Here is a 144,179-nt window from a genome sequence, read left to right as displayed (position 1 = left end):
TTCCATAGAATTCTGCTACTGTACTCTATATGTATGTTGAGGTATATAGCATATAAGGGAGAAAAACTGGATTTCCTCAGTTTAGTAGTAAAGAGTGAGATTAAAACTGTAAGTGAAGTCATGTATCAGTAATCCTCCAAACAATAAACATACACCAGAAGAACAACATTCTACTAAACCCAGATACATCATGGGCTTCTAGGAAATGACTTAAAGAGCTATAATCACAATGTCAGCACAATATGCAGCGATTTATAGGAGGACAAAGCTCTCAGACCTGTATTTTGCTAGCAGTCTAAAATTATACCCCCTAATATGAGAACATGGCTTCAGTCATCAGAGAGATCCTGCTGGCACAGAATGATTTATTCAGGGAGCGTAGAAATATTTGAAATATTAGAACCTTAAATTTGAAAGGTTATTTTCTCTGCCTGGACAATAATTATACATATGAGGATGAAACTATGACATGATAAAATAAGAAGACATCTGCAAATTAAGGATAGATTATAAGGTAAACAGAAACTTTTAAAATAAGGTGAACAACAGGATTTTTCATTGAAAATATCTAATATACTAAATATATATCTGAGTGAGGTCAAATGTAAGAGTAAGTCACTGTAACCACGTCCATGATCAATTTTAAAAAGAAAACTGGTATGGAGGAGTTATTTTAATGATGGCCAAGTTTTTTAGAGGCCCAGGCAAGTTTTTGGCCTGTATGTCAACCTTTTCTAAAATCTTCCCGAAATGATTTACCATGACCAAATATTTCTACTGAAACAGCTTCAGAAGATCACAGTCAATCTTGGATAGCTCATACATTTTAAAATTAAACTTTTGTCAAACTGATTTATGATTTTGAATTGGACTCATGTCAATTTGATTTATGTTTCTGCTTTTGGCTGATCCTATGGGTACTTAGCATAACTGAGTTGTCACAGAGAAAGAAGATCCACAGAAACAGAGATGATACACCTCTCAAAGGACCATTAATGTGAAATAACAAAACAAGACTTGTCCTTTGCTTTCAGGGGCCCACGAGCTCTGGGGAGCAGGCATATTGTAGTATCAGACACGAATTAGGAGTATGGACTTCACTGAGATAAGCAAACAGATATATCCTGTGCTTTCTGGGAATGTGACAGCTCCTATAAAGTTTCTTTTGAACTTTCAAAGAATGGCTGAGTTAGGAAACTCTTAACACTTATCACTCACATCCATTAAGTGATCCTACAATTCTGCTCAGTGTGCCTTAGTACGGAACAAAAGCCATTAGAGTTGTCTTGATTTTTCCCATTTTAACATAGACATTTTTCTTGTCCCAGGGAGAAATAGTTACCAAGGTTTGATGGAGAAAAATTGTGTAACACAATATTGTACCATCAATATTCACAGAAAGTTCCTAGCCAACAAACTTGAGAACTAGACAGAAAATAACTAAGACTTTTTTTTTTTTATTCTTTGCCCCTTTCATAGCAAGATAGTAAATTTATTAAGTTGGCCAAGATACAGAGTCCTATTTGCTTTACTTGGTATCTGCCAATATCATACATATTCCTCAAAACCTTATTGTCACTGCTAAGCATACTCTAAGTATTGAGGTTGGCCAAAAAGTTTGTTCAGGTTTTTCCATAAGATAGCATGTAAAAATCCAAATGAACTTTTTGGCCAACCCAATATTATCTTTCCCTTTTTATTGTTCATTCGTTACTCGATTTGAATTCTAGATATCTAAAATAAAAATGTTGACTGTAAGTTTCTCTCAAGGATGTCAATATTTTCTTGGATTACCACCCAACAGTGCAATGGTGATATTCTCAAAATAGTCTTTTGCTTATCTTTGATTTACAAAGCATCTGCTGAAACCATTATCTCTTTAAAAGTTATGGTGTAGTTTTTGCAAATTGCTGCTGTTATTACCTCCCAGGAAACCAGCAAAAGTTAGTTTGAAGAATATGTTTTGAAAATGTTTGAGAGAAAAATTGTTTCCACTGAATATCTGCAGAAAACTGAACAGCAATATACCATGATTTTCAAGGGCCCTGTTAGTGCCAGAAAATGTGCTTGTCTAAGTAGACCCTGAAGCATACAAGGCAAGACCATAAAATTTTACATTTTCTATAAACTTAAAACTATGACCACCAAAACTCCCTGGCTGCTTTCTTCCTTCTGGATAGCAACACACAAATAATAAGGTATCCAGAGAGTTATGAAAGCTTACTCCTTATGGATCTTCAATCAAGAAAGCAGCCTTGTCTTTGGCCAGTTTATGTGCTGTTCTCTAATTGGGAAGAATGAACTAAACCACTCACAACGGCCTAATCTCTTCCTAGAATTTTATATAAATTAGACATCACTTTGCCGACAAATATCCTTATAGTCAAAGTTTTTCCAGTAATCATGCACAGATGTGAGTTGGACCATAAAGAAAGCTGAGCGCTGAAGAATTGATTCTTTCAAACTGTGGTGCTGGAGAAGACTCTTGGGAGTCACTTGGATGGCAAGATCAAACCAGTCAATCCTAAAGGAAATCAACCCTGAATATTCAATGGAAGTACTGGTGCTGAAGCTGAAGCTCCAATACTTTGACCACCTGATGTGAAGAGCTGACTTATTGGAAAAGACCCTGATGATGGGAAAGATTGAAGGCAAAAGGAGAAGGGCGCAACAGAGGATGAAATGGTTAGGTAGCATCACTGACTCAGTGGACATGAATTTGAATAAACTCCAGGAGATAGTGGGGGATAGGGAAGCCTGGTGTGCTGCAGCCCATGGGGTTGCAAAAAGTCAGACACGACTTAGTGACTGAACAACAAACAACATGTCCAATCCCAGGAAATGGTTCCATTGATCTCAGAAGATCTCTAGCAGCCTTAACTCTACTTGCTAATTGTTGTTGTTCAGCTGCTAAGCTGCGTCCAACTCTTTGCAACTGCAGCATGCCAGGCTCCTGTGTTGTCCACTGTCTTCTGGAGTCTGCTCAAATTGAGGCCCATTGAGTCGGTGATGCTTGCTAGCAGGCCTCTATTCTTATAAAATTAACCTGAATAACTTTGCACTTTCCCTAAATTATCAAATACTTGAGCACTTCAAAGCAATACTGAATTCTAGTAAGGACCAGTGAAATTTTCTTGAATTGCAGGTATCAAAACTAGACAAAGCTCCTGAGAAAGCTAGGTGACACATTCCTCACCTCATCCTAACAAACCATGCACACAATTCAAGTTTGCATCTTAGTAAAATGACCAATTATGACAGATTTTAGACAATGCTGTTGAAGCAGCAAGTGCCAAAGCTCTGCCACAGCACCTCTCATACCTATGGCTTCACGTATCTCACTGTTCTTTGTCACATCACTGAGATGATAGAGCAGAAGGCTGCTAATAGCTCTTAGAGAAAGCAATGATTTAATACAGTGTATTATCACGGTTACATTTTGTTTCATGTTATATCAAGAGATTTATGACTTATTTAGCTGTTTGTTCAAGACAGATTCCTCCAACAGATCATTTAATGCACTGAGACAAAAGAAGAAGAATTCATTTCAGATTCTTCCCATGCTCCTGTAGTATAGCAGGTGTCACAGCAAAACCTGATTATCCTAGTTAGGAAGATGTTTTTCCAAAGGAGTGGAAATGCTCACACTCTGCATGATGTTTTCTTTCTCATTAAGTGTGACATTTCAGTGCTTTGTTGCAAGCTAAAAAGCTTAGGATTACACTAGACTGTGGGTATGAGATTTTGCCTAATATCAACACACTACAAAGTAAGGGGGCGGGGGGGAAAGCAAGTGAGACTTCTTAATGTATACTTTGTAGCAAAGGTCACTTTATGACAGTCACCAAGCAGAGGCAGCACGGACTTCCCTGGTGGCTCAGATGGTAAAGAATCTGCCTACAATGTGGGAGACCTGGGTTTGATCCCCAGGTTGTGAAGATCCCATGGAGAAGGGAATGGCAACCCACTCCAGTATTCTTGCCTGGAGAATCCCATGGATGAGGAGTCTGGTGGTCCATAGGAATGCAAAGAGTAGGACACAACTGAAGTGACTTAGCATGCATGCGAGCAAGCAGAGGCAGCAGCTGAGTCAGTTTCCAGACAACCATGGACAGCTGCTAGAATACTGGCTGCCAGACCAGCCTACATAATTGATAATTCAGGGTGGACTTTAACCAGGAAAGCCAAGCACATTTGCTTAGTCTACTCTTTATTCCTAAGAGACCTGCATTCCACGGTCAAAGGTTTTGTCTAAATTCCTTGATTTATATTTTGACTCTTATTTCAATGAAATTATGCATTTGCTTCACTTTTAGAAATGAAGACCTAACCAGAGGGAACTGGCAGCCACTGGAAAAACACAGTAATTATCTGTTAGGAGTAGGATGACTGTTGGATCCAGCTAAACTATCATTATGATTTAAGGCTTGGATTCTCTCTGCAGGTTGGGAGGGGTCAAGCATGTGTGCATGTCACTGGATCCTTCTCACTCTATTCCTCTTTGTTTTATTGACAGAAGCTTAAAATTCAGGTGTATTTTTCATAAAGATAATAGCCGCTGCCCTATTTAGGAACATCAGAAATAGGAATTTGACTCTGAAAAAGTACTTTGAGATCATCTATGAAAACTATCATAATCAGTTGATATCTTTTGTTATACCGATACACATTCAGAAATGCTATGAATATTTTATGTACACTATAATTGTTAGAAGACAGTGTGTTCCCATGTAAAATAATCATTATTCTGTAACCTAGGCCCTTAATAGAATGTACTTGGAAATAGATTTCTATTATTTTGTATTTATTTATCCTTAGAAGCAGTAGGCATAGATCCACTGAAGCAAGTTATGAGGGAGGGCCAGAAAAATCATATTCTGGATATAAACATTTTCAAAACTATGTTAAAAATAGCAATACAAAATTAATTTTAGATAAAGGCTTCAAAAGGTGATCTGATAGATCAAAAGACAAATAGTCTTTTAAAGCAAATGGATTTAATCTTATCATTTTACAATTTCCATTTCTAAATTTTTCACCTTGCCTTCCCTGGATGTAAGCATTTCTGAAATTTAGGAATCAAATACACTCTCGTAAATATAAGGTTTTCCCTTATAAACATAAATTCTCCTAAAAATACCAGCAACATGTAATATAAATCAATTCAAATGCTATGCCAAATATCTGCATTATTCAACTCAAGCTGTCTTTAGTAAGACAGCATTTGAAATTATATCAATTAAAATAAGAAGGTGACAGATGGCTTAATAACCTAATATTAGTTAATGAATTAATAAACATGGTGTACTGGTTTTCTATTTCTATTTAACAAAATTAGTGGCTGAAAACAACGAACATTTATTACCTTCCAGTTCCTGTGGATTGACTCCAGGTGCAACACAGCTTGGTGCCTGTGGCTCAGAGCCTTTATGAAATTACAGTCAAGCTGCTGCCTGGGGTCAAGCTCTTATCACAAGACTAGATTGAGAGAGGATGGCCTTCCAAGGTGCGTCAGGTGGGGGTTGGCAGGCCCTGGAACACCTACATCCAAGCTCGCTCACTTGTCCCTTCCCACAGGTCTGCCTCACAACATAGCAATTTGTTTCCACATAGAGTAAATGATCCAAGAAAGAGTAGGCAGGAGAGAACAACCAAACTAAAATTCAGTCTTTTTTCCATCCAGCTTTGAAAGTCACATCCCATATCGATTACCATATTCGGTTCATTAGCAAGGCAGTAAGTAGTCCAGCTCACACTCAAGGGAAGGGTATTATACAAAAGTGTGGATAACAGGAGCTAGGGATCATCTGGGGTGAAAGCTGTGTTTCACATATTGTATTGAAAGTTTCTTGGAAATACATCCTCTAAACTTCAATTTTGCTTAATCAGCAGCCATTATCTGTGAGCATTGATTCAAATATTCTATATCAATATGACCAATTCAGTTATCTGCACCTCCTGCACTAAAGGTCCCAATAAGCACACTTAAATATAATGTATTCTTTCATATGGAGTAAGTTATATCTTTCAAGTTGGGCCATTTTTAACATTGTAAGAAAACAACTTGAACTTTTTGCACTATTTATAATCGTCTTCACAAGTAATTTCTACTTATTGAATAATGGTTAAATATTGAATTATACTGTTTGGAAATGAAATTTATGAAATCCTCTGGTAAAGTATTAGTAAACCAAATCTGATGAAGAATAATTCATTTCAGTTAGGCAAGAATATTCTTTTGATTCAGTAGATAAGGGATTAAATTGTAGATAGAAACAGACAAAAATGTAAAAGACTTGGAAAACTTGATTCATCCCAGATATATCATTACCTCTAATTTTTTTAATAAAAAATGGAAAAATTACAGTGTCAATCAAAAATATATATAACATCCATATCTGCCACTCATACAGCATTCAACTCATCTTCTCCTCAAAGTAAAAAATTTTATTTCAAGTCTTGCTCTAAATCACTTATACCATTTTTTATATAAGCATCATCAAAGATTAAAATTTCAACGAGTTACCACTTTTGACCCTCACAGCTTTCTAAGGGATCTTTTCCTATGTATTCTATATCAGGCTATTACACTTTTAGCTCTCTTTCCTGAAACAAGTAATGGTACCAGACCATTAGAATCACAGTAGATTCCTACTACTTTTTTTAAGTAGTAAGGAGTCAGGCCAATCCTGTGACCTATTGGTTTTACAGGGGATGTCATGCTTGGAGGACAAAATCATTTCACATCTGTCTCCCTGACCTGGCTCTTGCCTGTGGTTGGCCCTAAACTGAAGCTGTTGGATGTGACAAGAGACAGAATCTAATGATTATGGATATGTGCAAAAATCACACCTCTTAGAACAATCGTCTTCTCAAGGCTTTCAGAATACCCTCTGTTACAATGATTCATCATTTTTAAGAATGCCATTTAAAAATTTTTTCTAGCAATCATGTAAGACACATGCTGAGAATACTGAGAATTAGATACTTTTAAAAATGTAGAGGTAACTTTATTTTCCTAACTGCTTTCATTAAAAGAAGTAGAAGGTAATGTTTAGAGGTTATTCATAAATGATAATACAAGTTCATGGAAGAATTGTTCACAAATGTATTTACACACACACACACATGGTATATTGAGGAGTGCACATAATGTGAAGAATAATGAAACAGCTCTTCATTTAGAATGATAATGAAAAACACTTTTACCAAAGCATAAAGCGTCCATGTATGAATTTATTTGCATCAAATTGCTAAGATTTGCAAGTCAAACAATGTAAAAAGGAAATAATGAGTGATAAAAAGTAAGCTTTACCTTAAAAATTTGTTTATTCCATATGCCAAAAAATAAAAATCTGATTACCAAAAAAAACCCATAAATGTCTAATTCCAACCAGAAAAATAGCTCTTTTAACTGCTATTTGAATCATCAGCTTTAAATTAGTCTGTATTAGGCTGCTAGGGCTGCCACAACAAAATACCAAAGACTGGGTGGCTTAAACAACAAAAATTTATTTTCTTATAGTGGTGGTGGTGGTGGTATAGTTGCTAAGTCATGTCTGACTCTGTAATTCCATGGACTGTAGCCCACCAGGCTCCTCTGTCCATGGGATTTTCCAGTCAAGAATACTGGAGTGGTTTGCCATTTCCTTCTCCAGGGGATCTTCCCCACCCAGGGATTGAACCTGGGTCTCCTCCATTGCAGTAAGATACTTTACCAACTGAGTCACCAGGGAAGCCTATTTTTTAGAGGCTAAAACTCTAAGATCAAAGTGACAGCAGGGTTGGTTTCTAGTGAGAACTCCCTCCTTGGCTTACAGACAATCATCTTCTCCCTAGGCCCTCACGTGGCTTTTTCTCTGTGCAGCTCAATCCCAGTGTCTCTTCCTCTTCTTCTTACAAGAACACCAACCCTATCAGATTAGGGCTTCATTCTTATGATCTTGTTTAACCTAATTATCTCATGAAAGAACCTATCTCCAGCTATAGTCACATTGGGAATTAGGACTTAAACATATGAATTTGCAGGGAAAGCAATTCAGTCCATAACACTAGTCAATGTGCTAGGATCTTAATGAGCTGGCTCTTCGGGATGTCAAATCTTTAGTGTCCCACAGGAAATGCTGTGCTCCCTCTAGGATTCCTTCACCTCTAATAGACTCCATCACAGATTTTCAGCTACCTCTGGACTAAAGTCTTGGTATATGGATCAAGTATCAGATCAGATCAGTCGCTCAGTCATGTCCGACTCTTTGTGACCCCATGAATCGCAGCACGCCAGGCCTCCCTGTCCATCACCAACTCCCGGAGTTCACTGAGACTCACGTCCATCGAGTCAGTGATACCATCCAGCCATCTTATCCTCTGTCTTCCCCTTCTCCTCCTGCCCTCAATCCCTCCCAGCGTCAGAATCTTTTCCAATGAGTCAACTCTTCGCATGAGGTGGCCAAAGTACTGGAGTTTCAGCTTGAGCATCATTCCTTCCAAAGAAATCCCCGGGCTGATCTCCTTCAGAATGGACTGGTTGGATCTCCTTGCAGCCCAAGGGACTCTCAAGAGTCTTCTCCAACACCACAGTTCAAAAGCATCAATTCTTCGGCGCTCAGCCTTCTTCACAGTCTAACTCTCACATCCATACATGACCACAGGAAAAACCATAGCCTTGACTAGACGAACCTTTGTTGGCAAAGTAATGTCTCTGCTTTTTACACAGAGTCATATGTTTGCATAACTGAAACAACTAACGGCACTTCTAGAGTAAACTCTTTTAGCCTTTCCTTTACACATCAGAAAATAAAGCAAAACATTTATCAATCACTCACAACAATCCAGTCTACTATCCTATAGGGGTGCCATTCTCTATCACCTAATTATCCACCCGTACATGTAATATTTGGAGCTGAGTGAATCAATCATTTATTCATTTACCCTTTCACTTATAAACTACTTATTGTTGAATATGCTAGTCAATATCCAGGACACTGGGAATTCAGAAACAAGGAAGAGAAGGTCCCTGTCCTTGAAAAATTCATAGATGAGAACTAAATTCAAACTTTTAAAATTTGGACCCTTGGACCTATGATTGAAGTACATAGTCACTATGTCAATGTAAATATCATTAAAATGTGGATCAAAATTAAAATTCTTCCAAGTCAAGATCAGTGCTGAGCCATACAATGCCTTCATACAAATTAAAAACTAGCAACCCACTGGTCTCAGATTGACACTTGAACAATGCTGTTGTACAATGAGCACCCCCTTTTTCAAGGGACACAGCCTACACAGGAATCACAGGCAGGATTTTGGCCACCTATAGATCCCTCAGTTATACCCACTTGTTCAAACTGCACAATCATATGTGGCAGTCCTCTTCCAGATGGTGGGACTTAGAATGTATTAGGGAACAACACAGGCCCCCAGCAAACATTCCAACTCAATGCCACCCCTGCAATCCAAAACATTAAGCTGGAAAGATTAAAATGTAGGAGATTTGGGGGCCAATACAGAGATCAGAGAGAACAGTCAGGAGAATCCCAAAGCCAAAAGATGTGAATAACTGTCAATTCCACAGCAATGAAATTCCTGCAAGCTTTGTGACTGATTTTGTCCCAAGGAACTCTTTTATCTGCTAGAGAGGGAAAGAAAGGTAGAATGCCTTTATAGTATGCTTGTCCCAGTCATCTATCTTCTGGTTGGATTATAAATGGACCATGAACAGGGACCTAAACTATGAATGCCATGTACCCTATGAGTTTGAAAGTGAAAAGAAAGTGTTAGTCATCCAGTAGTGTCTGACTCTTTGTGACCCCATGCAGCCCCACCAGGCTCCTCTGTCCCTGGAATCCTCCAGGCAAGAATACTGGAGTGGGTTGCCATTTCCTTCTCCCGGGGATTTTCCCAACCTGGGGGTTGAACCCGGTCTTCCACATTGCAGGCAGACTCTTTATCGACTGAGCCACCAGGGAAGACCTATGAGTACTTACTACGCAAAGCAATACAATCTTACTTTATGCAGAATGAAAAATAAAGTGAGATCTTTTTTAAATTAGTTGGGTAAAAATGACTAATATCTATAGTTACAGAAACAATTATTGGATGAAGTGAGACAGTCTCAAAAGTGTCCTGCATACACTACCCTAAAATAACTCCATATTTCATTTATTTTGGTTAGTGTTTTTCCAGTAGGCATGCATGAGTGCATGTCATCAATTCAGTGAGTGAGAAGTTTGATAACACCATTTTTCTATATCATGAAGATAAATACACAACTTAGCTTTAGGCTTACAATTAAATGAACCACAAAACTTATTTATTAAAACACATTGCAGATTTTTTGAACAGAAATTTATTCATGTTCAAAGGCAACAAGAAATTATTGTAAAGGTTATTGAACTGAAATTTGTATTATTTTTAGTTTTTAAAACAAGAATAAGCTTATATTTCAATTTTGAAATATATTCTCTTAACTATATTTTCTTCACTATAAGTTATATTTAGGTGGACAAATTATAAGAAGAGTAATAGAAAATATGCTGATAAACTATGAATAACATTTTAAAAGGTAATTAAAATCAAAGCCTCTGCAACACCCACCTATAACAATACAAAAGCCCTAGATTCCTGGGAAATTATCTAGAATCTATATATTTTTTCTGTGTGTGTGTGTGTGTGTGCTCAATTGCTCAGTTGTGTTCTAGGCTATCACAAATTGTCATTTCTCCTTCCAGTAAGTACACTTGCTCTTAATCTTTCTCACAACTATTCTATATTAATATTTTACACTTATATATACACTCTTTTTTTCCTTTCAAATATGAAATTGTGTATAAAAACACAGACATGTTGATTTTTCCACTGAGAATATCTTTAGAATACCTCTCCATATTAACACTGGAGAAGGCAATGGCACCCCACTCCAGTACTCTTGCCTGGAAAATCCCATGGATGGAGAAGCCTGGTGGGCTGCAGTTCATGGGGTCACTGGGAGTCAGGCACCACTGAGCAACTTCACTTTCACTTTTCACTTTCATGCATTGGAGAAGGAAATGGCAACCCACTTCAGTGTTCTTGCCTGGAGAATCCTAGGGACGGGGGAGCCTGGTGGGCTACCGTCTATGGGGTCACACAGAGTCGGACACGACTGAAGCGACTTAGCAGCAGCCATATTAACACAAAGAGAACTATTTTATTCTACTAAAGGGCTGTATGATGTTTCATTGTATAACTCATAACTTATAACTTATCAATGCTCCAATGAATGATAGTTTTATTTTTAAGTGTAACACTGCGATTAACATGTGTTTATGTACTTACTATGTACCATATTTTTCCCTATAATAAATTTCTCAAAATAGGATTGCTAAATCAAAACATTTTATGACATTTTTGTAAATAGAATTTATATGTAGATTCCTACAGGACTCATATAACATTCTAACTATGGTAGTTTTTTGTTCTTTAGTCAACAAGCTGTCTCCAACTCTTGTGACCCCATGGACTGTAGCCCATCAGGCTCTCCTGTCCATGGGATTTTCCAGGCAAGAATAATGGAGTGGGTCATCATTTTCTGCTCCAGGGGCTCTTCCTAACCCAGGGATAGAACCCAAGCTTCCTGCTTGGCAGGTGGATTCTTTACCACTGAGCCCCCTGGGAAGCCCATGGTAGTTATCAAATGGTGTTAGTGGTTGTCTACACTGGCTCTAGTAAACAATCTGAACAAATACAATTGAATGGCCATTTCACATTTCCCTGCTGCTGCTACTGCTGCTGCTAAGTCGTTCCAGTCGTGTCCGACTCTGTGGGACCCCATAGACGGCAGCCCACCAGACTCCACCATCCCTAGGATTCTCCAGACGAGAACACTGGAGTGGGTTGCCATTTCCTTCTCCAATGAATGAAAGTGGAAAGTGAAGTCACTCAGTCATGTCTTACTCTTAGCGACCCCATGGACTACAGCCTACCAGGCTCCTCCATCCATGGGATTTTCCAGGCAAGAGTACTCGAGTGGGGTGCCATTGCTTTCTCCATCACTTTTCCCTACAACCAAAAAATAAAACTATCTACACAGCCATCTAAAGCTTCAGTTTACAAGGTTCTGGTGATAGGCAATTCTTTACTGAGAAGTAATGTTTTATTCTGTTTGATAGAAAGGAAAGCCATACTGCATTGTCACTGAGTAAGCACTAGCATCTCATGATTTTACTGAATTCTAAAACACTAATCATTTTTGGGAAAATAGAGCATGTATTAAGTGAGTATAGTATACTTGAAAAAAAATACACTCTTAAGGCAAGTGTGTTGCTATCCAAATTTGTCGCTCTGTGCCAGTACTCTCTAGTACACAGCTTCTTCATTCTTAAAACAGATAAGTGAAATAGACAAACCCTATGGTCCTTTCTGGCTCTAAAATTCTCTACTATAATTCATGTCACTAAAGATAGCATTGCCATACTATTCAACTTTTAAAATATTCTTCCTATTTTGATTGAAAATGAAATTATTAGAAACATTTTTTCCTAAATCCCTTCAGATTATGTAAAACTTGAGTTACATGTGTGTATATTCTCTTTAATTTGTAAACAGTCAAAATGGATGTACTTATTCCTTCTACAGTGCTTTTGTGACGATACAGTGAGAGAAAGTACTTAGAATAACTTGTATAGGACTTCTCACATACAGCTAATTAGTGACTATTACTTTTCTCATGATCATTGGAGAAGGTTTTGAGTTTATGTTTAAATTCTGTATCACTGGATAAAGAAGATGTAGTATATATATATATATGTGTGTGTGTGTGTGTGTGTGTGTGTGTGTGTGTGTGTACAATGGAATAATACTCAGCCATTAAAAAGAATTAAATAAGGTCATTTGCAGCAACATGAATGGACCTAAAGAGCATCATACTTAGTGAGGTAAGTCAGACAAAGGAGAAATATGACATCCCTTATATGTGGGGTCTATAAAGAAATGATACAAATGAACTCAGTTATACAACAGAAAGAGACTCACAGACTTAGAAAATGAACTCATGGTTGCCAGGGAGGAAGGGATAGTTAGGGACTTTGGGAATGTCATGTACACACTGCTATATTTAAAATGGATAACAACAAAAACCTATGGTATAGCACATGGAACTCAGCTCAATGTTATGTGCCAGCCTGGATGGGAGGGGGCTTTGAGGGGAGAATGGATACATTAATACACATGGCTGAGTCCCTTCACTGTTCCCCTGAAACTATCACAACATTGCTAATTGACTATACCCCAATACAAAATGATTTGGTGTTAAAAATAAATTAAAATAAAATTTAAAATGTTGTATCACTATATCCTGTTTTAAATTATAAAATTATTCACAATAGCAGAATTAAGTAATAAATCATTATAGCAAAATTTTATGACATAAGTATGTGATCCTGCTCCTTTTATAAAGAAAATAATTCTTTCAAACATATTTAGTCCTGAGCTAATGTTGACAGAGAACGGAGCTTAAAAAGAATACATTTATTGTCATAAACCATTGTTGGTATCCAACCCATGAACTGAAAGAACCCTTTGTTATGTAACTTAAGTAACATTGGCAAAGTACATCTTTGGTGGAAGTGGCATCCCAGGGTTCTTGCACTTAAAATAGTTACTCCAAGCATATATAAAGGTCAGCACAAGTATGTTTTATGCACTTTATTGTTTTAAAAGATTTCAAACTGCAACATATTACAGTACAAAAGGATGGCATCAATAATTAAATTCTTTAGACCTAGAAGATTCAAAACTTTGATCCAATTAAATCAATTCTCTCCTAAGATACAGTGTATACACTGTCCCTATTGCAAACAAATGCCATTGAAGTTTTGCCTACCCTCTTTCTGTTCCAAATGAAACTATATCCTCTCTCCTTTGGGAACTTCCCATGATGTTTTTTCTGCATAGAGTTCCCATCTCCCAACTTCTTTTAAGACCATAGTCAAATCTGACCTTCTCTACAATGCAGTCGCTAATAATCCTGAACTTGGTTTGAGATGCTAATGCAGTCAAACTTCAATGATTGAATGTGGCTCTTCTATTTTATCTTTAAAAAAAAATTTATTGGAATATAGCTGCTTTACAAAATTATACTTTATATAATGTTCTACTGTAGAACAAAGTGAATCAGCTATTCATATACACATATCCTCTTTTTTTTTTTTTTGATTTCCTTCTCATTTCGATCCCCACAGAGCACTAAATAGAGTTCCCTGTGCTATACAGTAGGTTCTCATTAGTTATCTGTTTTATACACAGTATTAACAGTATACAGGGTTTCCCTAGTGGCTCAGCGGTAAAGAACCCTCCTGCCAATGCAGTAGACACAAGTTCGATCCCTGGGTTGGGAAGATCCTCTGGAGAAGGAAATGGGAACCGACTCCAGTATTCTGGCCTGGGAAATCCCATGGACAGGAGAGCCTGGCGGGCTAGAGTCCATTAAGTTGCAAGAGAGTTGGACACAACTTAGAGACTAAGCAACAACAGCAATCAATATCGTATTTATGTCAATCCCAATCTCCCAATTCACCCCACCCCCCCATTTTCCTCCTTGACATCCATACATTTGTTCTGTACTTGTGGGGAGAAAAAAAAAAAGTGAAAGTCATTCAGTCATGACCAACTCTTTGCAACTCCATGGACTATACAGTTCGTGTAATTCTCCAGGCCAGAATACTGGAGTGGATAGCCTTTCCCTTCTCAAGGGGATCTTCCCAACCCAGGAATCAAACCCAGGTCTCCCTCATTGTAGGCAGATTCTTTACCAGCTGAGCCAAAAGGGATGTCCAAGAATACTGGAGTGGGTGGCCTATCCCTTCTCCAGCAGATCTTCCCAACCCAGGAATTGAACCGGGTCTCCTGCAGTGCAGGCTGATTCTTTACTAACTGAGATATCAGGGAAGCCCCTTGTTTGGTACTTTGTCTCTATTTCTGCTTTGTAAATAAAATCATCTATATCAATTTTTTGAATCCACAAAGGCCTCAATATCCAACCATATCATATACTTACTCTTTTAGCATCAAGTGTTCAATATATTTACTTGGAATTGAATCCAATTAAGTCAAATCAAATTGAAGATGATGCATGTTCAACCTCTAAGAATATAAGGCTCAAAATTAATAATTATTCACTGGCTTCTAGTAGTAGTGGAGCATGACAAAAAATAAGCTATTAAATGAACTGCAACTAAATCGTTAAATTATAACTCCCTTAACTTTGCTACTTAAGTATTATTTGGAAATGAAAGTTTGGAGACTTGAGGAAATTGTAGTCCCTAATTCACTTTATTAACAGTATTATTGAGTGCATCTTAAACACTAGAAATATAAGAATGAAAAAGATGGAAATTCTCCTAATAATCAGAATTTTTCAATATATTGGGGTAAAAAAAAACCTAAATAGATAATTATAATTTATTCTTTTTTTTTTAATATTATCTAATTTTATTTATTTATTTATTTATTTTCTTTTTTTTTCTAATTTTATTTTATTTTTAAACTTTAAATAATTGTATTAGTTCTGCCAAATATCAAAATGAATCCGCCACAGGTATACATGTGTTCCCCATCCTGAACCCTCCTCCCTCCTCCCTCCCCATACCATCCCTCTGGGTCGTCCCAGTGCACTAGCCCCAAGCATCCAGTATCGTGCATCGAACCTGGACTGGTAATAGGGTTAGTAAAAGAGATTATGGGACTCACTGAAGGCTTCTAAAAACCATTTAAAATGTAATCAAGAAAACAGTGGGAATTAGCCAGAAGACAAAGATGCAGAGGGAAGAGTGGCAGACACAGTTGCATGACTATGGGATGCAGCAGCAGTCAGGGGTTGGTCAGAAGGTAAATTAATGTTAATCTATTTAGTCCCTGTAGCAACCACAAAGGGCCTTCCTGGATTCAACTGAACATTCATATTTCAAGACTAGCACCATACCACTCAGAAGAACAGAGGATAAGAACCACAGCTTCTCGGCATCAGAATATCCCAAGCTTCCTCTCAAGATTCCCATAAAATGAGTATGGAAGATGCCCTTGCTAAAAAGCCTCATGTCCCAGAGGAGCCAGTATCTCTCATAGCAAATGCACTAAAGGCATTCCCAGAAACAAGAGTCACCATACTCCAGGAAGTAAGAATGTTAATTTGCCAATCGGAGGTAATTTTTCTACAAGCGAGATTGCCTAGACATACACTCCACATCTTAACAGAACTAGACTAATCAGCAGTCACAATCTCATGCAGATATGGGAAAGATTTTGTTAACCCTCTACCCACAAACCCTCTGTGATTACTTCTGGGCAAAACAGTGCTCGAGGTAGAGGAGACAGCCTGTAGACTCCTTAGGGAAAGGAAAAAGGGTACATTCCAGTGTCTAAAAAGAAATGTATAATGACTGAAGCATATCAAGTGTTCAGAAGTGTAAAAGGTGTGGGAATGAGAAAGAAATGTCACAGAGAAGCAAGGGAGAATGTATCTTGCAGGACTATAGTTTAATGTAGAATCAGTAAAAGATTTGATGTAGGGAATGATGTAATCATACTTACATTTTAGAATGCAAAATGGAGCTACACTTGTGTGGAGCTCTAGCCAGAGATGCAAGGGAAAGAAGTGAGCGAGGTCATGTATTTATTTCCCTGGATTCTTCCCATAAGGTTTCCTGAATGGGCTTTGTCCCTTGACTAAGTGTCATTGCTCCTTCCCAGGTGGGTCCCTCTCAACAGCACAATCTCACCTGGGTTCTGGTAACCAGTACGCCTCTTGAGGGCTTCCCTAGTGGCTCAGCTAGTAAAGAATCCGCCTGTAACACAAGAGACCCCAGTTCAATCCCTGGGTTGGGAAGATCCCCTGGAAGAGGGCATGGCAACCCACTCCAGCATTCTTGCCTGGAGAATCCCCATGGACAGGGGATGGGGTTGCAAAGAATTGGACAGAACTGAGCAACTAAGCACAGCACTGCTCTTAAGATTGGCTCCAGAGTTGATGAACTATCTCATCTATCTTCCTTTCACATATATCCATATATAATCCCTTTATTGAACTTTTCTAGAACTATTTTAATTTTTACATGTGCCATCTATTGTCTAACTGGTCCTGCCCTGATCACAATGAGACAAACTATTGTTTTTGAAAATCAAGTTTTATTAGAACGTGACATGCTTATCGCTTATGTATAGTCTATGGCTGCATCCACACTACAACAGTGGAGCTGACAGATGTGACAGAGGCTGTATGGTCCACAAAGTCTAAAATATTTATCTGGTCCTTTATAGAAAAAGCTTGCAAATCCCTGTCCTAGAGTCTGAGGGTAGCCTGAGCTGTAGACAAGACATACAACTTGATTGTGAAGGGAGAATTTCAGTGAAGACCGAATTTGCAGCCCTCACCAAAATCAGGATTTTGATAGAGAAGGACAGAGAGTTGGAATGGAGACATCTGGGTAAGATGCACTCAAGTTTATTTGACTGACAGATTTTACAGGGATTTTCTTGGCTTGCAAAAGCAGCACATTTCCTCCTGTTAAAAGGGAGAGCATGCCCCTCTCTAGCTAGTCTAGAGTCTATACAGAGGCATCAACAGAGGCAGGTGTCCTACAAGCCCGGGTTTGTAGAACAGCATAAATCTAGTTTCCCTGGGTTGCCATAACAAAGTATTACAAACCAATTGGCTTAAATCAACAGAAATTTATTCTCTTGCAGTTCTGGGTGCTAGAAATTTGAAACATATTGGCAGGAACATACTCTGTCTCTGAGGATGCTAAGGAAGCATCCTTCCATGCCTCTTATAGTTTATGGCGATCTCTAACAATCCTTGGCATTCCTTGACCAAGGAGTCTCTCACGCTAATCTCTTCCTCACTTTACATGGTTTTCTCCCTTGTGTATCTATGTGTCTGTTTTAAATTGCCCTCTTCTTTTAGTGACACCAGTCACTTAAATACGTGCTGTGTCCATGCTAAGTCACTTCAGTCATGTCTGACTCTGTGACACTATGGACTGTAGCCCACCAGGCTCCTCTGTAAATGGGATTCTCCAGGCAAGAATACTGGAGTGGACTGCCATGCCCTCCTCGAGGGGATCTTCCCGACCCAGGATGGAACCCATGTCTTTTACATCTTCTACACTGGCAGGAGAGCTCTTTACCACTTGTGCCACGTGGGAATTCAAGTCACTGCCACCCAAATCTAGTATGGTCTCCTTTTAACTTGATTATATCTGCAAAGAACTTGTCAGGTGGTGATAAAGAGCCCTCCTGCCAATGCAGCAGATGTACAAAACATGGTTTCCATCGATAGATTGGGAAGATTCCCTGGAGGAGTGTATGGCAACCCCCTCCAATATTCTTGCCTGGAGAATCCCATGGACAGAGGAGACTGGAGGTCTATAGTCCATAGGGTTGCACAGAGTCATACACGACTGAAGTGACTTGCTGCTGCTGCTGCTAAGTCACTCCAGTCGTGTCCGACTCTGTGTGACCCCATAGACGGCAGCCCACCAGGCTCCCCCATCCCTGGGATTCTCCAGGCAAGAACATTGGAGTGGGTTGCCATTTCCTCCTCCAATGCATGAAAGTAAAAAGTGAAAGGGAAGTCGTTCAGTTGTGTCTGACTCTTAGCGACCCCATGGACTGCAGCCTACCAGGCTCCTCCATCCATGGGATTTTCCAGGCAAGAGTACTGGAGTGGGGTGCCATTAGCACACAGATATTCATTCCATCCACCCTTATATGAATAATTAAGCTCAAATCTCAGCATGGTCTAAGTAAGAAAATGCTGGCAGAATGCAGAATTCTAAGTGAGGAAAGGCTTAGAAAGTGAGCATGATAGATGGGGTCTGGTATATAAGATCCAACATTCCACTGACTGGTGGTACTCACTGTTTACACAAGACAAAATATAATGTGCTGGTGAGGCAATCACCAGCATTCATCAGAAGCTCAGAAATGTGGGCCAGGACTGACTGGAAAGGGTGCTGTTATAGATAAAGGCCTCGGTTCCCAGGATTATCTCACTTTGGGTCCAATATATCTGTGGACCTATCTAGTTATCATCTCAGTTCTGAATGCATAATTGGAATGGACACTTAGCAGGTCCCAGGATCCTTACACCGATTCCTTGACATATGGAATAAGAGCTGACAGAAAGGGTGAGAACAAGCCCCCATCCATCAGAGTTCTTAAAGCCAATGAGTGCCACACGCTGGCTACAATGGCAACGATCAGGGCCATCCCTAAAGGCTTAAAAGAGGCAAGCGTAATGGTCCCTACTACTACTACGTACGTCACCATTTAAGTCACCAATCTAGTCTTTGCAAAGTCCCATGAATCATACTGGAGGATAGTGTACTTATCCAAACAGGAGCCCTAATTGAAGTTGTTGTTCTAGGTACGGCATCTTTACTGAAACAGGTCAACTAAGCCTCTAGTTCATGTATGTGACTTTTGAACTTAGAGTATGTATGATTTTCAATATCTACCAGGAAGGAGCACCTGAAGTAGTTCACATTCACCTAGGATAGGCAGCAGTGTGTCTTCTCATTCTCACTTCAGAGATATGCTAAATTGCTTGCCCTCTGTTACAATACATCCAAAGACAGTCTGGCTCATCTGAACGTTCCACAGGGCATCGTGTTAGAAAGATGGCAGTAAGCTGATCAGATCTGGTAAGCAAAGAAATACTCTGGATACTCAGGTTTAGAAGATGGAAGATAATCAGTGGCTAGGATACTGGTGTAGTTTTTGGAGTCTAACAGTTTGAGGCCTGCCAGGTACCTCTTCCAAGGTAAAGTAAGAGTGACTGCACCTTGCCCCTCTGACCCTGGGTGAATAAAATGAACAAAACAGTTTGCTAGACCTCTTCCAGTTTTAGAGGCAGCATGTACTGCCCTTGAGAGTTCAGTTCTGGCTCATTGATCAGGTGAGCCAGAAGGTTTCCCAGTTTTGAAAGGATCCCAGAGTGAGGTCAGAAAGGGCTCCACAGCTGAGTCCAAACACTCCCTGTGGAATTTTGAGAGATTTCCTAGTGATAAGACACAGACTAGCAATACATATATGATACTTTTTATATTTTCAAGACAACTTCCTCTATTGTTCTCTATTCAAAATTCTCAAATACTCTATTAACAGCAAGTAGATGATCCTTAGTAATCAATGGACTTTTCTCCACCCTGGCTTTGTCATGTCTCACAGAAAAGCAATTTTAGAAAGGACCAGAATCAGTGAAAATGAAGAGTTGTTTATGCTACTAACCTTTTTTGAATGTAAACATGAGAATAAAAGTGAGGAAATGGCAGCCTACTCCAGTGTTCTTGCCTGGAGAATCCCAGGGACGCGGGAGCCTGGTGGGCTGCCGTCTATGGGGTCACGAAGAGTCGGACACGACTGAGTGACTTCACTTTCACTTTTCACTTTCCTGCATTGGAGAAAGAAATGGCAACCCACTCCAGTGTTCTTGCCTGGAGAATCCCAGGGACGAGGGAGCCTGGTGGGCTGCCGTCTATGGGGTCACACAGAGTCGGACACGACTGAAGTGACTTAGCAACAGCAACAGCAATGAGAATAAAAAGAAATGAAAACAGGAGAAAAAAATACCTTTACTACAAAAACAAATATGAGAGTGAAGTTACTTTTCATCTTTTCTTTCCCTTATTATAAAACTGCTTCCATCTATTTTATGCAGAAGTGTAGAGTGTTGCTTAAATATTTTCCAAAGTAGGTAAGTTTTTTTAAAAATTTAGTATTTACAACCCAATGCTTTAAAGAAAATAATGTCATAAAATTTGATCCATGTATATTACATAAATCAAAACATGACTGAATGAATAACAATCCACATTCATATAATTTTTAATTTCCAATTTGCAAAGCATTTTAGCATATAAAATAAATAACCAATATATCTAAAAAGAAGAGATGAGTGAATCTTGTTATTCATTTGGAGAATGAAATTTAAGTACAGAGGTTTTTCTGGACAGGCTCAGAGAACTTAAAGTGAAGCCATCTACTAATATACTTTATAAAAGTGCATCCAACCAAGCTGGTATGTAATATGAAGTAAAAATTTCTGTCCCTATCTATTTTGGCACCTGAAAGGATTTATTTGTGCTTTTTAAAAATAGTCAAGCTTTATGCTAGGCCTGAGGATTCTAAAATGACTAAGATGTTCGTTCTGCCCTTAAGGACACATACATACACTTTACACAAGGAATTATAACTATGATAATGATTATAATTATGATACAATATATGATAAGCTCTCAAGATAAACAAATTTTTGCCAACAACAACAAAAAGTAGTCATGAATTCTACATGAGGTTATGTAAGACTTACAAGAGTAGGGAATATATTTGATGGGAAATTAAAAGATGAGATAGATTTCATGAGACAGTGAAAAAAAGGAAGAGAGGAAGGTAAAGAAGCAGAGGGAATCCTAGAGAAGCATGAAAGCTTAAGGAGGTGTTCAAAGAATAAAAGAAGCCATTGAAACTGAGGAAGAAATGATTTGTGAAGAGGGGTGGGTGATGATCTAGTTTCATATTTTTAGTATAACAACATTAATTTTACTGTGAATACTAGAAATCAAAATGTCCATAAGATTTTTTTAAATGTCCATAAGATAAAAATAACACCTACCAGATCTTTGCGTTTTAGAAGTCTAGCAAAATATATGACAAATTTTGTAATGAGAAAAAGAAACATTTTTGACAAGTTAACATGTGATATTTAAATGTGCATTTTACTTTATGGCGTTATTTTTCATTACATCTCATGTATTTCATTTGTTTTATATCTGTGCTTTTTATTACCTTGGGGATAAGCATTTATATGAAGAGCATCATTTCTCCTAAAACACTAGTAGGAGCAGTTGGCATTTAATACCACTCTAAAGAATCATTTTCATAACCTCTCTTTAGGGAACTACATTTTAGGAGTAGAAAAAGTTTGAGGAAAATAAAAGCAGAAATGGGTTTGGAGAAGCAAAAATTAGTGAGAAATTGCTCAGTGAATATCAATCACATTCTACTACAGAGTTTGAGTATCACTAGATTTGAGGTCTCCTGCATTGCAGGTAGATTCTTTACCAACTGAGCTATCAGGGAAGCTTAGATTTGAGGCATCCATCTTTATTTATGGTACACTTTAAGAAGCTCATTTGAGACTAGGGAGCTTACTCCAAAGCTACAAGCTTGATATGTTCATATAATAAAAGAATTTCTACCTCACTACCCATACATGATAGCAACTATATAATACATGTCAGCATTCTTTATAAGTTGTGTAAGTCTTACCAAATGCAATAATAACCATCATCACTTGCTCAATAATATATTGATTATGAATAACCACTTAGAAATTATCCAATAAAAACTATGAAACAATATTTCTAGTGCTTATTCCATGTCAAGCACTCTGATAAGTCCTCTGTATACATTCTCTTATTTAATATTTTCAACCACTCACTGGAGGCAAGGGGGATCCTAAATTTACAACTGAGGAAACTGACCTAGACAGGAAATTTGACTTGCACACAGAAATATAGGAAAGTAATATATAGATAATATAAACAAGACCTGAACAGAAGCAGTACTACTATCAAAGATTCAGATATTAACCATAAGAAATTAAACAACCATGACACCACCCTTATGGCAGAAAGTGAAGAGGAACTAAAAAGCCTGTTGAAAGTGAAAGTGGAGAGTGAAAAAGTTGGCTTAAAGCTCAACATTCAGAAAACTAAGATCATGGCATCTGGCCCCATCACTTCATGGCAAATAGATGGGGAAACAGTGGAAACAGCATCAGACTTCATTTTGGGAGGCTCCAAAATCACTGCAGATGGTGATTGCAGCCATGAAATTAAAAGACGCTTACTCCTTAGAAGGAAAGTTATGACCAACCTAGATGGCATATCGAAAAGCAGAGACATTACTTTGCCAACAAAGGTCCTTCTGGTCAAGGCTATGGGTTTTCCAGTGGTCATGTATGGATGTGAGAGTTGGACTCTGAGGAAAGCTGAGCACCAAAGAATTGATGCTTTTGAACTGTGGTGTTGGAGAAGACTCTTGAGAGTCCCTTGGACTGCAAGGAGATCCAACCAGTCCATCCTAAAGGAGATCAGTCCTGGGTGTTCATTGGAGGGACTGATGTTGAAGCCAAAACTCCAATACTTTGGCCACCTCATGCAAAGAATTGACTCACTGGAAAAGACCCTGATACTGGGAGGGATTGGGAGCAGGAGGAGAAGGGGACGACAGAGGATGAGATGGCTGGATGGCATCACCGACTCAATGGGCATGAGTTTGAGTGAACTCCGGGAATTGGTGATGGACAGGGAGGCCTGGCCTGCTGTGATTCATGGGGTCACAAATAGTCCAGACACGACTGAGCGACTGAACTGAACTGGACTGAAGAATAAAAAATGACCCAATATATAAATGAGAAAAAGATTTGAACATACACTTCATCAAAGACATATGGCTGGCAAGAAATATGTGAAAATATACTAAACATCACTAATTATTATGGAAGTGCAAACTAAAAATACAATGAAATACCAGTATACACTTTCCCTGGTGGCTCAGCAGTAAAGAATCTGCCCGCACTGCAAAAGCCACAGGAGACCCGTGTTCCATCCCTGAGTCGGAGGCATCCCCTGGAAAAAGGCACAGCAACCCACTCCAGTATTCTTGCCTGGAAAATTCCATGGACAGAAGAGCCTGGTGGGCTACAGTCCACGGGGTGGCAAAGAGTCGGACACAACTGAAGCTACTTAGCATGCACGCACCAGTATACACCTACTGCAATACTGGCAACTATTTCCATACTTAAATTTGTAAAAATAACCAGAAAGTCAATTTATAAACATCCTCTTTGGATGTGGACTTTTATTTACTCTCAGATGAATCAGTGTTGATTTTTGTTTTATCCTATTTCACTGCCTTGTCTCCCCCAGCTCTTGGTCCTTGGACAGAAAAAGGTCAGAGAGGGAGGCCAAGTAAGGTTTGACTCAAGTCACAGCATCTACTTGTTCGACAGCATTTTAAACTTAGATGAAATAGTAAATTAGAAACGCCCAAGACCAGAAACCTCGCGTCGACGATGGGGGCAGTGTTTATAACTGTTATCAGCCTTTTCCCCACCGCGAATGACGCGCGCCCGCGCCCGCAGCAGCCCTCCGCCTGGAATTCGGTGAGTATGGAAGCGAAGGGGCGTGTGACGCAGTCGCTGTCGCCTAAGGCTGCGTTCTGATTCAGATCTGGTGCCCGGGCGGCGCTTGACTGCGCGCTGAGCCGGCCTGGCCTCAGTTTCCCTACTTCTAAATAGGGGAGGCCATGCTACCCTGTTTCTTGTTCCTGCCCAAGCACATCAGCACATCGTTGGTGTTCCTGCGCAGTGCGCGCCACGGCTTCGCTTTGCTGCCGCGCTGGGTCCCCAGGCTGTCCTCGGATTACCCGCCCGCTGCCCCTATCCGCCTGCTGGCAGCAGCCGCCTCTTCCCGGGGGCCGGTGGATGGCGCCGGCGCCCCCTCCCGGGTGCGCCAGAACTTCCACCCGGACTCCGAGGCCGCCATTAATCGCCAGATCAACCTGGAGCTGTGTGCCTCCTACGTGTACTTGTCCATGGCCTATTACTTCTCCCGAGATGACGTGGCCTTGCACAACTTTGCCAGATATTTCCTTCGACTGTCCCGGGAGGAGACCGAGCACGCGGAGAAGCTGATGAGGCTGCAGAACCAGCGGGGAGGACTGATCTGCTTGCAGGACATCAAGAAACCGGACCAGAACGACTGGAAGAGTGGGCTGAATGCAATGGAGTGTGCTCTGCTCTTGGAAAAGAATGTGAACCAGTCGTTGCTGGAATTGCACACTCTGGCTTCAGACAAAGGTGACCCCCATTTGTGCGATTTCCTAGAAACCCACTATCTGAATGAGCAGGTGAAGTCTATCAAAGAACTAGGTGACCACGTGAATAACTTGGTTAAGATGGGGGCCCCCGAGTCTGGTCTGGCAGAGTACCTTTTTGACAAGCATACCCTTGGAAATGAAAACAATCACAACTAACCCAAAGGCTGCCTTCACAAACAAGGTGTGCCAGAACCCAGAGGCAGCTGTTTCCTCCTTTCTTTTTATATTCTTCTCTTATAATGTCTCAATAAAGTGATTTGTAGAGAAAATGTATTTAGCTCCATGTTAACAATGGCTGTTTGCCCAGCATCAAGATGATTTTCCCAGCCCAGAATGAGATGGTATAAAAAAGACTGCAAAAAAGCTACTGAAATAGATGCAAACTAAATTTTTACAGTTACCAAATATTATTCCAGACCATGACCCTGCAATAAATATCGATGAATTTCAACTCAACAAATGCCTGTTCTTTTCAAGACGTTATGTTAAAGGCTAAAGTGGAAACATGTGTAAGATAAATATGCAAATAACTATAGCAAGATGAAGGATATGTAGTACTGCAAAAATAATCCGAGCAAAGTTCTGTAACAAGTTTTACCCTTTTCTAAAAGTGCAATCTGTTTTTGAAGGATTTTGTGATCAACCAAATTCAAGAAAAGCTAAAAAAGTATAAATGCTGGATTTGGAAAGACACAATGTGTGCTAACACTTTCAGGGCTCTGGTAAATCTTGAAATTAAAAACAAAATCCAAACCAAAAAAAATTATTGGTTTATTTTTCATTTAGCTCAGTGTTTCCCAAACAAACCCAATCTCAGCTAGCTTTTCATGGTAGCAGTGATAATATAACCATACCTATGTATCTGATAATAGACTATACAGCCTCCCTTTTAACATACCAAAAAGAGTGAATACATTGCAGAAAACACATTCCTGTGGCCTTTAAAGTGAAGCTGAAAGAACATTAGGATGGAAAAGTCAAGAAGGGATCCAGAGTAAAAGAAGCATCAGCTGGGCAGATGTTTTCTTGGGGAGGTGGGAGAAGGGGCGATAAAGTGAGTAGGAGAATACAGTATGTCCCCTACATACGAACCTTTAAGTTTCGAGCGTTCAAAGATGCAAGCATGCATTCACATGTCCAATCATGTTAAGTTAGTTCATGTGTTTGGCGTACTTTGTCACATGTGTGCATCCTCTGCAAGTGGTTGTGCTTTTGTGTACTTTACTGTATAGCACTGTATAGAGTGTCTTCCCTGGTGACTCAGATGGTAAAGAATCTGCCTGCAATGCGGGAGACCAGGGTTTGATCCCTGGGTCAGGGAGATTCCCTGGAGAAGGAAATGACAACCCACTCCAGTATTCTTGCCTGGAGAATTTAATGAACAGAGGAGCCTGGCGGGCTACAGTGCATAGGGTCACAAATAGTCGGACTGAGTTACTAGCTCACACGCACGCACACACACACACACACTACATAGAGTATAGTAGTACAGTATCTTTTTAAGTAGAATTGAATCCAGCAAGAAACCAGAACCTGTGCCAGCAACACCAGGCATGAGTGAAATTGCAGTTTGTCCTCCATCTTCTATTGCAAATGGATCCTTCAACTCTGTTTTCTCCCACCTTGTCTCCATCCTCCAGCCAGTATCTCTTCTTGGCCTTTTTGCTCAATACCAGCCAGCCCCTGTATGCCAGATGTTATACTGCCCTACTGTACTTTTCAAGGTACTAAACTGTAAGATTAGAAACATCGTAGTTTTTGTCATTTGTGTATTATTTATGTGAAAAGCAGTATAAACCATTACAGTACAGTACTATATGCAATTGTGTTAGTTGGATTACTAGGCTAACCTTGTTGGACTTACTAACAAATTGGGCTTACAAACTTGCCCTTGGAATGGAACTCATTCGTATGTAGGGGACTTAATGTATTTTGGTCAGTAGACCTTTGGCTAGACTAAGAGTGCTGGGTGGTGTTTGGAAAGATGGGCTAGAGCCCAACTACGGAGGTGAGAAGGAAAGGTTAGGTTCAGTTTAGGGAGCAATGGCAGTGCTTCAAAGGGATCCCAACAGAAGAATGCTGTGCTAAATGTTGAACAATCAGAAGTTTAGTTGTAGAGAATAAAAATCTGAAAACAACCTCAATGTTGGTGTTAGTTTGGGTCCTCTGAGAAACAGATGCCAAGATGGGATTAAGTGCAGGGAAGAACTGTATTAGGGAAAAAATAAAGGATGTTGAAAGGAAATGGGAAAAGAGCTGGGAGAAGCAGAGAGAGACTTCAGACTCTGTGTGAGTCTGATCCTGAGAGAAGGAAGAAAGAGAAGTTGTGCATAGTTCTCCAGGAAATTCTACAATTGAATAGAGTAGAGAGAGACCTGTCTGGGAGACCTCCAGCTAAAATTGCTCATCAGAAGAATATCAAGCATCCGAGAAATGGGCCTGCTTATGTACACTTCTGGCATTCAGTTACTGACTAGGAGTGATCCGTAAGAGGGGCTTCCCAGGTGGCTCAGTGGTAAAGAATCTGCCTGCTTATGCAGGAGACGCAGGAGACACAGGTCCAATCTCTGGGTTGGGAAGATCCCATGGTGGAGGAAATGGCAACCCACTCCAGTATTCTTGCCTGAAGACTCCCATAGACAGAAAAGTCTTGGCGGGTTAGTCCATAGGCTTGCAAAGAGTCATGGCCATAGGAAGTGCAGCCTTGCAACAAACTAAGGGATGGATCGATTTTAGAGCACAGCAGCTTGGGTCTTTGGCAAATTGTGCACCCTTCAGTACCAGATTTGAGAGCTACACACACATGACTGCACAAACTCAACAAAACAATTTAAAACTGCATACTTGGAAATGTTCTGCAGCTATTAAATACAATTTTGTCAAACACATAATGAGGTGGACAGAAATTCACAATGTGTTATCTTAAAAATAAGCATATTGCAAGGTAGGGTTATATTATATAATTGCATATGTATAGACTTCCAGGGGAAATTATATAAAATATATGCATATAAAAATGGAAATATATATACCAACAAATGTAACTGGAAAATCTCTTAGTGATGTTGTGTTTGATATTTATTTTCTTTAGCTACTTGTCTTTTTAAAATAAATTTCTTATCATGGGCACCAATTATCATAATGATAGAAAAGTAAAACTATAAAATAAAGCAAAAAGGGCTGAACTATGTTGAAACCAAAGAATATAGAAACAAAGACATGCTGGAGAGAGTTTAGAGATAGAATCTTTTTAATTTTGCAGATGCTTTAATGAAGAGAATTCAGAAGTGGGGTATAGGAAGAAAATGTGTAGAGTTCAAACCACAGAATAGACAAGTTGAAAAAAAGCAGGAATCACAACAAGAGGAATAATTGAGGTTGGAGAGTCCATGATGATTTGCTTTTGATTATGTGGATCAATCTCACTATACAGTCTATACTTAAGTTGGTTTATCTTGCCTCACAGGAGTGCTATTACATTTCTGCAGAAAATGTCCTCTTCAGTTCCTCTAGATGAGTGTATTTCAAACTGCATATTGCAGCCTATAGATGTGTCATAAGATTAGTGAGTTGCTATCCACCTTTTGTTAATAAAATAGAATTGAAGTGAAAGTAAGTGAAGTAAGGATATTGTATCCTGAAATTCTTAGTGTGTGCGTGTTTTCATGTATTTACATCTTGGATAGTGATATTTCTTATTCTATGTTTCTGTCAAAAACATTCAATAGCCATTATCCTAGAAAATTATTATACATTCTCATCTCAAATCTCTCGGTCTCCTCTCCTTCCACAATGTCATTTGATAAGCCTCTTATTTCACTGAAAATTCAGAAGTAATCACAGAAGAACTTCACATATTCTCCTCATTGAATTGATTACGTATTTGCCCCGGTGTTCACATATAAAGCACTTTATTCTGCTACAAAGGTTGAAGCATATATTTTGCTTTCTAAAACCAATCTCCTGCTTTGCCCTGAGTCCCAACCCTCCCACACACTCAAGGACAAAAGGACGTCACACCTACAATTATTCTTTCACTTTCTATTGGTTGGTTCCCATGAGAAACAAAAATAGTGTTATTTTTTCTAATAAAAAATTTCACCTTTGGATCTACATTCCTTTTTGCAAACACTAAGTTACCACTTTCTCTTTTACAATGAAAGTTGAAAAAGTTGTTCCTGCTTCCTGGGTCCAATTTTTCTGTTCTCTTTGGTACCTCCCAAGTAAGGCTGTGTTCACTGTTCACCACACCAACCTTGTTTTGTTTTGTTTTGTTTTTTTGTCAAGATCATCAGTAATGAACATTGGAGTACATGTGTGCTTTTCAATTATGGTTTTCTCAGAGTAGATGCCCATTAGTGGGATTTCTGGGTCATACTGTAGTTTTATTCCTAGTTTTTAAAGAAATTTCCATATTGTTCTCCACAGTGGCTGTACCAATCCACATTTCCACCAACAGTGCAAGAGGGCTCCCTTTTCTCCATATCCTCCCCGGGATTTATTGCTTGTAGATTTTTTTATATTGGCCATTCTGACTAGTGTGAGGTGATACCTCACTGTAGCCTTGACTCACATTTCTCTAATAACTAGTGATGTTGAGTAGCTTTTCATGTGCTCTATGGCCATCTGTATATCCTTCTTGGAGAAGTGTCTGTCTAAGTTTTACACCCATTTTTTTTAACAGTAGCTAGGACATGGAACGGAGAAGGCAATGGTACCCCACTCCAGTACTCTTGCCTGGAAAACCCCATGGACGGAGGAGCCTGGAAGGCTGCAGTCCATGGGGTAGCTGAGGGTCGGACACGACTCAGCGACTTCACTTTCACTTTTCACTTTCATGCATTGGAGAAGGAAATGGCAACCCACTCCAGTGTTCTTGCCTGGAGAATCCCAGGGACGGGGGAGCCTGGTGGGCTGCCATCTATGGGGTCGCACAGAGTCGGACACGACTGAAGCGACTTAGCAGCAGCAGCAGCTGTGAAATTGATGAACATAGAGTTTGTTATGCAGGGTAAAGTAAGTCAGAAAGAGAAAAATAAATACAGTATATTAACGCATATATATGGGATCTAGAAAAAACGGTGTTGATGCACCTGTTTGAAGGAAAGGAATGGAGATAGAGAATGGACTTTTGGACATAGTGAGGGAAGGAAAGAGTGGGATGAATGGAGAAAGTAGCATCAGCATATACACACTACCATGAACAAAACAGCTGGTGAGAAGTTGCTATATAATATAGAGTTCAACCTGGTGCTTTGTGATAACCTAGAGGGGTGAATGGCACCCCACTCCAGTACTCTTGCCTGGAAAATCCCATGGATGGAGGAGCCTGGTAGGCTGCAGTCCATGGGGTCACGAAGAGTCGGACATGACTGAGCAACTTCACTTTCACTTTTCATGCATTGGAGAAGGAAATGGCAACCCACTCCAATGTTCTTGCCTGGAGAATCCCAGGGACAGGGAAGCCTGGTGGGCTGCCATCTATGGGGTCGCACAGAGTCGGACACGACTGAAGTGACTTAGCAGCAGCAGAGGGGTGAGAGGGAGGTTCAGGAGGGAGCGGATATATGTATAATTATGGCTGATTTGCACTGTTGTATGGTAGAAGCCAACATAACATTGTAAAGCAATTATGCTCCAATTAAAAAAATAAATTATGTATGTAAATATTTATTGCTATTTCCCCTTAGATGTTTCATTGTTGTTGCTTAGTCGCTCAGTCATGTCTGACTCTTTGCAGGCCTATGAACTGCAGCACGCCAGGCTTCCCTGTCCTTCACCATCTCCTGGAGCTTGCTCAAACTCATGTCCATTGAGTCTGTAATGCCATCCAACCATCTCATCCTCTGTTGTCCCCTTCTCCTCATGCCCTCAATCGTTTCCAGCAACAAGGTCTTTTCTAATGAATCAGCTCTTTGCATTAGGTGGTCAAAGTATTGGAGCTTAAGCTTCAGCATCAGTCCTTCCAATGAATATTCAGGACTGATTTCCCTTAGGATTGGCTCATTTGATCTCCTGGCAATCCAGGGGACTCTCAAGAGTTTTCTCCAACACTACAGCTCAAAAGCATCAATTCTTCTGCACTCAGCTTTCTTTATGGTCCAACTCTCATTTCCAAACATGACTATTGGAAAAACCATAACATTGACTAGATGGACCTTTGTTGGCAAAGTGATGTCTCTGCTATCTAGGTTTGTCATAGCTTTTCTTCCAAGGAGCAAGCATCTTTTAATTTCATGGCTGCAGTCACCATCTGCAGTATTTTGGAGCCCAAGAAAATAAAGTCTGTCACAGTTTCCATTGTTTTTCCATCTATTTGCCATGAAGTGATAGGATTGGATGTCATGATTTTAATTTTTTGAATGTTGAGTTTTAAGGCAGCTTTTTCACTCTTCTCTTTCACTTTCATCAAGAGGCTCTTTAGTTCCTCTTCACTTTCTGCCATAAGGGTGGTGTCATCTGCATATCTGAGGTTATTGCTATTTCTCCTGGCAATCTTGATTCCAGCTTTTGCTTTATCCAGCCCTGGTTCCACAGGCTGTACTCTGCATAGAAGTTAAATAAGCAAGATGACAATATACAGCCTTGATGTACTACTTTCTCAATTTGGAACCAATCCACTGTTCCATGTCTGGTTCTAACTGTTGCTTCTTAACCTGCATACAGACTTCTCAAGAGGCAGTTAAGGTGGTCTGATATTAAATATGAAATGTCTACGAAACATAGACATCAAAAACATACACTTGATTTCTCCATCCTCCACAACCTAGTTAAAATCTTTTGCTTAATAGTAAAAGAAAATTCCATTCTACCAGTTTCTAGGGTCTTGTCATTCTTGACCACTCGCTTTCTCTCATACCTTCTACCAGACATTCAGCAAAATCCTGAATCTTACCAATGCTAACAATTTTCATCTTGCCCCTTTAGTACAAACTCCTGTCTTTTTATCCCCCTGCATTATTTTCTGTAACACTGGTTACCTGAAAGTTATCCACATAGAGATCATAAGTAAAACTGAAAAGGCTGAAATGACAAAGAAGAGAGGATATATTAATAAAAAGAAAGCAGAGACACTTGGAAAATTAAAGTAGCTCTATATTTAGGGTATATTAGATGAAGAAACCTTGACAGGATACAGAAAAAGAACATAAAAATATCAAAACCAAAAAAAAACTCTTGTCTTGGAAGCCATGGTAGTAGAGAGAGTTTCCATCAAATGCTATAGAGCTTAATTAGATTGTGGGTTGAAAGGCATCAGATTATATTCTATTTAAAATTATTACAAAAAAGTGGCTACATTTCCCTGTGCTGTAAAATACATCCCTGGCCTGTTGTTTGTTTGTTTGTTTGTTTTTCACAAAGCAGATTGTGTCTCTAAAGCCCATATCCCTATCATGCCCTTCCTTCTTCCCCTCCCCTCACTGGTAACTATTAGGATTTTTTTTATTGTAAATCATTAATTCTTCAATTTAAAAAAGGGGCATCAGAGTTGGCAAATCAGTAACTCATTTGTTATTTCAGAATAGTGGCTTTAGGAGTGGTGGAGATAGAAAGCCATATTCATGGGGGTAAACAGGTAGAGAATATAGAATTCTTATTTGAAAAGTTTTTCTTTGTTAAGTAATTGAAGCTACTAGAGGGTACAGAATGCCTATGAGTGCTTTCAGGACAAGAGAAGCTAGTAAAAAGAAAAGATTTGAGAAGCAAGTGATAGAGTCAGGTTCTAGTGGAGAATGGAGCACAAGATTAAAAGAAAACCTAGGTATGACCTGGAAAGACATGTCCTCCAAAAACAGAATGAATAAAAGAGGAAGAAATTAAACTTTAAGAAAATAAGCTTTAAGATGAAACTGAAAGTCACTTCACCCTGGCTGAACTCAATCTTCCAAATAAAGTGAGGCAGGAGATAGATGGGTCTCAGGCTGAGAAGCTGGAGTTTGTGCCCTGTGGACAGATACTTCAAGATGAAGAAGAGAGGGGGCTAAGCCCTGACCAGACGAAAGACCACACTTCTCATTCTTGAAGTCAAGGAGACCTTCCCACCTACACACGCACAGGAAGGCTTCTTGGAATTCAAAAAGGGAGGGGGTGCCACCCCAGAGTAGTGATGTCAACCAGCTCATAGGCCTCTTTGCTAGAATCCATCCTAAGAGATCCATCAACACATGTGGGAGGACCCTGAGATATACCAAATACAAACTCAAAACCAGGCAAAGCAAGATGATTGGCAGAAAGAAACACAGAAAAACGCCCCACAAAAGTAATTCAAACTACCACAAGGGCAGAACTCTCTCTGAGCCCACCTGTGTTATCTATCCACATGTACTCTTTTTCCTTTTAATAAGTACTTTACTTGCTTCTTTACATCCCATCTCTATGTGAAAATTCATTTCTACACAGCTGACGGGCAAGGGCCTTGTCACTGGTCACTGGTCTCTGGTGGTCTAGAGGCTAGGATTCCACATTCTCACTGCCTGACTTCAACCTCTGGCCCAGAACTAAAATCCCGACTGCAAGCAACTGCAAGCCAAGGCCACGCAGGATCAAAAGTAGCAAATTAGGTCATCTACTGAGATATAGCAACCTCTACCTAGAAATATTTTAATTAGCTTTGTTGCAGGAAGGGGCACCCCTTCCAGAGGCTGAAACTGGGCTCTTGTCTAACACTCAGAAATGAATTGTCCAAGGAGACACATGCTGACAAATCAAGCGATTTTACTGGGAAAGGGCACCCAGATGGAGAGCAGTAGGGAAAGGGAAACCAGGAGAACTGCTCTGCTAGCAGTCTCAGGTTTTATGGTGATTAATTTATGGGATTAATTTCTGGGTTGTCTTTAGCCAATCATTCTGACTCAAAGTCCTTCCAGTGGTGCAGGCCTTGTTCAGCCAAGATGGATGCCAAGAAGGATTCTGGGAGGTGGTCGCACATGTGGTGTCTTTTTGACCTTTTCTGAACTCTTGTGGTTGGTGGTGGGTTATTAGTTCTGTGTTCCTTACCAGGACCTCCTGTCATAAAACAACTAATGCAAATGGTTACTATGGTGCCTGGCCAGGGTGGGCAGTTTCAGTCAGTGTGCTTCCCGTAACAGTTTCATTTACCAGATATTATTACAAAATAGTAAATATAAATCATTTTACAGATGGGATATAATCTTTGCTCTTTGTCTAGTATTTATAAAAAACTACAAGTCAAAGAGTATGTGCCTGGAACTGAACCAAGTGGAAACTAGATTTCTAAACAAAAACCTAGTATAAGAAAGAAATGACTCCAAACACTTAAATATCCTGAGACATTGTTTTACTCTTGAACACAAACACCCAATGGTGCCAAGGTCCAAGGCCTTCAGATTGGCGGGAAAATATAGCGTATTCCCCTGAACATTAGCATCTATTGTAAGTCATCATCCTTCACCTGCAATTGTTAATCAGGTTTTGCACAGTTCCTTTGAAAACTTCCTTGGGGAAGCACTTAGTCTGCATGACAAAATATCTCAGGACAGAGTGTATACATTTCTTTCTGAAATTTGACCCAGAGTTTCTGAAGCCAACAAAGTTCACTTGACTTTTTTAAAAGTTGAACTTCACCTTCAAACTTTCCACTCTCAAATGAAAGACATTGGAGAAAACACTCAGCATCACCACTGTCACGAACAAAGGTGAGGTGTTCATGGTGGAGAAAAGGGAGCATGAGACACTTCAAGAGTGCTCCAAGAGACACACTCAGGAAGCAGACAGCTAGAAAACACACACAACTGCTCATCAGAGCTGACCAGGGTGGTATCTCTGCTTACAACAGACTATTAAACATAATCTGCCAAGGGCACTCAGTTGCACAGACTTTGGCATGTATTAGTTTTCCTAAGCTCCATATTTCTATCATGTAGGTTTAAGACACTTTGTTGGGTATATTTGCTTTGGAATGAGCAAAACGATGCCTGTGTGTACGTGCGAGTGCAGGGGCTCTCCCGGGCTGGGTGAGAATGCCCAGCAAGGAGGGACTGCCTGACGGTTTTCAGAGAACAGAACATAGACATGCACTCAGGAGTGGACTCCTTCCAAGCGGCCTGGCCAATTTCCCAGTGCAGATGGTGGCCAAACAATCTCCTGAGAGAGATATCTAATGCTTTTGGACAAACCTTAGTCTCTCTCAAACCCCCTGAGCACCATGTTTTCATAGACTGAATTAGTAAAAAAGAATTTCCCCTACCATAAAAGGACTGTCGGACTAATAAAATACTATTGCGTGACCTACACACAGATCCTAGATAGTGTAGTCTGGTTATTAATAGCCTGCACTCGAGAATTCAAAATACTTGTATGAGAATAACTGCTCTACCACATACCAAACGCATGATCTTGGGAAAAGACGTTAAATTTTCAGAGACGGATTTCCCTCTGCCATGACAGCCTATTGCAACGTTTACTGGGAGACTAAATGAAATAAAGAATATAAAGTGAAGTGAAAGTTGCTCAGTCGTGTCCAACTCTTTGCAACCCCATGGACTGTAGCTCAGTGCCAAACTCCTCTGTCCGTGGGATTCTCCAGGCAAGAATACTGGAGTGGGTTGCCATTTTCTTCTCGAAAAGAATAGAAAGGTCAGCACATTTTCTGGTATATGGCAAATGCTCAATAAATATTAGCTGCTTAGAATGGGGGTTTTTAAAAGGGAGAAAATTTTGTCAGTGTATTTGTGAGTATGTTTGCTTACATATGCAAAGACTACCTCTGGAAGGATGTCATTTGCCCTCAATGAAGAAAAAAACCCGGTAGTTGGGAAAGCAGTGCTAGTAAGAATTTTTCATTGTGTAGGCCATTTGTGTCTCTTTTTTCAAAGAAATAAAATACTTTAAATTTAAGTATTAAATAAATATTGGCTTTACCATTTTTTTCATTTCCCTTTACATTTATAACCAACAGTAAGGGAGTATTTCATGTTTTGCCAAAAAATATTTAAAGGTTATATAATGATCATAATTTTCCCAGTGATTATTAAGATCACTTTGGATGGTTTCAACTTGCAAGATCATTTTTATAGCCCTGCACTGCCCTGAAAAATAAGAATTATCTGTATATCCACCAAAGCAGAAAACCAATTTTCTGTTAAGAGTGTCATTCTAAAAACACTTTTTCTGATTTTTGTCAGGCATTTCATTCATTTAATAAGTATCTTTGAATTATTATAGATAGTAAAATAGGAACCAATTTATTGTGAATTCAAGAAAACTAGAAATAGAGACAGTGTTCTTAAAGTTTAATAACACTAAGTACTATTAACATTGTACTGTGTGATTTATAAAGAACCTTCACATAAAGTTAACTTATTCCCCATACCACTGTCTAATATTCAGGAGCAGACTCCTTTGTGATGTTGCATTGCTCTTGGGAAAAAGGCAAAAGTATTTAATGTGGCATGACTGGCCCTGTCTAGTCTGCCTTCATAACTTCACATCCCACCTCCTTGCTCTCTCCACCCCAGCTACACTGGCATTATTTTCATCTCTAGATTCACCAGGCACACTCATGCCACAGCCTCTTGCCATATTGCTCTGTTTGCCTCCTTCCCTTTTCCATCAACTCACCTCCTACTTAATCTTCAATTCTACAAGTGTCACTTATGCTGGGAGGAGATCTTCTCTTTGCCCTTTCCAGAACAGCTTTCTCTCTTCTCTCCCTCTCTCCATTCTAACGTGCAAGGACATAACAACAGTTTCCCTGCAGTCCCATCAAGGTATTTGTTCTCCCAGCTCCCTCCTTTCAATGTCACTGCAGCTCTGCAGCATCCCTCCACAGACTCAATGCCTCCTGTGAGGAAGGCAGCTCCCTCTACTTAGCCATTCTGTCTCTAGGCTCTAATAAGCCACTCTATCTCTGGCTGTATTAGACCTGGGGTGGAAATGTCCAATCCCTGCCCTACTCCCCCACCACTTCTTTACAAATAGCTGCTTTATTATACTCTCTCTGAATTATCTTATTTGTGCCCTGTATCAGGATCCTGACTATAATCTTGTTCCCGCTCCTCCTAATGGTTCTTTCTCCAACATGGTCTCCTAAGACTTATGCCCTCATGCCAGTCAAAACAACGTACAGTCTTGACTACAATATACTAGACTATTTACAGCTCCCTGTTGTTCAGTCACTCAGTTGTGTAAGACTCTTTGAGATCCCATGGACTTCATCACCCCAAGCTTTCTTGGCCATCACCATCACCTGGAGCTTGCTCAAATTCATGTCCATTGAGTTGGTGATACCATCCAACCATCTCATCCTCTGTCATTCCCTTCTCCTCCTACCTTCCACCTTTCCCAGCATAGAGTCTTATCCAATGAATTGGCTCTCCCCATTAGGTGGTAAAGCATTGGAGATTCAGCTTCAGCATCAGTCCTGCCAATGAATATTCAGGACTGATTTCCTTTAGGATTAACTGGTTTGATTTCCATACAGTCCAAGGGACTCTCAAGTCTTCTGCAACAACATAGTCCAAAAGCATCAATTCTTCAGCGTTCAGCCTTCTTTATAGTTCAACTCTCACATCAATACACAACTACTGGAAAAACCATAGCTTTGACTATATAGACTTTTGGTGGCAAAGTAATGTCTCTGCTTTTTAGTACACTGTCTAGCTTTGTCATAGCTTTTCTTCCAAGGAGCAAGCATCTTTTGATTTCATGGCTGCAGTAACCATCTGCATGATTTTGGAGGCCTTTTTATCCTTCAGTTCAGTCACTCAGTCATGTCCAACTCTTTGCAGCATGCCAGGCCTCCCTGTCCATCACCAATTCCCAGAGTTCACCCAAACTCATATGCATTGAGTTGGTGATGCCATCCAGCCATCTCATCCTCTGTCGTCCCCTTCTTCTCTGCCTCCAATCCCTCCCAGCATCAGGGTCTTTTCAAATGGCATAAGGTGGCCAAAGTACTGGAGTTTCAGCCTCAGCATCAGTCCTTCCAATGAACACCCAGGACTGGTCTCCTTTAGGATGGACTGGTTGGATCTCCTTGCAGTCCAAAGGACTCTCAAGAGTCTTCTCCAACACCACAGTTCAAAAGCATCAATTCTTTGGAGCTCAGCTTTCTTCACAGTCCAACTCTCACATCCATACATGACCACTGGAAAAACCATAGCCTTGACTAGATGGACCATTGTTGGCAAAGTAATATCCCTGCTTTTGAATATGCTATCTAGGTTGGTCATAACTTTCCTTCCAAGGAGTAAGCGTGTTTTAATTTCATGGCTGCAATCACCATCTGCAGTGATTTTGGAGCCCAGAAAATTAAAGTTTGACACTGTTTCCACTTTTTCCCCATCTATTTCCCATAAAGTGATGGGACCAGATGACATGATCTTAGTTTTCTGAATTTTGAGCTTTAAGCCAACTTTTTCACTCTCCTCTTTCACTTTCATCAGGAGGCTTTTTAGTTCCTCTTCATTTTGTGCCATAAGGGTGGTGTCATCTGCATATCTGAGGTTAATGATATTTCTCCCGGCAATATTGATTCCAGTTTGTGCTTCATCCAGCCCAGCGTTTCTCATGATGTACTCTGCATAGAAGTTAAATAAGCAGGGTGACAATACACAGCCTTGATGTACTCCTTTTCCTATTTGGATTTTCTTTATTATTCAGTTTTCAAAATATCCACCCCACAATTCAGAAGTATTCTCTTCCTAAAAGCTTTGACACCCTCAGGCTGCAAACTTCTGGTTTGGGTAGCCATTTGAGCTCCCATAACACTCTGTCTGTACCATGGCGTTTATCACTCTGTGATTAACTTGATGCATTTGTCTTTCCTACAAGGCTCTGAACCACTAAGTCTGTAGTTTCTAGTCCCCCAGGGCCTAATAAACTGCCTGGCATATGATAGCTATTCAATAAATGAAAACTACAAAGCTGTATATAAAGTCTAGCAAAAGTAGTTCAGAGGCTTACTATAATATATATTAAGGCACAGTAGATTATCAGCATGTTTATCTCTTCTCCCAAGACATTTTTTTCTCCAAATACAGCATCTTAGTAAGAATACAGTTACCATAGCCAAAATACTGCAGTAAGTGTACAGAATGATGTAATTTCCTTCATCAGACATTTATTCCTTCTAAAAATAAAATCTTTAAGCTTATTTCTCAGTTCTTCTTTACTGAGCACTGTATTTCTTGGGTGTTGTCAAAGAAAATACAGTACATTGAAAAGCAAGAATGACCCAGAAAATTGGGTCAAGGAAGGTTTTGGAAGGTTTTTTCCAGGTAAAATATGAATTTTTCATAGCTTTGCTACCCCCACACATTGCAATATTAATGCCCATTTACCACTTGTTTAAATGCTTTTATTAAAATTATTTTTCTGTTTTCTTGTATGGTTACCTCTTCCTTTCTCCTCCGATCAATCACATTATTCTTCACCCTATTCTTTAGAGAATGTTATGGTGTGCCAACTAAATTTCCCTAGCCCTTTCAGGACTAAATTTCCCTAGCCCTTTCAGGACTAAAGCACTTACCGCTTCAGTGGTTGGGAATGTTGATGGTTGATGCTCACAGCTCAAGCCTGCTTTTTAAGGATCACCTTCAGCAGAGCTACAGTTATATCACACCTCCTTTTTGGTGACAGTCCACATCCAAACATGGAGGGTTAGCCAACATGTAGGGTTAGGTGGGGGAAGGCAAATAGAGAATGCAGAGCAAAAAGACTTCCTTGGTCCAGTTGGAAATGACTATGCAGGAATATCCCAGCTCCAGAGGTCTCAACTGACCTGCTCTTGTGATTGCAGCCTAGCCCAGTCTTTGCCTCAGCTTAATCCACTATACTATCCTTCATTTCCCTTCAATGGTTGACTCTGAGACCACTCCTACATAAACTTCCTGCACTCCAATTTCTATCTCAGAGTCTGCTTTCTGGGGAACCAATAAGAACCCTCAAGAAGGAGCTCATGTAAATAAGCTAATATGAATTCTTCCATGCTTTCTTCCATGACTGTCTCATATGGGCAAATAAATATACATATATAATATATTATAAATATATGATTTTTGCTTTTTAAAATGAGATCTTATTATAAATTCCTTAATTTCCCCATTCAAAAGCACTATTATACCTATTAATATATATAGGTATTAATACTTATATAGGTTTAGATTTCCTCTAGGCAATTTGTATTGCTCCAAAGCTTTAGTACATTCTTTTAGCAGGTAAATAATATTCTAAGGTATTGTTGTTGTTTAGCCACTAAATAAAGTCTGATTCTTTTGTGATCCCATGGATTGTAGCTCACCAGGCTCCTCTGTCCATGGGATTTTCCAGGCAAGAATACTAGACTGGATTGCCATTTCCTTCTCCAAGGGATCTTCCCAACCCATCAGTTCAGTTCAGTCACTCAGTCATGTCCGACTCTCTGTGACCCCATGAATAGCAGCACGCCAGGCCTCCCTGTCCATCACCAACTGCCAGAGTCCACCCAAACCCATGTCCATTGAGTCAGTGATGCCACCCAACCATCTCATCCTCTGTTGTCCCCTGCTCCTCCTGCCTGACTCAATCTTTCCCAGCACCAGGGTCTTTTCCAGTGAGTCAGCTCTTCACATCAGGTGACCAAAGTATTGAAGTTTCAGCTTCAATATCAGCCCTTCCAATGATCTCCTTCAGAATGGACTGTTTGGATCTCCTTGCAGTCCAAGGGACTCTCAAGTGTCTTCTCCAACACCATAGTTCAAAAGCATCAATCTTCGGTGATCAGCTTTCTTTATAGTCCAATTCTCACATCCATACATGACCACTGGAAAAACCATACCCTTGATTAGACGGACCTTTGTTGATAAAGTAATGTCTCTGCTTTTTAATATGCTGTCTAAGTTGGTCATAACTTTCCTTCCAAGGAGTAAGCGTGTTTTAATTTCATTGCTGCAATCAACATCTGCAGTGATTTTGCAGCCCAGAAAAATAAAGCCAGCCACTCTTTCCACTGTTTCCCCATCCATTTGCCACGAAGTGATGGGACTGGATGCCATGATCTTAGTTTTCTGAATGTTGAGCTTTACACCAACTTTTTGACTCTCCTCTTTCACTTTCATCAAGAGGCTCTTTAGTTCAGGGTCAAACCAAATCCTCCTGCATCCAGGAAGATTCTTTACCACCAAGCCACCAGGAAAGCCCATTCCATGGTATAGACATATAATAATATATTCAATCACTCATCTTTGGATGGGGACCCACAGTCTTACAGTACTTTCATTTTGGTTTCCATGAAAAGTGCTGGAGTGGATATTATTGTACATATCATATCATATGCACTTCTATTTCTGTAGGATAGATTTCTAAAGGTGGCACTAGGTTCAGTATGTATATACTTTTTTCAAATATATATTGCAGATTTATTTTCAAAACTGTATAAAATTCACACTAATGCAGAAGAGAACTTATGAAGTGATTCTATATATTTCAATTTTACATGCTTCTTTCTTGCCCTCTACTATAGCCAAGTGATTTTGTATGAAACTTCTTTTTCAGGGTGAAAATATAGAAAGGTCCCCAAAACACTCTTTAACAAGTTTTTAACAGCTAACAAAACATGTAAACTATCTTTTTATTTTTTTATTTTTATTGGAGTGCAGTTGATTTACAATATTGTATTAGTTTCAGGTGTACAGCATAAATCAGTTACACATATACACATCTCCCATCTTTTAAGATTATTTTCCCATGTGAAAATACCTTTTTAAAAGCAAAAGTACTGTTTTCAATGTAGGGCAAGTCCAGATTTATTTTAAATTAGTATTAAAACAGAATTAGAGGCTATCAATCTATTTAATATTATCTGAAACAATTTCTTTTTTTACTCAGACTCTCTTAAATGTAGTATAATGTATTCAACCTCTTTTCCCCAGAAATTGGTATTATAAAGTATCTATATGTGTTCAAAATTCAGTGATAACCAGTAAGAAGTATTAGAACCAGAGATTTCTCAGGATCCTGGAAATAAATGTTAGTTTTTAAAAGCAAAAAACAATATACAACTTATCATATTCAAATTTTAAATGCATTCAGGTGCAAGGTTAACTAAATGTTACCCTCCATGATTTCAAAAGCAAATCATTATGGAAATTTAAAAATACAAGATAAAACTATTAAGTTCTTAAGTGAACTTCTCATGACATTTAAAAAAAGAATGTACATTACACAAAATTCAACTATTGTACCATTTGAAAATTTGTTGTGATTTGCAAGGAAAACAGTTTTCCTCATTGTTTTAGATAAATTAGAAGTTAATGAACTAACTATTCCAGTATAGCATTATCATAAATAAATACAAATCTATGATGAGAGTTAATCAAATTGAGTTGAACAATACATTTTCCCAAGTATATTTTGCGCAAAACCACAGGCTGAGAAGTAATTATTTTTATGCATGGCACTTGACATTTTCAACTTGAAAAACATTTCATCTAGTAAAGTCAATACTTTTTGTAAGCACAACCTATTGGTTGTTAATGTTAGGACACCATCTTGTGGATAAGGCATCTAATTTGGAAACCTATCTGAAATCACTTACAAAGCAAAAGGTAAAAAAATTTCTAAGTATCACAGAAACAAATCCATAGCTTTATCTTTATTTTATTACCATGTTTGCACAAAATAAACATGTTTATTAGTATGTTTGAATACTAGGAAAAGAATACTGAATAATTTTTACCAAAAAAGCATTTTTACCTGTGTATATCAGCTACAAACCAAATGCTATATTTCAAAATAGCTATATGTTATCAAGGCATTTTAACGAAAAAAAAATTTTCAGAGAATTAATGAAATCTGTATTAGTGAAGGTTATTTTTATATAATTATAATTTAGTGCCAAACACTTCTGGGTTTCATATGGTCAATATTGATAAAGATGTCTGAGGTATAGTGAAAGTGAAAGTGACTCAGTCATGTTCCTCTGTCCATGGAATTGTCCAGGCCAAGATACTGGAGTGGGTTGCCATTCCCTTCTCCAGGGGATCTTCTCAACCCAGGGATCAAACCCTGGTCTCAAGCATTGCTGGCAGATTCTGTACTGTCTGAGCCACCAGGAAGAGTTTCCATATGAGGTATACTCAGTTCAGTTCAGTTCAGTCGCTCAGTCGTGTCTGACTCTTTGCGACCCCGTGAACCGCAACATGCCAGGCCTCCTGGTAATCATCAATTACCAGAGTTCACCCAAACCCATGTCCATAGAGTCAGTGATGCCATCCAACCATCTCATCCTCTGTCATCCCCTGCTCCTCCTGCCCTCAATCTTTCCCAACATCAGGGTCTTTTCAAATGAGTCAGCTCTTCGCATGAGGTGGCCAAAGTATTGGAGTTTCAGCTTCAACATCAGTCATTTCAAGGAACACCCAGGACTGGTCTCCTTTAGGATGGACTGGTTGGATCTCCTTGCAGTCCAAGGGACTCTCAAGAGTCTTCTCCAACACCACAGTTCAAAAGCATCAATTCTTCGGCGCTCAGCCTTCTTCACAGTCCAACTCTCACATCCATACATGACCACAGGAAAAACCATAGCCTTGACTAGACAGACCTTTGTTGGCAAATATCTCTGCTTTTGAATATGCTATCTAGGTTGGTCATAACTTTCCTTCCAAGGAGTAAGCGTCTTTTAATTTCATGGCTGCAGTCACCATCTGCAGTGATTTTGGAGCCCAGAAAAATAAAGTCTGGCACTGTTTCCACTGTTTCCCCATCTATTTCCCATGAAGTGATGGGACCAGATGCCATGATCTTTGTTTTCTGAATGTTGATTTTAAAGGATAAGAGGAAGCAAATTAATATTTGCTAACATCTGCTAGTAGCTGACATGTTAGATACTTTATATACATTAGCTTTCTCATTAAGATGGTAATAATCTCATTTAACAGATGAGACAGTGGGCCCAGAAAGGTCAAAATATACCTGTGATCAATCAGTAGGAAATGTTAGATCCAAGGTTTAGACAAGCAAAGTCAGCTCTTCGCATGAGGTGGCCAAAGTATTGGAGTTTCAGCTTCAACATCAGTCATTTCAAGGAACACCCAGGACTGGTCTCCTTTAGGATGGACTGGTTGGATCTCCTTGCAGTCCAAGGGACTCTCAAGAGTCTTCTCCAACACCACAATTCAAAAGCATCATTCTTCGGCGCTCAGCTTTCTTCACAGTCCAACTCTCACATCCATACATGACCACTGGAAGAACCATAGCCTTGACTAGATGGACCTTTGTTCACAAAGTAATGTCTCTGCTTTTTAATATGCTGTCTAGGTTGGTCATGACTTTCCTTCCAAGGAGTAAGCGTCTTTTAATTTCATGGCTACAATCACCATCTGCAGTGATTCTGGAGCCCAGAAAAATAAAGTCAGCCACTCTTTCCACTGTTTCCCCATCTATTTCCCATGAAGTGATGGGACTTGATGCCATGATCTTCGTTTTCTGAATGTTGAGCTTTAAGCCAACTTTTTCACTCTCCTCTTTCACTTTCATCAAAAGGCTCTTCTTCACTTTCTGCCATAAGGGTGGTGTCATCTGCATATCTGAGGTTATTGATATTTCTCCCAGCAATCTTGATTCCAGCTCTTGCTTCCTCCAGCCCAGCATTTCTCATGATGTACTCTGCATATAAGTTAAATAAGCAGGGTGACAATATACAGCCTTGACGTACTCCTTTTCCTATTTGGAACCAGTCTGCTGTTCCATGTCCACTTCTAACTGTTGCTTCCTGACCTGCATACAGGTTTCTCAAGAGGCAGGTCAGGTGGTCTGGTATTCCCATCTGCTTCAGAATTTTCCACAGTTTATTGTGATCCACACGGTCAAAGGCTTTGGCATAGTCAATAAAGTAGAAATAGATGTTTTTCTGGAACTCTCTTGCTTTTTCCATGATCCAGCGGATGTTGGCAATTTGATCTCTGGTTCCTCTGCCTTTTCTAAAACTAGCTTGACTATCTGGAAGTTCATGGTTCACATATTACTGAAGCCTGGCTTGGAGAATTTTAATCATTACTTTACTAGCGTGTGAGATAAATGCAATTGTGCAGTAGTTTGAGCATTCTTTGGCATTGCCTTTCTTTGGGATTGGAATGAAAACTGACCTTTTCCAGTCCTGTGGCCACTGCTGAGTTTTCCAAATTTGCTAGGATATTGAGTGTAGCACTTTCACACCATCATCTTTCAGGATTTGAAGTAGTTCCACTGGAATGCCATCACTTCCACTAGCTTTGTTCATAGTGATGCTTTCTAAGGCCCACTTGACTTCACATTCCAGGATGTCTGGCTCTAGGTGAGCGATCACACCATCATGATTATCTGGTTCGTAAAGATCTTTTTTGTACAGTTCTTCTGTGTATTCTTGCCACTTCTTCTTAATATCGTCTGCTTCTGTTAGGTCCCTACCATTTCTGTCCTTTATTGAACCCATCTTTGTGTGAAATGTTCCCTTGGTATCTCTAATTTTCTGGAAGAGATATCTAGTCTTTCCCATTCTATTGTTTTCCTCTATTTCTTTGCATGGATCGCCAAGGAAGGCTTTCTTATCTCTCCTTGCTTTCTTTGGAACTCTGCATTCAAATGGGTATATCTTTCCTTTCCTCCTTTGCTTTTCACTTAAGAATCTCAAATATCAAATTGGTTTTCTCCTTAAAATGTATTAACATTTACATTAGCCTCACTAAAATCAAAAAGTCTTTAATACTTATAGGAATATTGATTCAATAGGACTTTATGAAAGAGAAATAGATTATCAGAGCATAGTGTCTGGAGGGCTGGGCACTATTTCTGGAACAGCCAACCACCTTGGACAAATCAATTCACTTATTTTGTCTTAGTTATCACAGCTGACAAAAGGAATAATGGCAGCTTAACCAGACAGTATTTGCAAAGGTATAAAACACTTTCACAAAACACTATGTGTAAAATTTCTTTCTTGTCACTAAGTCATGTCTGACTCTTTTGTGATCCCCTGGACTATAGCCCTCCAGGCTCCTCTGTCCATGGGGATCTCCAGGCAAGAATACTGGAGAGGGTTGCCATTTCCTTCTCTAGGGGATCTCCTGACCTAGGGGTTGAATCCATGTCTCCTGCATCATCAGGCAGATTCTTTACCACTGAGCCACCAGGGAAGCCCCAAATTTCTTTGTCCACCATAATATAGGAAGTGAAAAGAGTAATGGGTCCAATTTATTCTTGTTTTCAAGCTCTGACCCTGACAGCTGGTTTCTTTAGCACTTTAAAAAATGACGTTGATCACCCCTACACTCTCCCAACATATTTTCTTTTTTCCTTTCCATAAGGTTTTTTTGGGCAGGGTCTAAAAAAAACTTATACAGACCATCTTGGCTAACACATCAGCCATGTGACTTGGGGAAAGCAATTACACCTGCTTAATGGTGAAGGGATTTAAAATTCAGGTCTGAGTTTGAAATCTGACTTCTTTACTTACCAGTTGTGTTGCTTTGGGTAAATTATAGAGCTTTCTCTCTGTTTTCTCATTTTCTTGAAAGGGTTCTGAAGAGTGTTACTTTAAAGTGTGTAAAGCATTTACCACAGTGATTGAATTGTGTCAAGTGGGATATGGCAAAAAATGAAAGTTTATCAGAATTATTATAAATGAATACTATTTAATTTGACCTCTCTTCAAACTTGAAAATAAGCCAGAGCATATCCATCATTCACAATATTTGTAAAAGAAATAACGCTGTTCTGCACTAATGGCCACAGAATATCTGGTCCAAAATGCTACTTTGATGGAGTCTGAATTGATTTCCTCTAAATGGCTGAAGTTTTAAAACAATTTGTAATTTCCCTCCTGCACCACAGTACAGAAAACAGTACATTCAACTCTTGGAAAGCCTTAAATTTCCACAGATCATTAGTCTATAATGAAAATAATTAATTATAATCTTTGACTTACAAAGGTGACTTACCTTTCCTGTAATGGATTTGAAGCTGCTTCAGTTAATGTAGGGTCAAGGTTCAACAAACTGCAGACGGTTCAAATAGTTTAGTTACAAAGGTGATCAGATGTCTTGGTGATGGAACCAGAGAAAAGCCCTTGGTCTCTCTTATTGCTGTTGTGCAATCCTTTAAAAAGCAAAAATGCCAATTGGCTATTTTGGAAATTTGATAAAGCGTTGTTTGTAGCAACATATGTGACTATTAACTTATTTAACTAAAAATGCAGTTAACCAGAACAAAAGCATTTAACAAATGGACAAAAAGACATCTCAGGAAGTAGTCAATAAGGCCCTCATCATCCTTTATTTTCTTTTCTAAATTAGTTTCTGAACTTCCTTTCTGGGTCAGCTCAATTCTCAATATTTCTCTTAATTCTACCTTATCAATCAGGATTAATAATGACTGCACTAGGCCATCTTATACTAGATTTTATTCTGAATTTAAAAGTTGGGGACAAATCAAGATAGTCCAGATCGGATCAGATCAGTCGTTCAGTCGTGTCCGACTCTTTGCGACCCCATGAATTGCAGCACGCCAGGCCTCCCTGTCCATCACCAACTCCCGGAGTTCACTCAGACTCACGTCCATCAAGTCAGTGATGCCATCCAGCCATCTCATCCTCTGTCGTCCCCTTCTCCTCTTGCCCCCAATCCCTCCCAGCATAGAGTCTTTTCCAATGAGTCAACTCTTCACATGAGGTGGCCAAAGTACTGGAGTTTCAGCTTTAGCATCATTCCTTCCAAAGAACATCCAGGGCTGATCTCCTTCAGAATGGACTGGTTGGATCTCCTTGCAGTCCAAGGGACTCTCAAGAGTCTTCTCCAACACCACAGTTCAAAAGCATCAATTCTTCGGCTCTCAGCCTTCTTCACAGTCCAACTCTCACATCCATACATGACCACAGGAAAAACCATAGCTTGACTAGACAGACCTTTGTTGGCAAATATCTCTGCTTTTGAATATGCTATCTAGGTTGGTCATAACTTTCCTTCCAAGGAGTAAGCGTCTTTTAATTTCATGGCTGCAGTCACCATCTGCAGTGATTTTGGAGCCCAGAAAAATAAAGTCTGGCACTGTTTCCACTGTTTCCCCATCTATTTCCCATGAAGTAATGGGACTGGATGCCATGATCGTCGTTTTCTGAATGTTGAGCTTTAAGCCAACTTTTTCACTCTCCACTTTCACTTTCATCAAGATGCTTTTTAGTTCCTCTTCACTTCCTGCCATAAGGGTGGTGTCATCCACATATCTGAGGCGATTGATATTTCTCCCGGCAATCTTGATTCCAGCTTGTGTTTCTTCCAGTCCAGCGTTTCTCATGATGTACTCTGCATATAAGTTAAATAAACAGGGTGACAATATACAGCCTTGACGAACTCCTTTTCCTATTTGGAACCAGTCTGTTGTTCTATGTCCAGTTCTAACTTTTGCTTCCTGACCTGCATACAAATTTCTCAAGAGGCAGATCATGTGGTCTGGTATTCCCATGTTTTGAAGAATTTTCCACAGTTGATTGTGATCCACACAGTCAAAGGCTTTGCCATAGTCAATAAAGTAGAAATAGATGGTTTTCTGGAACTCTCTTGCTTTTTCCATGATCCAGTGGTTGTTGGCAATTTGATCTCTGGTTCCTCTGCCTTTTCTAAAACCAGCTTGAACATCAGGAAGTTCATGGTTCACATATTGCTGAAGCTTGACTTGGAGAATTTTGAGCATTGCTTTACTAGCATGTGAGATGAGTGCAATTGTGCGGTAGTTTGAGCATTCTTTGGCATTGCCTTTCTTTGGGATTGGAATGAAAACGGACCTTTTCCAGTCCTGTGGCCACTGCTGAGTTTTCCAAATTTGCTGGCATATTGAGTGCAGCACTTTCACAGCATCATCTTTCAGGATTTGGAATAGCTCAACTGGAATTCCATCACCTCCACTAGCTTTGTGTGTAGTGATGCTTTCTAAGGCCCACTTGACTTCACATTCCAGGATGTCTGGCTCTAGGTCAGTGATCACACCATCGTGATTATCTGGGTCGTGAAGATCTTTTTTGTACAGTTCTTCTGTGTATTCTTGCCATCTCTTCTTAATATCTTCTGCTTCTGTTAGGTCCATACCATTTCTGTCCTTTATCGAGCCCATCTTTCTATGAAATGTTCCTTTGGTATCTCTGATTTTCTTGAAGAGATCCCTAGTCTTTCCCATTCTGTTGTTTTCCTCTATTTCTTTGCATTGATCGCTGAAGAAGGCTTTCTTATCTCTTCTTGCTATTCTTTGGAACTCTGCATTCAGATGTTTATATCTTTCCTTTTCTCCTTTGCTTTTTGCTTCTCTTCTTTTCACAGCTAGTCCAAGCAAACAAAAAACCTAGGATTCCATCAAATTCAGAGCCCTTATATATAAGTTTAGCATTTACCCTGTATGGAAAAAACCTGATTTTTTTTATGTTCACAGAAATATAAACATCTTTTTTTCATATTTACACTAGAGGATTTATTGCATACATAATATTTGAACTCATTTGAATTACCTTTCATTTCATGTTTTTCTCAATAACAATTGGATCACATTATTCACACTCAAAAATATTGAAGGTATATATAGTACAGGGATATAGTTTCAAATTCTTTTCAAAAATAGGTGTATTTCATTCAAAATTCCATGACATATTCTGTTATGTCCCCATCTCTACCCTTTGAAAATCATTATCCTACCATGTTAGCATTATGCTGAGCTGTAATAGGTATTTAATATAGATTTGTGGATTTCATAAGGACTTTCTGTTAATCTATTGCTTTCATGCCAATCTTAGATTTCTTTCTTCCTGTAACAAAATGTGTCTATCATACATCTCATAGAAAAGAGTCATGTATTTCAATATGCTATATTTTAAGGTAATTCCTAATATATATTTTTCATAATTTCAAATATTAGCATTTTTGAGGCTTGGCTATAATATTTTTTAAATTATACTTTTATATACTCATACTATATATTTAACAACTTTTCAAATGAAATCAATAGTGTTTTCTACCATGAGCTGATTCATTGACAGCAAAGAACTGGGAGAACTATTTCGCATATTACATTATTGCTTTCAATTGAGTCCAGATTGATCCAGTGCGTTTATGGTAAGAATTCATTGAAATCAATGGAGCTGAGCACAGATTAAAAATGCTCCATTGCTTTCTAAGAAGTGCAGTGATAAATGTTATTATATTTAATATCAGGAGAGTCTTTCACCTCCCACCTCCCTACAACTTGTACACTGTTTTTAACCCAAGACAATATGATAGCTTTTCTTGTTTTCATGAAATATTTCTGAAATGTGTTGCACAGAAAGCTAAGTTCTAGTTAAGAGTGCCAGATGATGTAACTACTATTGCTATAAATAGTAGTTACAATACAAGAAATAAATTGAAAATATCTTATCATTTACTTTTTAATTGAGTTTCTTATAAATTGACAATGCTACCATTTCACTTGTGTACTACAACTGAGATAATATTACAAGACTATTGTTAGAGGGAAAAAAAGCAAGTCTAAGTTGTTTTTTCTCCAGTCCTGGTTATGTGTTATACTGAGTTGTTCATCCACCTGATATACCTTTTCCTGGTGACAGAGTACATGCATTGATATCTAGAAATTGGTTGAGTGACAGTATGTACTGGGTTGGCCAAAAGCTTCCTTTGGTTTTTAAGTTAAAATAAAAGACATATTTTTTTTTCATTTTCACCAAGAACTTTATTGAACAATGTATTCACCATTTTGTTCCACTATGTTTTTCCATTTTTCAGCTAACTTCAGGACTCCATCTTCCCAAAGCTTTTTCTTTTTGAGCAAAGTACATTTCAGATGCCTTTTACAGTCTTCCAGCAAATTGAAATGTTTTCCATTAAGAGAATTTTGTAAAGACAGAAATAAATGGATATCTGATGGTCCAGTGTCTGGTGAATACAGTGGATGAATCAGAACTTCCCAGCCAAGATTAACAGTTTTTGCCTGGTCATCAAAGAAACATGTGGTCTTGCATTGTCCTGATGGGAGACAATGTGTTTTCTGTTGACTAATTATGGATGCTTTTCATCAAGTGCTGCTTTCAGTTGATCTAATTAGGAACAGGACTTGTTGGAATTTATGCTTTGGTTTTCCAGAAGGAGCCCATAATAGGCACACCCTTCCAATCCTACCATATACACAACATCACTTCCTTTGGATGAAGACTGGCCTTTGGTGTGGTTGGTGGTGCTTCATTTTACTTGCCCCACAATCTCTTCCACTCCACATTAATGTATAGCATCCACTTTTCATTGCCTGTCACCATTTGTTTTAAAAACAGAACATTTTCATTATGTTTAATTAGAGAATAACATGTGGGAATATGGTCAAAAGGGGTTTTTTTTCACTTAATTTATGTGGAACCCAAACATCAAAGCAATTAACATAACCAAGCTGGTGCAAATGATTATAAACATTTGATTTGGATATTTTGAGTGTGTTGGTTATCTCCCATGGAACACTGATTGTTCTCAATTAATGTCTCAATTTGATCGCTATCAACTTCAACTGGCCTACTAGACCATGGAGCATTATCCAGTGAGAAATCTCCAGTATGAAATTTTGCAAACCACTTTTGACACATTTGATCAGTCACAGCACGTTTTCCACACACTGCACAAATCTCTTTTGTGCTTCAGCTGTGTTTTTGCCTTTCTTAAAATAATAAAGCATAAGCCAAAAATGTTGCTTTTTTTCTTCCATCTTCAGTATCAAAATGGCTACATACAAATTCACCAATTTGTTTTTGCATGCTGATTTGAGAGCTGTCACAATACAAAATTGTTTTGAATAAGTTCAGTTGGACATCTAATCACTACTAGAGCTATCTAAAAAAAAAAACTGAATGAACCTTTTGGCCAACCCAATAATTAGAGAGTAATCAAAAGAGGAAAGTTCTCTGCAAAAGTGTCCGGTTGACATAATGCTAAAGTTAGCCACTTTGACATACTGAGCATCACAGTTGAACAAAATTACGAGACAAAATTGGCTATAATTTATTGAACTAAGCACTCTTTTATATGTATGAAGATGCTCATCACAAGAGGAAAAGATAAAGCCCAGCAATATAATGAAGTGTCAAAGAATCACTGACTACAGATATTTTAACTGAAAATAGCTTTAAATATCATCTTGTCTTAATATGTTGACCACTCAGCTTTTGTTCAAGTGAAGCAAAACAATAAAATTCATGGCTGATCAATTGGAAAGAGAGAAATGTTTTAAGGACAGGTATTTAGAAACAACATTAAAAAAAAAAAAAACAAGGACTACATACATTTAAAATGTTACAGTATTGTTTTAAGAGAAAGAATTTTTTAAAATATGTATTGAATCTCAAGTCAATAATAAGAAACATCAAATCTTATTAATTACATAATTAACAGTTGCAAAATATATTAAACTACAACAGGCACAGATGTAATTTGTATTCAAATTACTTTTTTCATTTTCAGGCTTCAGTAGATTTTACCAGAATTAGTTATAGTTATGATATCGTATCTTGTTATTCCTCTCAAGTCTAACAGAAGTAAAGTAAATGTGGTCCCTTGACTACAGACTTTTGGATTCTAATTCCATTAGGCAAACAACCCAAGTCTGACCAAACATTGTTTATTTTTTTGAAGAAATTTCTAATTTTTAATGGAATATAATTGCTTTACAATGCTGTGCTAGCTTCTTCTGTAGAACCACATGAATTAGATTATAGATGGGGAAACTGTGGGAAAAGTGTCAGACTTTATTTTTCTGGGCTCCAAAATCACTACAGATGGTGACTGCAGCCATGAAATTAAAAGACTCTTACTCCTTGGAAGGAAAGTTATGACCAACCTAGATAGCATATTCAAAAGCAGAGACATTACTTTGCCAACAAAGGTTTGTCTAATCAAGGCTATGGTTTTTCCTGTGGTCATGTATGGATGTGAGAGTTGGACTGTGAAGAACGCTGAGCGCCGAAGAATTGATGCTTTTGAACTGTGGTGTTGGAGAAGACTCTTGAGAGTCCCTTGGACTGCAAGAAGATCCAACCAGTCCATTCTGAAGGAGATCAGCCCTGGATGTTCTTTGGAAGGGATGATGCTAAAGCTGAAACTCCAGTACTTTGGCCACCTCATGTGAAGAGTTGACTCATTGGAAAAGACTCTATGCTGGGAGGGATTGGGGGCAAGAGGAGAAGGGGACGACAGAGGATGAGATGGCTGGATGGCATCACTGACTCGATGGACGTGAGTCACAGTGAACTCCGGGAGTTGGTGATGGACAGGGAGGCCTGGCATGCTGCAATTCATGGTGTCGCAGAGTCGGACATGACTGAGCGACTGATCTGATCTGATACATATACCTCCCTCCCACCCCTCTATGTCATCACAGAGCACCGATCTGAGTTCCCTGTGCTATATAACAGCATCTCACTAGCTATCTATTTTACCTCACACTGGTCAGAATGGCCATCATCAAAAAATGTACAGATAATAAATTCTGGAGAGGGTGTGAATAAAAAGGAACTTTCTTAACAGTAGTGTGGGAATGTAACTTGACACAACCACTATGGAGAACAGTATGGAGATTCCTTAAAACTCTAAAAATTAAACAACCATATGACCCAGAAATGTCACTCATGGGTGTATACCCTAAGAAAACCATAATTTGCACATACCCCAATGTTCATTGTAGCACTATTTACAGTAACCAGGACATGGAAGCAACCTAGATGACCAACATTTAAGAGAATCCTTCAAGAAGCCCCATAAAGGAAAATGCAACTCTAGTTTCTAGTATTGTCATACATTGAAAGGGCTTAATCTTGATGCATACTGGACCCAAATAGTATCAGCCAGTGTGGAGAAAATAACTTAGACCATACACAAAAAGAGAGGCTGAGTACAGTTGATAGTATTGGAATAGCTCACCCAATCTCCATGACAACTTCTGTGTGTAGTACTATCATTTTGTTTGGATGTTTACTCTGTTCCCACTGACTGTGGGACACCAATTAAGGGGCTCAAATGGAAGGGGAAAACATAGATTAATCTAGACCATTCAAACATACACAATTACTCTAAGGAACTTAACTCTCTCTGGAATTAAGCTCAGGATCTCAAGAGAAAAGATATGCAGTTGATTTCATTACGAGGTGATGGCATCTTGAACAAACGGCCCATCATTTCCTGCTGCCTCTGGACTCAATATTACCTTTACAAAGATTTAATCCTATAACATTTTTGTCTATGTGGGAGAAACTCCCATATGCATGTGTGCTTAGTCGCTTAGCCATGTCCAGCTCTTTATGATCCCATGGACTGTAGCCCATCAGGCTCCTCTGTCCATGGGATTTTCCAGGAAAGAATACTGGAGTGGGTTGCTCTTTCCTTTATCAGGGATATTCCTGATCTAGGGGTCGAATCCGTGTCTCCTGCATTGATAGATGGATTCTTTACCACTGAGCCACCTAGGAAGTCCCATACTCTTCCAATAAATGTTTCCTAGTCTCAATCACTCTTAGATTAGCTCAAATAAGTTTTCTGTTACTTTCATAAAAATATCCCAAGTGTTTCACTGAGAAGCTGGCCTGAGTTTAGAACTGGCCTCAAAATAGAGAGAAGGGATGCTGATAGACAAAGTCAGTGTTCCAACAGCAGTGTCAAAGTGATGTGGACTCATCAGTCTTGGTTATGTCAAGGTTTGACATTAAAGGAGATTCATAGCAGGGAAAAATGCACATTGGCAGGAGAACAGATAGCAGGAACTATATTTTTACATAAACAATTGTATTGTCAGTATGGACCAACCAAGCCCTTCAAAATAGTAGGGCATCTAGGAATGAGGATGCTGGGAGTAGGACCCTGAACTAGAGGAAGAGACTGGCAGTTTAGCTGAAGTTTAGCACAGTGGACCAAAGAAGTGGTAGAGCTGGTATGTAGCTCACCCCCACTTCTCACCTCCCCACCCCCACACAGCTGAACCTGGATTCAGGATAACAGGATTGATTCCAGACTCTCCTTGTTGCTGGGACCAAAGAAATCAATAAGACTTCAACTCTGATCAGGAATGTTCCAAGTGCTGGGCAAAGCTGCACCAGGTCTTTCAACTGGGGTGACTAGGTAGGGCTGGGAAAAGTTGGTTAAACAGCATAAAGATGGTTGGTGAAAAGTGGGAAAAGTCAGTGATACGCTGTGTCTTGAGCTGAAAAAAAAAAGTTTAAATATTTAGTCTACCACACTTCCTGATATTTCATAAGATACTACCTCTATGCATTTGAATATATTCTTCTACTTTCTTTGGATGTCCTTTTCTCTGTTCTTCCATGGTAAAACTGTTGTTTATATATTAGATCCAGCTCAAATGCCATTTATTTTCTAGGAAGCATTCTTGGCTCTTCAAGTGGGTTTATGATAAATTTGTTTTTCAGTCTCTCAGTTGTGCCTGACTCTGTGACCCCATGAACTACAGCATGCCTGCCTTTCCTGTTCTTCACTATCTCCCAGAGTTTGTTCAAATTCACTTCCATTGAGTCGATGCCATCCAATGATCTTGTTTCTGTTGTCCCCTTCTCCTCCCACCCTCAATCTTTCCCAGCATCAGGGTCTTTTCAAATGAGTCAGTTCTTCACATCAAGTGGCCAAAGTATTGGAGTTTCAGCTTCAGCATCCATCCTTCCCATGAATATTCAGGACTGATCTCCTTTAGGATTGACTGGTTTGATCTTGCAGTCCAAGGGACTCTCAAGAGTCTTCTCCAAGGCCACAGTTCAAAAACATCAATTCTTCGGCATTCAGCTTTCTTTACAGTCCAACTCTCACAACCATACATGACTAGTGGAAAAGCCATAGCTTTGACTAGACATAGTTCTAATTTGAATTAAGTATTTATTTCTCCTACAGGAAGACACGGGCAATTTTGTGAAATGAAAATATCTGCCATATCCATAAACAAGAGTTGTCACAGCCATCAGTGATTTCTGGTTCCCCAAACTGTGATCCTGCAGATGCTGCCACTTGATTCATGAGGAGCTAGGCGAATGCAAGATGAGGAGCTGGGAGAATGCAAGAAGCATGGTGATCAAGGAAGCAGGATTGGCCTCAGATAGCTGAAATGCATATGAAAAGAATGAATTCTGTGAGCCCAGAGGCTTGCATCTTCCCATACATAGAATGCCAAATTCCTTAACTTGATACCTGATCTTTGATGTTCAGAGTGCCTGCTTCCTTTGTTGCAAACTTGTATATATCCTGACTTCCCCTCCTGCCTCCTTGGAGCAGTTTTCTCAGAGCTACTGAGATGCTATCTCCCAGGCTTAGAGTCGTAAACATTTCCACCAACTAAAATAACTCTTTACTTTCAGGTTGTGACTATATTTTTTAGATGACAATTTCTAATTAATATATGGAGCTATACACTGTGCCCTGTACATCTTAGGCATACAGGAAGTAGTTGCTGAATGAATGATTGCCAAAGTCATGAGAATTAGAGTTCCCTCTCTGACAAGAATTATTTAGATCTCTTTGTAATGTTTCAAATCTTATGAAAAATGCTTCAATGAAAATTATTCTTTATTAGCACCTGAGACATTGCCTTTCTTTATACACAAAGTTAATTCTATAACTGATGGAGAAGAAATCTCCCCCAAATGAGGAGAAAGGTAGGAAAATGGAGAGAAATAGAAGGAAAATGAAGTATATGTCTCAAAACTTAGCAATGAAAATATATTTCCATATTCCTTAGGTAATCCTCTCTGATGCAGAGAAGAAATAGAAAAATATGATACTTTAGTCTGTACTTGGAAAACATGCATAATAAGAACAATGGGGAAAAGTTGCAACAGGGAAGAAAAAGTGCTCTAGTGTTATAAAACCAGCTCCAGGAAAGGGTTGTCTAGATTCTTTGTGGTTGATGATCAGTCTCTACTTTATTCAGATGGCTCTTTATTTCAGATCAAAGGCTTCAAAGTATTTTTTCTGGTCTGATACCTGAAATTCCAGCTTTCAATGCCCACAGTCATGAGCATTATCTTCTTAGAAAAGAATTCTTCCTCAAGAATAAAAAATAATAGGTAGCTTGTGATGCACATACCTGAAAGCATTCCACTTAGAAGTTACTTCTATTTAAAACATAAAATAAAAATATGTTTAAAAGGAATGATTTTTGAATCTTTAAGAGGAATGAATTTTTCGTCATTTAGCTTTTTTATTTCTTATCAATATAGAACCAGATTTACCCATAATATAAGTGAATTTCAAAATGCAATTTTAAAATAACCATGACAGCTTGTTCCCCTATAATATAAATATAAGTTCAAGAGACAACAAATAATATAGTCAAGAGAGAATTTGTTTCATAAAATTTCAGATATACTTGGTTTCAACAATTTAAAGTTCTGAGAAATATGTCAATACATAAAGCACATTTGTGCATCTTCTGGAAGACTGGTCTTTTGGAAGAGATCAGACCTTGTTTCTTTTACAAAGATAATCAGAAATATGTCCAAACAATTTTCAATGAGCTTATGAACTTTCAGAAAGTTACAGTCTCTATTCCTGTTTCTTGGGATTTCTTTCCATAGCTTTAACAAACTCAGTACAAGTTACATCCATAAAAAGTATTGGGGTTTACAACCCAACTATGTTGACAAGAATCTAGACCTACATTTTCACTTATCTTACTGAAATCTGACATTATGAAACAGGGACTTAAATTTTTCTATCAAACAATGCTGATTTTATTTATAAGAATGAGAGACTTGATTCAAAAATCAGTAATTTGAAGAATTTCCTTTTTCAAACATCAGGACCTCAAAGCATAAGTACTATATATTAGAGCTCATAAAGTGACAGATAAATTGCATAAACAGTCTTCTTTTCAGTTAGACTTTGTGAAAATTATGTCCAATTAATTACCAAATAATGTTTCTTTCCAAAAAGTTGTATCTAAAATGTAACCTGAGTCATCTAACTTTTTGAAGGAGTGAGCCTAATTAATTAACAAAGGCCCATCCTAATATTGTAGTAAAATTTTTGTCTGATTTATTGCCTATATTTTTATCAGGATGAGTATAATCTTCCATCCAAGTACTAACCAGGCGCAACCATGCTTAGCTTCCGAGCTCAGACACGATCAGGCATGTTCAGTGTGGTCTGGCCATAGACTGGATGAGTATAATCTATAACTCTCCTGGAGCTAGAGGAGTCAGTCATTCCAGGGACCTCTCCTTTCTGGGAGTAAAGAGAGATGGGTTCAGTAGGAAAGACTGAACCCTTCCAATTCAACCACTGCAACCATGACGAGTTCATGACCAATTTTACCCTTGTACTTTGCTGACCACCAGTCCAAAACACTCTCCACAAGAAGATAATGAAAGAAAAAAGAGGCAAAGGATTATTATGGCTGGAAGCAGAAGGTTTTCCAGTTCCTTTGGTATATAGGGCAGTGAAGTCTCAAGGGTTCTTCAAATCAGTACAACAGAGAAGTAAAGTAACAACAACTGAAGGGAATGGGAGCATATCAGATGAAGAGAGCATGATCTTCAGCCTGTGAGGCCATTACACTTGCCCTAAAATCACAAGGGGTGATTTGTTTGGACAATGTGACACAATAAATTGTCAAAGTCACCTGAAAATATACCCAATTCCATCTCTGTTTCTGATGTCTTCAGTTATGATCAAAATTGAAGCAATCTTGCTTAAATAAGCATTCTTTTCACATTGCACTTTACACAAGGCAACAGTGTGTTTATAAACTTTTTTATATTGTCAACAGGAAATATACCGAATAACTCAGTGAGCAGTCTCTGTAATTTTGTTAGTTATAAAAAAGAGAACATTGATTTTTTTTGTAAATTAATTTAATTGGAGGCTAATTGCTTTACAATATTGTAGTGATTTTTGCCATACATTGACATGAATCAGCCATGGGTGTACATATGTCCCCCATCCTGAACCCCCCTCCCACCTCCCTCCCCATCCCATCCCTAAGGGTCTTCCCAGTGAAATGGCCCTGAGTGCCCTGTCTCATGCCTTGAACCTGGACTGGGGATTTATTTCACATATGGTAATATACATCTTTCAATGCTCTCTCAAATCACTCCACCTTCGCCTGCCCCCACAGAGTCCAAAAGTCTGTTCTTTACATCTGTGTCTCTTTTGTTGTCTTGCATATAGGGTCATCATTACCATCCTCTAAATTCCATATATATGTGTTAATATACTGTATTGGTGTTTTTCTTTCTGGCTTACTTCATTCTGTATAATAGATTCCAGTTTCATTCACCTCATTAGAACTGACTCAAATGCATTCTTTTTAATAGCTGAGTAATATTCCATTGTGTATATGTACCACAGCTTTCTTATCCATTCATCTGCTGATGGACATCTAGGTTGTTTCCATGTCCTAGCTATTGTAAACAGTGCTGCAATGAACATTGGGGTACACATGTCTCTTTCAATTCTGGTTTCCTTGGTGTGTATGCCCAGCAGTGGGATTGCTGGGTCGTTTGGGAGTTCTACTTCATTTTTTAAGGAATCTCCACACTGTTCTCCATAGTGGCTGTACCACTTTGCATTCCCACTTTACATTCCCAGCAGTGTAAGAGGGTTCCCTTTTCTCCACACCCTCTCCAGCATTTATTGTTTGTAAACTTTTTGATAGTAGCCATTCTGACTGATGTGAGATGGTACCTCATTGTGGTGTTGATTTGCATTTCTCTGATAATATGTGATGTTGAGCATCTTTTCATGTGTTTGTTAGCCATCTGTATATCTTATTTAGAGAAATGTCTGTTTAGTGCTTTGGCCCATTTTTTGATTCAGTCATTTATTTTTCTGGAATTGAGCTGCATGAGCTACTTGTATATTTTTGAGATTAAGTCTTTGTCAGTTGCTTCATTTGCTATTATTTTCTCCCATTCTGAAGGCTATCTTTTCACTTTGCTTATAGTTTCCTTCGTTGTGCAAAAGCTTTTAAGTTTAATTAGGTCCCAATAGTTTATTTTTGCTTTTATTTCCATTACTCTGGGAGGTGGGTCATGGAGGATCCTGCTGTGATTTATGTCAGAGAGTGTTTTGCCTATGTATTCCTTTAGGAGTTTTATAGTTTCTGGTCTTAAATTTAGATCTTTAATCAATTTTGAGTTTATTTTTGTGTATGGTGTTAGAAAGCGTTCTAGTTTCATTCTTTTACAAGTGGTTGACTAGTTGTCCCAGCACCACTTGTTAAAGAGATTGTCTTTTCTCCATTGTATATTCTTGCCTCCTTTGTCAAAGATAGGGTGTCCATAGCTGTGTGGATTTATCTCTGGGCTTTCTATTTTGTTCTACTGACCTATATTTCTGTCTTTGTGCCAGTACCATACTGTCTTGATGACTGTAGCTTTGCAGTATAGTCTGAAGTCAGGCGGGTTGATTCCTCCAATTCCATTCTTCTTTTTCAAGATTGCTTTGGCTATCAAGGTTTTTTGTATTTCCATACAAATTGTGAAATTATTTGTTCTAGTTCTCTGAAAAACACCATTGGTAGCTTGATAGCGCTTGCATTGAATCTATAGATTACTTTGGGTAGTATACTCATTTTCACTATATTGAATCTTCCGATCCATGAATATGGTATATTTTTCCATCTATTTGTGTCATCTTTGATTTCTTTCATCAGTGTTTTATAGCTTTCTATATAGAGGTCTTTTGTTTCTTTAGGTATATTTATTCCTAAGTATTTTATTCTTTTCATTGCAATGGTGAATAGAATTGTTTCCTTAACTTCTCTGTTTTCTCATTGTTAGTGAACAGGAATGCAAGGGATTTCTGTGTGTTAATTTTATATCCTGCAACTTTACTATATTCATTGATTAGCTCTAGTAATTTTCTGGTGGAGTCTTTAGGGTTTTCTTTGTAGAGGATCATGCCATCTGCAAACAGTGAGTTTTACTTCTTCTTTTCCCATCTGGATTCCTTTTATTCCTTTTTCTTCTCTGATTGCTGTGGCTAAAACTTCCAAAACTATGTTGAATAGTAGTGGTGAGAGTGGGCACCCTTGTCTTTGTTCCCAACTTTAAGGGAAATGTTTTCAATTTTTCACCATTGAAGATAATGTTTGCTGTGGGTTTATCATATATGGCTTTTATTATGTTGAGGTATGCTCCTTCTATGCCTGCTTTCTGTTTTGTTTTGTTTTGTTTTTCCCTATCATAAATGGATGTTGAATTTTGTCAAAGGCTTTCTCTGCATCTATTGAGATAATCATATGTTTTTTTTTTAATTTTATTTTATTTTTAAACTTTACATAATTGTATTAGTTTTGCCAAATATCAAAATGAATCCATCACAGGTATACACGTGTTCCCCATCCTGAACCCTCCTCCCTCCTCCCTCCCCATACCATCCCTCTGGGTCATCCCAGTGCACTAGCCCCAAGCATCCAGTATCGTGCAAACAGAATCCAACAACATATTAAAAAGATCGTACATCATGACCAAGAGAGCTTTATCCCAGGGATGCAAGGATTCTTAAAAACCAATCATATGGTTTTTAATCTTTCAATTTGTTAATGTGCTGTATCACATTGACTGATTTGTGAATATTGAAGAATCCTTGCATCCCTCAGATAAAGCTCTCTTGGTCATGATGTATGATCTTTTTAATATGTTGTTGGATTCTGTTTGCTAGAATTTTGTTGAGGATTTTTGCATCAGTGTTCATCAATGATATTGGCCTGTAGTTTTCTTTTGTTGTGTGGCATCTTTGTCTGGTTTTGGTATTCGGGTGATGGTGTCCTCATAGAATGAGTTTGGCAGTTTACCTTCCTCTGCAATTTTCTGGAACAGTTTGGGTAGGATAGGTGTTAGCTCTTCTCTAAATTTTTGGTAGAATTCACCTGTGAAGCCCTCTGATCCTGGGCTTTTGTTGTTGGAAAATTTTTATTATAGTTTCAGTTTCCATGCTTGTGATGGGTCTGTTAAGATTTTCTATTTCTTCCTGGTTCAGGTTTGGAAGGTTATATTTTTCTAAGAATTCATCCATTTCTTCTAAGTTGTCCATTTTATTGGCATATAGTTGCTGATAGTAGTATCTTATGATCCTTTGTATTTCTGTGTTGTCTATTGTGATTTCTCCATTTTCATTTTTAATTTTTTTTATTTGATTCTTCTCCATTTTTTTCTTGATGAATCTGGCTACTGGTTTGTCTATTTTATTTATCTTATCAAAGAACAAGCTTTTAGTTTTGATTTTGGCTATGGTCTCCTTTGTTTCTTTTTCATTTATTTCTGACCTAATTTTTATCATTTCTTTCCTTCTACTAACCCTGAGGTTCTTTGTTTCTTCTTTTTCTAGTTTTTTTTTAGGTGTAAATTTAGGTATTTTAATTTCTTATGCGCTTGACGTAAGTTAAGATGATGCAGCACAAGTTCAGCATCTAAGTCTAGAGTTTCCCCCAAATTTATCAGGGATGACTTTCCCCCATTGATCTGCTGCCCTTGCCTCCATTCAACCTCTGATACTTCAAATCCAGTGTTTCTCAAATTCAGAAATGCACTAATCCCTTTCAATGTTAAAAATCATCTTTGAGTCTTTCTGGTGTTGATAATTTTTATTATCATGTTTGTTAAATATATGTAAACACCTGGAGATAGTGAGGGACAGGGAGTCCTGGCTTGCTGCAGTCCATGTGGTCATAATCGGTCATGACTTAGCCACTGAACAGCAACAACTATGTATAAACTCTTAATGCTTAGAGCTTATGCTTAGGGCTTTAATTCTATCACCAAAATGAGTTAAAAATATATACAAACAATATTGAAAAGCAATAATATTCAAATTAACAACATTAATGTAGTGTGATAGATGAAATTATTATGCTGCAATGAAATGTAAATATAATACTTACATGCTTCAGTACAGGTTTGTCCCCTTATTTCAGAAAGTTTACACTATCCTATGATATCTGATGACTCAAGTATTCTAAGATTTTTCTCTATTAAAACTATTATGAGCTCCACCTCCCATGACTCAGGTAGGTCCTTCAACTGAGTTCTAAATTCCTCAGAGTTGGTGCAAAGAATCAGTGCCTCTCTCTTCCAGAAATATGATAGAGAAGACAGGATGGTGGAGTAGAGGCCTTGGGCTAACCTTCTCCCACGAGAACACCAAAATCATAACTAACTGCCAAACAACCATCAGTAAATATTATCGGAATCTACTAAAAAACATTTTCTACATATAAAGATAAGAAATCACAATGAGACGGTAGGAGAGGTGCATTCATAATATATTCAAATCCCATATCCCTGGATGGATAACCCACAAACTGGAGAAGAATTATATCATGGAAGTTCTCCCATATGGGTGAGAGTTCTGAGCTCTGCATCAAGCTCCCCAGTCTGGCAGTTTGGCATCAGAAGGAGGAGCCCCCAGAGTATTTGGCTTTGAAGGCTAGTGGGTCTTGGTCACAGGAGTTACACAGGACTGGAGGAAACAGAGACTCCACTCCTAGAGGACGCATACATTGTTAGGAGTGAAATTGAATTAGCAATTTAGAAAACTCCCAGCTAACAGTGCGCACATACCCAGGTAATAGAATCCCAGGACCAGACGGCTTCGCAAAGGAATTCTACCAAACATATTGTTGTTTCATTGCTAAGTCATATCCGACTCTTTACAGCTCCACAGACTGTAATATTCCAGGCTCCTCTGTCCATGGAATTCTCCAGACAAGAATACTGGAGTGGGTTGCTGTGCCCTCTTCCACAGGATCTTCCCAACCCAGGGATGGAACTTGTGTCTCCTGCATTGACAGGCAGATCATTTTCTACTGAGTCACCAGGGAGGAAGAGCTAATACTTATTCCAAAAAATTGAAGAGGACAGAACACCCCCAAATCCATTCTACAAGGATGGATTACCAGCATAACCCTCATATCAAAAACCATACAAAGACTACAACAGAAGAAAATTACAGGCCAATATCTTTGTTGAATAGAGGTGCAAAAATCCTAAAAAAAAAAAATTAGCAAATTGAATTCAACAATATATAACAAGAATGACACACTTTGATCAAGTTGGATTTATTCCAGGAATATAAGAATGGTTCAATATTTACAAATCAATCAATATGATACAGAACACAGCAAAAGAAAGGATAAAAATCACATGATAATACAGGTAAACAAAGAATTTTATCAGATTCAACACCCATTCATGATAAAAAAAAAAAAAAAACTCTCATCAAAGTGGTGTGTATATACATATATATATGTAAATATATATATAACTCAGCCTTAAAAAAGAAATTAAATTCTGCCGTTTGCAGAATTCTGATGGACCTAGAGAAATGCTCAATGAAATAAATCAGCTAAAATAAGAAAAATAATATATTATCAGTGATATGTAGATTCTAAAAAATAAAGTATATTGCAAAACAGACTCACAAATATAGAAAACAATCTAGTGGTTACCAGTGAGGAGAGGAAAGGGAGGAAGGACAAGATGGGGTATGAGATTCAGAGACACAAACTACTACATATAAAATAGATGAGCAACAAGGATATATTGAATAGCACAGGAAATTATGATCATTATCTTGCAAAAATTTTTAATTGAGCATTATCTATAAAAAAAACTGAATCGCTATGCTGTACATCTGAAATCAATATAATAATTTAAATCAAAGGTGGCTCAGTGGTAAAGAATCCACCTGCCAATGCAGGAGATCTGGGTTCAATCTCTGGGTTGGGAAGATCCCTTGCAGTAGGAAATGGCAACCCACTCCAGTATTCTTGCCTGGAAAATTCCAGAGGAGCCTGGCGGGCTGCAGTCCATAGGGTCACAAAGAGTCAGACACAATCGAGCAACTGAACACACACACATACACTTCAATTTAGAAAAAAAAGGAAAAGGAAGTACCTCTTCACTTAAACTTGTTGTTAGACACTAATGCATAATGGTTCTCCATGGGGGCAATTTTGCCTCCATGGCATATTTGACAACATATGGAGACATTTTTGATTGTCACAACTGGAAGGGGGGGTACTATCATCTAGACACCGGGAATTCTGCTAAATGTGGTATAACACACAGGACAGATCCACAACAAAGAGACATCTAGTCCAAAGTGTTGCTAGTGTGAAGGTCGAAAAACACTCCCAAGGTAAAAGCCAACCACCAACCGTCACATCTTGTTTCAGTACTAGATTACGTGGTCCTTAAATATCCCCAGATGTTTTTATATCAATTAATTTTAGATTATATTTGTGATTTTTAAAATTTTAGAGGCCATTCTTTTGAAAAGTCCCTGAACTCCACTAGATATGAATATTAAAAGTCCAAGAACTCAGAGTTATTAACACCATTTCGAGGAAGTTAATTTCCTTACATAATATTATGAAATCCCCACTAAGCTTTAGGACTTCTGATTCTTGATCTATTAATTTTTTTTAGCCTATATATTTATACACATACAGAATTACTCTAAAATGTCAGAAAATTGAATCACCACCAGAAAATGTTTGCCAGTTACTTTATGGGGTTCCCTGATAGCTATGTTGGTAAAGAATCCACCTGTAGTGCAGGAGACCCCAGTTCAACTCCTGGGTAGGGAAGATCCACTGGAGAAGGGATAGGCCATCCATTCCAGTGCTCTTGGGCTTCCCTTGTACTCAGCTGGTAAAGAATCCACCTGCATTGTGGGAAACTGGGTTCCATCCTTGGGTTGAGAAGATCCCTTTGAGAAGGGAAAGGCTACTGACTCCAGTATTCTGGCCTGGAGAATTCCATGGACCATATAGTCCATGGGGTTGCAAAGAGTCAGACATGACTGAGTGATTTTCACTTTCACTTCCTAACTATGATACCATACAAAACACATATAAAATTTACTGCAGAATCAATGTCATATTCTCATTTAAGATTTAGATATAAATTCCATCAAAGGAGTAATGGGAATGAGATAGTCTGTAAACTGGAATCAGTTTAAACAAATCAGTTTAAAATGAGATAGCAATTTAGAATCTAATGCCATCCTCATGGCATAAAATAATTTGTTTAACACCTGTTATGTGGCATGATCTTTATATAAAGTTCAGCCTCGGGTCAAGTACAAAATGTATTTTTTTCTCCCTTCCAGTATCCAGGTTTAATGGACTCTAGCCAGAATCTCTGAAAAGTAAAGTTTTGCCAAGGATGAAGAAACAAAAATGATTTTAAAGCCAGCTGCTAGTTTGCTACAATAGAAAGTTGTTTCAAAATAGTTCACATTTCAATTTCCTTTTAACCTCTCCAATTAATACCTATTAATAGTTGTGTCAGGGCTTCCCAGGTACACAGTGGTAAATAATTTGTCTGCCAGTGCAGGAGACTCAAGAGACAGGTTAGATCCCTGCATCAGGAAGATCCTCTGTAGGAGGGCATGGCAACCCACTCCAGTATTAATACCTGGATAATCCCATGGACAGAGGAGCCTGGTGAGCTACAGTCCATGGGGTCACACAGAGTCAGACACGATTGAGCACACACGACACACAGCTAGTTACTGCAGATGCGGATTATCTTTAACGGATGCACTTGTACTTTAACCTTTCTCTAAGAGGCAGTATTGATTAAGACACAAATCTAGAATCAAGCAGTCTTTCTTTGACTCTATATTGTCTTGAAAACCAGTTGTGTGCCCTTGGGCAAATTATCTATCCTCCCTTTAACCCATTTCCTCACTTGCACAATAGAAATAAAGATAATAGTTTTTTTTAGCTTTTTGATGGGTAAATGAGGTAAAAATGGAGAAAGCTTAAAACAGTAGCTGGCACTTGGTAAGCTTTCAGTTAGTTTTTGCTATAATTATTTGTTTATTTGACCCATTATAATGAGGAAAATTATAAATTATAAAAAGAGTAGATGAAGATTATTGAAGACCCATTTTTAAAACATACCTGGATATTTGAAATGAGACGTATTATTCTGTCAGAAGTAAACCATTTTCTTAATTCTCTTTTGACAATAATTTGGCTGAAAATATGTCCATATACTATGAACAAAGCTAGTGGAGGTGATGGAATTCCAGTTGAACCATTTCAAATCCTAAAAGATGATTCTGTGAAAGGGCTGCACTCAATATGACAGAAAATTTGGAAAACTCAGCAGTAGCCACAGGACTGGAAAAGGTCAGTTTTCATTCCAATCCCAAAGAAAGGCAATGCCAAAAAATGCTCAAACTACCACACAATTGCACTCATCTCACACACTAGTAAAGTAATGCTCAAAATTCTCCAAGCCAGGCTTCAGCAATACATCAACCGTGAACTTCCAGCTGTTCAAGCTTGTTTTAGAAAAGGCAAAGGAACTACAGATCAAATTGCCAACATCCGCTGGATAATCGAACAAGCAAGAGAGTTCCAGAAAACATCTATTTCTGCTTTATTGACTACGCCAAACTTTGACTGTGTGGATCACAACAAACTGTGGAAAATTCTTCAAGAGATGGGAATACCAGACCACCTGACCTGCCTCTTGAGAAACCTGTATGCAGTCCAGGAAGCAACAGTTAGAACTGGACATGGAACAACAGAGTGGTTCCAAATAGGAAAAGGAGTACGTCAAGGCTGTATATTGTCACCCTGCTTATTTAACTTATATGCAGAATACATTATGAGAAATGCTGGGCTGGAGGAAGCACAAGCTAGAATCAAACTTGCCAGGAGAAATATCAATAATCTCAGATATGCAGATAACACCACTCTTATGGCACAAAGTGAAGAACTAAAGAGTTTCTTGATGAAGGTGAAAGAGGAGAGGAAAAAGTTGGCTTAAAGCTCAACATTCAGAAAATGAAGATCATGGAATCCAGTTCCATCATTTCATGGCAAATAGATGGGAAAACAGTGGGAACAGTGGCTGACTTTATTTTGGGGGGCCCAAAAATCACTCAGATGGTGATTGCAATCATGAAATTAAAAGATGCTTGCTCCTTGGAAGGAAAGTTATGACCCAACTAGACAACATATTAAAAAGCAGAGACATTACTTTATCAACAAAGGTCCATCTAGTCAAAGCTATGGTCTTTCCAGTGGTCATGTATGGATGTGAGAGTTGGACTGTGAAGAAGGCTGAGCGCCGAAGAATTGATGCTTTTGAACTGTGGTGTTGGAGAAGACTCTTGAGAGTCCCTTGGACTGCAAGGAGATCCAACCAGTCCATCTTAAAGGAGATCAGTCCTGGGTGTTCATTGGAAGGGCTGATGTTGAAGCTGAAACTCCAATTCTTTGGCTACCTGATGTGGAGAGCTGACTCATTTGAAAAGACCCTGATGCTGGGAAAGATTGAGGGCTGGAGAAGGGGATGACAGAGGATGAGATGGTTGGATCGCATTACCAACTCAATGGACATGGGTTTGGGTGGACTCTGGGAGTTGGTGATGGACAGGGAGGCTTGGTGCACTGTGGTTCTTGGGATCGCAAAGAGTCGGACACGACTGAATGACTGAACTGAACTGAATGCCCATCTACTATTTTTTAGTTCTGTTATTTTTTTCATTAATTCAAACAAATAAACACTCACTGAACACCTCCTATTAGCCAGACCCAATGGAGTCGAGTGAAAATTCAAAGATAAATAAGGCAGAGGCTTTGCCTTCTAAAAGTTAATGGTCTAAAGAAAAATTTATATTGGCACAGAAACAAATTACACACCAAAAATTTGCTTTACCCCACTACCTGATTCACAGGCTTATTTTTAAAATGTCTTAGTGAGCAGCCCATAGTTAATGACAATGGAGAGAAGACAAAGAGCAAAATAATTGTCTTTTTTATGTATTTGTCTCTCTAAACTCTCTTTATGAAGAGAGATGTTGATAATAGACTTGGGGAAATCATCTCAGGCTTCCTAAATGGGTTCATCACATGCATACACACACACACACACACACACACACACACACACACAGTACACTTAAAACATACAGTGTTTTCCTTTTAGTCCTTACATAATGTTCAATTAAATACTTGTCCAAGCTTCACTTCAAAAAGGATTCCAATAACTACATGATGGAAATTCACATTAGTACAGAAAAGACAAAACAGAGGACTGAAATTAGAAGCTTTGCATTTAGAACACTCTTGCCATTTGCTTGATTCCCCACAGAGTTGTGGGTGAGGGTTGGTCTGCAAATGCTCTGTATTTGTAGTTCTATTTAGCTCCTATAATACACCTAGACTTTGTCTGCTAAGAATCTCAAAAGGCATAGCATTGTGAAGAGGTGAAAATGATAAAGTAGATCTCTGTGTAGAAGGGTAGTAGCCTAAAAGTTTAACTAAAAGAACAACAACAACAACAAAAAAAAAAACATGCAATTACTCTATTTAGTATTTCTTAGGAGAATATTTCTACCTGAAGCTTCCATTGTCCTTGCTTTGGTCATATTTATAATAATTATAGTAATAAAGCTGTATGACTTTGGGGAAAAAAAATAAAAACAATTCCATATCAAGTTACTGATAAATAGTTAAAGATGGTCCATTTATATGATTCTATAATAGGAAATCAACCTCTTGTATCTGTTAAGAACTATGAAGGGTTTGAGATTTTTGCCCTACTTGCGAGCTTACAAGTTAGCCTGCCATAGTTTGATGGGCGACACTATGCTCCTGAGTCAGAAACAATGCATGATTTGTTACTTAAAGCACTAGCAGTGCAGTAGCCAGAAGATGCTGCTTTTGCTCGGTTCTCTGAGCCCAAATTCCCATGAGTCACTGCAAAGAGGGCTGGGTATACCCATACATAGAGGAGGACACATTACAGGAATGGAACCCTGCAGTTAGGAAACCCAAATATCTTGGAATGGGCAGTAAACCTGCTTGAACTTTGCCCCAAAAGTAGATGTTATCTTTATTATGCTGCTGCTGCTGCTAAGTCGCTTCAGTCGTGTCCGACTCTGTGCGACCCCATAGACGGCAGCCCACCAGGCTACTCTGTCCCTGGGATTCTCCAGGAAAGAATACTGGAGTGGGTTACCATTTCCTTCTCCAGTGCATGAAAGTGAAACGTGAAAGTGAAGTCGTTCAGTCGTGTCCAACTCTTAGCGACCCCATGGACTGCAGCCTACCAGGCTCCTCTGTCCATGGGATTTTCCAGGCAAGAGTACTGGAGTGGGTTGCCATTGCCTTCTCCAATCTTTATTATAGTGAACAGTAAATCAGCTTTGCTCTGGAGCAAGACATTGCCCACTTCTTCTAAGAGTATTTGCTTTACAAACATCCTTAAGCAGATAGTCTAAGATAAAATAGACAGTGCTTTGGTTCATAAGACATGTAGAAATGTATGAAATCCATGGAAAATTGTTGAAATAAAAAATGTGAAGCATCCAAACCCAAGAAGAGCTAAGCTATGACTATAGTTCATGTTCTTTGAGATCAATTCAACCATAAATATTCATTTCCACTCTCTCATTTATTGCAATCATGAAAAATTTCAATAGATATTTCCTTTTTTTCCATTAGGTCTTATTTTGATTTATTTGACCTAGGATTTCATACATCCTATAGTTGGGTTTGTTGTTGGGAGTAAGAACACTTCTCTTTTTATATTGTCTCCTACTCCAATGATAATGCTAGAATGAAAATAACTTTGTTCAAAAGCATACATATAGTATATATATACAATATAGTATATATATACATATAATTATATATGTGTGTGTAAATACACATATATACACACACATATATAAAGCCATTTTGGTATAGGTTTATGTGTGTATGTGTGTGTGAAATGAGGAATAAAAGCTCTGGAACACTGAAAACTATCAGAACTCATAACTCTTCTCTACTCAAATAAACTACTTCATTTTCCACATAGTCTACTAGGCAATAATTAATTATCATATTTCTAACATGCTAAAGTCCACTACATAATAATTGCCTAATGTCGTGAAATGGGAAACTAGTTGAGAGAATAATTCAGATTCTTTTTGAGAAAAACTAAATGGATTTCTAATTCCTAAGTATTATCCTTATTAGACAACTAGGACTCCATTTTCTCTTTGTATTTCAAGTTCCTAACAAAAAATTTGAAATCTAAGTGCTCAAAGTAGTGTTGCTGAATAAAATGAAATGTAAAAGATGCCCTATATTTACATGACCATATTGACATAAGTTCAAGACTTAACATTTAATAAAAATGCTTTTTCATGTGGGGTAACAGTTGCACTATTAAGATAGATTTCATGGTATTTTTATCCTATTAAGTGAAAAAAAGGTGGTAATACTGTGTTGACGCTGCACTAATTCAAAAATGAGAGATTCAATCCCTGCTTTCCAATGCCTAACATGGCAGAAGGTTGGAAAGAAGATAGCAAATATACACAAACCTTAACAGAGGAAGGAAAAGAGAACTACAGTAAGAGATATAGTTTTATATAAAGCATCAGTTTCATTCAAATTAGAGTAAGCTGAATTAATAAATGTATACCACAGGCTTTATTAAGTGTTAATGATTGAATTTCTGTTCCATGACAGCTAACTAAACATAAAAACTTACACACCCACCTAAAATCTTCAAAAAGATGGAAAAATACAAAACTAAGGTCATATAGCAAGCAACTTGAATCAGAGTCATCAGAATATAATTTTGATTTATTGTTATTCTTTTTCAAGATAGGTTGCCATCTGACAGGTTCTAGCCACTTCTATTTTACCAGTGCAGACAATACATCAACTTAAATTAGAGAAAAATATTTGACTATATGAAATGATAAAATTATAATGGTATCTGACAGTACTGACAAAATTAGATATTTCTCTCCTCTTCAGCCCAGGCCTGAGAATATTTTTTTTCTTTTAAAGTAAGTTGGAAAGTTCACAGTAACAAAAGAGAGAAAATACTTCATAAGAATTTATACTATACATTTATTTCCTATCCAAGGCAATGCCAAGGAACATTCAGGCTATTCTTGTGGCTGTCATCTTTTGTCTAAAGTTTTGTGTTCTCAAGCAGTGTTATCCAGGACTCTTAACTTGCCTAGCTCACTGGAGTCACTGGGACAATACAGACTGGGTCTGCCAACAACCCCTAGCCAGGCTATATCATCAAGTTCAGTGGCCGCTTTAAAAGTAGAAAGTACTTCCAAACATTTTTATTAAGTCCCTGGCAGAGATTGCATGATCTTGGTGACAATTCAATTATAACTCTCTTAAATCATTTCAGGTAGGTTCAGTGGTCTTATCCCATGTGAAACACTGAGGGGAAACACCATTTCTCCTCTCTAATAGAAATTAAATAGCAAGCTGGCATAACTTCTACACAGTAAAATACTTTCAAAAGTTTACAAACATCACATGTTAAATTCCTTTGTTCTAGTATGTATAATATTTCCATTTCTGGAAATATACATAGCAGATTTTACAAAGGAAAAATAGTATGGTAAACTCCTTTGTTTCCCATGAGAAAAATAAACTAATATGTCATCTTATTAAAGAGACCAGAGATTTTTCTGAAGTTCTCCTATAGAGCTATAGATCATTACAAATAAAATGCAAAATACTAGTTCACTGAAGAACACACTGAAGGAGAAACAGTTCTTCATTTTTACCCCAGCTGCCCAATTCAGGCCATAAAGGTTCATGATTGTACAATCTCAACAGCTTCCAAACAAGTCTGATGGCTTTCAATTATTCTTCACATGCTAATAATCTCCCACATCACCATTTTTATTTCTAAAAATGCAGCTTTAAGAATATTATTCACCCACTTAGATTTTTGTCAACTACTCCCTCTTATCTATGGGATGAATTTCAACTTCTTAGTGGAGTATTTTAGACTACTGTTTGACCTAGGTCTAATTCATCTTTTCAGTTACATTCTCTTTCATTTTCCACTAAATGTATCAAGCTGAACAACTCACACTTCTCCAGGAAAAAAAAAATCTAATTTCAAGTTTATTCTTTTTTATAACACGCTTATTTGGAAATTATGGGATTTGTGCTGGAGATAACTTTTCAAGTCATGTGACTTTGGGTCACAAAATAAGTCTAGAAGGCAAGTATAAATAAATCATATATTTGAATATTGATAAGGCAGGAACCCCAAAATTTTATAAGAGTGAGAGAACATGATCCAATTGCTAGAAGAGTTTAGGATGAATAGAGACACGGGTGAAATGCTTGGCAGATGGGAGATTAGTGATACACTGAAGCAACTAATCTGGGTCAGGAAGATCCCATGGAGAAGGGCATGGCAACCCACTCCAGTATTCTTGCCTGGAGATTTCCATGGACAGAGGAGCCTGGGAGGCTATAGTCCACAGGATCTCAAAGAGTTGAATACGACTGAAGAAACTTAGCATGCACGCATGCATGAAGCAACTAATGGTCAAGGGAAGGAAAAGAACAAGTTCTGTGGCAGAAATAAAAGAATAAAGCTTTGAGATTAAAGACATGAGATCTTTCAACTTGAGCAGTTGTAGGTGATGACACGTTCCAAATGCTAAGTAGAAATTGATGAACTGGAACAGATTTCTAAGATTTTTAAACTAGAGAAAGTCAAAGGATCATAAGGCTAGAGTTTTGAGAAGGTCAAACAGATCAAATGACCCAAGCAAAGGCAGAGGATGGAATGAAAAGGAAAATTTTGTCTTAACTGCTAAGTTCAGTTCAGTTCAGTCGTGTCCAACTCTTTGCAACCCCATGAATCCCAGCACACCAGGCCTCCCTGTCCATCACCAACTCCCGGAGTTCACTCAGACTCACGTCCATCGAGTCAGTGATGCCATCCAGCCATCTCATCCTCTGTCGTCCCCTTCTCCTCCTGCCCTCAATCTTAACTGCTTAAGTCCTTCCTGAATATAGAGGAGTCTCTTGAAGAGGGTGAGAAAGTTCATTTTGAAAAAGTATAAATTATATGATTAGACGACATGGACCTCAGCTCACAGAACAACCTGAAACCAAGCAGAAATTAATTTAATTTCTGTAGCTAAAATACATCTTAAGAGGTTTACTATTTAGAAATGATTCCTCAAAAATGTACCCACAGAGTTTATTTGTATTTTTATAGTGGATTAAAAATGAAAGATACATTTTTAAGCAAACAATGTCTGGAAAAAGGCATCTTCTGGACAAAATATGCAAAGTGTGAGGCTTTAAATTTATTAATAACTATATACAACTCCCCACAGTAAAAAACGATTGCTTGTAATGTTAAGATAACTAAGCATTTAGCTTCTTGACAAGATATAAAAGGTATCAATAAAAGTGATTGGTAGATTTCAAAAGAGATAAGAAAGAGAATGCCAACCCCTGCTGTCTGAGTCAAATTTTTTCTCAAGGGTGTTTTTTAACAAGAGGGTCACTGATGACACTCAGCCTTACTCCAGGCTTTGAGTGTGCCCACCCAAAGAGACAGGAATAGATTTTTATTAGGCATATATTAAATAAACTGAAAATATTCTAGATTGTATGTCAAAGAAAAGAAAGGTGTCATAAATCATTGTTACAAGAAAGAAAAATGTAACACAATGAAGTTTCCTGGAACACATGAATGGGGTGTGTTTGGGAACTTCCTCACTGTGGCCAGTAGAATGCTCTTGGGGAAGATTTCGAGACCTGCAATTGAAGCACAATGTATATACAAGATAACAGGAGGCTGTAAATGTCAAAGCAAGGGATTCATACATATTCAGCCAATGAAAAATGAACCAAATTTCCTAAAGTCAGAGCTTTTGTACAGATTTATTTATGAACACTGTCAAGTTAATTAATACATACTGTCAAAAGTTATTACATGAGACTTCTCAGACTGGTTCTATGTTAATAAAAGGTGAAAATATAAGATGAAGTTTACCCTTCCTGGCTCCTAAAATAACAGTTAATGTAAAAAAAAAAAAAAAAAACAGTTAATGTAATCCACAAAGCTGAGCACACAGTAAATACTCAACACATGGTTCTTAAATTTTAAATGAGTTTTAGTAATGTAATGTAAAATAATGTAAAATAAGTATGTACGCATAAAAATTTACCTTATCACCCTAAGCACTATGTTGTCCAATAGTTTAACCTTTCCCTACTCTAGTAGCTTACAAGGATGTATGATTAGAATTTATCTCCTCTCTTTTCTTCTATTAGGTACACTAATAAGCAGAGAAATAGCAAAACAAAACAAAAAGTGGGTGGGATGACGGGCCAAAGGAAAAGTCAGTAAATAACAAAGAAGCAAGTCACAAAAATGAATAATCACTCCTTTAATAAGTTGATTATTCAGTATTATGGATAATCACACTTTCAAAACCAGTTAGCAGTGAAAACCATTTGCAATCAGCTATCATTTGAATAATCCTAAAGGGCTCACATCTCAATTGCCTCTAATTGTACTTATTACAGCCAAACTGATGCATGTATTGCACAGGACTGGAGTCTTCCCTCAATGTCAAGGATAAGACAGGGGTACATGACAGTGCATCCAGTGTTAAATACTATTGGGAGGCAACAAAAAGTGGATATATGCATAGACACAGAAGCCAGACATCCTGGGTCAAAGCCTGACTCCACCACTAGCAGGCTGTCTGAACTTAGGCAAAGTTTCTTAATCACTCTTGCCTGAGGTTCTCATCTAAAAAATGTGGATTAAAAATAGTGTCTTCCCATAAAGTATGCATAAATTTATATATGTTAAACACTTACAGAGGTATTAAAAACATGATAAAAGTCAACAAAGGTTAACAATTAGAATTAGCTATGTTAACAAATGATAAAGAATTTCCAGAGCAGGAATTAATCACCTTTCTATGTAACAAGGGGTGGGAGTCAGGAAAAACTTCAAAGCAGATATAATGATTATATCTGAAGTTTTGCTATGAAGTAAAATGGAGAAAAGCAATTCAGGATGGGAAAAGTAGAACAAACAAGTTGGAGTCTCTCTCAAACTTTAAAAACCTTCAAGAGCTCAAACTGTCTGAAGTTTGGTGGCATTTGAGATCCTTTCTTATCTCCATCCCAACCTCCAAGTATCTAGGTTCATTCTGCACCATAACAAGTCTTCTCTCCACTCTTAGAATACAAGTACCTTCCTGTCCCTTTGGGCTTCTGTCATAACTCAATTGGTAAAGAATCTACCTATAATGCAGGAATCTGCCTACAATGCAGGAGTCCGCCTGCAATGCAGGAGACCTGGGTTCAATTCCTGGGTCTGAAAGATCCCCTGGAGAAGGAAATGGCAACCCACTGCAGTATTCTTGCCTGGAAAAACCCACGGACATAGGAGCCTGGCAGGCTATAGTCCATGGGGTCGGAAGAGTGGGACATGACTTAGAGACTAAACCACTATATATATACATATATATATATATATATATACACACACACACACCCAGGAGGAGGGCATGGCAACCCACTCCAATATTCACTTTGGGCAGCATTATAAAGGCTACTCAAGGTGAACATGAGATAATTGTAGCAGCCAAATTCATGAAAAGATAGTGTACTTATGAGGCTATCATTGCTAGTAATTTAACATATTAGACACCAAGCTAGGAACTTTATACAAAGCAGTTCTAAATTTCCTAGCACAAGTAATAAGCTTCTGGAAGAAAGAAAGGTGTTTAATAAGAAAGATAACAGGAAAGTTAAATTCAGAGCTTTAGTAGGTTTGAAGTGCATATGAGACATCCATTTGGAAAGATCAAACTGGCATGTAGAAATAGAGCTTGAATCTTAGCAGAGTGACTAACCTGAAGTGAGATTTTCAAGATATCAAGCTTTGTGTGATAGCTGAGAATAAGGAAAGAAAGTTACACACAGGGAAAATATATAAAGGATTAAGAGAAAGAGAAGGAAAATCTTCTGTTAAAGATATTGGATTAAGTCTTTCAGTTCAGTTCAGTTCAGTTCAGTAGCTCAGTCATGTCTGACTCTTTGCAACCCCGTGAACTGCAGCACGCCAGGCCTCCCTGTCCATCATCAACTCCCGGAGTCCACCCAAACCCATGTCCATTGATCAGTGATGCCATCCAACCATTTCATCCTCTGTCATCCCCTTCTCCTCCTGCCCTCAATCTTTCCCAGCATCAGGGTCTTTTCAAATGAGTCAGCTCTCCACATCAGGTGGCCAAAGTATTGGAGTTTCAGCTTCAACATCAGCCCTTCCAATGAACACCCAGGACTGATCTCCTTTAAAATGGACTGGTTGGATCTCCTTGCAGTCCAAGGGACTCTCAAGAGTCTTCTCCAACACCATAGTTCAAAAGCATCAATTCTTCAGCACTCAGCTGTCTTTAGAGTCCAACTCTCACATCCATACATGACCACTGGAAAAACCATAGCCTTGACTAGATGGACCTTTGTTGACAAAGTAACGTCTCTGCTTTTTAATATGTTGTCTAGGTGGGTCATAAGTTTCCTTCCAAGGAGTAAGCGTCTTTTAATTTCATGGCTGCAGTCACCATCTGCAGTGATTTTGGAGCCCAGAAAAATAAAGTCAGCCACTCTTTCCACTGTTTGCCTATCAATTTGCCATGAAGTGATGGGACCGGATGCCATGATCTTTGTTTTCTGAATGTTGAGCTTTAAGCCAACTTTTTCACTCTCCTCTTTCACTTTCATCAAGAGGCTCTTTAGTTCTTCACTTTCTGCCATAAGGGTGGTGTCATCTGCATATCTGAGGTTATTGATATTTCTCCCAGCAATCTTGATTCCAGGTTGTGCTTCCTCCAGCCCAGCGTTTCTCATGATGTACTCTGCATAGAAGTTAAATAAGCAGGGTGACAATATACAGCCTTGATGTACTCCTTTTCCTCTTTGGAACCAGTCTGCTGTTCCGTGTCCAGTTCTGACTGTTGCTTCCTGACATGCATACAGGTTTCTCAAGAGGCAGGTCAGGTGGTCTGGTATTCCCATCTTTTTCAGAATTTTCCACAGTTTGTTGTGATCCACACAGTCAAAGGTTGGCATAGTCAATAAAGCAGAAATAGATGTTTTTCTGGACCTCTCTTGCTTTTTCAATGATCCAGCAGATGTTGGCAATTTGATCTCTTGTTCCTCTGCCTTTTCTAAAACCAACTTGAACATCTGGAAGTTCACAGTTCACATATTGCTGAAGCCTGGCTTGGAGAATTTTGAGCATTACTTTACTTAAGTATTTAGTTGTTGAACAAACAACAACTTTATGTAACAGAAAGGATGGCAGAGGATAAGATGGTTAAATAGTATCACCAAGTCAATGGACATGAATCTGAGCAAACTCTGGGAGATAGTGAAGAACAGGGAATCATCACATGCTGAAGTCCGTGGGGTTGCAAAGAGTCTGACACAACTTAGAGACTAACAATAACAACAACTATATTCTCAGTAGTGAAATGCTTTGAAAACATGCAAAACATTGCTTAAATTTACCACTGTCTCAGAATTCTTTGTCCATCAAACTCTCTCTACAAGAAAAAGGCAAGAATGGCAATAATAGCCATAGATTAAAATTCTGTGAAGCAAAATAGGAGCTCTGCAAAATTACTGGTAAAGCTGATCATAGATTCAGCTCTCCCTGTTTTCCCTCCAGAGCATTATGTAGTGAAGTGATTGCATCTGTTGACACAATGTGCGTCTGTCCCTCCTCCGGAGTGAATAGAACCCAAATCAATTCACACTGTTGCCTTAATAGCTCTAAAATTATAATTGCTGTTTAATCACTATTAAATTGGACTTGGTCTTGATTTCTTGGCAAGTTTTATTTCATTGGAAGTTAACTAAATTTCTTTCTTTTTTTTATTACTTTCTATCAAAGATTTCTTTCTAAAATGACAATACGCAAAGTATCATTTTTAAAAATAAAATTTTGACTACAGTGTAAGGAAAGTAGCATTATAGTTAAGCACCCTTTTTCACTTAACTGAAAGAATGTTATCATTCAGCATCATAAGCATCTAAGACAAGTGCAATAGTAATGAAAATCTTTCCCAAGTACAAATTCCCTTTTGCAAGGCAAAATCAACTTCACTAACATGTAATATGTAAATTATGAAACTGAAATATATCTCACATTTGTGCTTAAAGTATATACAATTTCTGCTTTAAAAAACACATATGTTGCTACTAGCTTTCTTGGTACCCACCTTCTTACAGCCAGCATAGAGAAAGAATTGTACTGTGCTGTACTGCACTAAATCACTTCAGTCGTGTCCAGCTCTTTGCAACCCCATGAACTGTAGCCTGCCAGGCTCCTCTGTCCATGGGATTCCCCAGGCAAGACTACTGGAATGGATTTCCATACCCTTCTCTGGGGGTTCCCAACCCAGGGATCGAACCTATGTCTCCTATGTCTCCTGCACTGGCAGGTGGGTTCTTTACTGCTAGCGCCACCTGGGAAGCGAATAAGAAAAAAGAAAAATTGTGGTTTGATTGTGGTTTTCTGATACCTATTTAGGAGTAGTGAATCACACACATGTATTAATTTATTTTAGAATTAAGAGAGCTTTTTAATGGCATTAAACAATAAAGAATTAAACTGTAATCTTGACTGAATCTTTCTAACTTCTAGCCCTCAGTTTTCTCAACTATAAAATAATTTACTCTAACATAATTTTGAAAACCTTTCTAGATCTAATATTTCAGTATGACACAGTAGTAACATGTCCTATTATGGGAGAAGTTTTAGACCACATTTGGAATAGGACACAAGACTACTCTCAAATGAACCAACCAACAAAGTAAAAACAGTGGCCTACTATGAGAATTCTATGGACAGAGGAGACTGGCGGGTTACAGTCCATGAGGTTGCAAAGAGATGGATACGACTGAGCCACTAAATACATACACACACACACACACACACACACACACACAAGAGCAACATGATGCCAAATCACAACCCACCCACACAGCAAGACTGCTGTCCCCAAGCTTCCCTGAGGTAGGCAGAAAAGAGCTGAACCACTCACACTCTTAATTCTTCAGTTCCAATAATTATTATATGCATTGGTTGACAAGACTTGTACCAGAACAAGTATTTGTCAATCAAGGAATATTTTAAAGCACAGTTTCCTAATTATAAAAGGTAACGGAGCATTTTACCTTCTTTTCTATAAACCAAGACAACTAAAAGAAATGTTATAATTTTCTTTCCACTATGAACATTTTGGATTTTTTCACACCAAAACTTTACTAACAGTTGTGGTTTAAAAGGTTTGGTATGTCACCCCTGAGGAGACTGGAGTTCTGCTAATAAAACCTTCCTTCATGTGTCACTGACATATGCAACTGAAGCACTTGGGAGATAATTCTATATTTAAGAGACAGAAGAAGTTGAACTAAAATACGCATATTGAGAAGCACTAGATGGTAAATTATTTGCCCAGATTCTGTAGCTAGAAAACTGGAATTAGCTAGTGCCCTGGGCACTGATACATTAAAGTTTTAATATAAAAATTCTGCTTATGATTTTGCCCTGATGACTTCTTGTCACTCATATGCCAAAAAAAGGCCATATGGAAAAGCACACTAGGGCACGGGTGATAAGTAATTAACTATACCTCACTTAAAATCATTTTATCATACAAGGCAGAAACTCTGACTCCCAATGACATTAACTTACTTAAAATGAATAATACATGGCAAGGAATGGATCCCTGAAGTTCAGAAAAAGGATTTGACTCTTTATCACTGCAGACAAGGTAAGAGCAGTTCTCCTTCAAGAGTTGAGTTCCTAGTCCTAGAAAGATGAGGCACAGAATAATTACACATAACTCCCAAAAGATCAAGGACATTAATTATGTTGCCTCATAAAAGATCAAGACTGCAGGAAGTGATTACAGCATTTAGCAATTGTCTCTAAATGTTCCTGCAAGGGATTTGATTAAATTTTTATGATATTCTGCAAGTTTTCTTCTTATTCATGTATTTGGAAAAAAATACTGACTATATAATGGGCTAATGGGAAGATGAAAATAAAGGAGGGAATCATTTTCATTCCTTTCTATTAAATAATTCCATCAATTTCTTAAGTATGTAATATATTACTTCATCATTAAATATCTAGTATATTCATTTAAATATCATCAAGATTATTTTTTAATGGGCAACTACTAAGCAAAATCAAACTGAATACTAATCTCAGTTATAAAGTAACATGTTATCTTTGAATCCTGCATTGGCAAGTTTAAGCATATCTTAGACAATAATTTGAAGATTTCTGGAATGAATATTTTATAACACTCACTTTGTTGTTCTAATATATCTTAACAGTTTACAAAGTGCTACATGATATGCCAGCAAATTTGGAAAACTCAGCAGGGGCCACAGGACTGGAAAAGGTCAGTTTTCATTCCAATCCCAAAGAAAGGCAATGCCAAAGAATGCTCAAACTACTGCACAGTTGTACTCATCTCACATGCTAGCAAAGTAATGCTCAAAATTCTCCAAGCCAGGCTTCAACAGTACGTGACCCATGAACTTCCAAATGTTCAAGCTAGATTTGGAAAAGGCAGAGAAACCAGAGATCAAATTGTCAACATCCGCTGGATCATCAAAAAAGCAAGAGAGTTCCAGAAAAACATCTATTTCTGCTTTATTGACTAGGCCAACCTTTGACTGGGTGGATCACAACAAACTCGAAAATTCAAGAGATGGGAATGCCAGACCACCTGACCGGCCTCTTGAGAAATTTCTATGCAGGTCAGGAAGCAACAGTTAGAACTGGACATGGAACAACAGACTGGTTACAAATGGGGAAAGGAGTACGTCAAGGCTGTATATTGTCACCCTCCTTTAGGCTTCCCTGATGGCTCAGAGGGTAAAGCGTCTGCCTGCAATGTGGGAGACCCAGGTTCGATCCCTGGGTCGGGAAGATCCCCTGGAGAAGGAAATAGCAACCCACTCCAGTATTCTTGCCTGGAGAATCCCAGGGACGGAGGAGCCTGCTAGGCTACAGTCCACGGGGTCGCAAAGAGTCGGACACGACTGAGCAGCTTTACTTTCACTTCACTTATTTAACTTATATGCAAAATACTTCATGAGAAACACTGGGCTGAATGAAGCACAAGCTAGAATCAAGATTGCCGGGAGAAATATCAATAACCTCAGATATGCAAATGACACCACCCTTATGGCAGAAAGCAAAGTCGAACTAAAGAGCCTCTTGATGAAAGTGAAAAAGGAGAGTGAAAAAGTTGGCTTAAAACTCAACATTCAAAAATAAGATCATGGCATCTAGTCCCATTAGTTCATGGCAAGTAAATGGGGAAACGATGAAAACAGTGAGAGACTTTTATTTTGGGGGGCTCCAAAATTACTGCAGATGGTGACTGCAGCCATGAAATTAAAAGAAGCTTGCTCCTTGGAAGAAAAGCTATGACCAACCTAGACAGCATATTAAAAAGCAAAGACATTAATTTGCCAACAAAGGTCCATCTAGTCAATGCTAGGGTTTTTCCAGTAGTCAGGTATGGATGTGAGAGTTGGACTATACAGAAAGCTGAGTGCTGAAGAATTGATGCTTTTGAACTGTGGTGTTGCAGAAGACTCTTGAGAGTCCCTTGGACTGAAAGGAGGCCCAACCAGTCCATCCTAAAGAAATCAATACTGAATATTCATTTGAAGGACTGATGCTGAAGCTGAAACACCAATACTTTGGCCACCTGATGCGAATAACTAACTCTTTTGAAAAGACCCTGATGCTGGGAAAAATTAAAGGTGGGAGGAGAAGGCAACAACAGAGGATGAGATGGTTGGATGGCATCACCAACTCAATGCACAGGAGTTTGAGTAAGCTCTGGGAGATAGTGATGGACAGGGAATCCTGGCGTGCTGCAGTCCATGGGATCACAAAGAATCAGACACGACTGAGCAACTGAACTGAACTGAACCATACCTCCTAGCTATCTCCTTGTCCTCATGAATAAGCTAAACTCAATGCAGATGTTAAGACTCACTCTCTCAGCTTCATACCATCCAATGCTTCAAGACCAGTTCAACCCAGGTGGTTATGGAATATACAAGTTAACAGTATATATAAATAGGATGAATTTATTACATTGCTTTGTCCTAAAGAAAGGTATGACACATGACATAAGGCAGAACATGACATTAGGCAGTGTACAGCAAACCCAGATATGAGGTCTACAGAGAAGCTTATTAATATCACACAGCACCTAGTACCCAGGGTAATAGCCGTTAGTTCATCATCACTAGAAACTATCATCAGAAATTCTAATATTTACTTAGAAAACTTTTCTTTTTTCATTTCAAGGTAAAACAGAAAGAATGGTTGTGCTTTCCTACCATCAGGTATATTGTTTGAATGTAAAAATATTGACACAGTTGTAGTTAACTCATTAAGCACCAATAAGTAAAAAGAAAATTTATTATTAGAAAAAGATACATTTTGTGTGATCATATTCCCCCACTCTAAACTGATATTGTTTTAGTAGAGATTGAGAAGTGACAAATGATAGTTATTTATTTTTGAGCATCTAGACACATATCATATCCAGCTTTGATTCATTATGACTGAGTTTTAGTACAATTATGTAACTCATTTTCTTCTTTATCAGAAAAAAAATTATAGAATGAGGCTTTAGTCAAACAAATAAACTGTCTTGGGGTTAGGTAAACAATTTCCACTTTAAATTGGATCAACAAAATGTCTGAAAAGGTCTTCCTCTTATAGCCTCAGTTGTACAGATATCTGTACAGATATTGTATCTTCTCTCTTTAGAGACAGTTATCCTCCATCTCAGGCTTCCCTGGTGACTCGTAAAGTCAGATAGTAAAGATCTGCCTGCAATGCGGGAGACATGGGTTCGATTCCAGGGTTGTTAAGACCCCTGAAGGAGGCATAACAACCCACTCCGATGTTCTTGCCTGGAGAATTCCCTGGGCAGAGGAGCCTGGCGGGCTACAGTCCTTGGGTCACAAAGAGTCGGATGTGACTGAGTGACTAAGCACAGCACAGCACAACAAAGGTAAAGTCAGTCTGGTATATTACCTGCAGAGGGTTAATCTAAAGAAATTAATCGCGAAGAGATTAACCTCAAATATCAGTGGCTGAAACTCCCCTAGAGAGCTGGTTACAAGGACAGTTTCTGCAGTTTACCCCGAGAGATTCTAATTCAGTAGATGTGGGGTTGGATTCAGGAATTTGGTTTTAATCTGTCCTTCAAGTTGCTGATTATTTGGGGAGCACACTCTGAGAAATATTTTTATTAAAAGCTGGATAACACCTGGATAATTCATACATTACCTATCTATTTATATTATACACATAATTGCATAGGTTAAGACTTGTTGATATATATTAAAATTATGGAAAATTTTTGTAGAAAGCATGGTAACCTATTCAATGTTTTCAGGCTTCAGCTTTCTTGTTTCTCTCTCATCCTGTGTGTGTGTGTGTGTGTGTGTGTGTGTGTACACACACTAATTGTTCATTTATTTATTGTTCCATTTAACACTTTTTAACTTTAATTTTAACTTTCAAAATTATTAATAAGGAGCTTTGTGCTTTAAGAGGAACATCTGGTTTTGTGAGGTATTTGGGTATAGCTGACTTCCTATTAATCCCAATTGAAGTGACCCAGAAAGTACACTATAAAATGTAAAAATATGCATTGGAATGTAGGAAAAAGCACACTTATTAAATCTGAAAACTTCAAAAAGCCACTGTTACATAGTGGGAAGATGGAAATAGGCCAAGAATTGTATGTCCAAAACATGACAATTTAAGTGAAATGAATAAATTCATGGAAACAAAATTTACAAAGATTGGCTTAAGAAAAAATAGAAATTCTGAATAGTCCTATGTTTATTAAATAATTGTATAATGAAACATTTTTAAACAAAGAAAGCTTCTGGCACAAAAGACATTACCAATCAACTAAGAAATAATTTAAGATGAGATCAAATATATTTTAGTCAATCATTTTCAGAACAGAAAATGAGACCACTTGAATTCACAATACTATCATAACTTTGGAGAAGGCAATAACAACCCATTAGAGTACTCTCGTCTGGAAAATCCCATGGACAGAGGAGCCTGGGAGGCTGCAGTCCATGGGGTCGCTAAGAGTTGGACACGACTGAACGACTTCACTTTCACTTTTCACTTTGATGCACTGGAGAAGTAAATGGCAACCCACTCCAATGTTCTTGCCTGGAGAATCTCAGGGACGGGGGAGCCTGGTGGGCTGCCGTCTATGGGATGGCACAGAGTCGGACGCGACTGAAGCGACTTAGCAGCAGCAGCCACATAACTTTGATAGCAATCACTGAAAGTCCCATTAACAAATGAAATTTATAGGCAAATCTCTCCCAAGAACGTAGGTACAAACATCTTAAACAGTGCATTAGTGAACTGATAAGATACAAAATGTGGGGGAAATGACAATGCTGCATTTATTTCAGGAATGCAAGATTATTTTAACATTTGAATTTAGGTATTTCATAACATTAATATTCTAAAGGGGAAAATTACATGATCATCCTAACTACCCATTCATAATAAAAATTAGTAGAATTAAGAGGACAAAGACCATTGCTAATATAATAAGGAGAATCCTTTGTAGAAGGAAATCTACATTGTACTTAAGGGGAAAATACTGAAAGCTTTCCCTCAAGAAATTGGCAATGAGTATGATTATTGCTCTTTCTAGACTGTAATGAAGATTGCAACCAGTGCCATAAAATAAAAAAAATAAATGATTGGAGAAGGAGTAATCTGTAGTTATTCACAGATAGATCCAATAGACAATTGTACACGCAGAAAATTTAAAAGAATTTCCAGAATGACTATGAGAAGTAATATGTAAATTTATTGTGGCTAAGAATTAGAAGGTCAATATTTTAAAAATCAATTTATTTCTGAATAATGTCAACAATGAAAATTTAAAAAATTTTAAGTGTTATTTTACATACATTCAACATAACAAATATCTAAGAACAAATCTAACAAAATATGCATCAGATCTTATAAAATTATAAGACATTAATGAGAGAGATTAAAGAAGACCTAAATAATTGGAACAATATATCATATTAGTGACTTCAGACTTCATATTGTAAAGATTTTGGTTTTCTTCAAAGGGAATATAGATTAAATTCTGCACTCATAAAACTCCCAATAAAATTTTTCTGGAAATATTACAGTTCAGTTCAGTTCATTCGCTCAGTCGTGTCTGGCTCTGCGACCCCAAGAATCGCAGCACGCCAGGCCTCCCTGTCCATCACCAATTCCCGGAGTTCACCCAAACTCATGTGCATCAAGTCAGTGATACCATCCAGCCATCTCATCCTCTGTCGTCCCCTTCTCCTCCTGCCCCCAATCCCTCCCAGCATCAGCGTCTTTTCCAGTGAGTCAGCTCTTCTCATGAAGTGGCCAAAGTATTGGAATAAAGCAAGGAACCATGAACAGCTCTCTCAGATATCTCAACCAGAGTTTCAAGAGAGGACTAAAGTCTAATGCCCTAAAAGTTCCATTTCATGAGTTATTAATAACTTCTCTCCTGTGCATCTAGAATGGTAACATATCTGAGAGAATTGATAAAATTTTTACTCAAATTATTTTTTTTCCCTCTATTCAGATGAGGACGTCAATTGAGAAAGTCTGGCAGACAGTTTTGAAGAAACAGAACAAGGAATGATATCAGCAGATAATAAGAGTAGTTCTGAAACCACAGAAATTAAATCAGGGAGGGTACTGCAGGGAGAGATAAACAGGCTAATACAATAAAACAGAATGCCCTGAAACAAGCTTGTGCATTTATTGACCATTAAGGTATGACAGAGATGCCGCTGAGGAATAGTAGAAAAGAATGATCTATAAATTCTGCTGGGTTAATTGGATGTCTATATATATCTTGTCTAAGGATAGTTATAGACAGATGATGATGCTAGATACATAGATAATTTTACCCCTATTTTTCTTTGTTGACCAAAATCAATTCTACATGGTGTGTACATCTAAAGGTACAAGGTCAAAACAATAATACTTGTAGTAAGTAACACTAAGAGAATACCATAATTAACTTGGGATAGTTTTTAACAGAACTCAAAATTAACATGAATGGAAATTTTAATAAATTAAGCTACATTAAAATTAGACAGTCATATTCATCAAAAAAAAACACTAAAAGTGTGAAAATACAAGCCACTGACAGGATATCTGCAATAAATATATACAACTAAAAAAGGGTCTGTCACACATGAAGAGATGTGTATTCCCTTTAAGAAAGAACTCACCCATTACTAAGAGTATGGGTAGCTGTCAGCTTTCAGCTATTAATACCTTCAGAGTCTCCTTCGGCTTGTGAACTGAGATCATGCTTTTTTCAGGGTCATGCTGACCAAGAATGTAGTAGCTCAGGTCATATTCTTCTTGGGGTGTGTGTGTGTGTGTGTATGTGTGTGTGCGTGTCTGTGTGTGTTAGTCGTTCAGTGGTGAGGTCCCTATCTAATCACTTTACAAGGTGTTACTCTTTAATAAAATTTGCATGTTTCACTCTCGGTATCTGCTCCCCCAGAACACAAACTGTGATGAATTCATGAATGAACTACACAGGGAATTTATAAAAGTCAATAAGAAAAGAACAATTACTTTTTTAAGGGGCAAACTCATTTTAAAGTGGGCAAAAATATGAATAGGCATTTCATGGAGTAGGGAAAGGGGACACATACACTGTTGGTGGGAATATAAATTGGTACACCACTGTGGGAAACAGTACCAAGGTGTCCCAAAAAACTAAAAGTAGCACTACCATATGACCCAGCAGTTCCACTCCTGGGTGTATATATGAAAAAATGGAAAACATGAATTCAAAAAGATGCACGCACCCCTGTTCATGGCAGCATTATTTACAGTTGCCGAGATATGGAAGCAACCTAAATGCCCATCAGTTCACTAGCCTTCTAATATTTCTCATCAGCAAAAATTTAGTCTCAACTATATTTTGTTAAATGCTAATATTTCTAGGTTTTAAAACATACTTTTTTAATTATTAGTAATGATTAAAGAAATCATATCTTACCTAAAGAATCTTCTATAGTCTGTGAGAGATAATCAGCTATGAATCACTGATAAGTGAGAAACTAGAAGAGAAAACAAATGAAATAGAAATTATCATAAAAATGATTAAGTTCTTAGCAGATTCATTTGCACCTCTCAGAAATTTAATTTTTTTCAGATTTTCTAAAGATTCTGTAAATAACTTGAAAATCCAGGCATTTATACCATTTATTGATCACAATATTTATCCTGATATAGTATCATACCTAGCAATGCTGTAGAGATTTTAACATAACTTTCAATGACAGCCCAATCTTGTTTTACAGCTTTTTAAACTAGAGATTTCTAGATTTTCTAGAATATAGAAATATAGGTTTCTATATTTATACTAGATAATAAATACTTTTCAGGAGAATCCAGTTTTCATTGATATTATGCTGTACATTTTAATGTTACATGAAACTAAATTAAAAGATATTGTTTTCATTTACATAGAAATAGTCTGACATTATCAACAATAAAATTTAAATAAAGGATGGACATATGCCTTTTGAAGTTGAAAGTCATATTTCGCTAGATCATTTTAAATGTTTTAGTTTCTTAAAAACAAAGGAGGAATATGTCTGTCAGATTTAAATGCAAATATAGAACATTATGTTCAAATGATCCCTGAACATTCTCCTTACAAAATACAGAAGATATATGTATACATCTCTCTCCTATTAGCATCAATTAAATTCGTAGGCTATTTCATTGATGACTTAGAAATGTCAGACTTGTTGAAAATAGAAAACCCTTTGAAAATCAGTAAGTCTGACAATATAAACAACTGGGTATCCTGGACCAGGAGGAAGTGTTGTATAATCATGTCAATAAAGTTGTAACCAAAGATTATGTTACATACATAATTATATATTCTTAGGTTGCTGCAAAAGTGATTGCGGTTTTACATTGTTGAACTTTGTCATTTGATATTGGAATACATTTTAAACAAATGTGGCTATATTATACATCATTTCAATGCATATTTCTCACTTTATTTTTTTTGCTAATGACATATTACTTGTTATTTATTTTATACTTATTTTGTGCTACATGTGCTAAGTCACTTCAGTCATGTCCAACTCTTTGCCACCTTATGGACTGCAACCTGCCAGGCTCCTCCATCCACGGGATTTTTCCAAGCAAGAATACTAGAGTGGATTGCCATGTCCTCCTCCAGGGGATCTTCCCAACCCAGGGATCAAACTCATGCCTCTTATTCTCCTGCACTGGTAGATTCTTTACCATTAACACCACCGGAGAAGCCCTTGAGCCTAGTCATATGATTTAAAATTCATCATTAGAAACCACAATTACTTTTGTACCAACCTAATATATACTACATACTGTATATAGTGATATTTAAGATACTAGGATTTTCTGAAGAGTCATGGAGAGGTTGGCATTCTAGATCAAGGAAAATTAATGTGCAAATAAATGGTATAGTCTAGAAAATCTAGGCAATTCTAGATTGCTGCATAAAGTCTGGGATGGTATTCTTTGATTTTTCTAGGAAATAATAACCACAGTGTCAGTGAAAGAGCTGTTCATGTGTTTGACTGTGAGTGCTGGACTGGCTAGGAAAACAATGGTCATCAGAAGACAGCCACTGAAGTGTGAGATAATGAACAACTTGGTACTGTGTCTGAGAGTTAACACATCAGGTTTACCCTTGGCTGAATTTGAAGACATAAATTAATACTCACTTTAAAAAAATAGAGTTATTTTTTTCTTTCATGTAAAGCAAGTACAGAAATAGACAGTCCAGAGCTGATAAGAACAGTCTAAGAATCAGGGAACCAGTCTCCTACTCTCTTGTCCGTCAATCATCTTCAACTCATGCTTTCCTTCTGATGGTTCAAAATGGTCCAGGTACCACATTTGTTGTCAAGCCAGGAAGAAGTAGGAAACAGAGTAATCTCTTGCCCCAACTCCCTTTAAGGACAGTTTTACACAAACTTTTGCTTATCTCTTATTGATCAGAACTGTCATTTGGCTAAGAGATAAGAAAATCTAGAAAAAAGTATTTCTTCGGGGACTTCCTTGGTGGTGCAGTGGATGAGAATCCACCTGCCAATGCAGAAGATTGACCCCTGGTCCAGGAAGATTCCACGTCCCGCAGAATAACTAAGCCCATGAGACTATGTGCCGACAGCTGTTGAAGTCTGTGCACCCTGGAGCCTTTACTCTGCAACAATAGAAGCCACTGCAACGAGAAGCCTGAGCAGCTCAAAGAAGACTAACCCAACTCACCACAACTAGAGAAAGCACATGGAGCAACAAAGATCCAGTGCAGCCAAAAATAAAATTAATTAAATTAATTAAAAATATTTCTTCTAGATACTTATGTTTACCACAAGTCATGGGTTTTATGCTTAAGGTGAAGGAGAAAAGTATTGGTTGCTAGGTAACTAGCAATCTTTTCTATGTTAGTATTTAGCATTTTAGAGATAGAGCCTTTCTGGATGATGATAATGTTCAGGAGTCTGCTAGTCATCCTAGAGAGGTGGGATGAGGTGTGGGGTGGGAGGGAGGTTCAAGAGGGAGGGGACATATTTAGGCTCAAGTGGTAAAGACTCTGCCTGCAATGTGGAAGACCTGGGTTCGATCCTGGGGTAGGGAAGATTCCCTGGAGGAGGGCATGGCAACTCACTCCAGTATCCTTGCCTGGAGAACCCCATGGACAGAGGAGCTTGGCAGGCTACAATTCATGGGGTTGCATTGAGTCAGACATGACTGAGAGACTAAGCACAGCACAGCACATGGCAGAAACCAACACAAGACTACAAATAAATTATCTTCCAATTAAAAATAATTTTAAAAAAGAAATTACTCAGGATAATAGTAGGATTTGCAAAGAATAGGTACCAAATCCATTTCAATATCCCCACTGAATTTTGGGAGAAAACTGAATGTCAATTAATAACTGCATAATCATAGAGTGTGAATTTTCACTGGTAGGGTGATTGTGTAACAGGATAAGAGAATCATGATATAAAGTTAGTAGGCTTTTAACTTTATCCGTCCAAGTCAGGGATGCAGAAGATAGGGGGAAATTAAGAGCTATGGCCAACACTTGAGTGAAAGAGTTTAGTTCTACAGCTTTGAGTTTTAATTACAACTTTGTCATTCACAAATTTTGTGATTATTGGCAAGGAACAAAACCATCTTGTTTCCTTGTTTATGAATTGGGAATAATTTCTATCTCAAAAGTGTATGGTAAATATTAAACAAAATAACATTAAAACATTGCTGGACTCATAGATTCTCAAAAACATTAACCACATGCTCTCCTAAATCCTACATTCTCCAATCTTTCTGTAACAGGAGATTATAGACTTTTCTAGAAAACTTTAGGACAGAAAAGAAGAGTACCATAGATTGAAAATACATTAAATAAACTTCAGTTATGAAGGTTTATATTAAACATAATTTATAATGAATGGGGACCCTCTGTTAGGTCATAAGTACAAAAAACAAGCCACTTGTTTTTCTTAGTACTCTGTACTAGACATTAGGGGAGAGGATGCTGTGTGTCTCAATACCAGGCATGAAAAATAAGCAAATATCCTCCCAGGATGCCACTTTGCTAAAAGCCTACCATATGTCCACAGAGCAGTGGAGCATTAACAGCACATCTCATTTTAGATCTCCACTTGACAAGCCCAATGTAAAAGCAAGGGTGAGTTTACACTACACATGCTTATCTAATTTCCATTACCGCTAATCATGTGCACACAGCAGGAAGCCCAGAGCTCTTCAGAACGAGGCTTACTTTTTAAGAGACAGATTATGAAAGTCAGTGAACTTTCACATTTCTTACATTAATTAGCACTTTATATAACTGTGGATATATTATTTCATAACCTTAACTGTTAGTTGTGGCCACATACCCTCTACATGCTTTGAAAAAATAACATCATTTTTAATCTATTGCCTGGAAGGACCTGTAGACAGTCTGTCTTCATAAAAAAACCCTCCAAGCCATTTTCTGAATTGCAGAGTAGAAACACTGTCTTAAGGCGAAGAGGCACCAGTGAAAGGAATGAAATATTTACATAAAAAGAAAAACCATCCACTATGTTTCTATTTGAATTTTACTAAACTAGAGCATGCCCTTTTTTAAAGGAGATAAGGAAACTTTAAACAGCCTCCCAGGTGATTTTCTATTTTGATCTTTCTGATAATACAAGGAAGTATTTACGAAATTCTTCAGCCACAACAGCACAATACCTGACATTATAGGATACGCTACAAACACATTTCTCTGTGCAATTTCCCCCAGGATTTTTATAAGGCAAACAAAAGTGAAATTGAATAATTTTTTTCAGTATTTCACCCTGGATTATATCTTTTTAAAGCGTTTAAGAGTACAGAATATTGGAGAGGAAGTGTATTTTGATAAGATATAAGAACACATTGTCAAAACTGCAGAGCTTCACATCATCCCTATATTAAACCAACTAGAGTGTATTATTTCCACCAAATCTGCCTATATTTTAGAGAAACCCATTTTCCTGTGGAATATCCCATAGTAAAATAAAATTTCTTCCACACCAATATACAGGTAGCAAAATAAGCCAAAATCCAATACTTAGAGATATATAGAGTTTACATTTACCTCTTTATCCCTAATTGACTGAATATGCCATCTTAATGTTATCCAAGTCCCAATTCAACTGACAATCTCTGAAAATTGCTAATGTTACTCTGCTTTCTGCCAAATGATCTTTCATTAGATTTCCAGTCTGTGGAAGTTCTTCTTGAGGTTTCATACTTTCAGCCTCTCCTTTTAAAATTGTATCATCGGGGGTGTTTGAAGCATTTTTATGGAGGGAAAACTCGGCCAAATGTTGCCTTTAAAGAAAATTTTCCTAAGAGTGTGCTGTCAATCAAGTGAAGCGTGATTACTACATTCAGTTCACAGGGAGGGTAAATAAGTGCCACAGGGGAAAGAGGATAGACACAGGTTCAAGTTCACGCACAGGAAGGCTTGAACAGCTTTTCTTCATAGCGTTGTCCTTATTCTCTTCAATTACACATGATTTCATCTCCATCATCCTCCAAATGGAAAAATATCAAAGACAAAAACAACATGCTTTGTCTTATTTAGCTGGTTAAGTCTTTCTATTACTGTCACCAAATGATTGTATGGAAATCTCAATTCAAAAGCAGGTTAACTGTGAATATAAAACTGACCCCAAAACTTCAATTAATTATAGCAGTTGAACTTTTTCTTTAAAAGATTCAGAAGATGCACTCCTAAATACTGAGAGAGCATCTCTAAAACCCTCTAATCTGCTAGGGGACAGACACATAAGTATCTTGTAAATGGGGGGGGGGGGGGGGGCGGGGCGCGGGGGGGAGGTATTTCCTGGAACAGCATTAGGACTATTCCTAGAACTGTCCAGCAAAGCATTCTCCTATCACAGTCAGCAAAAACAAGTCCAGGAGCTGACCGTGGCTCAGACCATGAACTCCTTATTGCCAAATTCAGACTTAAATTGAAGAAAGTAGGGAAAACCACTAGACCATTCAGGTATGACCTAAATCAAATCCCTTACGATTATACAGTGGAAGTGAGAAATAGATTTAAGGGCCTAGATCTGATAGATAGAGTGATTGATGAACTATGGAATGAGGTTCGTGACATTGACAGGAGACAGGGATCAAGACCATTCCCATAGAAAAGAAATGCAAAAAAGCAAAATGGCTGTCTGGGGAGGCCTTACAAATAGCTGTGAAAAGAAGAGAAGCGAAAAGCAAAGGAGAAAAGGAAAGATATAAACATGTGAATGCAGAGTTCCAAAGAATAGCAAGAAGAGATAAGAAAGCCTTCTTCAGCGATCAATGCAAAGAAATACAGGAAAACAACAGAATGGGAAAGACTAGGGACCTCTTCAAGAAAATCAGAGATACCAAAGGAACATTTCATGGAAAGATGGGCTCTATAAAGGACGGAAATGGTATGGACCTAAAAAAATCAGAAGATATTAAGAAGAGAAGGCAAGAATACACAGGAGAACTGTACAAAAAAGATCTTCATGAACCAGATAATCACGATGGTGTGATCACAGACCTAGAGCCAGACATCCTGGAATGTGAAGTCAAGTTGGCCTTAGAAAGCACCACTACGAACAAAGCTAGTGGAGGTGATGGAATTCCAGTTGAGCTATTCCAAATCCTGAAAGATGATGCTGTGAAAGTGTTGCACTCAATATGCCAGCAAATTTGGAAAACTCAACAGTGGCCACAGGACTGGAAAACGTCAGTTGTCATTCCAATCCCAAAGAAAGGCAATGCCAAAGAATGCTCAAACTACCACACAATTGCACTCATCCCACACGCTAGTAAAGTAATGCTCAAAATTCTCCAAGCCAGGCTTCAGCAATACGTGAACCGTGAACTTCCTGATGTTCAAGCTGGTTTTAGAAAAGGCAGAGGAACCAGAGATGAAATTGCTAACATCTGCTGGATCATTGAAAAAGCAAGAGAGTTCCAGAAAAACATCTATTTCTGCTTTATTGACTATGGCAAAGCCTTTGACTGTGTGGATCACAATAAACTGTGGAAAATTCTGAAAGAGACGGGAATACCAGAACACTTGATCTGCCTCTTGAGAAATTTGTATGCAGGTCAGGAAGCAACAGAACTGGACATGGAACAACAGACTGGTTCCAAATAGGAAAAGGAGTTCGTCAAGGCTATATATTGTCACCCTGTTTATATAACTTATATGCAGAGTACATCATGAGAAACGCTGGACTGGAAGAAACACAAGCTGGAATCAAGATTGCCGGGAGAAATAGCAATAACATCAGATATGCAGATGACACCACCCTTCTGGCAGAAAGTGCAGAGGAACTAAAAAGCCTCTTGATGAAAGTGAAAGTGGAGAGTGAAAAAGTTGGCTTAAAGCTCAACATTCAGAAAACGAAGATCATGGCATCCGGTCCCATCACTTCATGGGAAATAGATGGAGAAACAGTGGAAACAGTGTCAGACTTTATTTTTCTGGGCTCCAAAATCACTGCAGATGGTGACTGCAGCCATGAAATTAAAAGACGCTTATTCCTTGGAAGGAAAGTTATGACCAACCTAGATAGCATATTCAAAAGCAGAGACATTACTTTGCCAATAAAGGTTTGTCTAGTCAAGGCTATGGTTTTTCCTGTGGTCATGTATGGATGTGAGAGTTGGACTGTGAAGAAGGCTGAGCGCCGAAGAATTGATGCTTTTGAACAGTGGTGTTGGAGAAGACTCTTGAGAGTCCCTTGGACTTCAAGGAGATCCAACCAGTCCATTCTGAAGGAGATCAGCCCAAGGATTTCTTTGGAAGGAATGATGCTAAAGCTGAAACTCCAGTACTTTGGCCACTGCATGTGAAGAGTTGACTCATTGGAAAAGACTCTGATGCTGGGAGGGATTGGGGGCAGGAGGAGAAGGGGACAACAGAGGATGAGATGGCTGGATGGCATCACTGACTCGATGGACGTGAGTCTGGGTGAACTCCGGGAGTCGGTGAGGGACAGGGAGGCCTGGATTGCTGCGATTCATGGGGTCGCAAAGAGTCCGACAAGACTGAGAGACTGATCTGATCTGATCCAATAACTGAGAGTCAATTCACTAAACTTCCACAGTTGACAAAATGTGAATGCAGGTTGAATGAACATGTTAACTCTATCGTATTACAGGGTGAGTGGAATAAGACTTTCCACTCTTATTATGAATGAATAAAACACAATTGTGGACTAGCAAGACATTCTTCTTAAATTGTATAAGTGCAAAATAAAAAAATTTTAAGAGGCCTTGAATTGGTTCAACTGGCTGGTTATTATAGACAGAGTGGGATTAGCTGTTGCTTCTTTTTAAATGAATTAAGTAAACACTCCTTAATTGTTCGGGGTCACAAATTAAGCTTCTGGAAGAAGAGTAAACAAGCCACTATATATCGTGTAAAGATGCTTCATTAAAGGGACAGCCAAGCTACCTGGTTTTACCCTATCCTTTGACTCATATTACTGAACCAGAGAGCTGCCAGCCTCTCCCTTGGGGGATAGCCATTAAACTGCTGGCTAAGTGGCAGGAAGTACACTATAAATAATCTTTCCTACATACTTCTTCCCTGCCTCTTTAACAACCCTAGAGTGTTAATAATTTTGGGAAACAAGAAAAAAGGAAAAAAATGTTTAAAAATTAATGTGATACCTAAAAATATAATTTATATTTCCTTCATATAAGCAGATTTGCAGGAAAAAAACTACAGTTTTTTTTTCCTCTACTTTTGTACTAAATGAAATCTGTCACATGAATTTATTCATCCTGTCTACCTATTAGATATTACTGCTTCTTTAAAAAAAAAAAAAAAGCATTTACTTAGCTGAGGTTCACAAATCCCATTCACGTTTCAGCAAAAGTTTAAAAGTTTATCCTTTTGTGTGAGTCTTGTAATTCTTTTTTTTTTTTTTGGCCATCCCCTTGTGGATTGAGGGATCTTAGTTTCCTCATCAGGAGTCAAATCCATGCTCTCTACAGTGGAAGCACAGAGTCCTTACTACTGGACAGTGAGCAAATCCCCTGTGTCCAGAAATTCTGACACTGGCATCAAACAACCAAAGCCTGGAAGTCACTTTTGCCACTCCACTTACCCTTACATCTAACTCCAACCTTTCTTCCATTTCCACTGAGGTTACTCTCATTCAGACTTCTCGAAGTTTCAGTAACACCTGCACTGCAACTTCTCTGACTGATTCCTCACAAACGCATTGTGTACATTCATAGGAGAGTAGCTTTTTCTTGTCCTGCTTCCAGTACACCCCCGGCTCAAATGACTTCAACAGTTACTGAACATCAAAATGAAGTCCAAGTACTCTGGTAAGTATTCATTAAAGGCATTCAAATCCACACTCTGTTCTGACCCCAACTTCTCCCATACTTTTTCCCACTGCTTCCCCTCAAATCATGCCATGATTCTGACAATTAGATGGCTGTCTTGGATCTTCCCTGGAAACTCTCCTTCTTTTGCTGAGTCCACTGTATTCACTGACAAGATTTTTACCTGAGGTCAACATCCCCAATAATGCCATAAACTAATCCTTTGCCAATTCAACCTAGTAACCTAGCTCCTTTAGATCTCTGCTCAGATTCCATGTTCTCAGGGAACACTTTGTTAAAAATTCAGAGTAGATTAGGTCTTCTACTTCATATTCTCCTGACAGTGTGTTTCTCCTTTGTGGTGTTCATAAGCATGTATGATTAAATACTTGCATAATTACTGGTCTACTTCTGTTTCTGCTACAAGACAGAAAGCTCCATGAAGGTAAAGACTGGTATCTTTTTTTTCTCTATATTAATAGCACCTGGGGATGCAATCATTCCCCCTTCTTACTTCCTATGTGCAAAGTTTCTATTCCTATACTAATGCACAACTGTGCTAAGTCACTTCAGTTGTGTCCAGTTCTTTGCAACCCAATGGACTGTAACTTGCCAGGCTCCTCTGTCCATGGGATTCTCCAGGCAAGAATACTGGAGTGGGTTTCCATGCCCTCCTCCAGGGGATATTCCCGACCCAGGGATCAAACCCACTTCTCTTAAAGTCTCCTGCATTGTCAGGTGGGTTCTGTACTATTAGAGCTACCGCCTCACTTCTCTTGTCACTGCAGTAATATGCCATGATAATGTGTATATGTATCTTATCTGCAGCTTTCTTGCTCCATTTATCTTTGTCTCATTGCAGCACCTTGCACAAATCTGTGCAGCTAGCATTCAATCTTTGTTCAATCTACCGGAGTGGAAAAATCATAAAATGAGTGTTTTTACACACTGTAAAACCCACATGTAAGAGCTGACCTTTGACAGATTGGGATTATTAGCTCTGACTTCAGATAATCAGTATAAATTCTTATCTAAGTAAGAATAAATGAAGTCTACATTTTTTGCCATTTCATTAAAGGGAAGGTCTTAAACCCTAAACTAACCATTTCTAAGTAAATTCATTTTTATTTTTATTGTGTTTACCCTCCAAATAGAGTTTATTTCACATTTGTGTAGTTCAAATTCTTTTCATTCAAAGTCAATTAAACTCTTTTTGGCATGTAAATGTACTAGGCTTCTTCACAGAGAAATATGTCAGTTTGCTAAAAGGCCAAATTTTTTTCAGCAACATGTGGGTCTTCTCATGTCAAATCACCCCAGCCAGCTTTTCTTGAGGCTTGGCAATGTGCCAGCAGCTCTAGAATTTCCACAGAAACTCACCAATTTCTACTGGAAATACAGCATCATGATTCAGTGTACCTATGGGACTAGTCTTAAATGTATAGTTTCATAATAAGTGTACTATTTTATTTAAAGCCTATGTCCATTTGGATTGGCTTGAATGGAAGCTAATGTAGACTGCATGGAACATATTCTTGTACCACCAACTGATGGTACTGCCAGATGGGTCAAGAAAGACCTCATATTACTATACTTAGAGACAAATTTTCATATCACTTTAGAAACAAAAATTAGACAACCATTTTTCCTTAACTTCAGGAATAATTCACAGATATAATTGTACATATTTAAAGTGGACAGCACAGTTATTTGATGTACACTGTGGAATGACTACCAATATTGAGATAATTAACACATCTGTCTTCACATAGTTAACGTGTGTGTGTGTGTGTGCGCGTGCGTGTTTGGTGAGAATGCTTAAGATCTACTATCAAGTATACAATGCCATATTATTAACTACCATTACCATGGTAGTTCCTCATTAGATCCTCATAACTTCTTCTTATAACTGGAAGTTTGTGTTGTTGTTGTTCAGTTGCTAAGTCATATCTGCCTCTTCTCGACCCCATGGACTGCAGTATGCAAGTCTTCCCTGTCCTTCACCGTCTCCCGGAGTTTGCCCAAGTTCATGTCCACTAAATCAGTGATGCCATCCAACTGTCTCATTCTCTGTAGCCCTCTTCTCCTTCTGCCTTCAATTTTTCCAAGCACCAGGTCTTTTCCAATGAATCAGCTGTTCGCATCAGGTGGCCAAAGTATTGGAGCTTCAGCATCAGTCCTTCCAAAGAACATTCAGTGTTGATTTCCTTTAGGATTGACTGGTTTGATCTCCTTGCTGTCCAAGGTACTTCCCAGCACCACAGTTTGAAAGCATCAATACTTCAGTGCTCTTCCTTCTTTATTGTCCTGTTCTCACATTTGGACATGACTACTAGAAAAACCATAGCTTTGATTATACATACCTTTGTCAGCAAAGTGATGTCTTTGCCTTTTAACACACTGTCTGGGTTTGATGACAAAGAAGCTTTCCTGCCAAGAAGCAATTGTCTTCTAACTTCATGGCTGCAGTCACCATCCATAGTGATTTTAGAGCCCAAGAATAGGAAATCTATCACTGCTTCCACCTTTTCCCCTTCTATTCGCCATGAAGTGATGAGACCATATGCCATGATCTTAGTTTTTTTAATAGTGAGTTTTAAGCTGGTTTTTTCACTCTCCTCCTTCACCCTCATCAAGAGGCTCTTTAGTTCCTCTTTGCTTTCTACCATTAGAGTGGTATCATCTGCATATCTGGAAGTTTTTAACCCTTTGACTACATCTCCCATTTCACCCTCTTCCCAGCTCCTGGCAGCTCTCTCTGTTTCTATGAAGGTAGCTTTTTAAAAAAGATTACACATATACATGATACCATATGATCCTGTCTGTCTCTGTCTGGCTTATTTCACTTAGCATAATGTCCTCCAAGTTTATCCATGTTATCACAGATAAGGGCAGAATTTTCTTCCTTATAATGGCTTATTAATATTCTATTATATATATATATATATATATATATATATATATATATATATACACACACACACACACACATCACATTTTTTTTAATCTATTCATCTGTCAAAGGACATTTAGGTTGTATCCGTATATTGACTATTGTGAATAATGCTGCAATGTGTGCAACACATAATGCAACATGTGTGTGTTGATATTTCTTCAAAATACTGATTTAATTTCCTTCAAAGGCAATCATTCTTCATTCTTCTCCAACCAACAACCTTGTAAAGAGGGTTGTATGTTTACTAATAAAGAATTGGCTTTCTATTACACCTTGAAACAAACTGCTTATACAAAGTTCAAATTTCAAATAATTTGTTAACAATTGTTTCAGAACCATCCAAGGGGCTTCTCTGGTGGCTCAGATGGTAATGAATCTGCCTGCAAAGCAGGAGAACCATCCGAGTGTGAACCAGGATCTAGCACATGTATAATTTCATGACAAGTGTCTCCTTTTATAAATAAATGAAAGTCTACTATTTCTTGAGAAGGAGTTTTCCTGATTTGCGTCAACAAATAACATATAGTAAATCATCTTATAAAATGTGTAGTTTCTCTCATTCTTTTCTACCTAATAAAATTCTTTGTAAAAGAAAAAGAAAACTTGATCAGTGCTGTGTGCATTCACTAAAGACTACTGCTGCTGCTGCTGCTGAGTCGCTTCAGTCGTGCCCGACTCTGCCTGACCCCACCCACCAGACTCCCCCATCCCTGGGATTCTCCAGGCAAGAACACTGGAGTGGGTTGCCATTTCCTTCTCCAACGCATGAAAGTGAAAAGTGAAAGTGAAGTTGCTCAGTCGTGCCTGACTCAGCGACCCCATGGACTGCAGCCTACCAGGCTCCTCCATCCATGGGATTTTCCAGGCAACCAAGTTCAAATAAGAAAGAAAGGAGAGCTATGCAGAGATGTAGGCAGTGTCCTGCCCATAGTGATTATCTTTCCTATCCTTCTATCCTTCACCTGCCTCTTCAATCAGACTGCCCAAAGCAGTGCCCAATTAGGATATGTGATTTCTATTCAAGACAATTCTTTTAATTTAATGTACTTATTTTGATAATAATCTAAAATTTTATACACAGGAATATCCTGGATAGCTGCCTTATACTTAAGAGTAGCTTTATCATTTCAACAATTTTGCATTTGTCTATACTATCACAGTGAAACTAAACAGCTTCATTTGTTGAAGCTAATGACAAAAGCACAGATGTGGACTTAATATACAAACATTTTCATGCCAAATGAAGGTTAGACGGTTATCACTAAAGTTTCTGAAAACAATGGTTATGAAATTGTCTCAGTGAAGAAACATGAAGGAGATTTTGAGGTAGCTCTGAGCATATGGTGATACAGACATTCCAAACTTAAAGGAAACTGCCTTGTAGCAGCTGGTTTCATATATATGTTTTGAGCAATGATTAAGTTTCAGTAAACAACGTCATCTGTCACAGGCAAGCAATGTTTTAAAATAAAAATATTATGTTCCTCTTTTAGTTTTGTTTGCATTTGATTGGTAAGATAATTTTGAAGATTACGCAGGAGGGTTGTATGGAAATTATGGGAAACTACTCTCCACCCTTAGCTACCAGTTGACAGCCCCATTGGGAAGGAAAACAGAAACACAGTATTACTGTACTATTACATGTAATTTTCCATGTTGTTTTAAACCAAGAAACAAAAAATAGTGATCATGTTTCTATGCTTCCCCATCCAACAAACTTATAAAAGGAAGTAGTATATTTCTTATAAGCATAAAATGTTTGAACATTTTAAAATATTGAAAATCATGTTGAAGTGAAATAACTTTAAACTACTCTGAGGAGAGCTGTGATCATCTTTTTATCATTTAAGAGGCCATCCATGTCTCAACTTTGAAAAACACTGTTCTTATATACCCAGCATCCGTTGTCCTGTAATTGACTAAAAATTACTCTTTTCACTCTTGCCTTGAAAAACCATTCCTCTACTCCATGTGGTTCTAGGAGAACTATAAATCATGCTGCTATTTTTCCCTTATCCTAGGTATGGGCACATAACTCACATTGGAACAATCAAAATTCTCTCTCCTAGGAATGTGAATATTGGATGGCGACATATAAAAGTTAGAAGACAGAACTGAGTTATTTCCAAGGAAAATGATTATGGGTCCTCACTGCCAAGATCACTGGAGAAACAGTGGGTTTCTGTTCTTTCCCAAAGCCTATGTTTTTGAACATTCATTTTCCGTTATGAGTAATGCATTATGTGTCCTTTAAATTCCTTTTGTTTGTTGCTTAAGATAATCAAAGTCAGTTTCTATTGGTCACCACCAAGAATCCTAATTGATTTGCTAACCTAAACAAAACAAATCCAAACTTACACAAACATCATAAAACCAAAAAGCACTAAAGAGTCGAGAAAAGGAATATAAAAGAAGAAAACAAGACTGTGCATAATATTTTGTTCCTTTCTTTGAGTTTGGATTCACTTAGTAATATATTTTAAAACTGGCATGTAGTCAGCTCTATATCACATATGACTAAGCGTTTCTTGAAAGTAAGACCAAAATCTTTGTCGTGGTCTCTCTAACCTCTCACAAAATGCTTGGCATACATATTAGGTAGTCAATAAATATGTTCTGAACTGACAAAAGTTCACAGATATATGAATATGTCAACAAACAAAGAGCTTTTAAAATTCATTGAGTTTATTGTAGAGAGACACAAATGAGTTTTCCAGTCCCTAGAGAATGTTCTTTAGAAAGGTAATTATTGCTATCATGAACATCCTTCACTCGACAGTAAGCTCCTTTAAGTTAGAAAACAGTTTCTGTTTTTATATTTCCAGAACTCTAAAAGTGACTGGTACATAGCTGTCATCCAATAACTGTTTAATAAATTAATGTACATCAAAATTAGATACAACACTCTAGAATCTGCATGATATAAATTAATGTGACTTGATTTTGTAGACACTATTTGTATCTTACTCTGCTGCTGCTGCTGATGCTAAGTCACTTCAGTCGTGTTCGACTCTGTACAACCCCATAGACGGCAGCCCACCAGGCTCCCCTGTCCCTGGGATTTTCCAGGCAAGAACACTGGAGTGGGTTGTCATTTCCTTCTCCAATGCATGAAAGTGAAAAGTGAAAGTGAAGTCGCTCAGTTGTGTCTGACTCTTCCTGACCCCATGGTCTGCAGCCTACCAGGCTCCTCCATCCATGGGATTTTCCAGGCAAGAGTACTGGAGTAGGGTGCCATTGCCTTCTCTGATCTTACTCTAGTTTATACCTAATATTCTGCCCAAACTCTCTGTATTACTCTTACAAAATTCTCTCCTTAAAGCTATCATGTGTGTTATGAAGTAGCACCAGTTCTTCCAATTATCTAACAATAGCTAGGTTTGAGGTCTGAGAGCACTATTAAATTGATTAGTAGCACTTATTTCTGTCAGAAGTACTGCCATTATCAACATCTTTATTAAGATATTCTCAGTCCTTTTTGCTGAACTAAAACTTTTGTGACCTAGGTTACTCTTTCACAGAGCTTTAAGAACCAGCTAGCCTTACACTTATCTATAATCCATCTGTTTCTCACTATCCTGATCCAAATGGGCCACCTTGATGAGATGCTCCACAGAGTGGAGACTTGGTCTTTTACATGTTCCACTTAAAAATGGATGTTGGTATCACTAATTATTAGAGAAAAAAAATCAAAACTACAATGATTTATCACCTCACACTGGTCAGGATGGCCATCATCAAAAAGTCTACAAAAATAAATGCTGGAGAGGGTGAGGAGAAAAGAGAACCCTCATAAACTTTTGGTTGGAATATAAATCAGTACAGCCCCTAAGGAGAACAGTATGAAGCTTCCTTAAAAAATTAAAAACAGAGTCACCATATGATCCAGTGATCCCACTCCTGGGCCTATCTCTGGAAAAAAACTGTAATTTGAAAAGACACATGCATCCCAGTGTATATTATAGCACTATTTATATTAGTTAAGACTTGGAAGCAACCCAAGTATCCACTGACAGAGGTATGGATAAAGAAGATGTGGTACACATATACAATTAAATATTACCAGCCATTAAAAAAAAAGAAGGAAATAAAGTCATTTGCAGCAACATGGATGGACCTAGAGGTTATCATTCTGAGTGAAGTAAGCCAGAAAGAGGAAGATAAATATCAGATGAAATTGCTTATATGTGGAATCTAAAAAATTGATACAAATGGACTTATTTACAAAGCAGAAATAGACTTGCAGACATAGAAAACAAATTTATGGTTACCGAAGGGTAAAGGGGTGGAGGTGCTTTCACATATTAGGAGCTCAATATATGAATTAATTAATGAATAGATAGATGGATGGATGAAAAAATAACATTGTTCTAATACTGGTGGCTTTTTAATTATTGAACAGCATATATGGTAGGTATTATTCTACAGATATAAAAACCTCTGGAATACCAAGATTCCAGAGGTTTTTATATCTGTAGAATAATATACCTCTTGGTATCATTACAATTGTATTCAAGAGGATTTTATGTCTGTACAATAATATTTACCAAATGTGCCATTTTATCATTAAAACACCACCAGTAATAGAGCAATCTGTGATTTTATTCTGGGCTTCCTGGTGGCTCATTTATTCATCCTGCCATCCATCCATCCATTCATCCATTCAAGCGAAGGAAAGAAATCCAGCCACATACTTTCCTCTTAAAAGAGGACTACATGCAAGATCTATTTTTTCTGTGGTTCTTCAGTTCAGTTTAGTTGCTCAGTCGTGCCTGACCCTCAGCGACCCCATAGACTGCAGCCTTCCAGGCTCCTCCGTCCATGGGATTTGCCAGGCAAGAGTATTGGAGTGGGGTGCCATAGCCTTCTCTGATTATAAGGAAAAGGCTGAAACATTACTTAGGTTTTATTTTCTATGTAAAAGCTATTTCAAAAAATATTAAGTAAATAATAGGAGGGTGGTAAATGGACAGGTCAAAACTTATAACTCTATAAGAATTACCTAAGTTTGAAAAACAGGAATTTTAAAATAATTGAAAGTTGACTATGCTCAAAAGAAGTATCAAGATTAGGTCAACCTAAATTACTATAACCAATTCATAGTTGTTATTGAAGTTCTAAAAAAATGAATAATTTGGTTCCATATTAGAGGATAATATCTTCAGGCATATCTCAAAGTTAAAGTTTTTATTCAATGTGACATTATAAGCATTATCTTTTGCAAATCAAGCAAAAAAATAAAATATGTAACTTTTTAAATCATGTATAATATTTACAGACTTTTCTCCCACTCAACTATGTATTTTACTCTGTAAACAGAAAAATACCAAGACCCTGAAAAAACTTATAAATGCTTCTTAAAAGGCTTTCTAGAAATTTATTTGAGACAGAAATATTAGGAACCATGTAAAAGAAAAACTGAGAGTAGATTTCATTCCTGATGCTACACTGTAATAAAAATATGACAAAAGGCAGGTTCCATTTAATAGGTACAAAGGTAAACGTGGTAGAATTAATTTCTGAAGTCAGATTAGGTGAAGTTCTTATTTTGCCCACCCTCAGCTCCTTCAAATTCTGTGAATTTGTGAGTTTTTTAAATTTAGTAGAGGAAAATTAATAACATTAATTTTTAAAAATAAAATTCCTAAAACATGAATTATTTCTCATGAATTGTTTTTATTTTGGACATAAGCTCCCACTTTGAGACGTTCTTTTCAGGGAAAAATGCAAAGTTATAAATACTATGAATATAAAGCAAATATAGACTATATTAAATTATTCCAGATGCAAGTGCTTCAACGCCAAAACCCAAGAGGAGTGCAGCGCTGTGCGTCAGTTGTTCATTCATGTCCGATTCTTTGCGACCTCACAGACTGTACCCCACCAGGCTCTTCTGTCCATGGGATTTTCCAGGCAGCAATACTTGAGTGGGTAGCCATTCCCTTCTCCAAGGGATATTCCCAACACAGGGATTGACCCTAGTCTCCTGCATTTCAGACGGATTCTTTTGGAGCCACCAAGGAAGCCCCAAGAGTATCGCAATTCAAAAGCGAATAACACATACGTGATTCAACACCTAAAATTTGTATAGTTTAATGTATGTAGTGGTACTTCAATAATTTAAACTCACTTAGAAAAATGATAGAAAGATACGTAGTAAAACTGAAAGGAGAATTACAGAATTAGCTAACTACTGGTAATGGTGAGCACTGGCTGGAATAAATTTCATGCAAGTAAGCCAAAAATGACAAATAAAACTTTAAAACTCTCTGTCACAAAAATTGTGACAGACAGTAGCTGAGGGGCAAATTAGAGAGCTGAGCCTCAGGCACTCTAGTTGGCTTGTAAGATTAATCATATATATGTCCAGTGAAACTCAGATGTATAACAGCTTCAATACAGCAAAGAGATTGGCAAGGTCACTAAGGCTAATTGTTAGAGAAATACAACATGTATACACAACAGTTGTCAGCAAAACTCCATCATCTTGATCTCTTGCTCACTATTCCCAGAGGAGTGGCCAGTGTGAAGAACTAAACGCAAAAGTTCTGTTGGCTCCAATTTATTTATTTAATCAAAGTAGTTGATTATAATTAGTTTCTGGTGTACAACACAGTGATTCAATATTTTTTACAGATAATACTCCATTTAACGTTATATTCTGGCATATAGTTTGTGCCTCTTACTCTCCGACCCCAGCCCCTCCCTCTTCTCTCTCCTCACTGGTAACCACTAGTTTGTTTTCTTTATATATTGCCAGGGTCCAGCCCCGGTGGATCCAGGGAATTCGAAGAGGGGATGGCATCTGCGAGGATCAGGAAACAATTGCTTAAGTAAACGTTAATTAAGGATATAAAGAGTGGTTAAATAAGGATAGCTCAGTGAGAAAATTTAGTGGAGAAAAGAGGCTGAATAACTTGGTTTACGTGGAAAGCTAATAAAATTCCAAAACAAGGAATTTTGCGTCACCTACGTAGGCCACAGGCGTCCTCCCGTTCTCCCGAAGGAGAGGAGACACTAAGGCCTCCCCGGTCAGATCTTAGAAGCCCAGGCAAAATTAGTAGGCTTGATGAACCTCCACGCCCCAGATGGAAAATTCAGCCAGAAGGTGAGAGAAAGAACAACATGGGGAGACCAAGTTTCGGTGAACAAAGCCCGCACTTTATTTTCCAAAGTAGTTTTTATACCTTAAGTTGTGCATAGGGGATAATGGGGGAAGGGGTAGAGTCAGCAGTAAGCCAGGCTTTCTTCCTGCAAGCTTATCATATGCAAAAGTTTAGGTGATTTACATCATCTTCTGGCCTGGAGGCCTGTTAACATTTTAAGACCCTTTCTTCAGAAAACTTATTTTTCTCTAAAGCCTGACTAATCAGTCAGGCGCCACCCTCCAAAAGCATTAGATAAAGTTGCATTCCTATAGGGCAAAGGTGTGGTGGGCTATAACAAGAAAAAGAATTAACTCAAGGGTCCAAGGTTACGAACATTAAAGCTACTACTTACATTTCTATACACCAATTATATTAATCAATACACTGCCAGTGAACAGTAGGTAAGGGATATGGAAACTTAGCAGCAAACAATGGCCCAAGTGAAAAACCCTTCACCAATACAATTTCTAATCAATCTTTTAACTGCTCAAAGGAATCTGTATTTAGACAGCTTAGAACATCTCATGCCTCTCACAGTTGGGAGGCTCTGAACAATCACATGTGGCCGGAAAAACCTATTCAGGCAGGCTAGAGGAGAAGGGGACGACAGAGGATGAGATGGCTGGATGGCATCACAGACTCTATGGACGTGAGTCTGAGTGAACTCCAGCAGCTGGTGATGGACAGGGAGGCCTGGCGTGCTGTGATTCATGAGGTTGCAAAGAGTCAGACACGACTGAGCAACTGAACTGAACTGAACTGAGAGGACTTCCAAAGGAGTTTGTAGGTTGAAACACTCTTGTCACGCCCAGGAACTTTATTAACTGGAGCTGTAAGTTAACTCTTTTTTCAGAGAGAGGTTGTGGGGGACAGCGCCCCGTAAAGTCAGAGGTGTAGGTGAGAGCACAAAGCGGAAAGTAGGCAGACTGGTTTTGGGGGTAGATGCTCAAGAATTTCCAGGGGGACTCCTGAGGCTCAATCCCGCCTTTGTGTATGCCAAGCCTCCTTCCTCATGACCTTTGCCACGGGCGGAGTTCCTCACACTGGCTCCCGGCAATATATGTCTGTTTCTGTTTTGTTATATTCATTCATGTGCTTTGTACTATATATTCCACATATAAGGAATAACACTCAGTATCAGTTTCTCTAACTTATTTCACTAAGCATAATACCTCCTAGGTCTATCCATGATTTTGCATATGGCATCATTTCCTTTTTTTTTTTTTTTTTTCTTATAGTCAAGTAATATGTGGCGCTAGTGATAAAGAACTCACCTGTCAATGCAGGAGATGCGCATTGGATTCCTGGGTCAGGAAGATTCCCTGGCAAAGGGCATAGCAACCCACTCCAGTGTGCTTGCCTGGAGAATCCGATGGACAGAGGAGCCTGGTGGGCCACAATCCATAGTGTTGCAAAGAGCTGAACACGACTGAAGCAACTTTGCACATACACATTTCATTTTACATATATTTATATAAATGTGTGGTGTCTCTATATACATATACACACCACATCTTCTTTATCCATTCATATTTTGGTGGACACTTAGGTTACTTCCATATCTCAGTTATTTTAAATAACGCTGTCATGAATATTGGGGTGCTTGTATCTTTTCAAATTAGTGTTTTCATTTTCTTTGGATGTACACACAGGAGTGGAATTTCTGGATCATACAGCAGTTCTGTTTTTAGTGTTTTGAGAAAATCCACCCTGTTTTCCACAGTGATTGCACAAATTTACATTTTGAACCAACAGTGTACGGGATTACTTTTCTTCACGTCCTTCACAACTTCTATTATGTGGAGATTTTTGATGATAGTTTTTCTAACAGATAGGAGGTAATAAATCACCCTAGTTTTGATTTCTCTGATAATTAGCAAAGTTCAGCATCTTTTCACACACCTGTTGACCATCTATATGCCTTCTTTGGAAAAATATCTATTCAGGTATCTGACTATTTAAAAATTGTGTTATTTTTTTATGTTGAGTTGTATGGGATGTTTATATTTTAAATATTAACCCTGTATTCATCATTATCATTTGCAAAGAGTTTTACACATTAGGTAGGTAATCTTTTCATTTTTAACAATGGTTTCTTTTGCTGTGCAAAAGTTTTTAAGCTTAATTAGATCCCATTCCTCAGCAATCAATGCAAAGAAATAGAGAAAAACAACAGAATGGGAAAGACTAGAGATCTCTTCAAGAAAATCAGAGATACCAAGGGAACATTTCATGCAAAGATGGGCTCGATAAAGGACAGAAATGGGATGGACCTAACAGAAGCAGAAGATATTAAGAAGAGATGGCAAGAATACACAGAAGAACTGTACAAAAAAGATCTTCACGACCCAGATAATCATGATGGTGTGATCACTCATCTAGAGCCAGATATCCTGGAATGTGAAGTCAAGTGGGCCTTAGAAAGCATCACTATGAATAAAGCTAGTGGAGGTGATGGAATTCCAGTTGAGCTCTTTCAAATCCTGAAAGATGATGCTGTGAAAGTACTACACTTAATATGCCAGCAAATTTGGAAAACTCAGCAGTGGCCACAGGACTGAAAAAGTAAATTTTCATTCCAATCGCAAAGAAAGGCAATGCCAAAGAATGCTCAAACTGCCACACAATTGCACTCATCTCACATGCTAGTAAAGTAATGCTCAAAATTCTCCAAGCCAGGCTTCAGCAATACGTGAACCGTGAACCTCCTGATGTTCAAGCTGGTTTTAGAAAAGTCAGAGGAACCAGAGATCAAATTGCCAAAATCCGCTGGATGGAAAAAGCAAGAGAGTTCCAGAAAACCATCTATTTTTGCTTTATTGACTATGCCAAAGCCTTTGACTGTGTGGATCACAATAAACTGTGGAAAATTCTGAAAGAGATAGGAATACCAGACCACCTGACCTGCCTCTTGAGAAATCTGTATGCAGGTAAGGAAACAACAGCTAGAACTGGACATGGAACAACAGACTGGTTCCAAATAGGCTGTATATTATCACCCTGCTTATTTAACTTATACACAGAGTACATCATGAGAAATGCTGCACTGAAAGAAGCACAAGCTGGAATCAACATTGCTGGGAGAAATATCAATAACCTCAGATATGCAGATGACACCACCCTTATGGCAGAAAGTGAAGAGGAACTAAAAAGCCTCTTGATGAAAGTGAAAGTGGAGAGTGAAAAAGTTGGCTTAAAGCTCAACATTCAGAAAACGAAGATCACGGCATCCGGTCCCATCACTTTATGGGAAATAGATGGGGAAACAGTGGAAACAGTGTCAGATTTTATTTTGGGGGGCTCCAAAATCACTGCAGATGGTGACTGCAGCCATGAAATTAAAAGACACTTACTCCTTGAAAGGAAAGTTATGACCAACCTACATAGCATATTGAAAAGCAGAGACATTACTTTGCCAACAAAGGTTCGTCTAGTCAAGGCTATGGTTTTTCCTGTGGTCATGTATGGATGTGAAAGTTGGACTGTGAAGAAGGCTGAGCACCAAACAATTGATGCTTTTTATCTTTGGTGTTGGAGAAGACTCTTGAGAGTCCCTTGGACTGCAAGAAGATCCAACCAGTCCTTTCTGAAGGAGATCAGCCCTAGAATTTCTTTGGAGGGAATGATGCTGAAGCTGAAACTCCAGTTCTTTGGCCACCTCATGCGCAGAGTTGACTCATTGGAAAAGACTCTGATGCTGGGAGGGATTGGCAGGCAGGAGGAGAAGGGGACGACAGAGGATGAGATGGCTGGATGACATCACTGACTCTATGGATGTGAGTCTGAGTGAACTCCGGGAGTTTGTGGTGGACAGGGAGGCCTGGCATGCTGCGGTTCATGGGGTCGCAAAGAGTCGGACACAACTGAGTGACTGAACTGAACTGAGGTCCCATTAGCTTATTTTTGTGTTTACTTCTTTTGCCTTAGGAGGAAGAACCAAAAAAATATGTTGATACAATTTATGTCAGGGAGTTATGTCAGGGAGTATTCTACCTATGTTCTCTTCTCCAAATTTTAAGATTTCAGGTCTTACATTTAAGTCTTTTGTCAATTTTATTTTTGTACAAGGTATGAAACAATGTTCTAAACTCATCCTTTTATGAGTCTGTCCAGTTTTTCCAGCTCTATTTATTGAAAAGGCAATGGCAACCCACTCCAATACTCTTGCCTGGAAAATCCCACGGACGGAGGAACCTGGTAGGCTGCAGTCCATGGGGTCGCAAAGAGTCAGACACGACTGGGCGACTTCACTTTCACTTTTCACTTTCATGCATTGGAGAAGGAAATGGCAACCCACTCCATTGTTCTTGCCTGGAAAATCCCAGGGATGGCAGAGCCTGGTGGGCTGCTGTCTATGGGGTCGCACAGAGTTGGACATGACTGAAGCGACTTAGCAGCAGTCCAGTTTTTCCAGCTCTATTTATTGAAAGACTGTCTTTTCTACACTGTATATTCTTGTCTCATTTGCCATAGATCAACTGATAATAAGTGTATGGGTTCATTTCTAGGCTCTCTATTCTGTTCCATTGAGCTATGAATCTGCTCTCATGCCAGCACCATGCTGTTGTGATTACTGTAGCTTTGTAGTAGAGTCTGAAGTTAGAGAGCATGATATCTCCAGCTCTCTTTTGTCTCAAAGTTGTTTTGACTATTTGGCATCCTTTTGTTTCCATACAAATTTCAGAATTATTTGTTCTAATTCTATGAAAAATGTCATTGGTATTTTGATAGGGATTGTACTGAATCTGTAGATTGCCTTTTGCAGTACAGTCATTGTAACATTATTAACTTTTTCAATCCATGAACTTGGTATATCATTCCATCTGTTTGTGTCATCTTCAATTTCTTTCATTAGTGTTTTATAGTTTCCTGACTACAAATCTTCTACCTTCTTAGCTAATTTATTACTATATATTTCATTTTTTGGATATAATTGTAAATAGGTGTGTTCTTTTAATTTCTCATCTGGATAGTTCATTATAAGAGTATAGAAAGCAACATATTTCTGTGTATTAATATTTTATCCTGAAACTTTACCAAATTCCTTGATGAGCTTCTGTAGTTTTTTGCTGGCATCTTTAGAATTTTCTATTCTATGTATAATATCATGTCACCTGCAATTTACTTCTTTCTTCCCAACTTAGATTCCTTTTATTTCTTTTTCTTCTCTGGATGCTGTGGCTAGGACTTCCAAAAATATTTTGAATAGAAGTGGTGAGAATGGGTATCCTTATCTTGTTCCTAATCTTGGAGGAAATAATTTCAGCTTTTCATCATTGAGTATGATGTTAGCCGTGTGATGATCACAAATGGATGTTGAATTTTGGCAAAATTGACCTGTGAAGCTCCTTGATCCTCGTTGAACTTTTTTGATTACTGATTCAGTTTCATTGGGCTTCCCTGGTGGCGCAAACGGTAGAGTCTGCTTGCAGTGTGGGAGACCCAGGTTAGATCCCTGGGTTGGGAAGATCCCTGGGTTGGGAAGATCCCCTGGAGAAGGAAATGGCAACCCACTCCAGTATCCTTGCCTGGAAAATTCCATGGACTGAGAAGCCTGGCAGGCTACAGTTCATGGGGTCACAAAGAGCTGGACACGACTGAGCAACTTAACTTTCTTTCTTTCTTTCAATTTCATTACTGGTTATTGGCCTGCTTAGGTTTTCTATTTCTTCATGATTCAGTCTTGGAAGCTTGTATATTTCTACATATTTATTCTTTTCTTCCAATATTACTCCAGTTTGTTGGTGTATAACGGGTCATAGTAATCTCTTATTTTTTAAATTTCTGTGATATCAGTTATAACATCTCCTCTTTCATTTCTGATTTTCTTTATGTGAACACTTTCTCTTTTTTTCTTAATGAGTCTGGCTAAAGATTTGTAAATTTTCTTTATCTTTTCAAAGAACTATCTCTTAGGTTCATTGATTTCTTTTTTTATTTTCTATCTTACAAAATATCACTCTATTATGTCCCTCCTTTTACTAACTTTGAGCTTGGTTTGATCTTTTTTAGTTTCTTTAGATGTAAAGTTAGGTTGCTTATTTGAGATTTTCTTTGTTTTTTGAAGTAGGCTGGTATTACTATGTGGAGAAGGAAATGGCAACCCACTCCAGTATTCATGCCTGGAAAATTCCATGGACCAAGGAGCCTGGTGGGCTAAAATCCATGGGGTCACAAAGAGTCGGACACGACTGAGCAAGTGCTTTTGTTACATCCTATACATTTTGGAAAATTGTGTTTATATTTGTCTCAGGTAGTTTTTTATTTTCTTTTTGATGTCTTCATTGACTCATTGGTTATTTCGTAGCATGTTGCTCAGTCTCCATATACTTGCGATCTTTCCAGTCTTATACTTGTAATAGATTTCTGGTTTCATATTGCTATGGTTGGAAAACATGCTTGATATGATCTCCATCTTCTTAAATTTACTGAGACTTGATTTGTGGCCTAATACATTAGCTATTGTGGACAATGTTCCACGTACACTTGGAAAAAGTTTGTACTTTCCTTTTTTTTTTTGGATGAAACATTCTGTAGATATCTATTAAGTTCAGCTGATCTATTGTTTTATTTTAGACAACTGTTACCTTTTTAATTTTTCTGTCTGGATGATCTCTCTATTGATGTAAGAGAGGTATTAAAGTCCCCTACTATTATTATATCACTGTCAATTTCTCCCTTTGTGTCTGATGGTAATTTCTTTACAGATTTAGAAGCTCCTTTATTGAGTGATACATGTCAATGAGTCTTCATGTATTGATCCCTTTATCAGTATTTAAAGCCCTTCCGTCTTTTTTACCAGGCTTCCCAGGTGTCTTAGATGGTAAAGAATCTGCCTGCAATTCAGGAGACCCAGGTTTGATTCCTGGGTTGGGAAGATCCCCTGGAGAAGGGAACGGCAACCCACTCCAGTAGTCTTGCCTGGAGAATTCCATGGACAGAGGAGCCTGACGGGCTACAGTCCATGGGACCGCAAAGGGTTAGACACAACTGAGCAACTAATAGACTTTTTAATAAAGTAATTTGTCTGACATGAGTATTTCTATCCCCCTTTCTTGTTGTTTCCATTCACATTACTATCTTTTTCCATCCCTTGACTTTCAGTCTCTGTCCTTCTTTCTGAACTACATATAGATGAGTTCTGTTTTGTTTTTTTTTTTAATCCAATTAGCCACCCTATGTTTTCTGATTAGAGGATTTAGTCTATTGACATTAAAAGTAATTATTGATAGGTATATACTTATTGCCACTTTAGTACTTATTTTCCTGTTGTCTTTAAAGTTCTCTGTTCTCTTCATCTTATTTTTGTTTCTTCCCTTGTGGTTTGATCAGTTTCTTTTGTGCTGTGCTTATGTTCCTTTCCCTCTGATTTTTGCCCAACAATTGTAGGTTTGTGATTTGTGGTTAACATGCAGTTCATAAATGTTGACATAGTTATATCTACTTATTTAAATAGGTTTTCCTTTAAGTTCAAACTCACCCTACACTTGTTCTTAGCCAAAAGGCTGAGAAGTGATCAAACTCATTCTAAAAGTTCTACGTTTTCATTCCTCTCCTCCACATTTTGGGGCTTTCATGTCATATTTTAAATCTTCATGCTTATTATTTAACAACAACTAATTGTTGCTTTTATTTTTTTTTGTCTTTTAATCTTCATACTAGTTTATTTAAGAGGTTGATCCTCAGTATTTACCATATATTTACCTTTACTAGTGGGATTTTTCATTTCCTCTAGTTTCTTCTTTTTATTGCATTTTTTCAACTTCAAGACCCATTACTTCTTTTAGATTAACTTTAGTATTGATGAGTTCTTTTAGATTTTACTTATCTAAGAAGTTCCATATTTCTCCTAAAATTCAAATATAATCCTGGGGAGAGTAACCTATGTTGCAGGTTTTTCCCTTTCAGTAGTTTGAACATATTTATGCCTCCTTCTAACCGGCAAAGTTTCTGTAAAGAAATTAGCTAATAGCCTTATAGGGAATCCCTTGTATATGATTGTTTCTTCTTACTGACTTTAGAATTACATTTACCTTTAACTTTTATCATTTTAATTATATCTTGGTGTAGGTCCATTTGTGTTCATCTTGTCTAGAACCCTCTCCTTTTGTACCGGATTATCTGTTTCCTTCTTCAGGTTTGGGAAGATTTTGGTCATAATTTTATCAAATGTATTTTCAATCCTCTCCTCTTTCTCTTCTTCTGGGACATTTATAATGAGAATGTTGGTGTGCTTGATACTATCTCAGAGATCCCTTAAACTTTTTATTAACTCTTTTTTCTTTTTGCTGTTCTGATTTGGTGACTTCCATTTTCCTATATTCCAGATCACTTAGATGTTCTTCCTACTGCTGCTAAGTCACGTCAGTCGTGTCCGACTCTGTGCGACCCCATAGACGGTAGCCCACCAGGCTCCCCCGTCCCTGGGATTCTCCAGGCAAGAACACTGGAGTGGGTTGCCATTTCCTTCTTCAATGCATGAAAGTGAAAAGTGAAAGTGAAGTGGCTCAGTCGTGTCCGACTCTTAGCGACCCCATGGACTGCAGCCTACCAGGCTCCTCCATCCATGGGATTTTCCAGATGTTCTTCCTAGTCTGCTATTAATTCCTCCTAGTGTGTGTGAGTGTGTGTGTGTGTGCGTGTGCATGTTTTAATTCCAATAATTGTATTCTTCTGATTTGACTGCTATTTTTTATTTTCTAGTTTCTTGTCAAATTTTTTCACTATTTTCATCTATTTTTTCCTAATTCAGGTAGCATTCTTATTATTAAGGATTTGATTATCTGGTAAAATGCCTATTTCTATTTCATTAGTTGTCTTTTCAGGGGTTTTCTCTTGCTCTTTCTACTAAAATAAATTCCTTTGTCTTATCATTCTGCTTAACCTTTCTGTCTACGAAATTATGTGAAGCAGTTATCTCTGGTGGTTTTGAATGGGTTTCCTTATGTGAGGCATCCCTATATAGCCCACATATGCCCAGTACTTTGATGTGAGAGCTGGAATTGGTGTGAACACGAGTCACATCTTTCCTCTGGGTATGCTGCCAGCTATCACCTTGGTGAGAAGTGGGGCTAGAAATGGAAGGACTAGCACTGGAGCCAGTTGCGAGCTGGGGCTAAACCTGCTCCTCAGTGGCTATCACCAACTTACCAGGAGCAGGGGTAGGTCCAAGTGGCATGAGAGAAGCCCAGAGGACCATGGCCAAGCAGGGGTGTGTTTTCTCCTCTCCTAGCACCTGTATCCTCACCCAGAAGAGGAACAGTGCTGGAGCAAGAGGGCTTGGTGTGGTTACTTGGTGCATGTCCGGGAACAGGCTGCAGAAATCTGACTTGGGTCAAAGCTTCTGATGTGTTGCTTCTATAAGTGCCAGTAATGGCTGGGCCCAGACAGCAAAGAATCTGCCTGCAATGCAGGAGACCCAGATTCAATTCCTGGGTCAGGGAGAACCCTTGGAGAAGGGAATGGCTACTCATTCCAGTGTTTCTTGTCTGGAGAATTCCATGAACAGAGAAGCCTGGTAGACTACAGTCCATGGAGTTGAAAAGAGTCAGACATATGACTGAGCAGCTAACACTTTCACCTCCCTTTTCGCTTTTCCACTCTATTCAGATGCAGTTTGGGGTCTGTGTCGCACAGCCAAACCCTTGCCCCAGTATGGAGTTGTTTCGTGAAACATCAGGCTGGACTGTTTGCTTGGTTCAGGCTGCAGCATTCACCAGGGCAATCACAGATCCAACCACTGGTGCAATTTTCAATCCAACTTCTCTGCCCTGCTTTGGGAACAAGAAAACATGTATGTGCTTCTTATGAACAAGTTCAGGCTTCCCACAGCCCTCTTGTTAGTTGCACCAGCTTCCAAACAACAAAGGGAGCCTGTATTCCCTGTGTTGGGCCCCAGTGCTTAGGCACTCAATATGTGGCTTGAACCACTCACTCCCCAGGAAAAATCCCCACCCATGTAATCTCCCTTTTGCTCTGAGTCCTCTCCCAGGAGCAAAGGTTCCAACTTGATTGCTTCTCTTCCCTTCTTGCTCAAATCCACATGAATCTTTTTTTTACAGCCTTTGTTGTATAGGAGTCTATCTGTCAGTCTCCAGTTACTTTTTAGTGAGAATTGTTCCACATAAAGATTTATTTTCCATGTTTTCATGGAGAGAGGTAACTTTCACATCCTTCTACTCTGCTATCTTAATCTCTTCCAGAACATTCCATCTTCCCAGCTTCTAGAGGCTGTCTGAATTTCTTGGCACCTAGCACTCTTATTTCCACTCTAATACTCTAATATTTGTGTTTTAATTATGATATACCTTGGTGTGAATCTCTCTGGATTCATCTTGTTTCAGACTTTCTACTATTCCTGTACCTGGAAATCTGTTTCTTTCTCCAGGTTAGGTAAGTTTTCTGCCATTATTTATTCAAATAATTTTTTTGCCCCCTTCTTCTCTCTCTTCTTCTATAATGCAAATGTTGATGTGCATCATGTTGTCCCAGAATTCTTGTAAACATCCTCATATTTTAAAATTCTTTTTTCTTTTTTGCTATTATGATTGGGTGATTTCCATTATTCTGTTTTCTAGATCACATATATTTTTTTGGTATAACATAATCTACTACTTATTCCCCCTCATGTATTTTTCATTTCCATTATGGTCTTCATCTCTGATTAGTTCTTTCTCATATTTTCTCTTTGTTAACATTCTCACTGTATTCCTTCATTCTTCTCCTCAACTTGGTGAGCTTCTTTATGACCATTAGTTTGACCTCTCAATCAGATAAATTATTTAGCTTCATTTCATCAGGGTTTTTTCTTTTTCTTTGAATGTACTCCTATGTTTCTTTATTTTGTTTGACTTCCTGTGGTTGTTTCTATGAAATAAGCAAAACAGGTACATCAGTCCATTTCAGTTCAGTTCATTCACTCAGCCATGTCCAACTCTTTGCGACCCAATGAACCACAGCATGCCAGGCCTCCCTGTCCATCACCAACTGCTGGAGTCTACCCAAACCCATGTCCATCAAGTCAGTGATGCCATCCAACCATCTCATCCTCTGTCGTCCCCTTCTCCTCCTGCCCTCAATCTTTCCCAGCATCAGGGTCTTCTCAAATGAGTCAGCTCTTTGCATCAGGTGGCCAAAGTATTGGATTTCAGCTTCAAATCAGTCCTTCCAATGAACACCTAGGACTGATCTCCTTTAGGATGGACTGGTTGGATGTCCTTCCAATCCAAGGGACTCTCAAGATTCTTCTCTAACACCACAGTTTAAAAGCATCAATTCTTCAGCACTCAGCTTTCTTCATAGTCTAACTCTCACATCCATACATGACCACTGGAAAAACCATAGCCTTGACTAGACAGACCTTTGTTGACAAAGTAATGTCTCTGCTTTTTAATATGCTGTCTAGTTTGGTCATAACTTTCCTTCCAAGCAGTAAGCGTCTTTTAATTTCATGGCTGCAGTCACCACCGAAAGTGATTTTGGAGCCCAGAAAAATTAAGTCAGCCACTGTTTGCACTGTTTTCCCCATCTATTTGCCATGAAGTGATGGGACCGGATGCCATGATCTTAGTTTTCTGAATATTGAGTTTAAGCCAACTTTTTCACTCTCCTCTTTCACTTTCATCAAGAGGCTCTTTAGTTCTTCTTCACTTTCTGCCATAAGGGTGGTGTCATCTGCATATCTGAGTTTATTGATATTTCTCCCAGCAATCTTGATTCCAGCTTGTGCTTCCTCCAGCCCAATGTTTCTCATAATGTACTCTGCATATAAGTCAAATAAGCAGAGTGACAATATACAGCCTTGACGTACTCCTTTTCCTATTTAGAACCAGTCTGTTGTTCCATGTCCAGTTCTAACCAGTCCATCCTAAAGGAGATCAGTCCTGGATGTTCATTGGAAGGACTGATTTGAAGCTGAAATCCAATACTTTGGCCACCTGATGCAAAGAGCTGACTCATTTGGGAAGACCCTATGCTGGGAAAGATTGAGGGCAGGAGAAGGGGATGACAGGATGAGATGGTTGGATGGCATCACCGACTCAATGAACATGGGTTTGGGTAGACTCTGGCAGTTGGTGATAGACTGGGAGGCCTGGCGTGCTGCAGTTCATGGGGTTGCGAAGAGTCGGACATGACTGAGTGACTGAACTGAACTGAACTTGCCTATGAAATATTGATCAACCAGGAAACAGTTCCAACACAAACGTTACTCTTAAAAAATACAGTAACAAAATATCTAATGTCAATAATAAAATCTAAGGTTGCTTGTGAGTTTAGACTAAGTTTTAAACTGTTGTTTTAAAAATGTTTAAAGTCAGAACCCATTTTCTGCTCTACGTTAATTTACCATTTTGTCTTGCTACTTCTAACAATACAGTCATACTATATGTGATGTTATGATTAAAATAAGGACTCATGATGTATTTTCTTTATTTTTAATAAAAAGAAATAATTACATAGAAATAAAATTATACCCAACTTACACAGCTAAATTGAAACCACTACGTACCTGAGTGTTTAAACTCATTTAAATAATATATGTTTTTATTAGTAACAGTTACATGCTTACTGAGAGAGTTTAATTAAGAAATACACTGATGAAATTAGAAAGGTACTAAAGGAAGCCATTTGGACATTTAGTTTCTTATTCCATAGACTATTTGCATTCACTTTATGTTTTTAAAATGCATTTAGGAACAATTTAGTGAGCAATATAGCAATACCAGATGTACTTGAGAAGCTGATTATGAAGCAGATGGTTTTACAATCACACTTGTGTTTTGAAAGGTGTTATTCTATTATATAAGGTTTGCATTTATGACACATGCTTCTTGTTTAGTATTGTGGATGGTGTCATCCTGTCAGAGATCTCACACATTTCTCTTTCTTTGCATCTGTTCAGTAAGTAAACTTACTGATTCTCTTAGCAGGAGGAATAAATTATACAACTACATTGTTGAGAGTATGGTACATTACACAGCCTAAATTTTCTCATTAACAGGATAACATCAATATAACTTACACTATAGGGAACCATGGAAAATCAACAAGATGTATAAAAGCCAAGTTAGATTGCATTCCGTTTATTAAATACCTGATCCATGTAACCTAACAAGATTTGATGTGAACATTTTATTCGTTAATGGTATCTTTCTGTTATATATGATATAGTTTTGCTTAACAAAGCCCAAAGGGAAAATGCAGTCTGGAAGTAATTCTACATCAAGAGGCTATAACTATAATTATTCTGGGCATACCAAACTTATAATACAAATATTAGCCTCTACTTAGCTGTAATAGAAAATAAATGTTACTACAATAACAAGCATGGCTTTTTGAAGAAACCAATTAAGGATTATGTCTTTTGACATGTAATAAATTTCAATTTTGTCACTTCTTCAGGGTGTAATGAAATGTAAGAAAAGTGGTTCAAGAAAAAGCCTGATTTGTCTATGAACTCATCCTTAAGTGTCCTAATACACTGGCAATATTCTCTGCCTGATTTGTCAAGATAATCTAATTCTGGATTTGAGTGATCTGGTAGGATTTATCCTATTATCTTACCTTGGTATTGATATTGGTATTACTGTGAGGTGAGACCTTCATTCATTCAACTAGTATTTATTTACTACCTACTAAATTCTCTTTCCAAAGACTTTGTGTGAATCACAATAAACTGTGGAAAATTCTGAAAGAGATGGGAATACCAGACCACCTGACCTGCCTCTTAAGAAATCTGTATGCAGGTCAGGAAGCCACAGTTAGAACTGGACATGGAACAACAGACTGGTTCCAAATCGGGAAAGGAGTATGTCAAGGCGGTATATTGTCACCCTGCTTGTTTAACTCATATGCAGAGTACATCATGAGAAACTCTTGGCTGGTGAAGCACAAGCTGGAGTCAAGATTGCCAGGAGAAATATCAATAACTTCAGATATGCAGATGACATCATTCTTACGGCAGAAAGTGAAGAACTTAAGAGCCTCTTGATGAAAGTGGAAGAGGAGAGTGAAAAGTTGGCTTAAAACTCAACATTCAGAAAACTAAGATCATGGCATCTGGTCCCATCATTTCATGGCAAATAGATAGAGAAACAATGGAAACAGTGAGAGACTTTATTTTGGAGGGGGGGGGTGGTCCAAAATCACTGCAGATGGTGACTACAGCCATGAAATTAAAAGACACTTGCTCCTGGGAAGAAAAGTTTTTAAAAAGCAGAAACATTACTTTGCCAACAAAGGTCCGTCTAGTCAAAACTATGGTTTTTCCAGTAGTCATGTATAGATGTGAAAGTTGGACTATAAAGAAAGTTGAGCGCCGAAGAATTGAGCTTTTGAATTGAGTTTCTTATTGGAGAAGACCCTTAAGAGTCCTTTAGACTGCAAGGAGATCCAATCAGTCCATCCTAAAGGAAATCAATCCTGAATATTCATTGGAAGGACTGATGCTGAAGCTGAAACTCCAATACTTTGGCCACTTGATGTGAAGAACTGACTCATTTGAAAAGACCCTGATGCTCGGAAAGATTGAAGGTGGGAGGAGAAGGGGACAACAGAGGATGAGATGGTTGTATGGCATCACCAACTCAATGGACATGAGTTTGAGTAAGCTCCAGGAGTTGGTGATAGACAGGGAAGCCTGGCATGCTGCAGTCCATGGGGTCGCAAAGAGTCGAATATGCCTGAGCTACTGAACTGAACTGACTGAAATTCTCTTGTGTTAGCCCTTAAGAATACAAATATAAGTGCATACGCTCAAGAAGATCACGGTTCTGTTTTAAAGCAGAAGCAGAATGCAAATATTCATAATTATGTGTGTGTGTGAATTACTATTATCATAAATAAATATTAAATTACAGTTACTGATATTTATTCTAAGGTATTAAAGGAGTTTTACTCACGCCTGCAATTTATTTTGAAATGCACTAAAATAAGATGAATTAATGATGCAGAAAGGGGTGGGTGGATAGACAGATAGCTATATTGTAAAGCCAATACAATAAAATGTTAATGATAGAATCTAAATGTGGATATACAGATATTTACTGTAAAAATTCTTTTAATTTTTCTGTATGTTTGAAAACTTTTTATAATACAATTCTGGAAAGGAAAAGAAAGCAGTATGCTTAAACATGAAAGCATGGAGGAAGTACAGTTATTTGTTACAGGTGGTTTAGAGTAAGAACATGAAAGCTGCCTGTTTAAAGATGAAAAATATGGTTAGTAAAGGAAAGTCAAAGAGTTGAGAAACCAGGACAAGGAAATGGAAAGTCTATCTACTTGAATCTATATGGATACTGAAATGATAAAATGTTTTTTGTATTTCTTGTAACGGGGTATGACAGTGAACCAGTACTTAAGTATTCAAGAAATGAGAGAGACTGGTCTGTGTGTAGCTAACAGAAAAAATAATGAGTGACACATTCTGAATGCAGAAGCTTCAGTGTTGAAGGCCTTTTGGAAAGAAGGAAAAGCAATATTCTGAATACAACAGAGAGAATAAAAATGGCCATTTATTTCTATTTCAGATTCAGAATCACAAGGGCCATAGGAGAAGAAAAAATAACCACTACCTGAGAGACATAAATTTAAAAAAAAAATGTAATAAGGCTATAACCAAATCTTGGTTAGAGCACGAAGGTAAAGGAAGTGCTTAATTAAGAGGCTGAAGATGTAGGATGTTTTCATAAGGACAAATCACAAGTTCCATAGGGTGATCTATAAGAATCTAGGAAATGAAATTGGGAATATGGGTAAAAAGTAGAATCAGATAAGGTTAAGCATAAGCCATATGGGACAGAGTCCCAGGGCTTCCTTTGGGGACTAGAATATACAAAAATCAAAGGTGTGGTAGGAATGGTCTTGGTGGTCTCAAGACCAACTGAGTTGATAAAGTTCTGAATGAAGGAAAGGAGTTGTAGGTATCTTTCCAAAAACATGCAGAAAGAGTAGATATTTAGTAGGCAGACAGATTAGGAAGGGATTTCTAAGCAGTAGGGACAGTTGAACAAGATTCAGACATTTGTAAGTTTGATGTTTCAGGGATTTCAAACAGTTGAACATATGTGGTACATTACAAGAGCAAAGGTAGGAGTTCTAAAAGTTAAAGCTGCTGAGAAAGGCAAGATAATATTTGCTATGTGGAAAGGGTTTCAAATGTATCCTGTAAATAGTGGGGAATTATTGAAAAATCATACAGAAGGAAGTGACATTGACATGATAACGTATCCTGGTTAGACTACTCTGGATTCAGGATAGAACTTGGATTGGATGGCATCATTCTAGAAACAGAAAGACCAGTTAAGAAACTGTTTCAAGGACAGGTGATGCACGATTAACACCTAAGCTAGAAATTGGCAGTAGGAATGGAGAAGCATGGAAAGAAATGAGACATGTTTAGGGACAAGGACCAACTGATGCAAAAAGTAAGATAAATCGAAAAATTCATGACAGTCTCAGGTTTCTGGGATGATCATGGAGCCCATAACTATTCAGGACAGCAAGTAATGAAAGTTGAGGACATAATGGAAGTCGAGAGGGCTTGGAATAAAGGAAATATTAGATTGCTTTTGTAACATGAGGTTGAATACAAATGTGAACTTGTATAATGATAATTTCGGTTTTAGAATCAGGGAATGAGTGTAGATTACTAAGTAGCTTTTATATATTGAACTAAAATTTGATCATTCCCTGCCTGTCTACTGCTAGCCCAAACATTACAGTCAAAGAATGCAAATTACCAGGAAGGAAACAAGGAAATCAAGAGAGGTTTACAGTCAAGAGAGGTTTACAAAGATTAATACATTGTAAGATGTTCTCATTTGAAAAACAAAATGTAGTATTCAAAATAGTAAAAATTGCAAATAGCTAGAAAAGAGTAGTTCTGATATATTATGTCAATATTACTGTTTTAGTAATACTTTTAAGAACCATAACTATAATCATGAGCCTATTACCAATATGTACCTTGATATACTTATGGAGTCAACAAAACTGGAAGCATAGTCTTCACTTTCTTAGAATAGCTGCAGAGTTGAACTAACAAAACTTAATGTTATTTCAATACCTTTGTTTGCATTACCTTAGGAATTCACATGGCTCCCTTATTTTACAAGCAATGATGACCTAATTTTTTGGCTCTGGCATCAGAGGGGTCCTCTCCTGAAAACCTCAATGTTAAGCCAATGAAGAATGGACTTAAACTCTAGTAAATACACTAAATACGCCTGACCATAGGAAACTATTGCTTAAATAAAAAATTAAGAACCATTTCATAAATGCATTTTTATTTTTTGTATCATATTATAATACATTTAGGATATAAAATTTCTCTGATCAGTGGATCCATGTAGAGATCATTTTTAAGAATATACAATCATATAACACTGAAATTGATTCCTACATTTTAAAATACTAATATTATGAGATTTTCTTGTGTTAAATAATAAAAGCTAAAATTTAAAGTTCTTTCCCTTCTTGAAAACTGAAAAATAAAGTCACATTTATTCCAAAGGGAAATGCATTTCTTTAATTTGCTATGGAAGCCGTCTTGCAAAAATTCCTAATTACAAGGTAAAGTCAATAAAACTATAGCTTTGGGCTTCTTTTTTGGCACAAAAATATTACTATAGATGAATAAGGCATAATTCTGCCAAGTTCATGAGTCCATTCTTCCCATATCTGTTTAGAATACAGCATTCTATGCTGGATGGACATAAAATCATTTAATGCTAGAAAATTGTCAAAATTCTAATCAAAGCTGACATTTTTTTAAACCACTTCTGTCACTATTTGGATTTGACATACTATTAGCAGTAGACACATTTAGCATTCTCACATAAAATACATTTCTTTTCAAACCTTTCCATGACTTTTAATCATCTAGCTTTTTTCTGCCTGTTCAAACTTGATCTGTCTCCACTGGAAGAACATCATTTATACTATTGCTCTTTTTGCCTCTATTGAATTTGCAACTGAGGTCGGGGAATTTATTTAATTATTAGTATTTCTTGTGTGTTAAGGACATATGCTAAATAAGACACAATCCTCTTTTGGTTACAAAAGATATAACAACACAAAGGCAACTTTAAGAATTCTAGTGGCTTCCTTCATTTTTAGCACTGCATTAGTGCTGTTGACGGAGAAGGCAATGGCAACCCACTCCAGTACTCTTGCCTGGAAAATCCCATGGGCAGAGGAGCCTGGTAGGCTGCAGTCCATGGGGTCGTGAAGAGTAGGACACGACTGAGGGACTTCACTTTCACTTTTCACTTTCATGCATTGGAGAAGGAAATGGCAACCCACTCCAGTGTTCTTGCCTGGAGAATCCCAGGGATGGGGGAGCCTGATGGGCTGCCGTCTATGGGGTCTCACAGAGTTGGACACGACTGAAGCGACTTAGCAGCAGAAGCAGCAGTGCTGTTGAAGCTTAACATTGAAAATAAAGGATTTGTAACATGGCAGGCTGATGATGTTGTCAAGCAATTGTTATCCTTTCATCTAGGATTTCTGACAAGAGGTTATTATTCATGATTGTTTAAGGACTATTAGAATTAAGTCTTTTTATCATCCAAATAGTAAAAATTGGAGCAACTCCATTTAAAACTGAGCTCTATTCTGATAAAGATATACACAGCATTTCAATCAGCATATAATCAAACATAATCAACCATCTCCCAAAATCTGAAATAAATTAGGCCACCCCAGAATAAATTTGGTGGCTTCCCTGGTGGCTTAGAGAGTAAAGCGTCTGCCTGCAATGCAGGAGACCTGGGTTCAATGCCTGGGTCGGGAAGATCCCCTGGAGAAGGAAATGGCAACCCACTCCAGTATTGTTGCCTGGAAAATCCCATGGACGGAGGACCCTAGTAGGCTACAGTCCATGGGGTCACAAAGAGTCAGACACGACTGAGCAACGACACACGTTTCAGAATAAATTGAGGGCTGAGCACTTCAGCATTTTAAGGATTTTTTTCCTCCCACATATTTGTAAGTCTTGTGCAACTGACTCAGTGAGAGTAACCCTTGGATTCTCCAACTTTTTAAAAGCAATTATCTTAGATTTTTGGACTTTGCCTTTGATCTTGCCCTTCTCTTGATCCTAGGGCCTGTGTGGCCTCTAATATTCTTTTCTTTACCGCCCGTATTTTGCCCAGTCATCACTTCTAAAACGTCATAACAGAGCTTAGTTTCCTCTCTTGTTCCTTTTCTGTGGTCTAAAACACAATATTTTCTCCCTCTCTAGGTCTTTCTACACTGGTCCACTCTGGGAAATCAACAGCTTGATCAAAGAGCCATGTAACTACAGACTCCCCCAACAACCTGATTGGTTTGTGAATCCCCAGCTTAAGATAATCCATATCCCTCTGCCTACCTATCCTACTTTTCCCCCTAGGATTCTTATTCCTGTCACTTTGTTTTTCTCCTAGGAAAAAAGAAAACTATTAAGGAGCAGTAACATTTCAATTTGTCTGAAGTGAGTCTATGAAAAGAGAGGAAGTAATTGAGTAGCCTTTACATAACTTCTGATAGCAATAGCAAACAATGGGATCTACCTCAACTTATTTCCTGACCATCTGGTCATCAATCGGTCTTATGATTAAGACGCCAGTGAAGGAATGAACTGAACTGAAGGCTTCCCTGGTGGTCCAGTGGTTAAGAATCCTCCTTGCAATGCAGGGGACATCAGATCCAGGAAGATCCCACATGCCACCGGCAACGAAGCCCATGCCCCACAACGACCAAGCCCACACTCTGAAACTACTGAAGCCCGCCCACCCTAGAGCCTGTGCCCCATAACAAGAGAAGCCACAACAATGAAAAGCCCGCACACTACAGGCCCCCGCTGCCAACTAGAGAAAGCCTGCGTGTAGCAAGGAAAACCCGGTTCAGTCAAAATCAAATAAATAAATAAATATTTTAAAGAAAATGACCCCAATGAGGTAAATCTTTTCCCCCAAAACTGGTACTTGTTTTCTAAAACAAGCATTTAAAAAACCAAACGAACAAAATCCCAGAAAATTCTTTAGTCAATTTTTTGAGCATGCTGGGAAATCAATTCATTGTTAAAATTGAAAAAGTCTAGCAAGTATTTACTTTGTCTTTCCTATATGACTGTGCCCTAATATGATCAAATAATTCAAAAGGAAGTTTATTTTTATAGAAGTAAGAAAACTCCTAAATAAACTAACCATGAAATTAAAATAACGCCATTTTGGAGCCATTACGAAATTAACTGAACTAATCAATGATTATAATAGCTACATTATGTCACAGGAGTCAAATATCCTTGCCTTCTTATGGAGGTACACATTATTACAAATGAAGTATCTTTATTTTAAGAAAAATAAAAATTCTATTTATCTTCCAGATCTAAGTACCAAATTATAAGAAATATAAGAGTTAGAGGACAGATTAAATGATACTATGATATTTAGATGTGATTTTACTACTATAAAAAACACAATAAAATAATTTTAAAACTCAAAATATTCACAACATAAAATATGTCTTGATCTTTCAGTTCAGAAGAGGTATAATTAATGCTAACTCTGAGAGCATAAAAGAACATCTTAAATTAGGTGTAAATTCATTTGTTTACTTTTTTTCAGTGATTACATTCCTGTGCTCCTATTGTTCAATGTACCAAAATTATATATGAATTATATATATAATTTAATATATTTCACACAGTTTTCTAGTTTTTTACATCTGAAAGTAATATCAGATCGTGTTAGTCTCTCAAGGCTGGAAGATGAACATTCCTCTCCCCACTTTTTTTAACTTAATCTTTAATATTTTGAAAAAATACTTTGATGAATTGAAACTTTCAATGCCCTTCAGTTGTAGAACACAAAATATAAACATTCTTTTAAGGACAGATAAATATGTAAACAACAGGAAAAAATGATATGTTCACTATAAAAATTTTGAGAATATCTTCATTGACATGATGGCTTCAGGGAGGAGGAGCAAGCTAAGGTTGGTTCTCTGTTATCTTTGTATTAGTATTAGTTTGTATAGTTGGTTGGCATCACTGGCTCAATGGACATGAGTTTGAGCAAACTCTGGGAGATAGTGGAGGACAGAGGAACCTGGAGTACCACAGTCCTCAGGGTCACAAAGAGCTGAACATGATTTAGTGACTGAACAACAGATATTTCTAAGCAACAAGACATATTTTATGTTATGAACTTTTAAAACATCAAAATTACTGTATTTCTCCCTGTATATTAACACTATAATCTTAGATTTTAACTCATGGCTTATCCCTAAAAAATGTGGCATCCATTTAGAATATAACCAAGGTTCTGCTTCCATCTTATTTTCTTCCATTTCTTTTCCATTTGCCTTACTGACTTTATAAATTTATCCTACAACAAATTGTATATTTGTAAACTTCAAAACAGTTCCACTTTGTGTGCAATTTCAAACTGTTTTCATTTGTCTTACCTTGAACAGAGGCAAGGTTTACTTTCATGTTACATTTCAAACTTCAGGGTCCGGGTCTCCCACTATACATTTGCAGAGGCTTTCAATTGTCCTGAGCCATCAGAGAGAGGGTTGCCTTTAAACGATATATTGGTTAGAGGTGTGAGACTGGCACAATCAAGTTTTAATTGAAACCTAATATTCCATAAGCTAAAGCTGGCTTTTGATCGACCCAGGGATCGAACTCAGGTCTCCCGCATTCCAGGCAGACACTTTAACCTCTGAGCCACCAGGGAAGCCCAATCAAGAAATAGTTTTTTGTAACTCTGGCAGGGGCTCTTAATTTCTCCAGCACATTCTCTTTTACCCCCATGTTTCTTTCAACTCTTTCTCTCCTCTGCCCATGCACTTTATTTAGCTTATGTAAGTAAGAAAACTAACATTAGATGTGTATATCCTAAGATTTCTAAATTCTGCTTTGGCCGGTGGCTGTTATTTTTTTTACAAAAATTCTTTTCATTTGTTTGTTATTTTAATACTTTCTCTAGCCTTTATGCTCTACTCTTGAGTAGTTCTTGTACTTTTGACTGGGAAGAGAAGAAGTTTTCAGGGTTCAGATGAAACTACTACAGGAGATTGAAAAAGGAGGTAGATACTTATATTAATACTATGTAATTTTCATGTTTTATAATATCCCACCACACTGCATTGAGTTCTTTTGGATAGATATTGATAGGTAATGTATGGGAAGAAAAGTGACAAATGGGTAGCTAAATCAAATGAAATTTCTTAAAAATGTGGTTACCATTATTATTATATCAGAGAAAATTAAGTTCACCCTCATGTTAAAAAAAAAAATCCAAATTTAAGTGGCTCAAACACACAAATTTTGTCTTATAATTCTTTTCACTCAAGGAATAGCCCTATCTTGGGCCATGTCAGTTCAATGAAGTAATCAAGGACCCAAACTCCTCCAAATTTTGACTTCATCATTATTTTATGTAGCCTTCATTTATATGTTTTTAAATATTGCTGGAGTTCCTGCCATTATGTCAACATTATGTCAACATTCCAGTAAAGGAGACAGAGAAATAGGTACATTCACTTCAACATAAGCCATACAAACCACTTTTCATTTATGACCCTTTGGTCACAAATTGATAAGGTGGCTAGCCTATCTGTAAAGGAAGCTTAACAGAATCTATACTTAGGTGACTGAATATATTTTTAGTTTTCTAAGCTTAAAACATCAGTGATTCTTTTACAATATCAGATGAGGAAAAGAAGTTACAGAACAAACTCTCAGTCTCTGTCAGTTATTATGGAATTATCAATATAGGATATTGTACACTGAAAGATGTAGACAAACTGGAAAGTTCAGCAATCAAAACTTTAAAGGATTAAAAAGGCGAGACCAATTAGAGACAAGGTACAGAGAAAGGCAATATTGAGTAAAAAGTGGTTGATGGCTTAAGAACTAACTCAATATATGCTGAACACCTCAAGGATCTACCGTGATGTTTCATGGGACCAGATTTGGTCTTTTAGACAGGAGAAGCAGAAATATAAAGTAGGGCACACTACATTATCATTGATCAATGGATCTTTTAGATTAAGGAGAACATAATGATGGGAAGTAAAAAACTGCCACTGCTTCTTGCAAGAAATGTGAGATGGACTTCTAAGGCGTTTGAGGTGGGGGAGAATTTGCTGTATCTTTTATCTTACAGAATTAAGATAATCTATGTGGAGCATTATTAGAGCACTACCCTAGTTTTACAGGTGAGGATTCTGGGATTCAGGAAAGTGAACGCAGAGTTCTCAGGCACAGAGCTACTAAGTTTTAGTATTAGTACTAGACATATCATTCTGACTCCTATTTCATAGGCCTTAAATCTACTTAAATATTATCTTGGCAGGATATAATAAGTCATCAAATTTTAGCTTCTCAACGTTGAAAAAGTCTCAGCACAACAATTTAGAATTCTTATTTTCAGATCTATGTTAACATTGATTCAGAAGGGTGGTCTAACTATTGTCATTTTATATTAGCTACATTGTGTACTTTTACAAGGATTCATTTAATTCATTGCTCAATCTTTTTATTCGCCTTCAACTATTAATCATAGTTGGATATTAAGAAAGTCTGACTTTGAGTATTTCCAATTCAAAATATTTTGAACTTAACCTCAGTTTAATCCTGCACCTGTTATATAACTAAGTAGTCTATGTTAGCAGTCTGAATATTCTGCTTGATGGTGGAGAATGAAATAGTGAAAAAACAAAATATGGCGCCTGCTGACTCTGAACTGAAGTTTAGTATGGAGATAGATATTAAACAAGCACACTAATTGCCATATAATTTTAAAACTTATTTAGACGAATAACATGGCCCAAAGAAAACACATCATAAATAATTTCAACAAATATTTATTGAATGAATTTTAGGGCAAAAACCATATATGGTGACAGGACTGTGTGTGAAGTGAGACTGTAAAGATATATCAAATTGTCAAGGACATTAAATAAATAGCAGGGTAGGTACTTATACAATGCATAACAAAATGTGTAGATAAAGTGAACCATTAAGTTTGTAAAATGGAGGAAGGACATGATTTTACTTATGTTTTGGGAAGAAATCTTCGACAATAGGGAAAGGATAACATGATTGGCTATAAAACAGAATCAGAAAGATCTGTTTATTGGCAACTGCAACTCTTCAGGTAAGAAATAATGAGGGCCTGAATCCAGGTATTGAAATAAGAGGTACAGGAATGATTTTGAAAAATATTTCATGGGTACTTATGGTTGAAATTGGTGATTAATAATCCTCTAAAATGTCAGGAGATTAGCAACCCACTCCAGTATTCTTGCCTGGAGAATTCCATGGACAGAGGAGCCTGGTGGGCTACACAGTCCATGAGGTCACAAAGAGTCAGACATGACTGAGTGACTAACACCTTCACTTTCACTTCCAAAGTGTCAGGAATATGAGAGATGAACATTAACCATATGTTTCTTGTTTGGATGACTAAGGTTATGCTAGTAAATAATACAAAACAAAGAACAAGTATTGTAAAGGATTTAAGGAAAGACAAAATAGCTCCTGATATTGGAGACCTGTTCTGAAACACACAGGTAGGCCTCGGTGTTACTACAAGTCCTTATGATGCTAACAGTTAAACCATGGTGTTCTGCTCTTGGACATAAACAACCTCAGCAAAGATGAACATCAAACACAAATAACTCTGTAACCATGACTAAATAACACAAAAAGATGATTATTTGGAAATCCACAAAATACCAAATATTTCCCTCCCTCAGCTAAAATAAGTGACTGTTACTCCTTTACCAATTATAGCTTTATTCTCACTCTGTCCAGCCCCCTGACACAAAAATTTTATTGAGATACTCAGTCATAGATTTGTTCTTTTTTTCTGGCAGCACCCAGTCTAGAGCTAGCCTCTACTTCCTTCGGTCCTCTTCAAAATTACTCAAATTATATTAAAATCTTACAAGATCTAACACACTCTTTGTGAGACATCCTCTTTCACTATGTTTTGCATTTTCCCTTGCTGTAACCAGTAATACATTTAACTCATTTAACTGTAAGTGTATGTTGGTAGTCTTTGGCTTCACCTCATTGCTAATATCAGACTATGTAAACTTCTGGGTATGTAAGAGACAGTTGAAAATTCAGTCTTGGATTTCAGATAAAAGGAAAGACTGGATACATATATTGGAAACTTATCAACTTTTATGCTAATATTTCTGAAACTCATATATACAGTTCTAGTAGCTTTGGTAAACGCACGGTGATCTACACTTCAATGAGATTGGAAAAGATTAGTTTCAACATGGTTGAGAGGCTCATTATTTCAGAATTACAGGATTTAGTTTACATTATCAATGTTATTTTACATCATAAATCATATAGAAAATTCTAAATGTATTTGAATATAGACCATTTTTCTAGCTAGACCTAATGCTGTGAAATATTGTGTAGAACATTACTCGGGAAATGTTTCAAAAGAAAGGTGAAACATTGGGGGCAGATGATATTCCTCAAAGAGTAAACATACACCAAAAAAGGAGAAAAAAAAACCAAGAATATAATGTTTCAAAACATAACCATTATTAAAATTTATGTAAATTTATTATGAAATAAACTGTATTAGCAACAAAGGTAATAGATACTCAAAACTCAACCTTTTCTATTTTTTTTAATTACATCATGCTATTATTTATGTTTTTTATCTTCTGTTTGACCTGTATGGTGGACAGTGAAGATTTTAAAAGAGAATTAAAATGTTTTAATTTATAAGGTAATACATAGTTTGTATGGAAACACACCTACTCCTTTTAAAAAGATACATATTAAATACAGTAGAGTACTTACCTACCAGGGTAGAGGGTGGAAATAGGAGTGGAAGCTGAAACTCCAATACTTTGGCCACCTGATGCGAAGAGCTGACTCATTTGAAAAGATCCTGATGCTGGAAAAGATTGAGGGCAGGAGGAGAAGGGGATGACAGAGGTTGAGATGGTTGGATGGCATCACCGACTCGATGGACATGGGTTTGGGTAGACTCCGGGAGTTGGTGATGGACAGGCAGGACTGGTGTGCTGCCGTTCATGGGGTCGCAAAGAGTTGAACACGACTGAGCGACTGAACTGAAAGGAAATACATAACTCAAATAAGAAAGAAATTTTGTCCTGACTAATGATGAAAATGTATACAAACTGAGGAATATGACTAACCCATTTCTAAGATGACCCCAATTTCTGAGGGGAAAATTGTGTTAGAGTTAAGTAGTGCAGAAATAGGAGAGTGAAAAAGCTGGCTTGAAACTCAACATTAAAAAAACTAAAACCATGCCATCCAGTCCCATCACTTTGTGGCAAATACTACAGATCGGGAAGTGGAAGCAGTGACAAATTTTTATTTTCTTGGGCTCCAAAATCACTGTGGACAGTGACTGCAGCCATGAAATTAAAAGATGCTTGCTCCTTGGAAAGAAAGCTATGACAAACCTAGACAGCGTATTCAAAAGTAGAAACATACACATTACATATAAAATAGATAGCCAATGGGAATTTGCTGCATGATGCAAGGAGCTCAAACTTGGTGCTCTGTGACAACCTAGGGTGGGAGGTGGGAGGGAGGTTCAAGAGAGAGGGTATATATGTATACCTATGGCTGATTCATGTTGATGTATGGCAAAACCCAACACAATCTTGTAAAGCAATTATCCTCCAATTAAAAATAAATAAAATGTTTTAACAAGAAACAAAAAAAAGCAGAGAGTCATTTTGCCAACGAAGGTTAGTATACTTAAAGTTATGGTTTTTCCAGTAGTCATGTACAGATGTGAGAGTTGGGCCATAAAGAGGGCTGAATGCTGAAGAATTGATGCTTTTTAATTGTGGTGCTGGAGAAGCCTCTTGGGAATCTCTCAGAGAGCAGGGAGATCAAACCAGTCAATCCTAAAGGATTGGAATATTCATTGGAAGTACTGATGCTGAGGTTGAAGCTCCCATACTTCGTCCACCTGATGCAACAGACGACTCACTGGAAAAGACCCTGATACTGGGAAAGATTGGGGGCAGGAGGAAAAGGATGTGACAGAGGATGAGATGGTTGGATGGCATCACTGACTCAACAGACCTGAGTTTGAGCAAACTCCAGGAGATAGTGAAGGACAGGGAAGTCTGGTGTGCTGCAGGCCACGGGATTGCAAAGAGTTGGACACAACTTAGTGACTGAACAACAACAAAATACATGATTTGACAAACTCCTGAAAAGCATTTTCTGCCCCTTACTGGTCATGGAAGCATTTTCCCTGCAAAAAGTTGTTGAGATGCTTGAAGAAGTGGTAGTCAGTTGGTGAGAGGACAGTCCTGAGAATCTGGTGGATGAGGCAAAACTTTGAAGCCAAATTCATTAAACTTTTGAAGAGCTGATTGTGCAATGTGCGGGTGGGTGTTGACATGAAGAACTGTTCCCTTTCTGTTTACCAATGTGTTGAAGTTTTCAGTGCATCTCATCCTTCTGCTGAGCATACTTCTCAGATATAATGGTTTTGCCAGCATTCAGAAAGCTGTAGTGGATCAGACCAGCAGCAGACCACCAAACAGTTACCATGACCTTCTTTGGGGGCAAGCTTGGCTTTGGGAAGTGCTTTGGAACTTCTCATTCCAACCACTGAGCTGAGCTGGTCATCACTGGTTGTTGTATATAATCCACTTTTCATCTCATGTCACAATCCAATCTAGGAAATCGTTCATTGTTGTTGCGTAGAGTAAGAGAAGATGACACTTCAAAATAACAATTTTTTTGATTTGTGGTCAGGTCATGAGGCACCCACTTACCAGCTTTTTCACATTTCCAATTTACTTCAAATGCCAAATGACCTTAAAGGTCGACATTGAGTTCTTCAGCAACATCTCGTGTAGTTTAAGAGAATCAGCTTCGATAATGGCTCTCAATTATTGTCACCTTCCGAGGGCCAGCCTCTATGCTCCTCATCTTCAAACCCTTTGTTTCCTTTGCAGAACTTCTTGAACCATCACTGCACTGTACATTCATTAGTATTTCCCGGGCCAAGTGCTTTCTTGATGTACAAGTTGTCTCTGCTGCTTTATGATCCACTTTGAACTTAAGTAAGAAAATTGTTCAAATTTGCTTTTTGTCTAACATCATTACCATAGTCTAAAACAAACAGCAAGTAATAAGTCATTAGTAAAAAAACATAAAGTAAGAAATGCACATTAAAGTGATGTATAACATAACCACATTTATTTAGAATGTATTTCAACATAAAATGGCAAATTTCAACAACATAAAAATCACAATTATTTTTGCACCAAACACTTTGCCAACAAAGGTCCGTCTAGTCAAGGCTATGGTTTTTCCTGTGGTCATGTATGGATGTGAGAGTTGGACTGTGAAGAAGGCTGAGCGCCAAAGAATTGATGCTTTTGAACTGTGGTGTTGGAGAAGAGAAGACTCTTGAGAGTCCCTTGGACTGCAAGGAGATCCAACCAGTCCATTCTGAAGGAGATCAACCCTGGGGTTTCTTTAGAAGGAATAATGCTAAAGCTGAAACTCCAGTACTTTGGCCACCTCATGCGAAGAGTTGACTCACTGGAAAAGACTCTGATGCTGGGAGGGATTGGGGGCAGGAGGAGAAGGGGACGACAGAGGATGAGATGGCTGGATGGCACCACTGACTCGATGGATGTGAGTCTGAGTGAACTCCGGGAGTTGGTGATGGACAGGGAGGCCTGGCGTGCTGCGATTCATGGGGTCGCAAAGAGTCAGACACGACTGAGCGACTGAACTGAACTGAACATATTTTAAAAATTTAAAAAGTTTTAATTTCTATGTCTGCCCAATAATGTTTTTGGAAACTTTAATACTTTCTAAACTTAAATTAAATTATTATAGATTTTCTTGCATAATCTTTGAGCCTATCTTGGGCTAATTGGTAATAATTAAAATAAATCATATATGTGTTGATTTATAGTTTATAAAATACCTTAGCTCATTCATTAATTGCTAAAAAAATCAATAAACAATTAGGTGAATGGGAAAGAATAGCAGTCATAAATTATTAATGTAATTTATACATTCATATACAGTTGTTGTAAAACTGTCACCATCAATTTTATGTCAAGATACTTGGATTGCCCTCTTATTACCTCTTTGATCTCAGGCATATTTCTTATTCATTAGACATGCACTCTTCATATGTACCAAGCCTATCTTCCAAAGTCACTGTCAAGATCAATTTGGATAATGGGAACTAATAGCAGATTAAATTATTGAGAGGTAAATATTCAACTCTAGATTGTGTTTTCATTTAAACAACAATCTTGTGAGGGTGATTATCATTCCCATTTTTATAAATAAAGAAATCTTGTCACAGAGAGCTGATATAATTTGCCCAAGGGCATATAGCTACTAAGACAGAATTAGAATTTGATATCAGTCTGATTCCACAGCCAAAGCTCTTAGACAAAGTGCTAAACTGCTAAACTCCATCCCTTCAGATTTTGTAAAACTTGACTACATAATATTAACTAGCTATTTTAAAATTTTCTAAGACCTAAAATTCCTACAACAGAAACTTTTCTTTAAATTTTCCAGAGATATAAAGTAACAAATCTAACCAAAATATTCCATAAACATTGACATGCAATTTAGGAAAAAAAAAAATCTGTTAGACTGGAGGATTGACTTAGTAAATAAATATATTAGTCTAGTGACTTGCCAACTACTTGTCTCTTCAGTATGTTATGTATATAAAACATTGAATCAAATACATCCATTAGTGGCTCAATTTGAGGATTTATTATTGCCTGGTAATTCACTTCAAATTAAAAATTGATACCAGAGCATTAAAAATATAAAATCTGAGGCATCCATCTCTTTTCCTTTTAAGTCAAAAATGCTATCATCATAACCCATTTATTCAGATGGCTTTCTTTAAGATGTCAAATTTCTATTGTAATGTGAAATTTGGAGAACAACACTGCCATCCAGGGGATAGAGGATTGAAAGTGCAGAGCCAGAATAACTGAGAAACTTAATGCAGTGGTTCTTAACCTGGGATTGAAATACTCGGTTGTGTTGGAATCTGTGGTGAGGTGAATTAATAATAATAGTTCAAGTACTAAAGATTGTAAACAACATGCTTTCAAAAACTGACAGGTATTTCAATATTAAGTTCTCTTTATCCACTTATTCAAGTGAGAGAAAGGTGTAGCATTTCTCTTTACTTTTTTATACACCATAGCTGTCTTTTCTAAAAAAAAAACAGAAAAAAAAAGTATTGAGGCATAATTGACATACAAAAAGCTGTAAATAATTAATATATACAACTTGATGACTTTGGAGAGACGTATATACTGTGAAACCATCAACACAATCTATGCCATTAAAATATCCATCACCTCCAATAGTTTCCTCCTGTCCTTTTTATTATTGTTCTGATGATAAAAACACTAAAATGTTTTCAAGATTCATCCTCTTGGCAAATTTTAAACATACAATAATGTATTGTTAACTGTAAGAACTATGCTGTATAGTAAATCAGTTCAGTTCAGTCGCTCAGTCGTGTCCGACTCTTTGTGACCCAATGAATTGCCCCACGCCAGGCCTCCCTGTCCATCACCAACTCCCGGAGTTCACTCAAACTTACGTCCATCGAGTCGATGATGCCATCCAGCCATCTCATCCTCTGTCGTCCCCTTTTCCTCCTGCCCTGAATCCCTCCCAGCATCAGAGTCTTTTCCAATGAGTCAACTCTTCACATGAGGTGGCCAAAGTACTGGAGTTTCAGCTTTAGCATCATCCATGCTAACTGCTAAGTCACTTCAATCGTGTCCGACTCTGTGAGACCCCATAGACGGCAGCCCATCAGGCTCCCCAATCCCTGGGATTCTCTAGGCAAGAACACTGGAGTGGGTTGCCATTTCCTTCTCCAATGCATGAAAGTGAAAAGTGAAAGTGAAGTCGCTCAGTCACGTCCAACCCTCAGCGACCCCATGGACTGCAGCCCTCCAGGCTCCTCCGTCCGTGGGATTTTCCAGGCAAGAATACTGGAGTGGGGTGCCATTGCCTTCTCCAAGCATCATACATAGTACCTATTTATTTTGTATAACTAAAACTTTGTGCCTTTTGACTAATACTTTCCCACTTTTCCCTCCCTCCAGCCTCTGGCAATCATGATTCTATTCCGCTTCTATGAGTCTGACAGTTTTAGATTCCTGATGTAAGTAGTATTACGTAGTGTTAACTTCCAGATATTCAAGCCGTGTTTAGAAAAGGCAGAGGAAGCAGAGATTAAATTGCCAACATCCGTTGGATCATAGAAAAAGCAAGAGAGTTCCAGAAAAACATCTACTTCTACTTTATTTATTATGCCAAAGCCTTTGACAGTGTGGATCACAACAAACTGTGGAAAATTCTTCAAGAGATGGGAATACCAGATCACCCTGCCTGCCTCCTGAGAAATCTGTATGCAGATCAAGAAGCAACAATTAGAACTAGACATGTAACAATAGACTGATTCCAAATCGGGAAAGGAGTACATCAAGGCTGTATATTGTCACCCTGCTTACTTAACTTATATGCAGAGTACATCATGAGAAACGCTGGGCTGGATTAAGCACAAGCTGGAATCAAGATTGCCGGGAGAAATACAATAACTTCAGATACACAAATGACATCACCCTTATGGCAGAAAGTGAAGAAGAACAACTAAAAAGCCTCTTGATGAAAATGAAAAAGGAGAGTGAAAACCTCGCTTAAAATTCAACATTCAAAAAACTAAGATCGTGGCATCTGGTCCCATCAGTTTATGGCAAATAGATGGGGAAACAATGAAAACAGTGAGAGAGTTTATTTTGGGAGGCTCTAAAATCACTGCAGATGGTGATTGCAGCCATGAAATTAAAAGACGCTTACTCCTTGGAAGGAAAGTTATGACCAACCTAGACAGCATATTAAAAAGCAGAGACATTACTTTGCTGACAAAGGTCCATCTGGTCAAAGTTATGGTTTTTCCAGTTGTCATGTATGGATGTGAGAGCTGGACTACAAAGAAAGCTGAGTACCAAAGAATTGATGCTTTTGAACTGTGGTGTTGCAGAAGACTCTTGAGAGTCCCTTGGACTGCAAGGAGATCCAACCAGTCCATCCTAAAGGAGATCAGTCCTGAATATTTATTGGAAGGACTGATGTTAAGGTAAAACTCCAATACTTTGACCACCTGATCCAAAGAACTGACTCCTTAGAAAAGACCCTGATTCTGGGAAAGACTGAAGGCAGGAGGAGAAGGAGCTGACAGAGGATGAGTTGGTTGGATGGCGTCACCAACTCAATGGACATGAGTTTGAGCAAGCTCCCGGACTTGGTGATGGACAGGGAAGCCTGGTGTGCTGCAGTCCATTGGGTCACAAAGAGTCGGACATGATTGAGTGGCTAAACTGAAATTATGTAGTATTTGTCTTTCTGTGTCTGGCTTATTTCACTTAGTATGATGTCTTCCAGGTTCAACCATGTTATTACAAATGGCAGAATTTCCTTCTTTTTAAAACTTGAGTAATATCTTTGTGCTTGTGTGAATCGCATTTTCATTTTCCAGTAATCCACTGATGAACATTTAAGTTGCTTCCTTGTCTTGGCTACTGTGAATAATGCTGCAGTAAACATTGGCTGCCTCAATTTACATTCCCACAATGTGTAAGGGTTCCTTTTTCTACACATCAGTACCAATATTTGTTATGTTCTGTTTTTTGTTTATAGAAATCCTAACAGATGCAAGGTGATTTCTCACTGTGATTTGGATTTGTGTTTCCGGGATGACTATTGATGTTAAACATATTTTCACATACATGCTGGTTATCTGTATGTCTTTTTTGGAGACATGTCTGTACAGGTCCTTTGCCCATTTTTTTTTTTTTAAACTTGGGCTGTTTTCCTTTTGGTATTGAGTCGTATAACTTTCAAATATTAACCCTTTATCAGATGTATGGTCTGAAATTTTCCCATTTTGTGAGTTACAATGGCACCCCACTCCAGTACTGTTGCTTGGAAAATCCCATGGACGGAGGAGCCTGTTAGGCTGCAATCCATGGGGTCGCTAAGAGTCGGACACGACTGAGCGACTTCACTTTCACTTTTCACTTTCATGCATTGGAGAAGGAAATGGCAACCCACTCCAGTGTTCTTGCCTGGAGAATCCCAGGGACAGGAGAGCCTGGTGGGCTGCCATCTATGGGGTTGCACAGAGTCAGACACAACTGAAGTGACTTAGCATGTTAATTTTGATGATTTCCTTTGTTTTGCAGCTTTTCAGTTTGCTGTAATACTACTTATCCACACTTCCCTGAACTTTTAGGTGATATATCCAATATCATTACCAAGGCCAGTGTCAAGAAGCTTTTTCCTTATGTTTTGTTGGTTTAAGGACTTTTGTGGTTTAAGGTCTTTTTTGCAGGTAGATATAGTTTTCACAACACCATTTATTGTGAGAGTTTTAAAAGAGTTTTTCTTTTTTAAATCTTTTCCCCAGTGTATATTCTTGGCATCTTTGTAAAAAAAATCAATCGACTCTATGTGTGGGCTTATCCCTGGAATATTTATTCTGTTCCGTGTGTGAGTGTGTGCGTGCCTGCTTTTACCATACTGTTTCCATACTGTTGTGATTACTGTAGCTTTGTAGTACATTTTGAAAAGGATGGGTGATGCCTCCAGGTTTATTATTCTTGCTCAAAATTGTTTTGGATATTTAGGGTCTTTAATAATTCCATATGCATTTTAGGATTGTTTTTTCTATTTAAAAGCATTGAATTTGCTTTGGGTAGTATGGGCATTTTAACAATATTTATTTTTCCAGTCCATAGACACAGGATCGTCTTTTCATTTATTTGCCCTGCTTTAATTTCTTTCATCAGTGTTTTATAGTTTTTAGTGTACAAGTTTCACACCGCCTTGATTACATTTATTTTAAATATCTTATTCTTTCTTCTGCTATTTTAAATGGGATTGTTTTCTTAATTTGCTTTTGGGATAGAACATTGTTAAGCGTACAGAAACACAATTTTTATTTGTTGATTTTTATCCTGAAACTTTACAGAATGTGTATATTATTAGTCCACTTTTTATGTGTGTGGAATTTTCAAGGTTTCTACACATAAGATCATGTCATCTGCAAACAGAAATCATTCTACTTCTTCTTTTTTAATTTTGGTGCCCTTTATTTCCTTTTCTTGCCAAATTGTTCTGGCTAGGATTTCCAGTATTGTGTTGCATAGGAATAGTGGGAGTGAGCATCCTTGTCTCATTCCTGACATCAGACGAAAAGTTTTCAACCATTCAGCTGTTAGCTTTGGGCTTGTTACACATGGATTTTATTATGCTGAGGTACATTTCTGCTATACCCAATTTGTTGAGAGTTTTTATCATGAAAAGACATTGAATTTCTCATTAATATATTGTTTTCTTGATGATATTTCGTTTTATGTGTCTGCTCTCTTTTAGCTCACTGAGGTTAATATAAGATAATTATTTTGAATTCTCTGTCAGGAAAATTGCTAGTCACCATTTCCTTAGGGTCGGTTACTTGATCTTTATTTTGCTTCTTTGGTGGTATCATGTTTCCTTGATTTCCATTATCATAGTAGCCTTGCATTGTCCTCTAATAGACTTTCCAATCTGGCTTCACAGGAAAGTCATTTACCAGGCAAACTGCCCAGAGATCCTGGGTGAGCCTACTGGCAGGGTCCACAGGAAGGATGGCTGGTGAGGGCTGTGCATGAGACACAGATGAGCAGGCTTACTGCTAGGGTCCACATACAGGCAGGCCTGATGCTAAGGTCCACACCTATACTTTTCCAAAGGCCACAATAAAATTAGAACATATGTGGGGGAAATGCTTTAAAGGGAAAAACACACTATATGATCAAAACAAAAGAAATTGAAAAAGCATTTTCTTTTTTCATCAACCACTTCTACATATCAAAAAAAAAAAAAAAAGGCTAGACAAATACAAGAAAACTACCTGAGTTTTATTAAACTATTCACTACAACAAACACAAAATGTCACTTCAAATGGTAAAATATTAAAGTTATTCCCATTAAAATCAGGAATGATGTAGAATATATTAGAAGTTTTAGCAAATGTAAGAAAAGAAATTTCTGTTGTTTAAGTCACCCAGTCTGTGCTATTTTGTTGTAGCCTGAGTAGACAAATACAGTGGAATCTGATAAAGTCTTAAGAAACTTCAAGTTAGAAAACTTGAGTCCCCATTGTATACGTTTGGGAATCCTTACTTCCATTAAATGGAACACTGTAATAAAGACAAAAGAGGTCTCATACCAGTTGCTTTTAATGGTAATACTATTGCTGTTTCATATCTCTGACAGCATTTAACTGATCCAGCTCAGTTCTTCAAAAATAAAACAAGTAGGTACTGCTTTCTACAGAAACATGTAGCCTGATTAACATAAATATTAATACATTATTAGAGGAAATATTCATTACTAGAATCACCTTTGTAAAGAATCAAAAATTTTGAGATTGCAGCATCAAAAGACAGAGCTGGATAGATAAGGAAGTGATACAGCAAGGACAATGAAAAACTACTAGTCACTTTAAAAATGATATCTAAGTTTACTGAGAGCTTATCACATAAAATTAGCCATGTGGTGCTTAGCCATGAAATTAAAAGATGCTTACTCCTTGAAAGAAAAGTTATGACCAACCTAGACAGCATATTAAAAAGCAGAGACATTACTTTGCCAACAAAGGTCCATCTAGTAAAGGCTATGGTTTTTCTAGTAGTCATGTATGGATGTGAGAGTTGGACTATAAAGAAAGCTGAGTGCGAAAGAATTGATGCTTTTGAACTGTGGTGTTGGAGAAGACTCTTGAGAGTCCCTTGGACTTGCAAGGAGATCCAACTAGTCCATCCTAAAGGAAATCAGTCCAGAATGTTCACTGGAAAGACTGATGCTGAAGCTGAAACTCCAATACTTTGGCCACCTGATGTGAAGAACTGACTCATTTGAGAAGACCGTGATGCTGGGAAAGATTGAGGGTGGGAGAAGGGGATGACAGAGGATGAGATGGTTGGATGGCATCACCAGCTCAATGGAAATGAGTTTTAGTAAACCCCGGGCATTGGTGATGGACAGGGAGGCCTGCTGTACTGAAGTCCATTGGGTCACAAAAAGTCGGACATGACTGAGTGAATTAAACTGAATTGATCACATAAAAGAATAAACAGTACATAAAAAATTTCAAAATAAAAGTAGAAAACTGTAAATAAAAATAATTTTAAAGCATTATGGAATCATACTAAAAACACATTTTTCCTGAATTAGAAGACAGATTTCCCATAAGCTCTACATTTATCTTTAAAACATCCTTTCCTATATATTTTATGCCTGAAGTGCCTACTCCCCAACTGGGGTGAAAAGCCCCTTCACTCCAGGAGATCAGTTTTGATAAGAAGAACTAGCTGAATATGAAGATAACTACAATTTCAGCATATGATTTATGAATACAAAAACTACCTTTACACAACACTAGTCAAACAGAACCAGGGTTAATCCAACTGTGCCCAAATCATACATTAAAGAATACCAATCCAAAGACAAGACTAGGTTGTAAACTGAATACAGACTCAGGAGTCAAGTGCATAGACTCTACACAGCACCCTCTTCTTGGGCAGAACCTCAGAAGTGGGCCTGGTTTAAATTTTCTTTCATTACAGTTTTGAAATTCTTAATAAGTTTGAGAATTTGAGTTTTGTTAAGTGAAATCCAGTGGGACAATGGAACATATGTCAAGAGTTTAGTCTCAGATCAGTGTGGTCTTTCCTATCACATACTCCCATTCGGATTCTCTGGCTTCCTACTTCCCAGTCTCTGCCTGGCAATTGCTGCCATCTTGGTCCAGTACAGGAACCCCTCCCTGGGTCCTCAAACATGGGTTCCAGGCACCTGTGAAGGTGTGCACTAGCCCCAAGGCATCCCTGTTGCTTGAAGAAGCACCACATTAAACACCAAATAAAAAGCACATGACAGGTCAAAAGACACCACAGAAGAAAAGAAACTTTCCCCCACTTTTTGAATTGGGCCAGGGGCGGGGAACGGGGTTGGGGAGTGGTGTCCTGCATTTTCATTTTGCCCTGGGCCCCTCAAATTATGTCACCAGCCCTGAGGTCCTGTAGCAGTGGTGGGCTCCAGCTGGGCAACTCTTGGTAAGACACTTGGTTCCTCAAAAGTTAGTTTCCAAATCTGTAGAATAAGAATAATAGTTTCTATCTCTTTAGATTTGACTATTTTAGAGATAATACACGTACTGGACCC

General features: G+C 38.0%; 1 protein-coding gene and 1 long non-coding RNA gene across 2 annotated transcripts; one reads left to right on the top strand and one right to left on the bottom strand.

Annotated features, from left to right (window-relative positions):
• The first annotated feature begins 24,253 nt into the window (after window positions 1–24,253).
• Window positions 24,254–25,663, top strand: FTMT (ferritin mitochondrial). The gene has a single exon (XM_061422974.1). The coding sequence runs from the start codon at window positions 24,346–24,348 to the stop codon at window positions 25,072–25,074; it is 729 nt and encodes a 242-aa protein (XP_061278958.1). The 5' UTR covers window positions 24,254–24,345; the 3' UTR covers window positions 25,075–25,663.
• Window positions 25,664–52,197: 26,534 nt separating this feature from the next.
• Window positions 52,198–135,663, bottom strand: LOC133251022 (uncharacterized). Its single transcript, XR_009737487.1, has 4 exons — window positions 132,693–135,663; window positions 128,315–128,429; window positions 87,867–87,927; window positions 52,198–55,999 (listed from the first exon to the last, which is right to left on the bottom strand). It is a non-coding gene; the product is annotated as an uncharacterized LOC133251022 (long non-coding RNA).
• Between the last annotated feature and the right edge of the window lie 8,516 nt (window positions 135,664–144,179).

This window comes from Bos javanicus, chromosome 7, assembly GCF_032452875.1.
Source record: "Bos javanicus breed banteng chromosome 7, ARS-OSU_banteng_1.0, whole genome shotgun sequence".
NCBI classification, from domain to species: Eukaryota; Metazoa; Chordata; class Mammalia; order Artiodactyla; family Bovidae; genus Bos; species Bos javanicus.
The sequence above is the reverse complement of the archived record's forward strand: the minus strand, read 5'-3'. Positions and strand labels throughout refer to the sequence as shown.

Bases quoted from the DNA above. Each gene is read 5' to 3' on its own strand.
- FTMT (XM_061422974.1), top strand. From the start codon at position 24,346: ATGCTACCCTGTTTCTTGTTCCTGCCCAAGCACATCAGCACATCGTTG.